Genomic DNA, 144,179 nt, shown 5'->3' on the forward strand with positions numbered 1-144,179 from the left:
ACTAGAAGGTATAAATTGTTTGGAAGATTTTCATTGTAATTTAGAGCATTCCAGAAAAAGAATTAGGTCAAATCGCCCCATGGTTTGAAAGTTATCGTAGTTTTTTGGTATCTAGAGACATCCTAAGAATGCTTCAAAGTTAGGTTAGGGGCATTAAATGACCTCAAACATGACTGAAAATGGGAGATGAGAAAATATGGTCCATAAGGCTATAGAGAGCTTTGAGAGCTTTCCATAAATGTAAACGGTTCATCAATCGGAGCTACGGTTCAAAAGTTATACCCCTCGGAGGTTCGGTTACCATTTCTGGATTCTTCTAATTTTGTGTTGACTTCTAATGTGACTTCTAGAGCCTTCTATTTGGTTGGTGGATGCCAAATAGCACTTTATAGAATGTATTCCTAATCCTTAACCCTTCAGGGTCTATTTAAGAACATTTTTGGCATTGTAAAAGGCAATTCAGAGTGGAGTTTGAGAGGAGGTACTAAAAGGAGAAATTATCTCTAGATTATTACTGTTGTAAGACCTTAGGGCATGTTTTGAATTCTATTCCCTCTATACTAAATGTATTAGCTTATTAAGAAAGTTAATAAAGGTTTTCCTTTCTTTTCATGTCCATTCTATACTTTGGTTGTGTCCCCATCAAGTGGTATCAAAGCCTAGTTTTTCTGAGTGTGTAGATAGAGCGCTGACTATGAGGCAGTTTGCACTAGGACTGTGTCGTTATGGGTTTGAGTTAAGAAGATGCCTCGATGAAGAGAGCATGGTGGAAGGGCCAGAGCTATTAATCCTAAGGAGGTTAGAGCCCTCCAAAGGCAGGTTTAAGAATTGTAGGAGAAGCTCCATAGAGGAACAAATGTTGTTGCAGGCAACGAAAGTGAGGATGACAATGAAGAAGAAGAAATTGGACCAAAAGGGAAATTTGATGGGGAAGTTCTAAATTAGATAGAGGAAATGCTTTTTAGGGCCATTACTAAGTTTGGGAAAAGACCTACAATTGATGTGAGTGTATTTTTAGGAAATTTGAAACAGATGAGTTGATCGATTAGATCAATGAACTAAAAGAATACTTTGAGTATGAGGATATTAGGGACCCAAATAGGGTTAAGTTTGCAAAGGCCAAATTGAAAGGACATGCCAAAATCTAGTGGCAAGAGGTTCAATTGGAAAAAAATAGAAGAGGAAAGGATAAGATTACAAGGTGGGATCACATGGTAGACAAACTAAAGAAGTAGTTCATTCCTATTGACTATGAGCTTGATTTGTTTAAGAAGATGCATTGGTTAAAGCAAGCTAGAAAATCAATCTAGGAATATACAGAGGAGTTTTACAAAATTTTGATTAGAGTAGGGCATGTAGAAGCAAATAAGGAGAAGGTTGCTCATTATATCAGTGGGTTGCGACCTAGCATCTAGGAGGAATTAAGTCTGGTAAGAATGACCAATGTTGAAGAGGCATACCAATTTGCCCTATGAGTTGAAGAGAACCTAAATAAGAGGTTAGAAGGGAGATAAAGAGAGCATGGTCAAGGAGGAAGGGGTCGTGGTAGGTCATCTGGAGGCCAAAATGAAACCCAAAATAAAAATGAAGATGTGGGTACTAGCAGGAACCAGAGGAAGAGGAAGAGCTAGAGGATGTGGACAAGGAAGATGAGGCTTTTGTGGTACCTATTTCCATTGTAATGAAGAAGGTCATCGTGCCTTTAAATGCCCTCAACGACAAGGAAGGACAAATAAGAGAGCTGAGGGTCAAGCTAGGGTTGCTCATCTGGATGAGGATGCACCATAATCACATTCAAAGGATGCAAAAAGAGGAGAGACTTTAGTAAATGAAAGGGTCCTACTAAGTGGTGAGGTTGAACCAGGACAAAGGAGGAGCTTATTACATACTAGGTGTAGCTATGAAGATAAATGTTGTGATGTGATCATTGATGGTGGTAGCATTGATAACTTGGTATCATAGGAGATGGTCCCTAAACTAAAGCTCAAGAGGGAGAAGCACCCCTAGCCCTATCAGATTGCTTGGGTGAAAGATGATCATAAGGTCCTAGTATGTGAACAATGTTTAATGAAATTCAAAATTGGGAGTTACCATGATGGAGTTCTCTGTGGTGTTATTCCAATGGATATTTTCCATCTATTGTTGGGAAGAGTATGGCAGTTTAATAGGCATGCAATACATGATGGTCATGCAAACACATACTCTCTAAAAAAGGATGGAGTTCACCACAAATTGAAGCCCATGAAAAAGGAAGGTGAAAAGGTATGTAGTAGTGCTAGGATTTTTCTTGTTGATGGAAGGAATTTTTTAGATGGCATAAAACATTAGCATATGTGCTATGCTTTGATACCTAGAAAAGATAAAGAAGGTAGTAGTGAAATACCACTTGAAGTTTTAAATTTACTAGGTGAGTTTGGAGATATCATCTCTAATAATGTTCTAGAAGGATTGCCACCGATAAGGCAAATCAATCATTAGATAGCTTTAATTCCAAGAGCTAGTTTGCCTAACAAGGCTACTCACAAGATGACTCCTACTAAAACAAAGGAGCTAAATAGACAGGTTTAGGAGCTATTGAGGAAGGGCTTTATTCAGGAGAGCCTGAGTCCATGTGTAGTACCTACAGTACTAGCACCAAAGAAGGATGGAGAGTGGAGGATGTGTACAGAATCTCAAGCTATAAATAGGATAACCATCAAGTATCAATTTCCTTTGTCAAGAATGGATGATCTTATGGACTGCTTTAGTGGAGCTCAGTACTTCACAAAGATAGATCTCAAGAGTGGCTATCATCAGATATGGTTATGAGAAGGAGATGAGTGGAAAATAGCCTTTAAGACCAAGGAGGGTCTTTATAAGTGGTTAGTCATGCCCTTTGGATTGGCAAACACCCCAAGCACCTTAATACGGCTTATGAATGAGGTACTTAAGAAGTTCTTGGGAAAATTTGTTATTGTCTATTTGGATGATATTTTAATTTTTAGAGGGACTTTGGAAGAACATTTATTGCATATCTGTAGTGTCCTTGAAAGGTTAAGGGAAGAGAAGCTATTAATTAATCTAAAGAAGTCTATCTTTGCAAAAAGGGAGTTAGTCTACTTGGGGTTTGTTATATCACTTGAAGGTCTCAAAATGGATCTGGAGAAGGTAAAAGCCATCTTGGAATGGCCTACTCCAAGGTCTGCTACTGAGGTAAGATCATTTCATGGTCTGGTTAGTTTTTATAGGAAGTTCATTAGGAATTTTAGTGGCATATGTGCACCCCTGACTGACACAATAAGAGGGGATAGAAAAGAGTTCAAATGGACTGCGGCAGCTACGAGAAGTTTTGAATCGCTAAAGAAGAAGGTGATAGAACAACCTGTGTTGGCACTTCCAAATTTTAGAAAGGTGTTCTAGGTGGATTGTGATGCTATTGGGAGTGCTATTGGGGCTGTATTAAGCCAAGAAGGTAAGCCTATTGCACATTTTAGCGAAAAATTGAATGATGTAAAAAAGGAAGTATTCTGTTTATGATCAAGAGTTTTATGCAATAGTTCAGGCCTTAAAGAAATGGAGGCATTATTTATTGCCAAAGGAATTTATTTTGTATAATGATCACTAGGCATTATAGTACCTAAATAGCCAAGGTAAATTGAATCAGAGGTATTTGAAGTGGGTAGAGTTCTTGCAGAGCTATACATTTGTGTTGAAGCATAGAAGTGGAAAATCTAGCAGAGTTGCAGATGCACTAAGTAGGAGATAGTTGTTTTTTATAGTAATGCAGGTTGAAGTAGTTGGGTTTGATGAACTCAAGAATCTATACCCTGAGGATCCTAATTTTACTGAAGCATGGAAAGCTTGTAAAGAGCCTATTGCTGTAGACAGAACCAAGTGGCCAAAGTATCTAATTTAGGATGGTATGTTATTCAAGGGTAGTCAATTATGCATTTCAAGGAGTTCCATGAGGGAAATTTTGATTAAGGAGAAACATAGTGGAGGGATGGCAACACATTTTGGTCGAGATAAGACCATTTCCATTCTTAGAGAACATTACTTTTGGCATCAAATGTCATAGGATGTGAAGAAGTTTGTACAGAATTGCCAAGTTTGTCAAGTTGCCAAGGGATTTAGTCACAATACTAGACTTTATTAGCCATTGCCTGTTCAATCAAAGTCATGGGAGGACATAAGTATGGATTTTGTTCATGGATTTCCAAGGACACAAAGGGGTAATGACTCAGTATTTGTGGTGGTTGATAGGTTCTCCAAAATGGCACATTTCATTCCATGCCACAAAACTCATGATGATGTCCATATTGCAGACTTGTTTTACAGAGAGGTAGTAAGACTACATGGTCTTCCAAGGAGTATAGTTTCTAACAGAGATACCAAATTTGTGGGGTATTGCTGGAGAACATTGTGGAAGAAGTTGAGAATAGACTTCAAATTCACTTCCACACATCACCTGTAGACTGACGGCCAAATAGAAGTGGTAATAGAAGTTTGGAAAATTTGCTGAGATGTTTAGTTGGGGATAAGCCCAAGGGGTTGGATTTGATTCTACCATAAGCAGAGTTTTCTTACAATAACTTTTTAAATAGGAGTACTAGAAAATAACCATTCCACATTCTATATGGAAGTAGCCCAAGGACTACACCAGAATTAAGGAAGATAGATCAAGGGGAGAGGAGAAGTGTTGAAGCTAAAGAATTTTTCAAACATATCAAGTGTCTACATGGGGAGGTCTAGGTACACATTACCAAGATGAATAAAGAGTATAAAGCTAGGGCTGATAAAAGGAGAAGACATAAGGAATTCCAAGTAGGGGATCTAGTCATGGTACACTTACGAAAAGAAAGATTTCCAACCAGTACATACAACAAGCTAAAAATGAAGAAATTTGGCCCTTGCAAAATTTTGAAGAAACATGACTCAAGAAATGCATATGAGGTGGAGTTGCCAGATGGTATTCACATTTCTCCTATTTTCAACATTGCAGACTTAATAGAGTATCATGATGATGGTGCAGATGAGGAGCTGATGTTAGAGCCATGTCCAATTCTTGCTTCTAAGAGGGAGGAGATAGAAGACATTCTAGATCATCATGTGGGTAGGAGTACCATAAATAGGCAGTATGAAGAGTATCTGTTCAAGTGGAAAGGATGGTCGATAGAGGACTCAACTTGGATATTAGCAGCTGAGGTTTCCCATTTGGGATTTCCTCTACCATTCATAAAGTGACAAGGTCACTTTTCAATCTACCCTGGGTGTTTGATGTAGGAGCATCCAGAGGTATAAGGGTAATCCTATGTCACCCAAAAAAATGTACTTAGACTTAGTTTCTGTTTCATGTGTTTTCATTTCTGGATACCCATTTGGGACAAATAAAGGTTCCAACTCTCACAGTTCAACTATTAGTGTTCTAGGTTAGAGTTTTTAATCACCTTGGGATATGTGTAAATGCCTAAAAATAGGAGTATGTAATTGATCCATCCTTTTGGTGAACTAGAAGGTGTAAATTGGACAAAAAATGTCATTTTAATTTAGAGAATTCCAGGAAAAGAATCAGGTCAAAAGGCCCCATGGTTTGAAAGTTATCGCAATTTTTTGATATCTGGAGACATCCTAAGAATGCTTCAAAGTCAGGTTAGGGGCATTAAATGACATTGAATAGGGCCAAAAAATGGGGAATGAGTGAAGCTGGTCCATAAGGCTATAGAGCGCTTCGAGAGCTTTTCACAAATGTAAATGGTTCGTTAATCGGAGCTACAGTTCAAAAGTTATGCCTCCTGAAAGTTTGATTACCATTTTTCGATTCTTCTAATTTTTTTCTGACTTCTAATGCGACTTCTAGAGCCTTCTATTTGGTCAGTGGATGCCAACTAGCACTTTCTAGAATGTATTCCTAATCCTTAACCCTCCAGGGTCTATTTAAGAACATTTACGACATTGTAAAAGGAAGTTTGGAGTGGAGTTTGAGAGGAGGTACTAAAAGAAAAAATTATCTCCAAATTATTATTGTTGTAAGCCCTTAGGGCAATTTTTGAAGTCTAATTGCTCTGTACTGAATGTATTAGCTTATTTACAGAGTTAATAAATTTTTTCCTTTCTTGTCATGTTCATTATGTACTTGGGTTGTGTCCCCATTAGTTTTACATGAGTTCTTTTCTATATTATTCTTTTGAATAAGATTTGACAAGGATGAGATTAAATTAGTTGGATCATCATCATCAGTTGCTAAGTTGTCAAGTAAAAGAAAAGTAGATAAACTAGAAGGTTTAGTGTCATCCTCCCTTTGCTTCTTGGCTTCCTCTCTTACTCTTCTCTCTTCTTCTTCTTTCTTTTCTTTTTCCTTTCTTTCACTTTCTCTCTTCTCATCCTCCATTTTCTTTCTTATTTCTTCTTTTTCTAATCTTTTCTTTTCCTCCTCTTCCTTTCTTTTCTTCTCATCGTCAAGCATTTTTTTCTTGGCCTCTTCTACTTTCTCCTTTTCTTCTTCAAGTAACCTGTTTTCCTCTTCAAATTTTCTTAGTTTATCTTCAATATCATTGGTATTATGCTCATTAATTTTGGAACCTTCAAATTTATTAGTATCATCAATTTTAATGGTAACATTGGTCTAATCTATCTACATGGTTTCACTATTCACTAATACTTCCAAGCTTCTAGGTGCTCGTGGAGTTGTTGCCTTAGTTTTTGTTAGCATTTGACTTATTGATGATGCACTCTCACTTCTTAGTTTATCTTTCTCACCCACCATATAAATAAAATGGGTCTTACTTTATTTGTTAAGTAAGCTGAAAGATTATTCAATAATCTCTTAATCTCTTCTTTGTCATTAGTCTTGCAAATAGTTCTTAGCATAGACTTCCAAAGTTCTAAATCTTCTTTTACCACTGGTGTCTTCTTCTCAATATGTCTATCATAGACTTTATAGTTTGCTACACTCTCAATATCTTTCAATTTTATATTATTGGCTATAATGTATATTACAGTAGAGATATCAATCTTATCCTTCTCAAAATTGTTATAGAAATCATAAATTTTTTTCATCTAAACAAAGTTACCTTCACTAGCAATAGCTACGTTAATATTTTCTATCTTTGGCTTCCAAGGTTGCTGATCTTTTCTTGATGATTGCTTTGTTACTTTCTCTACTTTCTTGACTTTTTGTTCTTCTTCTTATTCACCACTAGATTCAACAATTGTCAATAATTTCTTTTGCCTCATGCCTAGTCTAGTGGCTTGTTGCTTGGCCCTTTTTGTCTTTGTGGTCACTACTTTAACTAGTCTCTCAAATTTTCTCTTTGGTTCACTAGGTTGCACATCTGACACTACTTCAATAGATATTGAAAAAGGTTGCACATTTAGTATTCTATGTTTCATGGTTTTCCTAACCACCTCAAACTTACTCTCAGTCATACTAGCCTCTGATAAAATATTTCTTCATAATAGACTCTATATTCTTGTGAGATGCCTTCTCCAAGGTTGCCTAGTGAGCTAACTGGGTAAACCCATCATAGGCTCCAAATCTATATTATGCTTTGTCCTTCTCTATTTTCAACAATAAATCAATATAGCCAACTACTATATCATTATTCAATTCATAACCCAAGGGAATAAGAAATCTTTCCTAAGGTTCTACTACTTGAATATAAGTGTAATCTGTTGATGGAATAATCAAATTGGGGTGAATCAGAAGTATGACATTAGCCTTAAAATTTTTTAACTAAAAATAGATTGTATGCCTTTAAACATATCAATAAAGCATAAAGTAAACACACGTATCAAAACACATAACACCAAATTTGGTAACCCAGAAACCTTCTAAAGTGAGAAGGTAAAACTAGGGTGGGAATGATACCCACAAAATATCACTTTAGGAATAATGTTTGAGCACTTCTGATGGTCTGCCCTATTAAAGGCCTACCCTATTAAAAGTGTTACATTGTATCAATAGTGACTTGGTAAAAGGATTTACAAACACTTTACATGAAGTGTCACCCTATTAAAGGATTTTATCACCTTGTGAAAGGTTCTATGACCTAGCTATTAGGATAACCTATCAACATAGGATTTTTTTTCTAATACAATTGTTAGAAAGTATTAGATTAATAAACTTGATAGCTTAAAATCCTTGATTGTTGAATTTAGGCACTATATCTGCTCTTGCTGATTTTGATCCTTTGAGATCTAATATTTTTTCATAACCCTTGCTCTATTTTGATCAACTAAATATGCAATGTTGATCCATTACTAAGTCTTTGACACCCCTACTATTTTCCCTATTCTACAATTCACTCTTTTTCAGCTTTTCATCTATTCAACCACAACTTATCATGGGGTCTATGCCTTCTTATAAAAGCTTCGAAGACTTAAGGTTTGAAATAAATTTGTGAACTAATTTTTCTCGTTGAAATCCTTGGACTTATCCTATTGGTTGCATGCAATCTCCACTTTTCTTATTGGCTTAGTGTTGATTACATAGGCAAAAGAAAAGATTCAAACTTATCTTTTAGATCCTTCGTGATTCATCCAAAAATGTTTTGCATCTCAATTTGTGAAGGCACAAACTCATATATTGATTTTGTGTTACTCGAAAGCTACTAGATTACTGGTGGTTGGCACATCTAGCATTCTACCTCACCCAGCACATATAGAATTCTAGCTCACTCAGCACATATAGCATTCTGGCTCACTCAGCACATATAGTATTCTGACTTTTTTGGCATCAACTATGACTTAGCACTTGAATATCACTTGGCTTATATCGTTCACTCAGCACTTGAAGTCACTTGGCACCTATATCATGCTCAACACCTATTGGAATTGAAAATTAGTTAAGTCTGTTGACACTGAATTGTCAAAACCATTCCAAGACCAACAATCTCCCCCTTTGACATGAGAGTCAAAAACACTAAACTAAGCATTTTTCTTGATAGTATGAGTACATTATTCATTTTTCTCAGCATATGTACAAAAATTACAAAAGCTTGTTCTAAATTTTTGTAAGGAACAATATAACTCAAAAATATTATAACTCCCCCTAAGCTCATTGTGCCATTTCCATTCCTATCACCAAAATTCTGGTGCTAAATTTGTCTCATGTTGATGTATCTAATACTCTTTTCCTTTGCCCTATTTTTGTACTCTATACCTATGGTATCTTTCATTCTGATTTACAACTCCTCAAAACATTATATCTCCCCCACACTATCTAACTCCCTCTTTATTATATCTCCCCCTTTTTTACACTAATGTCAAAGGGTACTAAGGTTTAAGACTTTATTCTACAAAAAATGTACTATTTACCTCCATAATCATCTTGAGAGCTACATCCCAATTCTCCAAAGTAATTTCAAATGATTTATGCTAGATGGTAGTCCCTACTACAAGATGTACAAGTCCATATAAAGTAGAAAGATTAGTATCTTTATTAACAATAGTCTCAGCATAGGCTTGTTCTTTATGGATTACTTCCAAATGTGGGGTAATGGAAGATTGTATCTACGTCAATTTGGCCTTGATAAATGCCTCCTCAGTTGTTAGTGTAGTTAATTCTTTCTGTCTATGAAGTGTTTAGACAAAATTCTTTTCACTCTAAGTCAAGTCTTTTAGTAGCTGCATGCTAGAAATCTTTAGATTTCACTCCAAGTTCAGTATTCTTTGGCTTGTCTCTTGTGTAAAATAGGAAAAATCACACAACATTTTGTACAATGAGAATACATTCTCAAGTACCTTTTTCACCTTTTCTATCTTTTTCACAAATTCAACTTGTGAAAGTGCTATATCACTAGATATTTTCTCATTTACTTTTCCTTGGTATTTCTTCTCAAACCATTGCATTATTTTCACATTAGTTTCCTAGTCTTCATCTATCACATGTTCTACAATGTTTGATAGTTGTTCCATTATTGGCTTGGTTTCATCAAGTGTTTGCAAGCTAAAAGCATCCAAAAAGATGTCCTTAGTATCATGTAACGCTTGCCTTTTCTTATACTCCTTCCTAATTATTTCTTTCTTCTTTCTCCTATTTAATCCATCCTATATTTTAGTGATTTTCTCTATAGCGAAGTACCCTTGTCACTTTTGTAGAGCTCAAGCCTGGTGCAAAAATTTCCAATGGCATTGCATTAGTGCTTGGCTTCTGAAGGACTTGTGTAGGAGTGCTAGTAGTTGGTAGATTAACCAATGTCTATATGGTGACTTGCTCCTCTTCCTTTGGTGTTTCCTTATCTTCATTTGATCTCCCCTAATTGATTATAATTAGTTGGAGTGTAACTTGTGTTTGTACTATAGGATTAGGTGTAGCAATCTATCCTATTTGTTCTACTGATGTATCTTTTTCTCCTTCTACCCTATGGTGTCAATAGTTCCTGATGTATCAATTATTTTCATTGGTGATGGAAGCATTAGAAGTTGAACACTAGTAGCTGTAGAGATGATGGAAGGTTGTTCTTGTGGATTCACCTTATCTCTAATTGAATCAGCTACTGCCTTTTGTAACTCATCCACACTGACCAATATAGGATTTGTTCATAATTTTTCTTGTTGTGTGGATTGGTCAAGGATCTTTTTGAGATCCTATGTAATGAGTAGATTGATGTTCTGACAAGAATTTTTAGGAACATCCTTCACAATTATTGTGTCTACAGATGTGGTGATGACATGTGGAGGGCTAGGAGGTGGCAATTGTGTGTCTTGCACACTCCATTCTTCTTATTGTTGTTGCTGATTAATTGTTTCTATTTCATCTCCTTCTTGTATCTCCTCTTCTTTTTCTTTTTCCTCCTCTTCTTCCTCTTTCTTCTCTTCTTCTCCTTTTTCTATTTCATTTTCCTCATGTTGTTTCTCTACCTTCTTCTTCTTACTAGCCTTTGCTTTATCTGCATTATCATCTTCTTCAGTCTTCTGTCTCTCTTATTCTCCATCCTTGTTAGTAGTCAAGTTATATACTGACTTCCACAATTTTGTGAACTTATTGACAAGTTCTTCAATTTTTTTTTGCAAGATGCTAAAGGCTCTATATTTTGGTGCAAACTTTCCTCCATGTTTCTTATTCACCTTAATAATTTGACTTCTGGTCAATGTTGGCATCACTTGTGCCAAAGTGGATTCTCTTATCTCCTTTTCTATTTTTAAAAAATAATGCCACTTATTTTCAATAATTTCATATAGTTCCTTGGGCATGGCATTGTCTAATTCAAGAGGTGTATTCTTGAATTTTGCCATCATACCATATATAGATTCTTCTACCTTATTTTGATCATCTCTACTTAACTTATTAAAATCAATACTTTTCAAATTAGAGAATTCTTCTTTATTTCTAACATTATCACAAATTTTATCAATAATTGACTTAGGAGGATGGCTTGCCACTCTAAATTTCTTGATGTCCTCTGATTCTATCTTTTCTTCATCAGCAGATTCTAGTTGTGCAACATATTTTCTTCTTGGTTTCTTTTGCACTTGACCAATCTACTTAGTAGCCTTCTTCTTCTCTTTCACTTGCTCCTTGGCCTTTAGAGTTGAGGCCCTTGTGGTGGCTCTTGTCACTAGTGTCTTTGACTTAGCTTGTGTTAGCTTGCCAACCTTCTTGGCTTTAGGCTAGGCTATAGTTTTAGCTTTTCTTTTCTTGAGCTCAGCTTGAGTTGGTATTTCATTTGATTCTTCTTCTTCATTACCTTCTTCCTTTTCTTTATCCTCACCTAAGCATTGAGTTATCTCCAATGGGCCTTTCCCCTATTCATCTTCTTCATCATCATCTTCTTCCTCATCTACATCCTCTACACCTGCTGCCCCTTCAATTTCTTCACCAAATTTCTTCTTTATCTTCTTTACTAGTTTATCTTTCCTCTTAATCACAGAGGCTTTCTTCAACTCTATTTCAACTTAGGATTTCACTACATCATATGTTCCAAAAGGTTTGGTAGTCTTATCAATGTCTTTTTCAAGAAATGTTATGATTGTTGATGATGCTTCATCAATTTCTAGCTCATATCCCAATGATCTTAGCCATCTAACCCTTGGATCTCCTACTACTTGGATATAAGTGTGATCAATATCAACTAAGAAGCAAAATTCATTAATGTGTTTTTCCACTAGGGAAACTGGTATCCTCCATCTTTGTTTCATGGATTTCTTGAAATATTAAAAATAACTTGTCATTTGGGCTTCAAAGTTATCACCCATTTTCTCAATGTACTCATTGATTTGAGTAATGGATGACTTGTTTGATTTCCAATTTACTTTTCCAATAGAGGGAAATTCTTCCAAAAAGTAGAATAATATGTAGATCAGTATTGATCCAAACTTACATTGAGCACCTTTAGATCTTCTGATTGCTCTCAAATTCTCCATGATCTATTGTAACAGAAATTCTACTAGATCATATGTATGATCCTTCTTGACAAGTTTATAAGCCACATCCATAGCAATACATGGTACACTACTCAATCTACTTGATTGATAGAACTTATGTGAAATCACTCTTACTAAAAAATCTAGAAGGGGATCTATGATTGTATCAATGGTCATATACCCCTTTTGTTTCATTTAGCCCCAGTGTTCTTTTCAATAGCTTCCTTGGTATCACTACACAAGCTCTTGTGCCAATCTAGTGTTGGAAAGCATGTAACCCTATGCACTATTCTCTTTGTTATCTTCATGGGTCCTCCTTCTAACCACAAACAAGCATCATGAATTTCACTAGGAACAATTCTGATCCACTAAGTTTAGAAAACTATGGGAATAACTACAGCATGTATTAAACCCTTTCTCTCAACTATTTGAAATTCTTCCTTTAACACTCTATTATCGCACAATTTATCATATGCTTGAAAAATCTCTAGGTCTCCTATTGATCTTATCTTACAATTGTAACACTTCCTCACATCCTGCACCATCATGACTTTGGGCAAAATAATGGAGAGTGGGTCTGCAACATCATTCTTATAGGCTACCTCTAGAATTGGCCTAAAATTGGGCTATTTAACCTCATTTCTAAACAATTGGATGTCATGACCTTTATTCTCCTTAGGGTTTTTGGAACTAGAAGCCATATTGAAGATCTAGGGTTTCAAAAGATATAAAACTTTATAATTGCGCAGCTCAACACTTGAAGAATACCTTATATCAATGAAAATAGTGATTGATCTTTGTAGAAATCCATGTTAACACTTCAATGCAGCTCTTAAATCACTTATACACTCTTTTTTGTACATTTGAATGATGAGAAATGATCAAAATTTGACCTTATAATATTTTAGAACCTAGCATTAAATGCTTAGTGCATATAAAATTGTGTACTTGGCTCTTGAAGATTTCAACATAACTCGGCTTTTGTTGGTTTTCCATCACTCACCTTCAACTACATTTTCTCTTAACATGCACTAAAATTTACTTGGCATCTGAGGATAGGTCAACAATAATAGCCAAAATTTTAAGATTTAACTTTGCATCTTTTCTTACGTAGTTTTTTTCTTTGTAGTACTTGTTTGTCATGGGACTGATGTATGATACAACTTTGTATATCAGTCACATACACCTATCCATGCTTAGTTGGATGAGATGTGACCACTTGACCTATTAGGTGAAGTGATCCCTTCATTTGATGTGCTAGCCTCATCTTTCTTCTTCCATGTCTTGTTCATTTGTCCTCTAACATGTACTATATCCACCTTCTCTTTTTCTTTGTTGACTTTTGAGTTGGGTTCCTTTGAATTTTTTGGGCAATTTCTACTAATATAACTAGTCTTCAAGCAACTGAAACACGTGTTTTAGATCAACCATCTCCTATAGTTCCCTCTAAAATGTGTTCTTATGCAATTTTTAGGAATGTGTCCATATTCTTGACAGTAGTGATAGCTATACCTAGTGTTATAATCCCAATTGCAGTGATGACCTTGGTTACCTTCTCTTGTTACCTAATTTAATGTCCACATAGGCTTTGATTTGCACTCAAAAGCTCTATGACCATACTTTTTGTAGTTGTAGCAATGAACTTCAAATCTTGGTGTCCTCATGGTTTTGGTCTTGTAGTCCTATGTCTAGTGTCCCTGCTTATTGCATTTGTGATAGTGACCCTTGTTCTTGGGTTTTTTCTACTGGCTATTCTTCTTACTCTTGCATACATTAGTAGTGTGTCCCTTTTTACCACAAAAATGACAAGTGGGTTTAGTGTTCTTACCTTTGTTACTCCTTTCTTTTGCAGTCTTGGATGATTCTCCTTGTTTAGTGCTAGTGTAACCAAGTCTTGAAGTGTTAATACTGACCCTTGGTGATTTCAGTAGTTTCTCAAAGTACTTGATTTCCTCATTGGGTTTTTTGAAGCTTGTTGCAACTTCCTTCTTTCTTTTTAGGGTATTTTGCAGTTGTTCATTCTGCATCTTCAGTGTAGAGATCTCAATGTCTTTCATATTCATCTCATGATGTGCATTCATCATCTAGCTTATGATTTTTAGCTACATATTTGAGATTCTTTCAAACTCAATTGTCTTTTCCTCTAGTCCATTGTTAAGATTTCTCTTGTCATCTTCTATCATGTCTTTTTCTTCAATGGCTCTTTTCTTTTGTTCAATTACTTCACAAAGAATCATGGCTTGTGATTCTTATTCAAGCTTGAGTTCTATTTTTCTCAATCAATTCTACTAGTGCTAAATCAAACTCTTTGTAATCTCCATTTGAAGATAGATTTGAGGTGTCAGTCTCCTTGTAGTGTGTGTCATTTTCATCTATGGCAATTTCTTTTCTTCTCTTTAAGGATTTTCTCAATTATTCTCTAGCTTCCACCAAGTTGTGTAGAGTGAGGTTCACATCAATCACCTAGTTCTCTATAATCTTCCCAAGTTTGAAGACTTCCATCTTTAGATATTTTCTCTAAGTTCTTAGGCTTCTCCTTGTGAGATCCTTATCTCTAATACCAATTGTTGGAATAATCAAATGGGAAGAATACTTCTTGGGGGGTGGGGGGGGGTGGGCATGAATCATAATTATCACACTTTAACCTTAAAGAAATTTAACTAAAAATTAATTGTATGTATGTATACATATCAATTAATCATAAAGTAAACACATGCATCAAAACACATAACACCAAATTTGGCAACCCAGAAACCCTCCAAAATAATAAGGTAAAAATGGGGTGGGAATGATACCCACAAAATATCACTGTAGCAATAATGTTTGACCACTTCTTTAATGGTCTACCCTATTAAAGGCTTTACTCTATATCAATAGTGACCTAGTTAAAGGATTTACAAACACTTTACATGAAGTGTCACCCTATAAAGGATTTTATTACCGTGTTAAAGGTTCTACAACCTAGCTATTAAGCTAACCTATCGACATAGGATTTTCTTTCTAATAAAATTGTTAGAGAGTATTAGATTAATAAACTTGATAGCTTACAGTCCTTGATTATTGAATTTAGACACTTGATCTACTCTCTCTAATCTTGATGCTTTGAGATCTAATATTTTTTCATAACCCTTACTCTATTCTGATCAACTAAATATGCAATCTTGATCCAACTACTAAGTCTTTGACACCCCTATTGCTTGCCTTGTTTTGCAATTCACTCTTTTTCAACTTTTCATCCAGTCAACCATAACTTATCATGGGGTCTATGCCTTATTATAAAGGCTTCAAGGTCTTAGGGTTTGAAATGAATCTACAAACTAATTTTTCCTTCTAAAATCCTTGGATTTATCCTATCGGTTGCATGCAATCTCCACTTTTCTTATTGGCTGCATGTTCATTGCATAGGTAAAATAAAAGATTCAAACTTATCTTTTAGATCCTTTGTGATTCATCCAAAAATTGTTTATATCTGGGTTTGTGAAGGCACAAACTCATATGTTGATTTTATGTTACTTAGCACATATTGGATTATTGGTGCTCGACACATGTAGCATTCTAGCTCACTTAGCACATATAACATTCTGGCTCACTTGCCACATATAGCATTCTAGCTCACTTGACACATGTAGTGTTTTGGCTTGCTTGGCATCAACTATGAGTCAACACCTAAATATCACCTAGCTCATATGGTTCACTTGGCACCTAAAGTCATTCAACACCTATATCATGCTCAACACCTATTGGAATTTTTGCTTGACACATACTATTGCTCAACATATATAATGTACTCAACTTCTATATGAAAATTGGTTAAGTGTGTTGACATGCAATTGTCAAAACCATTCTAAGACCAACATCTATATCAACCATAATACAAATGTCTTCTTTAAATATGTCTACAATTTTAGGTGTAATTCTGATTCTCTATCTCATTTCATTTTGAAATGTCTTCATTATCAAGTTCCCACTATCTAATATCTGGTCTATAGGATGTCTTTTGCATATTTTTTTGCTCTTCTCCATTGTATATCTATCACTGCTCATTATATCTATGACTAATAAATATGGAAATATTTTAAGCATGTGAAAGAATATGTGATTAATTAGTGACTAAAATCTAAACACACTATTCTTAGTCCTCTTGATCTTTCCTAGGTACTCAAGTAATTGCATTCTTTTAATTTCATTGAGGTTTACTTGTTCCTTTTCTACACATATCTTAGATGTTGCACATATGAATATAGCTAATAATTCATCAATCTTTGAGCTTGCACATACAAAGTAGGAAATCATTCTACTTAGGGATCTTACATCATTTTTCTTAATGGTGTTGATCACCATAGCCTTTCCATTATACACTACTTTGCTATAACTTTCAACTTTCTTCTCAACCATTTTCTCACCTGTAGGTACATTGACTTGTTTACTAAGACTAGTTATCTCATGAATAAGGTTGGCATAAATATCAATTACACTATATTGCATCCATGGCTTTCCATCATGTATTCTTCTTAATAGGATCTATGTCCAATTCTCAGTAGAAGTGATATTTGAATAGATCTAGTTCCTTCAAATGGTCAACTCTAGGTTTCACATTCATGTCGTGATTGAAAACTAATTCCATATGCTTGTTCATGTATTTACTCCCAATAGATTCAAATTTACTATCAAGATAACTTCCTACATCTTTTAGATATATTGCATTGTTTAGAGTAACGACTAACATTGAGTTTGGGTTTCCTTCTATGGGTTCCATGGAAATATCCTTTAACTTAGGTTTTTCCTCTTTCTCAATATTGTGCACTACTGAAAAATCCATGCTTCTATCAAATATGAACTTTCACTAAATAAATTTGCTGAGAAATGATAAAATACCTTTTATGAAAAGAGGGGTTTCTTTAAAATCACCTTAACAATTTTCTTTTGAGTGTTCTTCACTTTAGATGTATTCAAAATGAAGTGAAAATCAATTCTATAATCCATTTATTCCATCAGCTTGAACTTGCATTAATTTTGTGCTTTGCAAAAACAAAAAAGCTATCAATTATATTTTGTAATCAAATAACTGCTCAAGATCATCTAGTTGATCTTTAGATGCCACCCAATGTTTAATATAGCTCCTTTCATCATGACAATGCTCCTCAATACTTTGCTTCATGAAATTCTTTGCAAAACATAGTTTTTATCTTTTGCTTTAGAATTAACCTTTTTTGTAATACCAACAACTCTTAATTCTTTTGAAACTTGTTTATACAAGCTCCAAATTACAAAAAAGCTTAGGTACTATCTAAACTTAACTAGATACACCTTGTCCCAAGTTCACTACCTCTAATTTGATCTCTGAATAAGTTCTCAAATTCTAGTGCTATAAACAAGCTTAATTCAACTTAATCGAATAAAATATGATAAATGAATTTGATTTTCCTATCTCATCATCATCTAGCTTTTCTTTTGAGATGTCCAATCCTTTTTTAAATTCCTCATCGAGTTCTTCTTGAAGTTCACTAAAAATATTTCTTTGTTACTCATTATCTTTGTTAGTTTCAGAGTTCTTTCATGATTCCTTCCATCATTTCTGATGTTCTTTGCATCATTCCTTCTATTTCCAAATTTTCTTCCATTGTTCCTTCTATCTCAAAAGTTTCTATCCATTCTACAATACTTTGGGGTGTGTCTCGAGTTGTTGAATAACTGACATATTGGCGCTCTACTTCTAGGATTTTTTCGATCATCAAGTGTATGATAATTCCGAGCAATGTGTCCAAAGTTGTTATACTTATAACATATGATCTATCTTCTATCTTCACAAGGTCTTCCTTCTCTTGGTGTTTGTCCATTAGATCATCTTCTATCTGCAAAGTCAGTATTTCTAAACATTATACTATTCCTTCTATCATTATCATACTCAATTTATTTATGACCAATACCATGACAATTATGACAATAATAGTTCTTAATATGATTAAATGATTTATTTTTACAATCTCTTTTCATATAACCTATTTCATTACATGAAAAACACTTACCTCTAATTTCATACTTTGTTTCCTTAGGAGATTCCACTTGCTTTGGTTCATCCAAAATTTCAACTTGTTTGCCTTGTCCAACTTCTTTAGGTTTATTAGAAGATTGACTAGATTCAATCTTATCATCAATTTAAAATTTTTCTTTTGGATTTGATCTAATCTAATGTTTCTTTGTAGATGTTAATTAGATAACCAAGGCTAATCTTGTCATAGGTAGGTCTCTATATTGACATTGAATCATCAAGTATTTCTTTGCTAGGATAAAGATTCTCAAGCTGCTGCTTGCACTAAGTTAATTAACCTTCACAATAGTATTATACTTATGAATTTCCTCATGATCTTCTTTTAATGTTTCAAATTTAGATGTTTTCTTTGCCAAACTTGCTCACAAATCTGCACTTTTAGTCTTCAAATCAGTTTCAAATTTGCTAGGATCATTCCTTAAAGTCAACTTCAGATTTCTAATTTTCAATTCATGCTTCAAGATCTTGTACTCTATCTTTAGCTTTGAATAATCATCATTACTATTTTCTAATTTAGTAGATTCAGGCTTGGATTTGAGATGTTCAATCTTTTCCTTCAATTGGCCAATGAATACTTTGGAGTCTTCATATTTGTCTTTTAGCTTATCTCTTTCTTTAGTAAGGAGATCACTTTGTTAAGTGACTCTTCAAGTTTCTTTATCAACTATTCCATATCCATAGGGACCTTCAAAGTAACTGTGCTCTAATAAAAATTGTTAGAAATGGGGATTACTAAGAGGAGGTGGGTGAATTGAAAATCTACAAGCTTTAGTCACCAACTAGATATTGTTTCTTACTTTAAAACATACATAAAAAAGTAATAAAGTAATATTGAATAGTAAAAGTAACAATGCACAAAGATAACTCATAATACCATACTTTTTTAATTAGGGAAACCTTAGCCAAGTTAAAACCCTAATGGGGATGATACCCACTAAATAATATACTGATATATAAGTTCCTTGTTAGAGGATGGACCTTGTTAGGAGTGAATAATAAAATTTAGTATAAGAAGTCTAGGGCTATTAGGAGACTTTAAATTCCTATTAGGAGATTCAAACCTAGTTAGGAGTTGTAGTATAGTAGATAAAAGATGAGTCTTGCACCCAAAAATTTACTTCTATTTATGAGAAGAGCTCATTGCCCAAAAAAGTAATCAAACTTCTAAAATATAGGTGCTATAATTTCTTCCTTGATTGATTTTTGATCTTCAACTCAATCTCAGATCACAAAATAGCTCTCACAAAATTTTTCATATAACACTTTTACGAAAATTCACATACAATTTCTCGACATCACAATTAACACACATAATCACTCCTTCTCATCACAAGATGTCATTTACATAAATACAATTCCTTTACAAAAATTGCTGCTAGGTTAAATAAGACTATAGTATACTCTTCTATCTTAGAGTAAACATGTAAGACGTGGACCCTAATTGGAGAATTAATTATTTTGTAAAAACAAATCCTTTCCTTCAATTTTGCTGTCTTGTTTCGTTGAAACATTAATATCTATTTTTTGTACATTTACTACTAATTTCCAAGGTTATATGTGTCATCACCAACATGTATACTATCTCAATCTAACTTCACTAGTTATAATATGACATCAACAACATTATAAAAAAAAGAATAGACTATTGTCTACCAAATTCCATACTTCAACAATTTTATGATTACTAAACGCTAAGTATCCTTATTTTTGAGGTTTCCTATAAGCAATATATCTTCATTAGCTAATCATCAATAGATAAAAGCATTCTTGGCATATGAACACTAACCATTAAAGGTTCCATTGGGCTATGGAATCTTCAAAATCATGAAAACTCATCAAATTCATCACTCCTACTGGATTCTGAACCATAAAACAATAACTTCTATCTTTGAAACATAACAAAATTAGAGAGAAAAAAAAATATGTGTGACAAAACAAATGCTTCACACTTCTTTGAAAATAAGAATAGAAAAAAATAAACTATTATAATTATGTATAGGAAACATCATCTTTTCTCAAAAATAGGGCTTGAGATATATTCCATTTACTAGAATAGATAGAATTTCACCATCAGGTTTTCTTAACTAGAAAGAATTGGCCTATTTACTATTGATAATCACATCAGCACCACTCCATAAGGCATCAAATTTTGAGCATCTTCCTACTTTTTCTCTATCTATGTACCCTTTGAGAACAGGATCAGCTTCCTTGAAAATTTTGACCTTAGCCTTCTTATCAAAGCTCCTCTTCATCTATTGTTGATGTATCCCCAAGGTCTATGTAGCTTGATTTATTTTCTCCTCTAGCACCATCAACTCTTCCATTCTTATTGACATAGCATCATTTTCAATTAAATTTAACTAATGAGCTAGCTCAAGAGTAGGAAAATCTAATGAGATATGAAGCCTTTCTTCTCTACCATCTAGTAACATGAATGGATACTTTCCAATAGTCCTCTTAGGTGTTATCTTGTTAGCCCATAGGGCTGTCCTCAATTTCTATTTCCAACACCTTTGATTATCCTCAATAGTCCTCTTGATGATTTTGATCAAATTCTTATTGGATGACTTAGCTAAACCATTACCTTGCAGATAGTAATTGGAAGATGTGCTCAAGTAAGTACCATGATCAATTACCCTTGCACAAATTTGAGCTCCTATAGATGATTTTTCATTATCTGATATTATGGTAGAAGGAACATAAAATTTAGTAACAATTGCATTAAGGAATTCCACAACACAAGCCTCTATAGAATCTTTCATCACTGCTATCTCTATCCATCTTGTAAAGTAATATGTTGTAGCTAAAATCCACCTATGACTAGAGCTATAAGTTGGATTAAAAGACCAATAAAATTTAATCCCCATTGAGCAAAGAGTTCATCAACTTGAATGGGGTGAAGTGGAAGTGCTACAAGTCTCTATTTTCCTAAGAAGAAAGCACACTTTTCACACTTCCTTACATGTTTTTAGCAGTCATGGAACAAGAATGGCCAATATTAATTGGCTCTCATGACCTTCATTGCAATGATCCTTTCTAAAAAGTGGCCACCATTATGACCACCATAAAGCTCTTTAAATATTCACTCTACTTGATCTATACCAATACATCTTCAAAAAGCTTCATTGAAGTCCTTACTATAAATAACACCATCAACTATAGCATAGGGAATTGACTACAATTTGAACTATTTTCTTTTAGCTTTATCCAGCCCTTGAAGATATACATTTCTAGATAAGAATGTTTTCATGTTATCTATCCAACTCTTAGATTATGATTCCTCACCTCATATTGTACTTCCAACACCAAGACAACTTCCTCATCAAGTTCATGAGATGAGATCACTTATTTTCCCAACCCTTTCCCTCTTACTAATTTGATAATCTAGATGTCCACATCGTACTCCATCATCTTAGTGATCCAATCCACCCTTTTCTCATTAATATCTCTACTCAACATGAAATCTTTCATACTAGCATGGGTCACTATCAAATAGATATTATTATGAGATAGAAGGTTTCTTAATTTCTTCAAAGCTCTTATGACCACAAGATCCTACTTTTCCACACAATTTTACTTATTTTCATACTCCTCCAGCCCTTCACTATGAAAGCAATAAGTTGTTCTTCATCCTTATCATTAAATTGAGTCAAAATAGAAAAAATACTTGATTCACCACCCAAGGTGTAAATAATGAAATCCTTCTCAAATTTTAGATTAATGAGAGTAGGGGCTAAGGCTATGGTTTCTTTAATCTCTTCAAAACTTTATTTCCCTTCCTTGGTCCATGAAAAGACCATATTCTTTTTAAGCATAAGTATAAAAGGTTTTGAACCATGGTAGCTAAATTATTAATAGATCTCCTCACAAATTTTATTATACCAAGAAAAATTTGCAAAATTGTCTTGTGACTAGGAAGGGGGAGAGAAAGTATGGCTTTGGCTCTCTCTAGATCAATAGTCAAACCATCATTGGATACAACGTGTCCTCACAATTTCCCTTGATTAGTGGAAAAGACACACTTGCTTGGATTAAATGATACTCCATACTCTCTATATCTTATAAAAACTTGGTTGAGATGACCAAAATTCTCTACTACATCTTTTAAATATACTATGATATCATCAAGGTAGAATAATAGAACCTTTCAATAATGTTTTTGAAGGCCATCTTTATTTTCTTTTGAAACTTGGCACTTGCATTTGTTATCCCAAAAGGCATTTGGTGAAAGTAGTCTTATATCTATCAACCTCTTTGACTAATACATGCTTATAACCCAAGGAACCATCCAAGAAGGAGAATAATTTTGAAACACTAACCTTAGACAATATCTATTCCATGGAAGGGAGAAGAGGATGATCTTTAAGGGAGACTTGGTTAAGATCCCTAAAATCTACACATAGTTAAATTTCTCCATCCTTTTTCTAATAGGGACAAGGTTTTCCACCCAAGAGGAGTTCTTAATAGAGAAAATGATAGTGGCATCAATTATTTGGATGGCTCATTTCTCAATAGTCACTCAATCTTTGGATTTACTAGTCTCTATTTTTTTCAAACATGCTTGACATTATCAACTAGATCTATAGTATGTTGAAATAGACTAGGGTGAAAAACCCTTTAAATCATCATATGTCCAAAAAAATACATCATTAAATTCTTGATATAGATGAACAAAACTTTCTTTAATTTCATAGTTTCAGAACATACCATCACCATGTTTAGCATTCTTACATTAGCAACTACAAGTGGCATATGATCTCCTTTATTTACAACAAGATTCAAACCTCTATACCTTGCTTGATCATTAGGATTGAAGATTATCTCTAAGATAATAAGACCCTTAGGAAAATTATTGGAGCTATGGTTGATGATTTGATCACCGTATTGGTCATGCAATCTCAGATGATTTCTATCTAAGAACTCTGCTTCATTCTACAAGAAACTCACAATTTGTGCCTTGGATTCAAAGACCCTCCAATTGATATTATTATTTGGGCCAACAAGTATAACCACCACTTTAATCTTCTTCTTCTTCTCATCTTCAAGGCTCCTTGGGACATCATAAGATGAACTCAATGCCACAAATCTATTAGCATGTACCTTTCCTCTTCTAAGGATGCTATAAATAATGAAGGCATTGAAACATTCAAGAAAAATTGATAATCTATGTTTATAAGACTTGAGAAAATCATTCTTAGTGATATTTTAATTTTTCACCTAATTAATTTCCAACTCATTATCTCTATATACACTTAAGGCTTTAATTTCTCTTTTTTGAGAAACAATGAAACCCTAAATTAATGCCTCATACTCAACTACATTAATGGTACAACTAAAATTGAAGCCTAAATGATAAGTAGTACTTTTCTAGTGTAGGAGAAACCAACATCAGACTAGCCCCTCATCCATTCTTATTTCTTGATCCATAAAAAATACATAATCCATGTCCCACTTATGTCTTTTTTTTATTTTCATTAAGTTGGAAGCAAGAGCATCATTTTATATATATAATAAGTGACTAGGCCTATATCCAAGGTTTCTAATATAAGATCAAATTGATATGCATTAGCCCATTCATCTAAGATAAAATTAGGTATCTCTACTAGGGAAGTGTTGGGCTCATTTTCTATGTCATTCTCATCTATCTTTACAATGGTGTAATTCATATTCATGAGATTAGAAGTGTAGGGCTCAATATGATGGAGAGATAATGGTTCTACATTGATTGAAGCTTTGGTTTTGTATCTAGTTCTGAAAAAGATATATGAAAAATCAAAGGATATGTAACCACCTATTTGGTGGTGAAATCTTTTGAAAAAAAATCAAAAAAGTGTGGTTTATCCTCAGGAATTGATATATCATAAACTATATTACATTTGGAGCATACATGTAAAGCTATTTCAACATATCTAAGGATTCCCATAGTATTTACAATAGTACCACCTAACAGAAATACATCCTTAACAATTAGTTCATATTTCACTTCTAGAATATCAGGAACACATTTGGGCATTACTAAACTACTAGCCCTTGAATCAATCATGGTGTTGTGGGCTATCTTATCTCCTATAACTAGAGAAACATAAAATGGAGGAGTTATAACTCTTTTACTTGTTTGTAACTCTTTTTATTGTTGTATTAAACTTACCACATTCTCTATGCTAAGTAGTTGATCTCTAAGTTCAATGCTTTCCAACTCCTACTATAGTAATCTCCTTTTTAATGCTATAGTAGTTACAAAATCTAACATATAAATGTTCATGTTTATCTTCTTCACATTTACTACCACATTAAAAGATGCATTAGATTTTTTGGTAGAAACCTTTGAAGTAGAAACTTTAGGTAGGATAGTCTATGGGTTATTCACATTATCTCTACTTTTACCCTCCCCTTACTATTGACGAACATTGGCAGGATAATTGGCATTGTGTTTTTGGGAAACCATTTGTATACAAGGTACTACACTTGATGTAGAGGTATGATTAGGAGGTTGAGGAGTAACCTCTTCCATAGTTCTTCTCTTGCTCTTGGCATTTTAATCAAAAGAATCTGAGTTTACATTACCATGTTCTTACACCAAGTAGTCCATGAAATAGAAACCATCTTTCTGAAAGGTATTAATAGATTTATTACCATTGTGTTTCTAGGTAACTATTTGATCCAATACATTTAAAGGCAAGTAAGACTCTACCTTCTAACAAATTCAATATCCATAAGTTTAGTTACAAGAAGGTCAAAAATCTTGATCTTGGGTAAGATTGTTTTGAGAGACTAAGACCCTATTTAGGTTGGAATTTGAAGACTAGGGGTCATCAAAACGTCAATTCTGATTTTGAGGGTGATTGTTACATCTATTTTTATTGTAGGGGACATGACTATAGTTTGGAGTTCTACCATGAATGGTACCCTAACTACTAAGTTGGAGAGGCTTATTATTTTGAGCTTGTCACCTCTTCATAGTCATCAACTAATTTCCCATTTTTTTCAATATTGCAATATTATCCTCCATCTTTTTTTCTTGATCTTGCATCATCTTATCCACATTCTATATTAGTGTCTACATAGTGGCTTCAATCCTATCAACTCCATTATAGAATGTGGAGGTTATTTGGGACCATAGCAAGAGGATGAATTATAAAGGAGACATCAATAGGGGCTATAGTAGGCTGATGATTAGGCATGCCAAGGAAGAAAGGCATTAGGGGCCTTAGAGCTAACTTCCTTCCCTATATCAAAATATTTTCTTCTCTTATGTCTACCTGATAAGAATCTAGTAAAGTATCACCTCCCATAGACTGCATCATGGTAGCAATATCTTTACTAAAGGCTCTAGGATAATACAATAATGCATTACTAGGAGAGGACTTTACTATAGTAGATAGTTTGTCCCATGTCTTATAAAATCTATAATTTAAATAAGTCATGCATTCATGGTGGCCCCTTTTAATAGTTTTTAGTTGTTCCAAAAGTTATAGGTGATCACTTTTGTCCTCAAAATTTTTGCATACGGTTTCCCTTAAGAAATCCCAATCAATAATAGAGTTGTGAGGCAAACCTCTATACCATTGTAGTGCCATTCCTTTCAATGATGAGGCTAGAAGCCTAGCTACTACATCATCCCCGATGATGCCATGAATATTGCAAATATTAGACACCTCCTAGATATGTTCAATAGGGGAAATGGAGGAGTCACTAGTAAAATTATGTACACTTTTAAGAGTTGATACTGGTATGTCATGCCTTTGGGCTAGTAAGAGGGGGCTCCCACCATTAAAGGTGGCAAAATTATGAGTTCTAGCCATGTAAACAAGAAATCTATTAATATGAGAAGATGTTATCCTAGGCTAAGTTCTAACAACAAGAGGAGTGGAGATAGATCTTGTAGGGGTATGTGTTGCCACCAGAGGATTCCCTTATGTGTTTCTTGGCCATGCATCACAACAATTTTGGTCAAGAAACTAGAGGATTCCCTTGTCTGTTTCTTGGCCATGAGTTTCCAAGTACCTTTGAGAAAATGAGCCTCCTAAAGGCTCAATACTAAAGGTAGTACTATCTCCTTAGCATGAACATATAATCTTTCTTTGATGCAAATGGAATTTGAATATTATAATATATTTTCCCACTGGGCATGGCAAAAATTATTGTCAGAAAAGCTTGCACCCTTGTCTAAAGTTTTAACCTAAGGACAACCTTGTGAAACATGGAAACAACCTCCAAGCTATGGTACTTGAACTATGTGATTGAGTCTCCAGAGAAGGCCAACTTCCTTTACTATTAGGTTGCACTTAAATTATTCTTGAAGAGAAAAGAGAGAGGAATACATGAAAGCAACTATCTAATCTATTCTAAAGAGATGATGCACCAAAATAGGGTGTTTAGATCAATCTCTTCCCACATATGCATGGTACTATTATTATGACAGTCCAAAGATATACATATTTAGACTTGCTTTCATCTAGCAATCACAGAGAGATTGGACAACCATATGAGTGAAAAATGGACAAAATTCTTCACTTCTTATCATTCATGGGCCAATAGAGATAGATAAATGAAAATTATAGATATTCATAGTACATCAAAGAGAGGAAGACAAAGCTTGCATATTACATTGAGGACTAAAAGAGGTAAGACAAGATGTCATATAATTTAGAGGCAAAGAGGGAATTTATAGTAGGATGACAAAGCAATATTGGAGAAATAGAGAAGGGCCAAACCTAAGAAAGAATAAAACATTTGATTTATAGTGCAAGAATAACTTAGAAAAATTCTATCATAAGAAAAAATTCAACCACTACAATAAAATCTACAGAGAGTAATCACTACAAAATTGGAAGATCTGATAAGAACACAAATCCATACACAAGAAAATCACTTCTTCAAAAAACAAAGCTCTAACAGATCAAGAATGATGGTTATTAGCTTCTAACTAAATGGATGGATCAATAGGCTATGGTGGAGTATCTCTATGCATTGTTTAGGGTTAGGGAATGATGAAAGTAGTTATAGATGAGTAGAAAGATTGGATTCATCATCAAGGAACCACTCCCACTACTATCAACTAGCCAAGTCAACCATGTTACTTGGTCAATGTAGAGTTATCCATCAAGCCTTGCCATGTGGACCAAAAATTTATTACCATTCTTCCACTTGGTGAGATATTCAACTTATTCCTATTAGAATTAATTAGAATAACAGGTAGGGGGGGGCAGGTGTCAATCAATTATCCGAGGTTCAATAATGTCCTATTAAACTTTTTTCTACAAATTCTTGATGACACATAACTGAAATTACCATGTATGCAATTGAACATTAAACAACCATTAAAAGTAAACATGCATCACACCATAACACTAAGGATTTGATAACCCAAAAACCCTCTAGAAATAAAAAGGTAAAACTAGAGTGGGGATGATACCCACAAAATAACTGCGCAATTGATTTCAACCACTTCTGATGGTCTACCCTATTAAAGGCCTGCCCTATTAAAGGCTATAAAACATTGTTAAATGTGACCTTATTAAAGGATTTAAGAACATTCAACCTAGAATGCCACCCTATTAAAGGATTTACATAGAGATGTTAGGCTCACCCAAGTCCATGGGATTTTTAGTCACCTTCTCAAAAGAATCTTTCATCCCTCTCTAAGGATCTCTTACTCTCCTCCTAAGGATCTCTTATGCTTCTCTTAAGGATCTCTTTATCCTTCTCCTGGGGATCTTCTATTCTTTTCTTGAGGCTTATCTACCTAGCCGTTAAGCTAACCTAGCAATGTAGGGTTTCAATATATAATACAATGGTAAGAAAGTATTCGAAGGGTTTTGACCAGATATAGATTTGCAACTATCACTGTGCAGATTTTAGATCACTTCTCAATTCTCTTCTTTTCTTGGCTTCTTTCCTTTGCAGTGCAGACAGCTTGTTCACCCTTCAAGATCTGTCTCCTTGAGTTCTTCCACTCGTTATGCCAATGCAATCTCTCTAGTCACTTGATCAACTTTGAGTCTTCATGCCCTAGTTTTATTCATCTAGGCTTCTTCACATGATCACACTTATGACCAATTCCCTCTCTTGCATGCGCATTTGGTGTCTAACCTATAACTCCTTATAAAGAAATTTTATACTCCATTTCCTGCTCAAATCTTAATTTTCTCTTGAGAAAATAGTATTGTTTTCCCTCCAAATTGTTTCTTCCAAAAACTTCATGATGAATCCATTTGCATTCACCTTGGATTGATTTGGATGGATTACATAGAATTCTATGACATCTACTCATCATTCATAACTTCCAACTACTTCACAAAATTTGATGTAACAACCTTATCGCTGCTGATTTGGTGAATCTTGTCTTAACAAATAATACAACAACTCAACATTATTGGTCTACTAATTCTTGGTACCTTCTGTGTTACTCGACTTCTTAATGTCATTTACTGATGCTCAACACCTAAAGCATTTTGGCTTTGCTTGGCACTTGAAAACTTAGTCGACACCCATTATCTTTTGCTACTACTTGGTACCTAAAGGATTTTGCATTACTCGGCATCTAAGTAATCACTCGCTTATACTAAAATTGAACTTTCTTAGCTTCAACAGAAAATCTATTTGGCTCTAAGTAGGACTTAGTTAATCCTTTTGTCTTAGAGTATGTCATCAATACACTATTTCATCAATGGCTTATAATCCTTATCCTTCATTACATCATCATAACTTCAGCCTTTTCTCTAGGTACTCTAGTTACATCTTATTGATTGCCACCTCCTTGTCAATCAATTCCAATTAATAGTACTTGGATCACTAAAGAAATTGTCATTCCTACAAATAGCAAGTTTGAAATCAATGACAAAAAAATGATTGAAAACATTCTTTACTAATTCCATTATTCTTCATTCATGATCTTTTCAATCATTTCCAACAATCTCCCTCTTTGGCATTGATGGCCAACCAAACTGATCAAATGATTAAGTTACAACCAAAATTTGAATCTTTTGTTTTGCTTCTCCCTCTGTACTACTACATCCTTACTCTGTATTCCTGATCCTTCATAGCTACGTTTTGAATCTTACTTCTTCTAAATCTCCCTCTTTCTTATACATATTTCATATATATCTACCTCTTACTTTATATTGATCAGTTTCTCATATTTCTCCCTCTTTGACATAAATGCCAAAGATATAGCATCTTCAACATGCTAAATATAAGCTTTTCATTTTCATGTTTTTCTCCTTCTGTCACCGTTCTTTTGACTGATCTAGAATTTCTATTCCTGTTTTCATCCTCTGCATCATTATTTTGATATTTCAATGATCTACTCCTATTGATGTAGGGTAGCTTCTATGTTGCTTTAGACTGCTTGAGTTAGGGGCATTACCCCCAACTTGCCTCTAAGATATTCATATGCATCCTTGGGAAATGGTTTGGTGAAGATATATGTAGTTTGTTCCTTTGTGTGAATGTACTCCATCTTCACTTGTTTGTGTTCCACCAATTCTCTAACATAGTGATACTTGATTGCAATGTGCTTGGCTTTTGCATGCATCACTAGATTCTTGGATATGTTTATATCACTTGTATTATCACAATATAGTGTCACAAGTTTAGTTACCTCTTCTTTCATTCCTTTCAATAGATGTTTAAGCCACACAATGTTTGTGCAATTGATTGTTTCTGCCATGTATTTTGCTTCTGCAGTGGACTGAGATGTACATGTTTGTTTCTTGCTAGTCCAAGTAACTAGCCTTTTACCTAAGAATAATGCTCCTCCACTTGTTCTTTTTTTGTATATGCATTGAGTTCAAACTTCACATTATTTTTGTAATATAGGCCAAAATCATCAGTTCCTTTGAGATACCTCATTATCCTTTTTACTGCAGTAAGATGATTTCCTCTAGGATTGGTAGATAATCTAGCAACTATTCCAACTACTAGTTCTATGTCTAGTCTGCTATGTACAACATATTGTAGTTTTCCAATCATGGATCTATACATTGTTTGATTATCTTCAGCAGATTCATCATTTTTAGATAGCTTATTTCTTGTTGCCATTGGTGTGTTGACTAGTTTGGAGTCTTCTAATCCAAACTTTTTGAGTATCTCCTTGATGTATTTTGATTGTGTCACAAATATACCATGTTTTAGTTGATGTACTTGCAATCCTACAAAGAACTTGATTTCTCCGAATATAGACATTTCAAACTCATGTTTCATTTTGTCAACAAAACTTTTACAAAGCACTTCCTTTCCTCCAAAGACTATATCATCCACAAATATTTCAGATACAAGAATATCCTTGCCTTCTTCTAATTTGATGTACATGTTGCTATTATCATCAGTTCTTTCAAATCCTATTTGCACCAAATACTTGTGAAGTCTCTCATACCAAGCTCTAGGGGCTTGCTTTAATCCATATATGGCCTTATGTAGTTTACATACCTTATTTTTGTTCTTTTTATCAACAAAACCTTCTGGTTTCTCTATGTAGACTTCCTCTTCAAGTATACCATTTAGAAATGTTGACTTTACATCCATTTGATAGACTTTAAATCCTTTGAAGGTTGCATATGCTAGTAAGGTCCTTACACCTTCCATTCTGGCAACTGGAGAAAAATTTTCTCCATAATCTAGTCCTTCTTCTTCTGCATACCCTTTGCAAACTAGTCTTGCCTTGTTCCTTGTGATTTCACCTTTTTCATCTAACTTGTTTTTAAATACCCACTTGGTTCCAATTATATTCTTGTCAGCTAGTCTTGAGACTAAAGTCCATTTCTTGTTCTTCTCGATTTATTCTATTTCTTTTTTCATAGCATTATACCAGTCATCATCTGTTATGGCTTCACTTAATATTTTTGGTACCATTTTGTTGAGAAAACATGTTTCATTTCTGAGTCTATTCCTTGTCAATGGTCCTGCATCTTTATTTTCAACAATTTGATCTGCAAGATGATGTCTTTTCACATACTTTGACAATACAGGTTCTTTCCTTTTCTGCATGTTCTCTCTTTCTGAATCTATGTCCTCATGCATATTTTCATTAGGTACTTGTTCATTTTCTTCTTGTTGGCTATTTTCAGATTATCCATGAACATTTTTTGTATTCTGTAGCTCAACATCTAAATGTGTCTATTGTTCGACATTCACTATTTGTAACTCAAAAGATACTAGATTTTATTGCTGATGGTCATTCTGAGTTGCAACTTCACCATCATTAGGTATACCTTCATAAAAGTATAAAAAGGTCTTGTATTCCTCTGCTTTCTTGGTGTTTTCAATACTTTGTACTTCTGTAAGCTCATCAAATTTTACATTTGTGCTTTCTAGCACTTTGTTAGTGTTAACATTCAAGGATTTATAAGCTTTGCTTCTGATAGAATAACTAAGAAATGTGCCTTCCTCACTCTTTGCATCAAACTTTTCATTCCTAGACTCTTTATATATATAGCATTTGCATCCAAATATTTTGAATTTTTTTACATTAGGAGAATGCCCATACCATAATTCAAAAGGTGTTGCATTTGTACATTTGTTGACTTGAACTCTATTAAGTGTGTAGACTGCAGTACAGCTTCTCTTCAGTATTTGAGTGCAACATTTTTCTCCATCATTAAGGTTCGGGCATAGTCAATAACTGATCGATTCCTTCTCTCTACTATACCATTCTGAGGTGGAGTCCTAGGTGCTGATGTCTGCCTTTTGATTCCTCTTTCATTGCAGAACTCTTCAAATTCTCTTGATGTGAATTCACCTCCTCTATTAGATTTGAGACATTTTAGGCTCTTTCTAGTTTCTTTCTCAACTCTGTACAAATACCATTTGAACATTTAGAATGCATCTAGTTTTTGTTTTAGGAACATGACTGTCATAATCCTTGAATAGTCATCTACAAATAGCATTATATATTTGTCACCTTTGTAGCTTTGTACTTCTATAGGACCGCACAAATCAGTATGAACTAGCTCTAATACTTCATTAGAAGTATAAGTCTTGCTTTTGAAAGTTGACTTGGTCATCTTCCCTAATTGGCATTGTTTGCACATGATGTTATCAAGCTTCTTCAACTTTGGTAGTCCTGTGACTTTCCTCATCTTGCTGATGCTCATTAGATTTTCAAAATTTAACGTAAAACAAATTAATCCTAGTCTGATCACCTTTTCCTTATTTGACTTCCTTGAGAATTATAAATCTTAAAAATTACTTTTTCAAATTCAAGTTTACATCCTATGTTGCCTAACTATGAGACACTTAACAAGTTATAATTCAGGCCTTCAACATAGTATGCATTATCACATGATATTTTTTTAGTAAGCTTGATACTACCTTTCCCTTTGATCTAGCATGGTGCATTGTTACCAAATCTAACACTATTTCCTTCATATTGAGTAAAGGAAATGAACTTACTTTTATCTCCAGTCATGTGATGAGAGCATCCACTATCTATGATCCATCTATCATTCTTGTCCATGCAAGTTACCAAGGTAGTTGCTCCTTCTTCATCTAATTCATCCTTCATAGCCACATAGACTACTTCATCATCATTTTCATCAGAGTCTTCTTCAACAATGTACTATCTTTTTCCTTTACCTTTGTAGTCCTTGTTTTCCTCTTTCTTGTTCTTGAAGTTGCCTCCAACTTTGTAATTTTTCTTTTGTGTGCTTTTGGTTGCAATGTGACCAACTTCATTACAATTGAAAAAAATGATTGGTAGCTTACCTTTGAATTTGCCTCTTCCTCTATGAAATCTTCTTGCTAATAATGTCTCCAATTGTTCTACATCATCTTCATCAGTACAACTATCACTAGATACATAGTTTTCTTTCCCATTCTTTCTCTTTGTTTGCACTTCATCATTGTCTTTTATTGTCATCTTAGCTTTGAATGCAGATTGAAAGTTTTTTAGCTTGTAGTTGTCAAAGTTGGATAACTCAAAGGTAGTGAGTCTTCCAATTAATCCTTCAAATGTCACTATGTTGCCCAGTACACACCTTAGCTCTTGGATGGCTGATACTCTTATAGCATAGATGGGAAGCAAAGTTCTCAAGTATTTGCTACATACTATTTCTTCTGCTAACTATCCTCCTAGGCTTCTTATGGCACTAACTACTTCCTATATCCTTGCACCATATTGAGCAGCATTCTCTCCTTCTTCCATTTTCATATGATCAAATTTTCCTCTTAGACTTTCTCTTTTGGCTCTCTTGACATTTTCATGTCCTACATAGATTCTTGATAATGTATTCCACATCGGATGTGAAGTATCACATCCTTTGATGTCATCATACTCAGCATAGCTTAGTGCTAAAGCAATATCTAACATTTCTTGATTGTGCTCCTTCTTGCTCATGTCATCTATAGTGAAAGGTCTTGCAGGGTCTACATGGTCAACTCTAATTGAGGTCTATGCATAGTCGCCTATTGATATGAGGTGTAGCTTCATCAAACTTTTCCATGCAACAAAGTTGTCTTTGTTTAGCTTGGGAACTTCTCTCTTGGACATCTTGATCTTTCTACTGCTAGTACCTTGAAACAAATCAGCAATATTCTATGATACCTATTATTAGAATTATTTAGAATAACTATGAGGGGGAGGGGGGATGAATTAGTTATACAAGGTCCAATGATGTCCAATTAAACTTTTTTCTACAAATCCTTGATGACACATAACTAAAATTATCATGTATGTAATTGAAGATTAAACAAACATGAAAAGTAAACATGCATCACACCATAACAATAAGGATTTGATAACCCAGAAACCCTCTAGAAATAAGAAGGTAAAACTGGAGTGGGGATGATATGCACAAACTAATTGTGCAATTGATTTCAACCACTTCTGATGATCTGCCCTATTAAAGGCCTACCTTGTTAAAGGCTAGAACACATTGTTAAATGTGACCTTGTTAAAGGATTTAAGAACATTCAACTTGGAATGCCACCCTGTTAAAGGATTTACATAGAGCTATTAGGCTCACCCAAGTCCATTGGATTTTTAGTCACCTTCTCAAAAGAATCTTTCATCCCTCTCTACAGATCTCTTATCCTCCTCCAAAGGATTTCTTATGCTTTGCTTAAGGATCTCTTTATCCTTCTTTTGGGAATCTTCTATTCTTTTCCTGAGGTTTATCCACCTAGCTATTAAGCTAACCTAGTAATGTAGGGTTTCAATATCTAATACAATGGTAAGAAAGTATTAGGAGGGTTTTGACTTGATATAGATTTGCAACCCTCACTGTGAAAATTTCAAATCACTTCTCAGTTCTCTTCTTTGCTTGGTTTCTTTCCTTTGCAGTGTAGATAGCTTGTTCACCCTTCAAGATCTATCTCCTTGAGTTCTTCCACTCATTATTCCAATGCAATCTCTCTAGTCACTTGATCATCTCTGAGTCTTGATGCTCTATTTTTACTCCTCTTGTCTTCTTCACATGATCACACTTATGACCAATTCCCTCTCTTGCATGCACATTTGATCCCTGACCTATAAATCCTTATAAAAAAGCTTTGTACTTGATTTCCCACTCAAATATTAATTTTCTCTTGATAAAATAGTATTGTTTTCCCTCCAAATTGTTTCTTCTAGAAACTTCATGATGAATCCATTTGCATTCACCTTGGATTGATTTGCATGGATTACATAGAATTCTGTGACATCTACTCATCATTCATAACTTCCAACTACTTCACAAAATTTGATTTAAGAACCTTATCACTGCTAATCTAGCAAATCTTGTCTTAACAAATAATGCAGCAACTCGACATTATTGGTGTATTGATGCTCAGTACCTTTTGTGTTACTCAGCCTCTTAATGTCATTTACTGATGCTTGACACCTAAAGCATTTTGGCTTTGCTTGGCATTTGAAAACTTACTCAACACCCATTATCTTTTGCTACTACTTGAAACCTTAAGGATTTTGTGTTACTCAACATCTGAGTAATTACTTGGCTTATACTAAAATTGAACTTGCTTGGTTTCAACTGAAAAACTGTTCAGCTCTAACTAGGACTTAGTTAATCCTTGTGTCTTAGAGTATGTCATCAATACACTATTTCATCCATGGTTTATCTGATCCTTATACTTCATTACATCATCATAACTTCAACCTTTTCTCTAGGTACTCTAGTTACATCTTATTGATTGCCACCTCCTTGTCAATCAATTCCAATTAATAGTACTTGGATCACTAAAGCAATTGTCATTCCTGCAAGTAGCAAGTTTGACATCAATGACAAAACAATGATTGAAAACATCCTTTACCAGTTCCATTATTCTTCATTCATGATCTTTTCAATCATTTCCAACAATTCCTTGTGTTTGACTACCCATGATAGCAACCTTGCCATCACATTCCTTCAATTATAGTTTTTTCTCACAAAATCATAACTCATAGGTTATCGCTATTCACTATCCATCTTTATAATTTTTTATTAACTAGCATGACCCTGTAAAGATTGAGATTTTAATTGAATTCATATCGTAACCACCTTAACATAAGGTTCACCTTTAATCCTTGTGACCAAGTAGAAGAAGGAGAATCACTTGATCCCAACATTTTAGCCACCTTTTGACTTGCTATGAAAACGTGCTTGCCATAGACCTAAAAGATTTAATGGTGTGAAATATATCTTGAAACATTGAAGGCTAGCCCCTTTTTACACTATCACAAATTAAACCATAGCATTTCAATATAACCATGAAATTAGGGGAAAACAAAATGAAACCATAGCATGTCAATATAACCATGCAATTAGGGGAAAACAAAATGAAGTGCACATTCACCACCGTGACCTTAGTTAGTTCTTAACCAACTGCGACTATGTGAATTGCATGATCATGACTTAAAATATCCTAAGACATAATATGAAATAAAGAATATGAAAAATGTTAAATCATTTCATAAGAAATCCGTGGTGATCATTCAAATAGACCATTGTTTGATTTTTATTTTTTGGCGGAGGGGGCAATTTTGGCTAGCAATACTCATGAGCATCCTTAGGTAATTTCTTTCTGAAGATATCATTTATTTTCTCTTTTGTATTCACATATTCCATCTATATCTCTTTATCTTGATCTAATTCTCTCAAGTAATGATAATTGATTGCAATGTGATTAGTCTTTGTATGCATCATAGGGTTCTATGATATATTTATAGCACTCGTTTTACCACAATAAAGTATCACAAGTTCAATGATTCCCCCTTTCATAACTTTGAGTTGCTATTTCATCCATACAATGTTTTTACAATTTATTGTAGCAACAACATATTCATCTTTAGTTGTAGATTGAGATATGCAGTTTTGTTTCTTGTTAGTCCATGTAAAAAACCTTTCTCCTAAGAGAAATGCTCCTTTGCTAGTGCTCTTTATGTCATCAATATTTCTAGGCCAATCAATGTTAGTGTAGGCTCTCTACTCAAACTTCTCATTTTTCTTGTAGTATAAACCTTAGTATTCTATTACTTTAAGATATCTCATTATTCTTCCTAGGATTAGAAACTCAAATCTTGCAACTATCCCAAGAGATAATGCAATGTCAAGTCTACTACGTACTACATATTACAATTTGCCAATCAATACCTATACAATGTTTGATTCACCTCAGTTTTATCATCATTCTTTGAAAATTTGTGTCATACCATCATAGGTGTGATTAATGTTGGAAATCTAATTAAAAAGATCATTGTAAGAAGAAGATTTATTGAAATGAGGGATATTGTTGATGAAGAATGTTTTCAACCATTGTCTTATCACTAATGTCAAACTTACTATTTCCCAGAATGATAATTTCTTATAAGATCCAAGTACTATCATTTATTTTATTGATGAAGAGGATTTAATCAACAAGATGTAACAAAAGCACCTAAGGGAAAGGTTGAATTATGGTTTTGTAATGAAGTGCAAGGATCAATTAAGACAATTGTAAAATGATGTATTGATAATATGCTTGAAGAGAAAAATGTTGGCTACTCTTAGAAACACTAAAAGAATATGTTGTAAAAAGGTTGTTTGTAAAGCTTAACTAAGTTTATTAGTGAGTGCCAAGCAAGCTGGTTTGAGCCGAGAAGATTTTTAGTTGATGCTAAGAAAATGCAAAATCTAGTGTGGGTCAAGTGATACAGAAGGAGCCAAGCATGTTCAAATGCCAAGAAAACTTTAGGTTCCTAGAATTAGAAGACTTTCTAGATGCCAAGTGAATCCACAATAGGTGCCAAGCATCAGAAAAACATAGTTGGTGTTGAGTAACACAGTATGTGACAAGCACTAGAATTTCAATAGTGTTGAGCTACTACATTATGCAAAAAGTCATAGATTTTCCAAATTTCAACTGGCAATTTTGTTACCTTGAATTTTGCGAACCAGATGGAGGATAAAAATGATGAGCTGGAGGCACAAAATTTTAGATAAATTATTTTTTGTGAAAATTTAAGAGGATTCTTCATGATGTTTCTAGAAGAAACAAGACGTGGGTTAGATTCAATGAATCCTTCCTAATCCATTGGAACTGAAATTAAAAGAAGGAAGAATCAAGTAGGAAAAATAAATTCTAGAATTTTATTTAAAGATTCATAGGCCAAGAAGCAAAAGTAAGCTGAGGCACCAAAATGCAAAGCTACTAAAGGATATCAAGGAGAAGGTATTAAGAAGGAAGAGTAGAGCATAGAGAATTTGCCTCAATAAGTGGTAATATAGGAGATAGCATTGGTACATCAAGCATGAAGACTCAAGAATATGCAGATTGAAAGGAGGACAAGTTGTCAAAGTTGTAGAAAATGATACCTAGGAAATTTTATGAGCTAAACTGTGATATAAATCAATAAGATAAGTTGTGAGTTATATCAAGTCAAAATCCCTTGTTGTTACTCTTTAAGAATTGTACAAGCTAGGGTAAAATCCTATGGATTTAAGTTGGTTTAATAGCAATTTGTAAATCCTTTAACATGGTGGCATTCCAAGTGAATGTTCTAAAGTCCTCTAACTAGGCCCACTTCTAATAGGGTGATTAAGTCTTTTAATTAGTTCACATTTAACTATGTGTTGTAGACTTTAATAAGGCAAGCCTTGCATATGAAATCACTTTAGAAGAGTGAGAATTGAGTATAATGTTACTAGTGGTTTTTCCCAAATTGGGTTTCCACATAAATCACTATGTTATGTTTTGATCTTTTATGTGATATGATTACATGTTGATTTATAGTAACTTGCTAAGTAAAAAAAGTTTAGCCTTGGATGCACAAACAATTTAATAGGTTCACTTTACTTGATGAAAAAGTTTTAATTGGATATTTGGACCTTGAATAACCAATTCATCCCCTCTCTCAGTTATTCTAAAGCATTTCTAACAATTGGTATTAGAGCCATCTATTGATTTAGTTTAAATGTACTGGAACCAAGATGATCAAGATGTCCAAGAGAGAAGTTCCCAAGCTTAACAGAGACAACTTCAATGCGTGCAAAATGTTGATGAAGCTGCATCAGGGAACAATAAGTGATCATGCACAAACCTCAATGCAATTAGAACATGTTGATCTAGTTGTACCTACTATAGAAGATATGAAGAAAAAGGAACATAATCAGGCAATGCTAGAGATTGCCTCTACTCTCAACTATGCTAAATTTGACAATATCAAGGGATCTCACTCTAAATTCAAGATGTGGAAAGCCTTGACTGATATCTATGGAGGAGACTAGAATGTTCAAAGAGCAAAAAGAGAAATCATCAGGGGAAATTTTGATGACATGCAAATAGAGGAAGGCGAGAATGCTGCTCAATATGCCTCTAGAATGAAAGAATTGGTAAGTGTAATAAGAAGTTTGGGTGGTCATTTGGAAGATGACATTGTCAATATAAAATACTTAAGAACCTTGCTTCTCATTTATGCTATTAGAGTTTTAGCCATCCAAGAGTTAAGGTGTGTCCTAGGAAATTAGTTAACTTTCGAAGGAATAGTAGCGAGACTTATTGCATTTGAGTTGTCTAATTTTGATAAATATAGACTAGAGAATCTTGAATCTTATTTCAAGGCCAAGTTATCATGAAAAGACACTGAGGAGGTGAATCAAAAGAAGAAGAAGAGAAAGGTAAAGCATGTATCTAGTGACAAAAGCACAGATGAAGAAGATGTGGAACAATTGGAAGCACTACTAGTTAGAAGATTCCACAAAGGCAAAGCTAAATTCAAAGCTAAGCTTCCTATCATTTTTTTAAATTGTAATGAAGTAGGATGTATTGCTCCAAGATGAAAATAGAATAAGAACTAAAAAGAAGGGAATAAGAACAAGAACAAAAGAGAAGATGATAGAAAATATTACAAAGAGAAAGGAAAAAAGTGCTACATTGTTGAAGAAGTAGTCTATGTAGCCATGAAGGATGAATCAGATGAAGATGAAGAAAAAAAATTGGTAACCTATATGAACAAGAATGAAAAATGAATCATAAACAATTGATGCTCACATCACATGATAGGAGACAAAAGTAAGTTTATTACCTTTACCTAGTATGATGGAAATAGTGTTAGATTTGGAAATGATCCTCTATCTCAAATCAAAGGAAAAGGTTATATTAAAGTTATAGAGAAAATCTCACATGCCAATATATACTATGTTGAAGAACTAAAGTACAATTTTCTGAGTGTATCACAATTAGGCAATGTACGTTGCAAAGTACAATTTTGAAACAAAACTACTAAAATCTATGATACTAATGGAAATCTAATAGGAAAAGGTGAAAAAACTAGGAGTAACTTGTTTTACCTAGATATGAAAGATGCAACCTATCTTATTGTTAGACTTTATGATGTTTGGTTACGTCATAAAAGGTTGTGTCATGTTAACTTTGACAATCTAATTTGCATCAAAAAAAAGAAGAAAGTTAGGAGTTTATCAAAGCTAAACAAGCCTAAAAATACAATGTGCAAACAATGTCAACTAGGAAAGATGACCAAGTCAAGCTTCAAAAGAAAAGTCTACACTTCTGAAGAAGTACTAGAGTTGGTGCATACTAAATGATGTGGCCCAATAGAAGTACAAAGCTACCAAAGAGATAGATACATAATGCTATTTGTTGATGATTGTTCGAGGATGATGACTACCATGTTCTTAAAGAAAAAAAATTGATACATTTCAAATGTTTAAGTGGTATTTGGCCAGGGTTGAGAAGGAAACAAGAAAGTGTCTAAGATTACATAGAGGAGGAGAGTTTACATCAAAAGAATTTGAGACATTTTTCAATGATAAAGGAATGAAGAGACAAACATTAGCATGTATAACTCCACCTCAGAATGACATTGTAGAAAGAAGGAATAGATCAGTAATAGACTATGCCAAACCCTTAATGATGGAGAAAAATCTAGCTCTGAAGTACTAGAGAGAAGCTGTAAGTATTGTTGTGTATACTCTAAATCAAGTACAAGTCAAGAAAGGTACAAATGCAACACTTTTTGAACTATGGTATGGTCATTCACTCAAGGTAAAAAATTTCAACATATTTAGTTGTAAATGTTATATTCTTAAAGATACTAGAAAAGGAAACTTTGATGTAAAGAATGATGAAGGCATATTCCTTGAATACTCCACTAGAACTAAAGCATATAAGTGTTTGAATACTAACACTAACAAGATTATGGAGAGTGAAAATGTAAATTTTTATGAGCATGGAAAAGTCCAAGTTGATGAATCCAAGAAACTAGAATATTATAGATCTTTTGTATACTTCTATGAAGGAATGCCTAGTAAGGATAAAGCTACAACCAAGTTGAGAATCAACAACAAATTTATGTATTAGTTGAGTCACAACCAATGAATGTTGAGCTGCATTTAGAAGACAAGTTGTAGAATGAAGAAAATACAAATTTTGATTCTAAAATTAGTACACATGAAAGAGATGATGGAATACTTAAAAGTGATGTGCAAAGTGATTTTGAAGCTAAAGGACCGAGCATGGAAAGGAGGACAGAACTAAGACTATCCAAGTATGTAAGAAGACATCACCCTACAAAAAAATCATTGGTGATAAGGAAGCTAGACCAATGACAAGGAATAGACTAAGAAATGAATCATGTCTATTGAGCAAGATTGATCCAAAATAGTGAAAGATGCACTACAAGATGATAATTGGCATAAAGCTATGGAAGAAGAAATAGATTAGATTGAGAAGAACAAAACCTAGACCCTAGTTCCTGGACCAGCTGATAAGAATGTAATTAGTACTAAGTGGATGTTTAGGAAAAAACTTGATGAGAATGGTGAGATCACAAGAAATAAGGCTAGACTAGTTTGCAAAGGTTATGCACAAGAAGAAGGATTGGATTATGGGGAAACATTTTCTCCTGTTGTGAGAATGAAAGGAATAAGAACACTACTTACATATGCTACTTACAAAGGTTTTAAAGTCTACCAAATTGATGTAAAGTCTACTTTTCTAAATGGTATACTAGAAGAGGAAGTCTACATAGAACAACTAGAGGAATTTGTTGGTGACAACAACAAGGATATGGTTTGTAAACTACATAAAGCACTCTATAGTTTGAAGCAAGAACTTAGAGCATAGTATGAGAGATTGCACAAATATCTTGTGAAGATAGGATTTGAAAGAATAGATGACAACAAAAACCTATATATCAAGGCAAAAAAAGGTAAAGATATTCTGATATCTAAAATTTTTATTGATGATATAAAATTTGGAGGAAAAAATGTTCTATCCAAAGATTTTTCTAAAAAAATGAAATATGAGTTTGAGATGTCAATGTTTGGAGAAATCAAATTCTTTGCTGGATTGCAATTACATCAACTGAAGCATGACATATTTGTAACCCAATCAAAATATATCAAGGAGATGATCAAGACATTTAGATTAGAAGACTCAAAACTAGTTAATAAACCAATGCTAATAGGACATAAGTTATCCAAGAATGATGAGTTAGCTGAAGAAAATTAGACAATGTATAGATTAATGATAAGAATGTTACAATATGTTGGGCATAGTAGACTAAACATTGCATTAGTTGTTGGAATAGTGGCAAGATTTTTTTACTAACCTAAGAGAAAATAATCTAATTGTAGTAAAAAGAATATTGAGGTATCTAAAAGTAAAAAATGACTTTGGTTTGTATTACAAAAGGAATGAAAAGTTTGAATTGAAAGCTTACATTGATGCAGACCAGGGAGGTAATATTGATGACAAAAAGAGCACCAGTGGAGGAGCACTTTTCTAAGGAAAAAGGATAGTCACTTGGACTGGCAAAAAGAAAAGTTGTACCTCATAGTCCATAATAGAAGCTAAGTATGTTGCTGCTACTAACAATTGCACTAATATTGTATACATCAAACATCTGTTGCAAGGTATGAAAGAAGATGTAATTGAACCTATGATTCTTTATTGTGATAACACAAGTGCCATCAACATATCAAAGAATCTTGTGATGCATGTCAAAACAAAGCATACTACAATTAAGTATCACTATGTAAGAGAATTGGTGGAAGACAAGCAAGTAAGGATGGAATATGTCAGCTCAAAGGAATAGATTGTTGTATGAGATTCTTTTGAGTATCTTAGAGGTAAATTAGGGATGATTCCCCTACCCAATGCTACTTGAGAAAAAGAAGGATTGCCCTACATTAAATGAGTTGATTGTTGAAATATTATACATTGATGTAGATGATATTTACCTTAGGATCATACTTAAAGTAATCAAAGTGCTAAAGTTCAAAAAAAGTCATAAGAAAGGTGATAGAGGGAGAAATTAGGGTGCCTACAAATGCTATACTTCCATGATAAGATGCTAAGATAATAAGTCTATGGAATTGTTGTCAAAGGGAGAGAGATAGAAGAAACTAATAAAATGTACAAGATCAAATGAATAGTGGGAGAAGTAGCTGATGCCAAAATAGAAAAAATTGATCAATGCATACAGAGGGATAAATGATCAAATTTACAGAATCAACTGGACAAAGATAGAAATAGCAGAAACTAATATAGAGGAAGTGATACTATGTAGAGGGAGAATTGAATTGGAATACACACATGTAAGAGGGAGAAATAGTAGTAAATAAAATTAAAACTGATCAAAGTAGCAAGGAATAGAAAAGAGACAACCATACAGGATCAAACATGCAGAAGCAAAAGTAAAAGAAAAGAAATTGCAAATAAGAGGGAGAAGATAGTTTATCAGCAAAGAATTTAGAGGGCATCATAAGCTAGTTTATGTTGGTGATAGAATAAATAGTTTTAAATAAAGTTTTCTTTTTGGCATTTGATTTACTATTTTAACCTAGTTAATATTTTGATAACACGGTTGATCAATTTGGTTTGCCATCAATTACAAAGAGAGAGATTGTTGGAAATCTAATTGACAAGATCATTGTATGAAGAAGATTGATTGTAAAGAGGGAAATTGTCTATGAAGAATATTTTTAAACATTGTTTCATCACTGATGTCAAACCTACTATTTTCTAGAATGAAAATTTCTAATAAGATACAAGTACTATCACTTAGTTTATTGATGAAGAGGATTTAATTAACAAGATGTAACAAAAGCACCTAAGGGAAAGGTTGATTTATGGTTTTTAAATGAAGTGCAAGGATCAGTTAAGACAATGGTAAAATGATATATTAATAATATACTTGAAGATATAGAGGTTGACCACACTTAGAAACATTGGAAGAATAATTTGTAACAAGGTTGTCTACAAAGTTCAACTAAGTTCGTTAGTGAGTGTCGAGAAAGCTACTTCGAGCCGAGTAGATTTTTTGTTAGTGCTAAGAAAATATCAAAATCTAGTGTGTACCAAGTGATACAAAAGGAGCTGAGGAAATTCAAATATTGAGAAAACTTTAGGTTCTAAGAATTGAAAGACTTAATGAATTCTAAGTGAATCAAAAATAGGCATCGAACATCAGTGAAACATAGTTGGTGCTGACTAACATAGTATGTATTGACACCAAAATTTCAATAGTACCAAGCTATTGCATTATGTAAAAAGTCAAAGATTCACCAAAATTGAGCTAAAAAATTTATTACCTTGAATTTTTTGAACTAGATGGAGGATAAGGATGATGAGCTAGGGTTAAAGAATTTTAGACAAACCATTTTTATGTGAATTCAAGAGGATTCTTCATGATGTGTCTAGAAGAAACAAGATATGGGTTAGATTCAATGAATCCTACCTAATCCATTGGAACTAAAATTGAAGGAGGGAAGAATAAAGTGGGAAAAAGAAATTCCAAACTTCTATTTAAGGAATCATAGGCCAAGGAGAAAAAGTAAGATAAGGTGCCAAAATGTGAAGCTGTGGAAGGATATCAAGGAGAAGATATTAAGAAGGAATAACAAAGCACATATATTCTAATTCAATAAATGGTCATATAGGAGATTGCACTAGTACATCAAGCATGAAGACTCAAGGAGATGAATCTTGAAAGGAGGACAAGCTGTCAGAGTTGTAGAGACTAAAAGCTAGGCAATGTTATGAGCTGAACTGTGATCTGAATCTGCAAGATAAGTTGTGAGTTGTATCAGGTCGAAAGCTCTTGCTGTTACTCCCTAAAAATTGTATAGGCTATGGTAAAATCCTATGGATTTAGGTTGGTTTAATAGCTATTTGTAAATCATTTAATAGGGTGGGATTCCAAGTGAATGTTTTAAAGTCCTCTAACTAGGCTCACTTCTAATAGGGTGGTTAAATCTTTTAACTAGGTCACATTTAATAGTGTGTTGTAGCCTTTAATAGGGTAGGCCTTTCATAGGGCTTCACTTTAGAAGAGTGAGAATTGAGTAGCATGCTACTAGTGCTTTTTCCCAAATTAGGTTTCTATGTAAATCACTATGTTATGCTTGCATGTTGATTTACAGTAACCTTTTAAGTAGGAAAAGTTTAAGCTTGGATGCATGAATAGTTTAATTGGCTCACTTTAGTTGATGAAAAAGTTTTAATTGGACATCTAGACCTTGAATAAATAATTCACCTCCCCTTCGTTATTTTGAAGCATTTCTAACAATTAGTGGCTTTGAATCTTCTAATCCAAAAGAAGAATTCAACATCTCCTTTACATATTTTGACCGAGTGATGTATAGACCATATTTCATCTCATGTACTTTCAAACCCATAAAGAACTTGATCTCTCCAAACGTATACGTTTGAAATTATTTATTTATTTCATTTGTAATGCCTTTAAGTAATGTATCCTAACCCCCAAATATGATATCATCAACAAAAATTTTAGATAGTAAGATACTTGTGCCTTTCTCTGTCTTCAAGTATAGATATCTATGATCATCAATCTTCTCAAATCCAATCTTCACAAGATAATTGTGAATCCTTTCATACCATGCTCTTAATTCTTGCATCAAATAATATAAAAATTTGTATAACCTACATACCATCATTTTACTATTAGCATCAACAAATTCTTCTGGTTTTTCTATATAGACCTCTTCTTCCAATATTCCATTTAGAAATATAGTGTAAACATCCATTTGATAAACTTTGAAACTTTTTTTATGTAGAGTAACAAAGAAAAATTTTTACTCCTTCCAATCTTGCAACATGAATGAATGTTTCTCCATAGTTTATCCCTTCTTCTCATGCATACCCCTTGTAAACTAATCTTTATTTATTCCTTGTGACTTCACCATTTTAATCTAACTTGTTTCTATATACCCACTTGGTTCAATCTCTTCTTTCATGGAATTACTCCAGTCCACATATTTTAGGACATATTTCACTATTTTAGTTTCATGCATGCTAGGAAAACATTTATAATTTCTCAACTTTTCATTTTTCTTTGGTCTTGTATCTTTATCTCCAATAATTTGTGCAACAAGATGATGTCCCTTGACATACTTTGACAATATTGGTTTTGTTATGGTTTCCTCATTTGGTCTATCAACTTTTGGATCACTATGTACTTCTCTATCATGTAGTTCAATATCTCTTTCATTTACACTAATCTTAGAAGTCAAGTGTGCCTCAACTTCATTATGTAACTTGACACCTAATTGTAGCTCAATTCCTAAATGCAACTCAACATTAATAATGCGTGACTTGGTAGTCACTAAATCATGTTGTTGATTTGCAACATTATTTACAACATCTTCATCAACATACATACCTTCATAAAAGTATATAAGTGATTTGTATTCCTCTTTCCTTTATAGGATCGATCTCATGTACTTCTATATATTCATAAAATTTCACTTTCCACTTTCCACAACTTTGTTAGTATTTAAACACTTATAAGATTTATTTCTTGTGGAACAACCAAGGAATATAACTTGTTTACTTTTTGCATCTAATTTACCATTTTTGAAATCTTTGAGAATATAAAACTTGTTTCCAAATACCTTAAAACATTTTACATTGCATGAGTATCCATACCATAGTTCAAAAGGTATTGATTGAGTACCTTTCTAAACTTGCACATGGTTTAAGGTATAGATAGCTATGCTTACAGCCTTTCTCTAGTAATTCAAATAAAATATTTTTCTCCATCATGAGTGTTCTTGCATAGTCCATTATAGGTCTATTCCTTTGTTTAGCAATTCCATTTTTTGGAGGGGTTCTAGGAGTAGATGTTTTTCTTTTGATCTCTCTATCATTACAAAACATCTCAAACTCATTAATGTAAATTTTCCTCCTCTGTCAGATCTCAAATATTTCAAATTTTTACCTTTTTTTTCTCAACTCTTTCTAAGTACAATTGAAACATTTGGAAAAAAAATATTATTTCAAAAAAATAGTTGTCATCATTGAAGAATAATCATTAACAAATAGAAAAATGTACTTATCACCTTTGTAGCTTTGCACATCAATTGGTCCACAAGTCAATATGAACAATCTCCAAAATTACTTTAGAGGTATGAGGCTTATTCTTAGTAATTTTTCCTAACTGACATTGTTTGTAAACTATATTGTTAGGTTTCTTTAACTTAGGCAAACCTCTGACTCTTCTCATGTTAGTGATACTAACCAATTGAATAAAATTAACATGAGATAACCTCTTGTGCCTTAACCACACATCATAAAATTCTACAAATAGACTTCAAGCATCATCCATAAAAGGATATAATAGATTACCTCTAGTCTGGTCACATTTTCCCATTAGTTTTCCATCAGTATCATTTATCTTAGCAATCTTGTTCTCAAACTCAACCTTACAACCTAAACATGGCTAGCTTGAAATTGCAACCTTTTTTTGCGAAAAGAGTCCTCGATGAGTGACATTTTCCATTTGGCTAATATTATCCACTAAAGTTATCTTTGGCCCTCTCTCATTTCACTTAATTAGAACTATTTAAATTTCTATTGAAAAAGTATTGATTTTGTAGACTCTTAGAGAAAATATAACAATTACCAAAAATAAATTTTCCTAGTATCTATTACAATAACCCCCATTCTTAGTGTTCACTTATTGGTCCTTTTGGGGTAGATTTGAAGATAGTGTTGTAGTTTTGAGTAAAGGGGATAGTTAATCCTCCCACCCTATCAATTTTTGTAGTGGATAGAGGATTATGTCCTCTCAATTCATCAAATGTTGCCATGGGGAAAGGATAACTCCTCCAAACTATGAACTATCATCCCAAGGCAATAGAATGAAATAAAATTTTGAAAGATAGAAATCCTCTTAATATCCTAGATTTTGTACTCTAGAGGGGACTTTATCATCTTTTGTGGTCAAATATTTGTACCTCATTTGGATTTCTTAATCCCCCATCACATACCATTGAGCTTGGAGGGAGTGTATAGGTTATATCCATTTACAATTTTCTAAAACCTCTGATATGGGTAAACTTAGGTGGGTAATGAAAATTAATGGGCCTAACATTTAATTACCTTGACTAAATTCCAAGTCAAAATCTTGCTAAAAGGTATGTTTTTTTCAACCTAAATAGGGAGCATGGTATAGTTTATTTTGACTCCAAGTTGAAGGAATTAAAACTCTTCAAGGAGTGAACTGATTTTTTACTCAAGGAGCATTTGAATTAGTACATCTATTTTCTTATTCAATTCCATCTTAGGCAACAAGCATCATTTGGAGTGGTAAGGAAATTTTTTCAAGGAATAAAGTGTTACTTTTTGGTTTATTTAAGCTCAAGATTCCTTAATCTAAAATTAGAAATCTAATTTGGAGGTTTGAATAAAAAAGGATTAGTTAAGTTAAGAAAATGAAAAATCAAACATTCTTCAAGTATATTTAATTAATTCCCTTTAGTTTTTATTTTCTCTTTTAAATAATTAAAGTACCATTAGATAAGTTTGAAAATTTAGTTTTCAATCCATAAATGTAAATAGGGAGTTCTATGAATTTGATAAAATTTTGATTTGACTTCTTGTTTTAAAAGCTAAGAAATTGGATGTGTATTTTGTTCAAATGGATAAATTGAATTAGAAACTTTTAACTTTTTACGTAGTACAAGGTAGGAGAATCCCCACTAAAGATTTCATAGCCCCTAAAAATTTAACCATAATGTGAAAACACAACATAAGATACAAGATATGATACCGAACACAACTCTTTATTCACAGAAAATTGATTACATGCCTCTTCATAGTTACCAACTCATTTCCCATTTTTTACACTAGTACACTATTTTCCTTCATCTTGTTTTATTCATCCTGCAACCTCTTATCTACATTCTGCATCAGTGTTTGCATCATGGCCATATTTATCTCAAATCCATTGGAGGATGTGGAGGCTATTGGGACCACAACAAGAGGTTGACTTGTAGAGGAAGTATGAATAGGGACTATAGTAGGGTAATTATTGGCCATGTTAGGGAAGAAAGGTATTAGGGTCCTTGGATGTAACTTCCCTCCTTGTATCAAAATATTTTCCACTCTTATGGAAATCTCATAAGAATTTGGTAGAGTATCCCCTCCCATAGATTTTAGAGTGGTAGTAATATCACTACTAAAGGCTCTGAGGTAATACAAGAATGCATTACTAGAAGAGGGCCTCATTGCAGTGGATATTCTATGCCATGTCTTCTAAAATCTATAATTGAAATCATTTGAATACATTCATGGGGTGCCCTCTTTATAGTTATTAGTTGTTCTAGAAGTGATAGGTGATTACTTTTATCCTCAAAATTCTTGCATAAGGCTGCTCCTAACCCATCCCAATCAACAATAGAGTTATGAGGAAAACCTCTATACCATTGTAGTGCCCTCCCTTTCAAGGATCAGTCCATAAGCATAACTTCTACAAAATTCTTTTTTATGCTATGAATATTGTAGACATTAGACACCTCTTGAATATGCTCAATAGGGGAAATAGAGGTTTCATCAATAAAATTAAGTATACTTTTTAAGATTTGATACTAGTATATCATACCTTTGGGCTAATAGGAGGGGATTTCCACCTTTAAAGGTGGAAAAAGTGTGAGCTCAAGCCATATAAGAAAGTAATCTATTGTTATGGGCAGATAGTATTCTAGGCTAAGATCTAACAAAAACAGGAGTGGAGATGGATCTTACAGGGGTATGTGTTACTATTGCAGTCATAAAAGATGATAGAGATAACCTAGAATTTGTTATTATATTAGGAAAAGAAAGCTATTGGTACTGGAAATTACCTTTGGAAGATGCCCTTGTGTGTGTCTTGGGCATGAATGAAAACAAATTTTGTCTAAAACCAGATTGTGCTTGAAGCTTGGAATTGCCAAGTACTTTGAACAAATGAGCTGCTTGAAGGCTTTATATTGAAGGCAATACTGTCTCCTCAACAAGCATATGGAATCTCTCTTTGATGCCAATAAACTTTAAATTTTAATATGATGTCCTACTCAGTGTACCAAAAATTGTTAGCACAAAATATTGCACCCTTGTCCAAATTTTTTACTTAAGGATTGTATATGAGAAATGTTAGTATGCTAATAGAAACTAAATTTAAATAAAGATTCTACAAACTAAAAAAATTCATAAACTTCAAGATAGACTAAGATGAGCTCTCAATTGATAATATGAGCCATTAATGGGCTCTCTCAATGAGAAGCTCTCTTGTTGAGTGGCTTTGTCTAAATAGATAGGATGTATGCTCAAGCTTATGCTTCAAAAATGGCTTCAAATGGAGTTAGAATTTGGGTGTGAGTGTATGGTTTTGATGTAAAATGGCTTCTTAAAATGGCATTATGACTTTAATTCATGCATTGTGTTAAAATGGCTTGGGAGAGGATTCCTTAAATACGAAAAGGGCTTGAGGGATCAAGGGCTAGGATGCAAGGATGGGGAAAATCTCATGGAGGGCTCAGATTGCATGAGAGGAGAGCACATGGATTGTGCTTCCTTATAGCCAATCAGGGAGTGACACATGTCATAGGGTGAGAGGATGGAGGAAAGGGGAAGGATTAGTCAACAAAGGAGGCTCAATGGGATAAAATCTTCATAAAGACCCTCATAATGGCTTGTAAGAGCAATAAAAGGGCTTGCAAGAGCCATTTATGGCCTAGTGGGCTTCATAAAGTTTTATGGTTGAGATATTTTGAGGGAGATGAGAGAAATTTCAACTTGGGCTTGATTAGGAGGGTTTTAAGCTTGCTTAGGATTGTGCAAATGATTAGAGGATGGATTAGGATGGTTTAGGATTAGCTTAGGGATAGGCAAGTAGATGACATTTAATGAGGGTGGGTGAAGGAGGAGATATTTGTTAACTTTGGCTTGGGTTAGTAAGTCTTAACCCATATTTAGAGAATGTGACAAGGTTAGGAGGGGATTAGGATTAGATTTAAAGACATCTTCTAGAAGAGTCTAGACTTTAGATGAGGATAAAGACTTTCTAGAATAGTCTAGAACTTCTTAGGATGAGGATGAAGACTTTCTAGAAGAGTCTAGAACTTCTTAGGATGAGGATAAATTAGATTTTAGAAAATAAATAAAGTTTTATTTATTTCAAGGGTTTGGGTTGAGGAGATATTTATTAAAAAAATTTAATAAACATGAGGATTAATATTTAATCTTAATTAAATATTTTGACTTGGGATTAGGGGTAGGAAATGATAGGATTAGCCTTTAATCAAAATTAAAGAAGGATTAGAAGATTTTGGAAGAGGTTAGTGGTCTTAAGGAAATTGGCCAAGTTTTGGGCAAAAAATAATTTTTAAATTTATTTTGGATTTTTTGGTCAATTTATTAATTAAATAATTAATAAATAAGGAAATAATGTTTAAATAAGATTTAAACATTTTTGGGAGGGATTTCTTAATTAAATATTTTTAATTTAGATAAAGGGATTTAATGGCATAAAAATAAATAAATAAATTAAATAATTAATTAATTAATAAATGATGATGTCATCAGAATTTTTTTTCAAAAAATAAAAATATTATTTTCTAAAGGATTTTTAGGTGTCTACATTTTGCCCCTCTTTGATGTGATGCCGCTAGTGGCATGGCATCAGAGATAAGAAAATAAGATGCCCATGGCTAGAGTAGAAGAGGAGAGAATGGACTGCAAGATGCCCCCTCAAGAAGGCGGCAGGGAGAGAAAGCGAGGCTCAACGACTTCTTGAAAAGTATAAGAATCTGAGATGAGCAAGAAGACTCAGATTGGCTTAAGAGAAGAGGTTTAGTTAGCTCAAACTCTCACTATGGGAGAATGATAAAGGGAGAATTAGAGGCACAAGAGGAAGCAAGCTTAAGATCTTAGGGATTGCAGAGGATGGAGGAGCGGAGTGCTATAAAAGGAATCCAGGATGGGGAGATGGATGAGGAGATTAAAAAGATAATGCAACACGATTTCAAAGAATCAGATTGGCGAAAGATGGGTTTCAGAGATCCCTAGGACTAGGATTGTGGATCTTGAAAGATGAGGCTTGGTGGATTGATTTGGATTGGTGGATCCCTAAGACTAGGATTGTGGATACCTAAAGCTAAAGGTGAGGAGTGATTCAAAGAGATAGTGATGCATAAGTTGGGGTAGGAGAGATAGATGCTGGATATGGATGGGGAATAATGGAGATGAAGGGAAACCATTAAAGCTTTTTTGAGCAGGGGGATACTTCAAAGAGAAGTACCACCATGTAGTTGAGCACTAGATTCCTATAGGACTATTGGTTAATTTCCAAGGTTACCAAGAACATCAAGGCCTTTTCACCAATAGTCGAGAGGACTAACGAACTAACTCAAAAGAAACACACAAGGATTTCCCCAGTATCACACATGAATCCCAGAGGAAGTAGTGTGGAAATGACACTGGGTAAACCACAAGTAGAAAAGAAAACAAGAAAAAGACATGATCAAGACCTTATGCTCTAATTTCCCTATTCACAGTATACCATGATATGGAAGATCGTGGTAACCTTGAGGAGGGAACAAGGAGATTTCTTGGAAAAGATATTTCAAGACCCAACAGGGAAGAGTCCAAATCAAAAGAAAGCAAAAATCCAAAAGAGAATCGTTTGCCAACGAGATGGGTAGGATGAGGTACTAATGGACCAAGATCAGACATGAGGAAAGCTATATCCTACAAGGACCTATCAGAGAGCACCTAAGCTAGTGGATTTGGATGAGTGATGCGTCTGGCAAGTAGAACTAAGAAAGATAACACTTTGGTGATAGGAAATCTAGCTAAAGGATGCATTGGAATAGCTAACTAAGATGTGCGATTGGTGCAAGAAGTTGATCAAGGAGGAACTAACACGAAGGCTGGATAGATACAATGGTACTAAGCTAAAGAGGATGTACAAGCTGATGGACCAAGATATGTTACAAGCTGAAGCTGACCAAGATAGTTACAAGCAGGAAAAAGCTCAGGATGATAGGATAGCCGGGTGGCTCAAGTTGGTGCAAGATGTAGAAGCTAAGGATGAGTTGATAGCATAAGATATGGATGTGCAAGGATGCATCCAATGATGATGATAGATCTATGACCAAGGATGGGGACAATGCTAGGGTTGGTGGTAGCTGAGTTGATAGATGGCGCTAGAGTGAATGGCTAATGAGAGGATGACATTGGATTTGCATGAGGATAGCCTAGAGCAACATACCAATGACAAGGGAGGATGGACAAGAAAAGATCTCCAAGGAATATAGTGCCCCTAGTCAGAAGATGACATGTGAAAGGAGGTCTTACGATGGATGTGATAGGATTGAAGCAAGGATGGAAAAGATGAAGGCGCTAGGGAGATGGATGATAGCTGGGATGATGGGGTGAGGTTGCAGAAGATAAGTAGATAGCAATAGATAAAAGTTGGAGGATGAAAGATACGTGGATAAATTGGAAGATGGAGCTGGATGGCAAGATGTGACCAAAAGCATGACGATGATAGGCTAAGCCGAGGATGGCTGGATTACGCATGATGCTTGTTTGCAAAGTTTTCATCATGGTACTTGTCCAAGGCGCTTGAATTGCCAATTTTTCACCAGTGGACGCTTTATTTTTCTTTACTTTTTTTTTTACTTCTTTTTGACTTTGGACTTAGCTAGAATGATTTTGGCTTTCTTCAGCTATTTTTGGCTCATAGATGTTGGTAGGATGGATGAAAAAGGATTGGATTGAACAAGTGGAATGGTGGGTGGGAGTTTGACAGATAATGGATGCGAAGACATAAGGCTTGTGGGTAAATGGATGAGGAAAATGGAAAGATCATCATTGGCACACACCTTGAGAGGTGATAAAGTAGTGGGAAAGATGGTTTTGAGCAAGGTTGAGGAGAAAATGGAGGAAGAGAAAGATAAGGACTAAAAGTAGAGTTGGAAGATGGAGGATGGGAAATTTAGGATAAGAAGCATATGGACTAAAAGTGGATTGGGGGGATGAAGGATGCTTATATGGGGATTTGGATGAAGGATGGATGGATGAGGCTTTTTGAGTAGCATGAATGGATGCCAATTGAGATTTTTCTTTGAGATGCATTTCTTTTATGAGTATCTTGGGTATCCACATGATTTTTGACTTTTTTAGCTGGGGCTTTTGTGGCCTCTTGACTTTTTCTTTGATTGGGATTAAATGTTTCTTGTTTGGAACATGTATTTTAGAAGGGACATGTTGAGAGTTGGATTTTTGTGGATTTTTGGATTTATGCTTTTGTATTTTTGCATCCAATATGCTTCTATTAGCCATGGGATGGGAACAAGAGCATGGAGGAGATGGAGGGATAATTGATGGAGTGATAGGGTTTAAAGGTTGGAAGTGATTCAAGGGTGAGTGCCTTTGATGATCTAGCTGGTGGATTTGAGGGGATGGAAGGATAGATTGGAACATAGGATATGGATGGATATAATTGCCCAAAATGGATGGAGGGAAGGAAGGATATGGGCCCAAAATAGATTTAAACGGGGAAGGTCTAGGTCCCAAAATAGATGGAGGGGATAAAGGATTCATATTAGGTATGTAAGGACCCAAAATGGATGGAAAGGATGTGGGATTTAGATAAGGGATATATGGACCTAAAATGGAGGGTTGGAGATAAGGAGTAGGATGAGGGCCCAAAATAGATGTGGAATAAGATGGATGGGAACTTTGGGGTCGAGATGGAAGGACTTGGGACCATGTAGGAATAGCGAGGATACCAACATCTAGAAATACATTATCATTTCTTTTTTCAATATGATGTTCATTATTTGGAGCACAAGATGTGAGTCCATTACGAGCTGAAGGAGTTGGAGCTTCGGATATGATAATTAGTTCTTCTTTGATGGATCTATCATCATGGATTATGGGAGATGCATGATCATGAAGCAGAGGAGATGGGAGGATAGGATCTTCAGTTGGGTGGGCTGAGGGAAAGGGATCTTGAGATGGAGTAAGTAAGATGGTAGGATTTAGATATGGAGGGGATGGTAAAAGTGGATCATGTAGGGGAATAAGTGGGATGGTAGGATCTGCTATTCTGTTGGAGGATATTTCAACATGCTTTTGGACAAGATCTTGATAGGAATGGATGGGAGTGGATGCATGAGGTTCATTATATGGGATTTGGATAATGCTTGGAGGAGGAGATGTGGATGGGATTTGGAGCGATTCGATGGTTGGTGGGAATTTGATGCTTGCAGGAAGTGGAAGGATTTTAAGCAATTTGATGGATGGTATGGGGATGATAGCTATGGGAGATGGGGATGATATTATAGATGGGGAAGCTTCATCACTGACTACTTCACATGGTTGGATTAGATGACATGGCTTATCGACTATTGGAGGTGGCTTTTCTTGTATTTCCTCTAGGAGATTCCTTGGAGACTCATGTGTCAAAGGTGGAGGTGGTGGATTGATAGGAATAGCTCGTGTGATGAGTGTGGAAGATTGGAAGCTTGGTTGATTGGGTGATGGAGGAGAAGCTGGGATATCAGATGGCATGACTAGATAGTTTGGAATAACTCTTGGATTTTGGGGGATGATTGGGGGAATGTTTCTAAGGCTTTCAATATACCCGTCATAGTCAACAAGATTTTCATCATCATTGGAATAGGAGGTGGTGAGAGCAAGGAAAATATGATCGAACACATCATGATAGGTTTAGGATTTCATGTTTTGATGATGAGTCGGATGGGGATGGGGTCTTGCATATGGATGAACACAGAAGCTCATGGTTGGATTTGGATTAAGCGTAGATTTTGGATTGGCTGATGAAGGATTTTTTAAGGAGAGTCAAAGCTGTATGATAGACCTAAGGAGGATTGGCTAGAGATTTTTAGCTTTCCTGTGGATGGAAGACTTCAAGGGCATGCTTTCAAAAAGTGAGAGTTTTTCTTTCGTGTGTGTTGGATTTGCTGGTGGCTATGTCAACTTGAGGATAGACTAATGATCCTATGGGCATGACACAAGATTGACCACTTGTGGATCCCAACCTTTAGGTCAAGGTGATGAGGGATAACAAGTGACAAAGCTAGATTACCCTAGACAAAGCTCTGTCAAAGGGATAACCTTGGTGAGGCTGGTGGATTGGTTGGATTGATTGGATAGCAAATTCTAGCAAAATGACAACAACTCTCTAAAGGCTTGGGTGTAATTTTGGATTGGGTTGCTAGCTAGCTGTGGGGGATGATTTGGAGAGACTTTGGATTTGGGATTGTTCTAAAGCAAGGAACTAGATAGATTCGGTTGCAACGGGGGAGCTTGGATGATTTTCTAATGAGGCAGTGACTACGTTAAGTATGCCTTGAGCTGGGAGATTTTTGCTTTTTTGGGATTTTGACCAAAGTTGGAAAAAATTCATTCAAAAGCTATGAACAAATAAGCAAACAAAATTTTGGAGCAAGCATGTCAAACACACCAACATCCTAGGAAGCTTTCTACAAGGATGAAATTTTTTATAGCTAGGGAGTCCTCAATATATGCAAGGTACATGAAGCCCAAATCCATAGATGAAACCAAAAAGATGTCACACACTTGAGAGGAGCGGTAACCCAATTTTCCTCTTTCACTTCTCAAGGGTATAAATTTCCTTGAGGCTTAGCCCGAGTGACAAAATATTGATTCCAAGAGAGGTGGCTTTGGATTCACCTCCCAATTTTTATACTCCACTGGAACGCTGGAGTTGAGGTTGTCCCAAGGGGTGATGAAATCCCCAACCAAGCCTCCTAAAAAGTGTAAAAGAAGACCACATACATGATCTTGGTTTTAAAAGACACACGTTCATTCCAATTGATGATTTAGATTTTGTAAGCTATGATTGAAGACACTTGTGATTATGGCATACAATGTTCATTCCAATTTGATAGTGTCATTAGCATAATGGAACTCGAGAGATCGTCAACATTAAAAATGTGAGCGTCATTGAAAATGCATCAAAACCATGGAATGTTCATTGATTTTTAGGCATTCAAGATTGGATTTGTTGTTTTAATCATGCATTCATAAAAAAAAAAAACTTTATTTTAATCCATGGCACTCAAGAGTGATTTTAGCAACATGCATTCAAAGACAAGTGATTAAATATTCAAGTTTTTTCCTTTGAGCATTCAAGATTGCGATTTTGTGTGTTGTTTTAAGAACTTTGAAGTGCTTTGTTTTAACCTTAGATCATTTAAGATTGTTTTGGACTCAAAAGTGAAAATGACTCTTTGGACTTTGGTTTTCATTCAAGCTTTTGTGTTCTAGTTTGCATGTTTTAAGCCCAAAAATAATATTCCTAGGTTGTTTTGATGCATGAAAAACCTAAGCAACATTCAAGATTTCGCAACAAGACATTTGTTTGGAACAAATAACAAAGCTTTTAAGAAAATTTTGGCAACCATTTAGAACTCTTAGTTTTCGTGAGATTTTTAAAAGAACTTTAAAATATTTGCAAATGAGGTTCATTTTATCCTTGATTGATGCTTTGAGTTTGATTTAGATTTTAGTGTGCACTTAGTATTGATTTTGAACCTTTTCAAATGGAAACTTGAAGTTCTTTTTAAATTCCCAAAAATGAAGTGTTCCTAACTTTGCATGAATGCATCTAAAACCTTGATGTTGCAAGGATGCAAATGATTGGATTGGTTTAGTTTCATTTGTTAAAAGATTTTTTCTTTTTTGCAAATTTTTAATTTTTTAATCGATTTAAGTATGATTTGGGGGCTCATTTTAAGCACTAAAAAGAAGTGTGTATGATTTTTCTTCCTTAAAAAAAATGGCCAAGATCTCCCACAAGAAGAAGAAAAAGAAGTAGATGGAATAAGAAGAATATAGACAAGAAGAGGAAGAAGAATTCCAAGTGCTTTGTCCACCTATAAGCTTGAAAAATCTACAAATACTATGAGATGGACTATGAGTTCCTTTGTCTTCTTCATGCTCATGTGGACCTACAAAAGCAATTTATACAATCCTACCAATCACAAAAACAAGCAAAATTAGCCAAAATCAGAAAATTACATACAAAACTTGACTAAAAAAGCTAATGAAGATGATCCATGCGGGGTCCCACCAGGCGTGCCAAAATGTATATGATCAATGTTAGTATGCTAATAGAAACTAAATTTAAATAATCCTTCTACAAACTAAAAAAAATTCATAAACTTTAAGATAGACTAAGATGAGCTCTCAATTGAGAATATGAGCCATTAATGGGCTTTCTCAATGAGAAGCTCTCTTGTTGAGTGGCTTTGTCTAAATAGATAGGATGTATGCTAAAGCTTATGCTTCAAAAATGGCTTCAAATGGAGTTGGAATTTGGGTGTGAGTGTATGGTTTTGATGTAAAATGGCATTATGACTTTACTTCATGGATTGTGTTAAAATGGCTTGGGAGAGGATTCCTTAAATAGGCAAAGGGCTTGAGGGATCAAGGGCTAGGATGCAAGGATGGGAAAAAGCTCATGGACGGCTCAGATTGCATGAGAGGAGAGCACATGGATTGTGCTTCCTTACAACCAATCAGGGAGTGACACATGTCACAGGGTGAGAGGATGGAGGAAAGGGGAAGGATGAGTCAACAAAGGAGGTTCAATGGGATAAAATCTTCATAAAGACCCTCATAATGGCTTGTAAGAGCAATAAAAGGGCTTGGAAGAGTCATTTATGGCCTAGTGGGCTTCATAAAGTTTTATGGTTGAGATATTTTGAGGGAGATGAGAGCAATTTCGACTTGGGCTTGATTAGGAGGGTTTTAAGCTTGCTTAGGATTGTGCAAATGATTAGAGGATGGATTAGGATGGTTTAGGATTAGCTTAGGGATAGGCAAGTGGATGACAGTTAATGAGGGTGGGTGAAGGAGGAGATATTTGTTAACTTTGGCTTGGGTTAGTAAGTCTTAACCCATATTTAGAGAATGTGACAAGGTTAGGAGGGGATTAGGATTAGGTTTAAAGACATCTTCTAGAAGAGTCTAGACTTTGGATGAGGATAAAGACTTTCTAGAATAGTCTAGAACTTCTTAGGATGAGGATGAAGACTTTCTAGAAGAGTCTAGAACTTCTTAGGATGAGGATAAATTAGATTTTAGTAAATAAATAAAGTTTTATTTATTTCAAGGGTTTGGGTTGAGGAGATATTTATTAAAACTGTTTTAATAAACATGAGGATTAATATTTAATCTTAATTAAATATTTTGACTTGGGATTAGGGGTAGGAAATGATGGGATTAGCCTTTAATCAAAATTAAAGAAGGATTAGAAGATTTTGGAAGAGGTTAGTGGTCTTAAGGAAATTGGCCAAGTTTTGAGCAAAAAATAAATTTTTTATTTATTTTGGGTTTTTTGGTCAATTTATTAATTAAATAATTAATAAATAAGGAAATAATGTTTAAATAAGATTTAAACATTTTTGGGAGGGATTCCTTAATTAAATATTTTTAATTAAGATAAAGGGATTTAATGGCATAAAAATTAATTAATTAATTAATAAATGATGATGTCATCAAGAATTTTTTTCAGAAAATAAAAATATTATTTTCTAAAGAATTTTTAGGTGTCTACAAGGATAACCTTGTGAAATATGGAAATAACCTCCAAGCTGTGGAACTTGAACTATGAGGTTGAGTCTCCAAAGAAGGCCAGCTTCCTCTACTATCAAGATGCACTTAAACTACTCATGAAAAGAAAAGGGAGAAGGACTACGTGAAAGTAACTATCTAATCTATTCTAAGGAGGTGATGCACCATAATAGGATGTTTAGACCAATCTCTACCCATACATGTATAGTACAATTATCATGACAATCTAAAGATATAGGGATTCAGACTTGCTTTAATCTATTAGCTACATACAGATCAAACAACCAAATGAGTGACATAAGAAAAAAGAGCTTCCCTTTTTATTATTTATAGGCCAAAGAGATACATAAATATAGATTATAGATATCCATAGTACATCAAAGAGAGGTAGAAAAAGATTTTACATTACATCAGTTGTTGAAAGAGATAAGACAGGATGTCATATAATTCAAAGGCAAAGAGAGAAGTTATAGTAGCATGCTATGGCAATACTAGATAAATATAAAAGATCCAATCCTAAGAAAGAGTACAACATGTTCTTTTATAGTGTAAGCATAACTTAGATAGCTTTAAACCTAAGTTAAAATTCAACAACTATATCAAATTTATAGAGAACAATTACTACAAAAACTAAAAAATATCTAATCATAGTAGAAATCTAGGCATGAGCAGATGAAGTAGTACAAGGTAGATGAATCACTAAAGGAGATTTCCTAGCCCCAAAAAAATATAACCACATAGTGGAGATAAAATAATAATACAAGATTTGATACCAAATTAGAATAATTTATTCATAAAAGTAACTATCACATGTAATGTGTCCAGCTATAAGGGCTTACTAGTTAGAGCCAAACACAAAGAAGTTACAATAATAGTTCTACAAGATCCTTCAAGGTCCAATCCAAAACCTAGCTATTGTAGATCACACTCTGGTAGAAATCTCAAAGGAAGATCAAAACTTGTGCTTGCAAGCCCACCAAGAAATCCTGTTGTTTTCCAAGCCACAACTGCTAGCCCTTTTCAAACTTTATCCAAGATCCAAGTATAAAATACCTCACATTTCACACTCTGTTCCCAAATTCACAACTTCATCACACACTTGCTATAAACTACCTCACATTTGGCACTATCTACAGACTTAGGAAAACTCACCATTCAGCTACTCTCCATACTAACTCCTCGTTCAAATGAATGAATCACTCCATGAATTGAACAAAAGACTTGACCAAAACCCATACTTATACCAATCTAAGTGACAAGTCAGCCTAAAATTCCTTAAACCAACATTAAATACTTGAAGAGCCACAAGTTGGCCTCCAATAGTAATTAAATGTCTAAAAATTGATATCCAAGAAAAATTATGATATCTCATAGCCCCAATTGAATTAGAACTTTTTCTTCCTAGAAATGCTAAAAATTTAGGTCCTCTACCACCCCTAAAATGTACATGGGCTGATTCATTAATAATATATGTACACCCACCCCTAAAGTCATACATAGATACCTATTGCTCAAACTACAATAAATTGATACTTGAGAAGGATTTCTATATCTCCAAACTCATAAAGAATTAGAACTTGTGTGTTGCATCAAAGATTTTACTTTGGACCCTTTTCAATTCTTGAAATAAGAATCCTATCATTCATTATAAAAATTAGTTACATAGCCTGCAACAAGCACCCAAAAACCAGAAAACATAGTTCTAGTAGCAAGGTAAAAATAGCTCAAACTTGAACTCAATCCATCCAATATCTATGCAATCATTAGGAAAGGTTCCCCAATGTGTCTCCAAAACATTCATAACCATGAAAAGAATAACTCCACCAAAATCCAAGCTCAATTCTCCTGCATTAGACTCCCCAAGTAAATAGAAAAGTGTGTCCCACACTTTGATGCTCAAAGAAAGAGTAAGAACCATCTGCATCTTTACCAAAGGCTTCTACTTCATCAAAGTCAATAAAAAAATTTAAAAATCAACTATCTATGCTTCATTCATTAAAACATTAGAATGAAATAAATATCAGCAACCCAATTAGCTTGTTCACATCCAAGAACAAACTAAACATAATGCTTCATTACCAAACCCTCACCCACACTAGCAGCAACAAACTCCATATCTATAAAAATATGTAGATCTCCAACAACACATGTCAAAATCTCAACACCAACCAACTCAATGCTCACAAAAATATGCTCTTCAACACACAACTCATCACCAACAACAACTAGATCATCCATGACCAATTGCTCTATAATTTCCATGTTAGATTCAATTGACTGATCATGAAAACCAATGTCTATCCTAACATCTAAAAGGTTGGGAATATCTTCAGAAACAACCTTCAACTATTTTGTAGGTTCTATATTAGAATCCAAAAACTAATCAAAAAATCCAACCTCTTCCACCTTGACCTTGTCATGCCATATTCTCTCACAAAAAAGTGTCTTTACCAACCAAAAAACTTTCTTCTAGATCGATAGACTCTAGCTGCACAAAAAACTATAAAATGCCTTCCTCATCCTATTCTTATCTTGATCATCTGAACTAGTTTCAAACTGAGCAACTACCTCCTTAGCTTGATTAGCCAAACTAGCTTCAAACCAAGAAAACATCTCAATAAACCTCCTTTTAGAACATTATGGAGATTTGTAATCATCTCAGGGTCCAATCATCTTGGAGCCATCTCCCAAGATCTTTGTAAACCCTCTGTAACAAATCCTTCCAAAGTAAAAGTACAAAGTTGTGTCACCTTTATGGTTGACATATTAGAATGACTAAATTTGAGTCTTTCTATCTAAAATTCAATTTTCTTCAAACATATGATCTAGATAAATTCATTATAGCTAAGTTATATATGGTATCATGCTTTTCCAATTTGAAATGTCCATTAAATGCATGTTTTATACTAGTTAGTAACCAATTACTAAAGAAATAAAATTATTCTAAAAAATTGATGTTTCAATAACTCTTACTATTTTTTATGATATTACTTTACTAACATACAAACACCATTTTATAGAGCTTAAAGTCAAGAATATTCTCATATTGAGTTTATATTGTTTTAATTAGATATAGTATATTTTAGTTTAAAAATTCTACAAGCACCTATTTTAACACTCAAAAAGATGTCAATTTTGAGAGAGAGAAAATATTAAATCAAATAAAAAATAATTTAAAAATTGTATGACATTCTAGAGGAGAGAGTCCTCTTCTAGAATGTATAATTTTTCTTCTTGTTAGAATATATTTGTTTTGAAAAATATGGTGGAAGATGAAAACTATCAATATTAGGTGTGTTGATGTTTGAATCATTATAGAAGAAAAAATATAGGTCTAAACCCAATTTTTATTTTTATTTTTTCTATCTATATATGTTATCTACAATATAATCTAAGTTCAAATGAAAATAAATGTATTTCCATATAGTTTTGTGGTGGGAACTAAACCCCTAGTTTTCAGCATTTTTAGCAACTAAAAAATTATCTATAAAAATGATGAAAATGTGTCAATTCTTATTCTAAATAATTAGTAAAGATTGCAATGCTAAACTTCATCCATTTCTACACATTTCAATAGTTTACTTCATTTCCCAATTCTAAATAATAATACTATTTTTATGTCATTGAAAGTGGACAATTATACTTTTGTTAGCCATTCCCTTTAGAAAAGGGTGACATAGGTTTGTGCTTTTACCATTGGACCATGCTCCTTATGATAAAACTAAATAGTTTTCAAGTCAAATCACAACTTTCCACCTCACATGACTAATTAGCAACCAAATCACAAGTCCAAGACCACAAATTTGCAATCTACAAACTCTCTATGGTCATGTCTTACCAAGATCAATCTTCCATCTTCACATCCGTTGATCCATCTGCAAGCCCTCTATAATTACAAGTAAAAACCACAATTTTCCACCTTGCATATAAGAGATTTAGAACTCTAGAAAGAAAATCGACCAACAGATCAAGATCAACTCAGATCTACTTCTCCAACCCAAGTCCTAGTGCAAACTGCCACAACTTTGGCAATTTGTCTACACACTCATGAATAACCTTTTCTCTAATAACAAATGACATAGTGCAAGGTAAAAGACTCCTTAAAGAAGATTTCCTAGCCTCCAAAAATATAACCACACAACAAAAACACAATAATAATACAAGATATGATAGTAAATTACAATAATTTATTCATAAAAGTAACGGTTACATGCAATGTGTTAGGTTGTAAGACCTTCTCAATTACAACCAAATACAAAGAAATTACAATAATAGTTCTACAAAATCCCTATACATCCAATCCAAACCCTAGCTAGTCTAGATCCCACTCTAGTAGAACCCTCCAAGGAAGATCTTAACTTGTACTCGCAAGCCCATTAAGCAATCTCCTTGTTTTCCAACACATAGCTACTAGCCCTTGTCAAACTTTATCCAAGATGCAAGTGTAAAATGCCTCACATTAAATTCTCTATTTACACACTCACAAATCCATCAAAATCCTACTATAAACTGCCTCGCATTTAGTGCTCTATCCACAAACTCGAAAAAACTAGCCCTTTAGCTACTCTCCACACTCACTCCTCATTTGAATGAATGAATCACTCCATGAATTGAATTAAAGACTCCACCACAACCCCTACATATACAAATCTAAGCCACTAGTTGACCTGGAATGCCAAAAACTAACATTAAATACTTGAAGAGCCAGAAGTTGGCCTCTGACAACAATTATATGTCTAAAAATTGATATTTGAAAAAAAATCATGATATCTCATAGCCCCAATTGAATTAGAATTCATTCTTAGAGACAAAGGTAGAAATTTAGGTCCTCTACCACCCTTTAAATGCATAAAGGTTAATTTATTAGGAATATCTATGCATCCATCATGAAAGTCACACATAGAAACTTGTTGGGAAAACTATCCAAAATTGATACTCGAGTAGAATTGCCATATCTTCAAAGTTATAAAGAATTAGAACTTCTACCTTTAAGAAGTTTACTAGGCCCTCTCCAATCCCTAAAATGCACATCCTCTCATTCATTGCATAAATTTATTTGCACAGCTTCTAATACGCAGCCAAAAATTGGAAAACACAATTCCAACAGTAAGGTAAAAATAGTTAAAACTTCAACCCAATCCATCCAATCTCTATGCAATGATGAGGAAAGGTTCATCAATGTATCTCCAATACATTCCTAAACATGAAATGTATAACTCTGCTAGAACCCAAGCTCAATGCTCTTGCATCAAAAGATAACTTATACACCAAACAATCTCCAAAAGACAAGAATGATGATCATTAACCTTTTTACTAATTATATGGATCAATAGGATAGAATGGAGTGTTCTTCTATATTAATTAGGCCTAGGCAATGATGAATGTGGTTGTAAACGATCAAAAAGATAAGATCTATCAATAAAGAGTTGCTTTTGTTGGAAATATAAATAGAGTAACTAAGGGGGGTGAATCAGTTACCACAGAAAAAAAATCCACAGATCCCTTAAATATCTTAAATAACTAATTACTACTGTCACTTAGTAGCTACACAAAGAAATTTTATAGCTTGGTAGATTAACTTGTTATTGAAATTTAAGCATTCACAATTATTAACATGCATGAAAAAGTAAATAACATGAACACAAGAGACACCAAATTTATCATGGAAACCCAATATGGAAAAAACCACCAAGTAACTAGCTACCAATTTTCACTCTTCTAAAGTGAGACCTATTATGAGCCAACCCTATTAAAGGTTACAAAACACACTATTAGGTGTGACATTGTTAGAGGATTTAATCACCCTGCTAGGAGTGGCCTTGCTACAGGGCTTTAGAATAATTTATTAGAACTGTCCACCTTGTTAGATGATTTACAAAATGGTTGTTAGACCAACTCTATTAAGAGATTTAGGAATTACTGCTATAAGGGTGAGAAAGTAGCAATAAGTGACCTAAATGAGATGCAACTAAACTATAATGATACAGATTTCTCCTCCACTTCAATAGATCCTTGTTGATCAAAAACTACTTTGCTTCTCCTCAAGGATATTTGATCCTTCTCCAAAATTTTTTTACACTTCCTCTTCGCATAATCAATTCATATGCATACTCATTCAAATACAATTAGAATCCACAACTTCACCTTTTATTTATACATTACAAATTGTCAAGTCAGCTCATTTACAAGTTACATTTACCAATAAACCATACATCAGTAAAATACAATCATTAAAAATTATACAAATAAACTTTATTTCTGAAAACAATGAAATCATCCTTTGGTTGACCTTGCTCGGTAAACATAGCTCCAGAAAATGATTTTCAGTGTTAACCAAGTGAAGCTTGGTAAACACTACAAACTCTGTAAAATCCTTTGGAGATTGTGTGAACTCGATAAGAACTAACTTTCCTTTCCTTTCCTTACCTTGCTAGCTCAGTAGAAACTAATCTCTGTTATAGAAGCTTTCAGCATCTAAGTGAGCTCAGTAGAAACTATCTTCATAGTGTAACCTCTAGAAATGCTCGATAGACTCTGTAATTTGCTTTGCTAACCTTTTGAGTTTAGTAGATTCTATCTTTTTCCTTGCTGACTAACTAAGCTTGGTAGACTCTAACTAATAACTAATATGACTTTTGTGTAACATCAAAGATGATAAACAATTGGACAATTCTATCCAACACTATCCCTCTTTGGCATTATTGGCAATACAACATGTTATAGCAGAATGAAATTTGAAAACAAGTCTTTTTATGATAAAATGCTTCTCCCTCTTACATTTCATTCCACAAACTCCTTAAATACAATAATCTCTCTCTTTGAAACAATTACATAGCTTCTATACAAACATCAAATTTCAAAAAGATATCACACTATACTCTCCCTCTTTGAAAACACATGCCAAAGACACCACAAACCAAATGAATAGAAATGTACCTTATGTACTGATTCATATGCAATATTTCCATGATTATTCTGCATCAACTGAAAAAGATCTTCAACTTAATATATGTTGATGCATCAATAAAACTTTATTTTAGTGATCTTTAGATAGGGGAATGGCCACTAACTTACCTCTTAGATACAAAAATGCATCCTTAGGTAAAGGCTTTGCAAATATGTTAGCAATCTGTTCCTTTGTATGGACATATTCCAATCTGATCTCCTTATCCTACACCAATTCTTTGACAAAGTGATACTTTATTGCAATGTGCTTTATTTTTTAATACATCACTGGATTTGTGGATATATTAATTGCACTTGTATTGTCACAAAACATAACAACTAGTTCTTTGATTTCTTCCTTCATACCTTCCAATAACTATTTGACCAAAATAATATTAGAACAGTTTATTGCTACTGCAACATACTCTACTTCTACTATGGATTGGGATGTACAATTTTGCTTTTTACTTGTACAAGAAACCAACATCTTTCAAAGAAATAAATCTCTTCCATTTGTACTCTTTCTGTCATCAACATTTTTGACCCAATCTACATCAATAAACACTTTCAAATCTAGATTACCTCCAAATTTCTACCACAATCCATAATCTTTAGTTCTCTTCAAATATCTCATGGTTCGTTTGATTGCCATCATGTGATTTTCTCTTTGTTTTGCTGAAAATCTTGCTACAATACCAAATACAAGGGTAGTATCTAGCCTTGTATGCATTACATCCTACAACTTTCCAAACATAGATTTATACAATGTCCGATCTACCTCCTTTGATTCATCATCGTTGGTAAGTTTCAATCTAGTACACATAGGAGGCCAAATTGGTTTGTAGTCTTCCATACAAAACTTTTTCAGTATCTTATTGATGTATTTAGATTGAGTGATGTAGATTCCATTCTTACTTTGCTAAATTTGAAGACCAACAAAGAATTTGATCTCACCAAAAATTGACATTTCAAATTCCTTGTTCACTTACTCTAAAAATTCTTTACAAAGATCATCATTTCCTAAGAAAAAAGTATCATCCACAAATATTTCTACCAAAAAAATCTTATTATCTGGTCCTTCCTTGATATAAAAGCTACTATTATCATTAGTTCTTTGAAAACTAATTTGAACAAGATAGTTATGCAATTTTTCATACCATGCTCTAGGGGCTTGTTTCAGACCATATAATGCTTTTTGTAATTTTCAAACCATGTCCTTCTTGTCTGGATCAAAACAACCTTCAGGCTACTCAATGTAAGCTTCTTCATCTAATATACCATTAATAAATGCTAACTTGACATCCATCTAATAGAATTTAAAACTTTTGTATGAACCATATGAAAGTAGGGTCTTCACACCTTCCAATTTTGCAACACGAGCAAAAGTCTCTCCATATTCTATTACTTCTTGAGAGTATCCTTTGCATACTAGTCTATCTTTTTTCCTTGATACCTTACCATCTTCATTCAACTTATTTCTAAATACTCACTTAGTTCCAATCACATTTTTATCTTTAGGTCTAGGTACAAGAGTTCATGGTTTCTTTATCTCTATCTACTTTATCTCTTCATTCATAGCCTCAATCTAACTTTCATTTTCTAATGCATCTTTAACATTTCTAGTTTCAAAAATCAATAAGAAAACAAGTACCTTTCAGCTTACTTCTTGTCATAGTACCTTCAAATTTGTCTCCAATGATCTAATTTGGTACATGATGTCTCCTCACATACTTAGCTAATATAGGTTCCTTGTGTTTCAAATGCTTTGCATTCTCATCCTCTTGTATTTCAACTTTAGGTTCTGGTTGATCTGTCTACTACTCTAATCCTTCAGACTTAGCAAGCATTGGCTCGATAGCATTAGAATGTGACTAGGGTTCTTGTAGCTCAAACTGAACTTCCTAGAACTTAGTTACTAAAGACTCAGGAGTAGAAGATTTCTAACTGATAGGTGTATCTAGCACCATATCAAGTTCAATGAAAAAAAAATCATATAATCTTCTGGTTCCCTTTTTCTTTCTTCTTCAATTCTTTTTGCAAATTCATCAACTTTCACATCTACACATTTTATGACTTTGTGAGTAGACAAGTTCAAACATCTATACACTTTACTTTTGCAAGAATATCCTAAAAATATTCATTTATCACCCTTCACATTGAATTTACCTTTTCTAGATTCTTTCAAAATGTAAAATTTACTTCCAAATACTTTTAGGTAACTTACATTGGGTTTATAGCAATACCATAACTCATAGGGGGTTTTTAATGAGTATTTCTTCAGCTATACTTCGTTGAAGGTATGAAGTAGAGTGCTGATGGCTTCCTTCTAGTATTTGATAGCAATGCTCTTTTCAATCATTAGGGTTCTTTCATAGTCCATGATATATCTATTCCTTCTTTTAGCTATTCCATTTTGCTTAGGAGTTTGAGGGGCTGATACTTGTCTTTTGATTCCCATTTCAATGTAAAAGTTATTGAATTAATGGGAGATGAATTCACCCCCTCTGTCTGATCTTAAACATTTCAATATTTTTCCTATTTCCTTCTCAACTTTGGCCAAATACCATTTGAACTTCTCAAATGCTTTTGATTTCTCTCTCAAGTATATGACAGTCATCATTCTTGAGTAATCATTAACAAAAAGAATGATGAACTTTTCACCAGTATAGCTTTCAATTCCAATAGGTCCACACAAAATAGTATGCACAATTTCTAAAACTTCTTTAGACTAATAGTTCTTACTTTTGAACCTAGTCTTTCCCATCTTGCCAATTTGACAATTCTTGCATAGACCAACCTCAAGTTTCTTTATGTTAGGAATGCCTCTTACTTTCTTGAATTTACTTATTTTCACCAAGTTATCAGAGTTCACATGACAAAAAATCCTATGCCATAACCAACTTTCTTCAAATTGAGCAATAAAGCATGAACATTCACCAAGTTCAAGATAAAACAAGTTACCTTTTGTTTGGGTGCCTAATCTAATCAGATTTCCTTTATCATCTAGTAGTCTTGCTTTTCCATGCATGAATTCCACTATGAATCCATCATTAAGTAGCTATGCCACACTCAACATATTGTGTTTTAGTCCTTCTACCCAATATGCATTATCACATACAAGCTCTTTTGTTAGTGAGATTCTTCCTCATCCTTTTATGCAACAAGGTTCATTATTACCAAACATCACACTACCACTATCATAGTCTTCAAAATGTTCAAACTTAGTTTTATCACTAGTCATATGATGAGAACAACCACTATCTATGATCCATGTATCATTTTTTCTCACATGATAAATAAGAGTCATTTCCTCATGATTATCAGACTCGTCTTTTACAACAATGTAAACAATTTCGTCTTCTTCTTCATCACGAGAATCTTTAGAATTCTTAACCATAAAATATGTTTTCTTACCTTTTTCCTTGAATGATTTGAAGTCTTTCTTTCCATTGCAATTTTGACTTTTCTTCTCATCCTTGTTCTACTTATTTGGACACCTAGCAATAATATTTCCAATTTCTTCATAAGAAAAATAGATTAGAAGAACTTTACCTTTTTATTTTCCTTTGCCTTTTGAATATTTTCTTGCTAGTAGAGCTTCAACCACCTCAAGATCATTGTAATAACTCTTTTCTGATTCTTCTTCACTTTCTGAATGAAAATATTTTATCTCCTTTCCTTTCTTGTTGAGTGAAAGCTTGGCTTCAAATGTTGATTCAATGTTCTTGGTAGCTAGAACATAGTTATCATAGTTATCTAGCTCAAATGAAGTCAATCTTCAACCTATGGCTTCTAGATTTATCTTATGATTTTCTTCACATCTTCATTCTTGAACTGTAGAAACTCTGACTGCATCAATGGGAATTAGCATTCTAAGAACTTTACTTATAATTGTTTCCTCTTTGATATCTCCTCTAAAAGCTTTGATTGTACTAACACTTACTTTGACTCTTTCAACATATTTTGCAATGTTTTCATCCTCTCTCATCCTCATCTAATCAAATTGTCCTCTTAAACTTTTTGCTTTGGCTCTTCTCACATTATCATCTCATCCATAGATTCTTTTTAGCTTGTTCCACATTTCAAAGGTAGTTTTGTAGTCCTTGACATCATCAAATTCTTCATAGCTTAGGGCAGATGCAACATCTATCATCATGATGTTATGGGTCTTCTTCTCAGTAATGTCATTTATAGATAATGTACTAGTAGGAGTTAGATATGCTTCATCCAGATGTTTTAGTCATGTATCTCCAATGGAAGCTAGATGGAGTCTCATGAGACCTTGCCATGCTGAAAAGTTATCCCTGTTAAGCGTTGGAATTTCCCTCTTGTAAGACATCCTGATCTTTAGCTTAGATCCTTGAAATCCTTCCTACAAGCACCAAAAGATCTAATTCCAATTGTTGGAAATATAAATTGAGTAACTGAGAGGGGGGGTGAACTAGTTACCACAAAAAATAATCCATAGATTCCTTAGATGTCTTAAATAACTAGTTATTGTTGTCACCTGGTAGCCACACAGAGAAATGTTGTAACTCAGTAGATTAACTTGTTACTAAACTTTAAGTATTCACAATTATTAACATGCATGCAAAATTAAATAACATAAACACAAGAGACACCTGATTTAACATGGAAACCCAATATGGGAAAAACCACCAAGTAACTAGCTACCATTTTTCACTCTTCTAAAGTGAGCCCTATTAGGAGCCAACCCTATTAAAGGTTACAAAACACACTATTAGGTGTGACCCTGTTAGAGGATTTAATCACCCTACTAGGAGTGGCCTTGCTAGAGGACTTTAGAACAATTTAGTAGAACTATCCACCTTGTTAGAGGATTTACAAAATGGATGTTAGAAAAACTTTGTTAAGAGATTTAGGAACTACTACTAAAATGGTGAGAAAGTAACAATAATTGACCTAAATGAGATGCAACTAAACTTTGTTGATAGAGATCTCTACTCTGCTTCAATAAATCATCATTGATCGAATACTACTCTACTTCTCCTCAAGGATATCTGATCCTTCTCCAAAATTTTCTTACACTTCCTCTTCACATAATCAACTCATGTGCATACTCATTCTATACAATTAGAATCCACAACTTGACCGTTTATTTATACATTAAAAATTGTCAAGTTGGCTCATTTACAAGTTGCATTTACCAATAAACCATACATCAGTCAGCTAGAATCATTGCATTATACAAATAAACTTTATTTTGCAAAATAATAAAATTCTTCATTGGCTGACCCTACTTGGTAAACACTAAAAACTCTATAAAATCCTTAGGAGACTAAGTGAACTCAGTAAGAACTAACTTTCCTTCACTGACCTTGCTAGCTTGGTAGAAACTGATCTCTACTATAGAAGCCTTTAGTACCTATGCTAGCTCAATAGAAAATATCTTCATAGTGTAATCTATAGAAAAACTTAGTAGACTCTATAATTTGCTTTGAGAACCTTCTAAGCTTAGTAGACTCTATCTTTTATCTTGCACACTAACTGAGCTTGATAGACTCTAACTGATACTAGATATGAAATTTGTGTAACATCAAAGACAACACAAAATTGATCATTTGTATCTAATAGCTTCCCCTATCATTAAATTTCCAAATTAGATGGAAAAAATAGGTTAACTAAATTCAACTATCGGTCTATTCCTTTGCTACTATTTGATTGGTTGGGAGTTCCTATTCGTGCAACTTGGTGGGTGAAACTCTTTATATGCTTTGGTCAACACTAGAACTCACCATCCTACGAGTGTCAACTATGTTCAAAACCCTTTATATTAAGTCTTTTATTCCTAACCCTAACATCTACGATCTTATGATCGCCAATACCTAACAGCATCGAGCCCATCCTTCATTTTCTTTATGATCCTTTGATAGCAACAAGATCCTACAATCCCATGATAGAATGGTGACCCTTAACACCTCTAGCATAAGGTCATGGTATCATTATTATTTCCTTGTGCAATATCACATGCATGGTTGATTTCACCTGTTTGATCTTACAATCATAGCCATTATGATATCAATAGTCATGGTAATAACCCTTGTGATCCTACAATCACAATCTAACTATCTTTTGTTATGGGCCTGGGAGGGATCCTCACTTGTGGTTGTGACCTTATACAACTCTAAAATCATATGACCAACCTTTCCCTTAATAGCATTGGCAATATGGGAAGTCAACCCCATAATCCTACAATTTTTGACCCTCATAGCATCGGAACACATCTTTGTGGAACCTATGATCTTACAATCACTTATTGTCATAACATTAGGAAAGACCTTTCTTTGGCTTGCAATCTCTCAATTATCTACAATATCATGAAAAATTGACCACTTGACCAATAAGAGCCTTGTATCATCTTATCACTACTTGATTTACCTAACAATCCTCCAATACATGAGCTATCATAAGATTAGGAACATACCATCTTGTCGTAGTTTTGGGATTTAAAATATAATATGAAATTGAATATTTTGATCATTGGGTGGGTTTAAATATTTTGAAATCAATCCTTTTTAGGAGGGCACTTTTGGCCAACAGTAATCTTTTAACATGAAGCTAACATACCTTATGTTGCACCAACAATTACACCTATTAAAAATGCTACCCCAACATCAATAATTTAGCTACTACCAGTAATATATGATGATGAAAATGATCATAAATGTCTAATGAACTCTTTGGCCAAGCTACTTGAGAAGAATAAGTCTTCAAAGAATTTGGAGAGGCCATTAGCAAAAGTTTTGGAAAGACTATAGAGTATAGTGCATATCATTATTACAAAACTAGAACTAAAGAGAAAGGAAAAAAAATTGGTGAGATATTTTGATGCTAACTTCACCACCTTGTCTAATATTTCTTTAGTACAAGCACACAAAATACATGATACATGATTGTTTGACACAATATATAAATTTTTTAGAAATACTTACAAAGATTGAATGTGTGCATTAAGGAACTAAGGAAGAGAATAGATAAAGGAAAGAAATTGTATGGACAATGCACATTGTCATACAATTATCTATGAGAATTTGATAATCTAATCAAAGGCCAAATGAGTAAGCTTCAAATACTCACTATCAAAAGTCAGCAACTAGAGGGAAGAATTGAATATATTGGAACAAAAATGGAGAAAATTCTCAATACTGTCAGAGGCATTGAATTTTATAAGAAGAAATTAATAAGGAGATTCTCTATCTTTAGAGAATATTTGCCACCTTAAATTAGTAATTTGTAGAGGAAATTGGAGGAGTGTCTTGTAGTGAAGGCATCTTATGACAAAGTTGCCTATGCTTACATAAACACAGTTGAAGTGGCATCCTATGTATTTTTCACACTCATCAGTAAATTTGATACAGTCAAAGAAACCCTGGAAGAAGAATCTTGAAGGACTACAACTTGGTTTTGGAGACTGTGTATCCAAAGGTCAAGTTGAACATAGGGAGTCAACAAAATTTTGTGTGTATAGTTTGTATCACACTTTTGTCATTAATGTCAAAGGAGGAGAAGTATGTTAAGAAAAAATTATATGTAAGGAGAAAAAGGTATATGCATATAAAAGGGGGAAATTATCTATTTATTTAAGACAACATTATAAAGGAGTGATAAGGAATGCAAAGATCCATCAAAACATGAATAAATTTTTTATGTTTTGAAGGAAATTTTTGTGTAGTTACTTTTTATTGGTATTATTTCACATGACCTCATTTTGGGAGTTAGCAAATTTTTGCAAATGTTGCCATCAATGCCAAAGGGGGATATTGTTTGAAATATGACTACATAGATGAATGAGTGTTGTCATTTATGACAACATATGTATAAGTGTAATAAAATTGTCTAAGTGTAGAATTGTTTACAAAAATACAAAGACAATTACAATATGCACAGATGAAATTCTTTGAGTTATCTCTCCATAGTTGAGGATCTATAGTTGATAGTGTCATGATAACATATGTTAATACACAAATTTGTATAAACTATATGACATAAATTAGAAAGGAATTATTAGTGTGGGTAATTATCAAAGTAGAACAATGCATGTTAGTAAATTGAATTGAATGAATTAAGAAATTATTGTGGTAATGAAATAATTACTTAATCATTATGAGCCGACATCCTAAGCTATAATTAGTCAAGCATGTGAAAACATTAAGGACAACTAAGAATTGTTTTGATAATCTACAAGGTATAAATAAAGATCATATCTTGCACAATCAAGAAGTATATATGCGATGCAAACTACTATGAAGAAAATAGAATTTATGTGCAAGCCTTATGCAATACATTATCTTATGTATGATTAGAGAAAGTTCTTGTTATGGTAGTGGGGTCTTCTTGTATTCATTGTGATTAATCTACCAAATATTAATAGGGTTAAAAAAGCTCCTAACATGGTTAAGGATTTTAATAGGGCCTAGTCCTCTAACAAGGGCTCAAGACACTATATGTAATTTATAGACTAATAGAGTCAATATGCTTAACAATAATTTTTTTTTAGTGGATCATCTAGTGTGTAGCATCCCCATTAGGGTTTTCCCTTGGCTAGGGTTTCCCTAGTTAATAAATAATGGTGTTATGAGTTCTTTCTTTGTATGGTTGCATTTACTATTCATTATTGTTGGATTACTTTCATATGCAAGTTATAAATTAATTAACAATATCTAGTTGTGGGAAAAATATAGTAGAATACTAATTCACCCCCACTCTCAGTATTATCTATTTCTAACATGACCTTCTAAAGAACCCTAATAAATTTTGCATAGGTTTCATCTATAGAGAACCATGGACAGTTGAGGAGCCCATTAAGATTTTCAAAGAAATATGCAATCAAAAACATATTTGACAAGAGAATGTGTTCCTTCATTTGTTTAGGTATACATTAGGAGAGGTTTTGTTTAACCAGTATTCAAACATGCCACCAAGATCTATTGAAAGCTAGGTATCTTTTGAAAAAAAATTCATGTGGACCAATTCAAAGTAGTTATCAATCCAACTATGATACACCACTAGTAAATATCTATCAAAAGGGGTGCTATAGAGACCATTTCATGATTTAATCATTGCTTTCACACGGTGTATCACAAGTATAAACCCCTTACACCATACGAGATTGGGATACAATTTAATTTGCCTTAACACTATGGACACCTCACTATTATCTTCCTAAGGAGATCATCTATTGTAGATATTGATATAATAAAAAAGGTCTTTGAAGAGGTAGTCATCTTTACTAAACAAGTTAGCCCAAATGGAGGAGGGATGATGATTCCAACTAATGCCAGCATGATACTACCACCATACTATTCCATAGTACAAGTGAGTCCTAGTGAATTCATTACATTAACTCCAATCCCACTACAATAGGCACCAACTATGCTAACTCCAACTATAACTTACCTAGGATATGAACCTCCAAAAGCTTCTTTTTATGAGAAAAAGAAAGTACCATCTACTAAGGTACAAAAAAATGTTACAACCTAGCTAGATCAAATGAGAAAGACCATGCCATAGATATCCTTACTCATCTAAGATTGTTGCAAGGATAGAATAAAAACTTCTAAATAAAAAATGTGCCCACTTACAATATTAACTATGGTGAAAATAACAAAAAGAATTTCAGAAAAAATAATAATGTAGGGAATAATTTCAACCCACTAGATCATAACAATGGTTTCCAAAGAAAAAATCAACAACAAAATACATGTCCAAATAATGGAAGTATCCTAATAGACAACAACAATAATTCCTAGTTCATGGACCACAATCAACTAAATGCTACTCAAAATATACCCAATGGTGGTGGCTATTATTTCAATAGAAATCAAGAAGCAAACCAAAATTCACAGTCCACTAATAATGAATCCCTTAATCAGTTTAATGCCATGTTGTTATAACCTTATGATTCTCCTCATAACACTGAATTAGAGGATCAAGTTAATGAGGAATTTGTCTTTTCATTCAATCAAGATTTAGATTTTGAACCAGTAGAAATGTTCAATTTTTGGAATGACAACTAAAATACTTACAACTTATGAAATGAAAGGGAACATATGAATAATGGAATTCTCCCTTGATTATGGCCAATACCTACAAATCAAAGAGATAATAATAATACTACACATACAAGAGCACCCTTTTCTAGATAATTAATCTAGAACCAAGGAAATATACCTACATTACTAAAGAATCTCACCTGATCAACTAAAAATTAGAGTGTCATTGAAGATATAAAGAGGACCAAGGCCAATATATCAATGTATGATATGTTACAAAGTTGTCCAACTCAAATAAAAGTATTTTTTAAAAATCTTGACAAACAAATTCAATTCCTAGTGCATGCCCTCAGAAGATGGTATCACCATTGGTTAACACCTCTAAGGATATTCCTACCATGTATAAAGACAAGGTTGAAGTATCCACTTTCTTTCTTAGTCTCATAATTTTTTGAAGAAATATTCACAATTATCTCATAGATTTAGAAGCTTCTTAAATTCTGATTCCACTTTTGATAGCTCAGAAGTTGGGAGTCACCTTGCAAGTCACAAATCAAATAGTGATTCAACTTGAAAAAAAGAAGTAAAGGTTATATGAGTGTAGAAATACATCTGCATATAATTGACTATAGACCCTTAGATTCAAGATATCATAATAATACATGTGGTGGATATCCCAGAAACATACAACCAATTAATGAGAAGAAGATGGACCTGATGCCTAAAAGTATAGTTCTCAACTAATTTTACCCTATTGTGGCTACATTGGAAAGGATTGAATAACCAAATTAAGATAGACACTAAGCCAAAATTAAATACAATTATGATAGACTACAATGTTCCAAATGAAGTAGCATTTCTTTAATTAGACATAGCCTCATATAGGGTACTGTCTCTTGACATAACTTCAGTTGAAAAATATGATAACATAAATTTAGAATAATTGAATTGCAACCCACTTCAAGGGGCCAAGATGTAGTTCATAGATAGTGTGGTTTTCAATTTGAAGTGTTTAGGGGAGGAGGAAAATCCAAATATCTAATTTTTTAGGCTACATAATTTGGGCCATTCAAAATTTCAATTCTTAGATTGCCAAGAAGTAATTTCCTGGGTATTAACTTAGATAACACACTCAAGAACTAGTCAAGCCACAAGTGAAATATCTCAAGGTAATTCAAGACCCATGCTTATGAATTAAATCATGAGTAATGAATAATAGGAAAAAACTATTTAAATGCATCATATAGTGACACCTCTTTAGATTGGTGAGATTTTTCTTCTCCTCCACAAGGGATGATTAAAGTTCTTAGAAGGAGATGCTTTGTGAAAATTAAAGGGTAGACCTTGGTGTTCATTCAACCTAAACCAAGAATTGATAAAATCACTAAGTTGATTGTAGGAATCAAAGATGAACAAAAGAAATGAATAATACCTATGTCAAAAGTAATGAGTAGTAAATCATCAAGTCCAACATGTCAAAGAATGCAATTAGTCCTAAAGAAATAGTACTTGAAAATTGAAGTTAATGAAACACTTCAAAAAAGTAAACAAAGTCAAGAAAACCAAAAGAACAACAAATATTGACACTCTGAATTAGTGGTTCCAAATAAAAATTAGGAGACAAAAGATGTATTAAACTAATTAATCCCAAAGGTAAGATTTTTTATGTTGCATATAATTTAAAATTTAGGTGTACTAAAATTGTTCCAGAATATGAAGCTTTGATCTATAGACTTCTCTTCGCATTATAAAAGGAAGTTCAAGCTCTCATAGTTGAAGGAGAGTCCTAGTTTGTGACTTGACAAGTCAAATTAATATATTCTTGCAATGATAGAAGACTACTTGCTTACTAGGACTTGATGGAAGATTTTGAAACCCTACACATAAGATCTATTCCAAAAAGAAGAAATATGGTAGCTAATGCCCTTGCAATCTTAGCCAATGCATTATAGCCTATTTAAAGAACAAAAATCAATAGGTTTCTAATTTAACTTGTGGCTGCCTATTGAATTCTAAGATGGCTGCAAATGTACTAACAATTGTCATCGTATTGTTTGTGTTACAAATGCAAATGAAGGCTTACAAATATGAGAGGATGAGACATGTCTCATGAAGAGAAATTTCTTTATGGTTAAACAAGTTAACATATTAATGTTATAGAAATATAAATAACCATATATGTGACTCATTGTATAATATTAATATGTTAAATATATACATAATATAGTAGTAAATAATAATATATAATATATATTATTATATTATTATCTAATAATTATAATATATATTATATATTATATTACACACACACACACACACACACACACACCACATATATATAAAATATATTTATCTTTAACATTATTTACCATCAATAATGTATCTCACGTCAAAATCAATTTGACATAAGCTACAACCTTAACACTTCATTGTAGATAGGGAGGATTTATAGAACACATTATGATCTAAAGAATAAGAAGAGATATCATCTCATTATGATATTCAATTCACTATGAGGATAAATTTCTCACCTTTCATAACACACAATTAAAGAAATTTCCATAACTTTAAAAACAACACATTAAGTGTGGTATATAGTAGTAACTATGGTTTCTAACAAGGTTTGATCCAAAGAACCAAAACAAGTTGGTTATCATGGTGTACAAAAAAAAAAGGTCCCAAAGAACCATGATAATTGATCTTCCATTTATAAGATAGCCATCATACAATGGTTACCCTCTATCTGTCCATTATCATGATTTGCAACACTCTAGGGTACCAACTTAATGAAGTTTGTCACAAAAGCAAGTATACAATTTGTAAGATCATCATCTTATAATGGTCACCTTATATTTATATATGTCAATGAAAGATTTTTAAATTTCATTGCATATCATATTTGTAATACTAACCACCATGAACATAGTCAGAGGGTAGTACAAAGGTTTTCACCTTAATTCTCTCTCACAAAGAAGAATGCATTATAAGGAGTTTCACATAAAACTTCTCCTCATAGAGAATATATAATTCACAAAGGAATTCACCTCAAAGGAAAATACATCCTCTAAATAATGATCTTGGGATGTCAAGTCTTGTGGTTACTCCCTTAGAGGATCTCTTCCCTCATGGATTCTTATGATAGTCATTTTAAGTCTGATATCAATCTTCTAATTTACTAGTGATAAGTCAATACTTCCTCATGATGCACTCAAGAGTAGGCCCATCAAAATCATGCAGTCATACACATGTATTACTAGACTCCCTCTAAATATTAATCTTTTAAGCTCCTACAATGTCTCAAAATAAGTGTCATACTCCCCCTTAATGTATAAGGATACACATAATCTAAATAATTTCCTTCAAAGAAGTTTCATAGTCCTTCTTAATCATCAAAGGTTGAATCATGTCCTCTATCTACTTCCTCTCTTCTAAGTTTTCCTCAAATAAAACTTGAGGCTCCCTCTGTATCTCAATCTCCCTCTTCCTATAATAACATTCTTAGAGGTAAAGATCAAGGTGCATAGCTCTTATAATACATGTAGAAATCCAAAACAATAGCTTAAAAATAAAAATAATAATAGCAACAATATTGAACATATTATGTAAATACCCATCTCATTATTTTTATTGTTTTCCATATATTTTATTATTATATATAAAAGAACTATAAATAATATGCATGTACACTTGACTTTATCTCAACCAACCCTTGTATATTTTATGCATGATTTTATTACGGTAAATATAACTAAATATTTCATCTTTATTGCATGTTGACATACAACATTTACAAATTGGATTGTATTATGAAACTCACAATGAATTCCTTCCACCAAGAAGATCTTGGATGATATTATTACATTCAAAATGAATGCCCTCCAGTAAATAGAACTTGGATCATGTTACAACATTTGAAATAAGTGCCTTCAACTAAGAAGATCTTGGATCATATTATGACATTCACAATGAATGTCGTTCACCAAGTTTACACTTGAATCAAATATGTGTGTGTGTGTGTGTGTTCATAACTTGATTACAATAAGGAAACTTACTTAATCATATATACATATTTATTTGTTGGTTTATTGAAACATTAATTTTAATATCTATATCATGTATACATACATTGACTCGGTCGATGGGACCGAATTCTCACATTAACATAGTCAAGATCAGTCTTAATATTTACTTTCCGTGGTATTGATTAGTTTCATCTTGTGATCTTCTTAATTATATGTGTGGCCTAAAAATCTTGGACATGTGTCATCCTCTCAGCGGATGTACATGATTCTCTTAGAAACTCCCTATCTAATCTCATTGTTACCTCCAACATAATTAGACTTCATATTATCTATCTCCCCTTGTTGTAAAGTCATATTTTCTCTTTAAATCCTACGGAGTATATATATTTGTCTTGATGTCTTTTCTATCTAATGTAAGCTCAAAAGCTCCACTAGGCAAGTCCCATCTATTTGTAATTTATAGACCTACACATTTTGTCAATTAATTATGTTGTTCTTTTCATGCTCTATTTGAGAGAGTCATTCTCTTATTTCCAGAATTTTCTACAGTGGACATATTTGGAAGAATAAAGGAAACTTTGTAGATTTCATGACATTGTTAGTTTAGGGAGATGCATTCATTTGTCTCATTATTTTCAACAACAATATCTCATATAATGTTGTTGTTTGCATCAATGCTCTATCAGGTTTGAATTTCAAATTGATGTTTTAGAAAGAGAGAATTTATTGATCACTAACTTTGATATAGTCAATTCAAGATGTCTCGCTATGCGTGGATTTATCCATCTCACAACTTCACCTACCAGAGGATTACAGAATCATTTGTCTCAACTATGCACCTACATCTATGTGGCTTGGTCTTCCAATCATCAATGATTATCCCAACAAACTCTAATTTATTTGATATTTCTAGATATTTGAATCTTCTCTGATACCATGTTAAATTCTAATATGGCTATAAATGAACTAACAATTTCCATTGTATGGATTGTGTTCCAAATGCAAATGAAGGCTTATACATATTAGAAGTGGAGACATGTCTCATGAAAAGGCATATCTCTATAGTTAAGCAACACTAGTTAACATATTTGCATAAAATAGTAATATAAATAATCATATACGTAATTCATCTTAAGAATATATGTAATGTTAATATGTTAACCATATATGTATATATGAAGATATAATAATATATAATATATGTTATTATATTATTATATAATAATGTATAATATATAATATATATAATATATATTATATTACATATATAAGATATATTATGTATATAATATATTTATCTTAAAAATTATTTACCATCAATAAGGTATCTCATCTTAAAATCAATCCAATAGAAGCTATGACCTTAACACAACTCCATCTATTGCAGATAACATTACTAACTTCCAGGTCTTCCAAGATGATCAACATATTCTAGAGTTCATTATGTGCAATGGTTTATTAAAAGAACAAGAAAATGATGACACCCTAGATGAAAAATCCAAAGAAGATGAACTAGAAGATGAAAATGGGATTTTAAATTTGAGGACTAGTACTATTCCTAAGTGGATAGTGGAGTTGGAACATATTTTTGACAAGGTCAAGTCAATGTGCAACAAGTGAATAATGTGACTCTTATAACCTAGGCACAGAAGATGACCCTAAGTTAGTGACAATTGGGAAGGCATGAAATTCCCAAGAACGAGAAAGAATTCTCTAGTTACTCACATAATACAAAAATTCCATTGCATGGAGTTATGAAGAACCCAAGACATATGATCCTAAAATAATTACTCATGATATTCTATTGAAGCATGATGTAAAGCCTTTTCAACAAAGACAAATACTAGTATACCCAATTATTCAACCATTAATAATGAAAGAGGTCTACACATTTCTTGATGACAAGATTATCTTCCAAATTTGACATTCTACATGGGTTTTTAGTTTGGTACCAGTAAGGAAAGTGATAGGAGAGAGTCACCTATGCATAAAATTTTAGAATTTGAATCAAGCATCCAAAAAGGATAAATATTTTCTTTTAATTGATAAAGTATTATAGATTGTAAATGGTTCTAAGATGATGTCTTTTGTAGATGGATATTTAGGATATTTAACCAAGTAATGGTAGATGAGGAAGATAGATTAAAGATTGCACTCACAACAAAATGAGGAACATTGTTATACAAAAGGATGTCCTTTGGATTAATAAACATAGGAGCTATATTCCAAAGATAAATTGCAAGGGCATTGAAGGGGTTGATAAAAAAAATTCTATTTTTTTTATAGGTATGATGTAGTAGTATTTTCAACAAATATGAGTACACATATTTCTAACCTGAAATAAGTATTGAACTAATGCCAAAAATATGGTATATCTCTTAACCCTAAGAAATGTTCATGTAGGCTTACCAAAGGAATGATGATGGGCCACATCATATCTAAAGTTGTTATTTCAATAAATCCTAAAAGGTAAGAATCAATTTAAAGTTATCATCTCCGTATAGTCACAAAGAGCTTAAATCTTTCTTTAGGAAGATTAATTTTGTATGAATGTTTATTAGTAGGTTTGTTGAGATAGTTTACCCCCTTGGTGACTTTCTAAAAAAGGGAGAAAATTTTTCCTAGGTTACTGAAGTAAATAAATCTTTTGAATATATCAAAGTGGCTATTTCCACTGCCCTAGTACTTGTAAGTTTTAATTATGACTTGCCTTCCAAAATCTATTATTTTGCTTCATAATACTAATGTGAAGGAATCCTCACAAAAATGAAAGATAAAAAAGATGAGAGACCTATCACATTCATAAGTTTCCATTGAACTATTCCAACCTTAAGCAACAATAATTTTTTCTAATAAATGTCATCAAGAAATTTTGCCACTACATGCTTAGGAGTAAGCTATATGTTATTAGGTCAAATCCTATAGGAAAATATTTACTAATGTAGAATGAGTTAGGTGAAAGAAGAGGAAAATGGATGGCTATATTACAAGAGTTTGATTTTTAAATTCAACTAGTGAAGATTTAGAGCATACATGGACTAACCAAGATGATAGTTGACAAAGAAGAACAAATCATAGTGTCTTAAGTAAACATTTGTGAAGGAATAATCATAGATTTTTGGTACAAAGATATATAATATACTGCCTCCAGCAAAATCAATACCCTCAATGGATGAATATTTACCAATTATGTAGTGGACTAAAAATGAAATGTGAATACTACATGCTTCAAGATAGGAAACTTTACAAGAAAAAATATGAAGGGATTTATTTGAAATATTTAGGATGTAAAGAAGCAAGAGAAGTGTTGGAATAATATCATGACAAGTACAAAACTAGACATGGATCAAAAAAATATATAACCCTTTAGAATTTTATATTAGGTCACTTTTGGCCTACAACTTTGAAAGACATGTTTGGACATGTACGGCTCAATCACACCTACCAAAAAAGCTCCAATAGAGAAACAAACCTAGCTATTCCACTATAACCAGTGTTTGAAGTATGCCCCTTTGCCAAGTGGGGGCTATATTTTATTGGACCTATAAACCAACAATCTTCAATAGAACATATTTTTCCCTTATAGTTAATTGATTATACCACATGTTGTGCTAAAGCCAAAACTTTCAAAAATTGTGCAACAGAAATGATCACTGACTTCCTCAAAAAACATATTGCAACTCCATTTGGAATGCCATTCTTCCTAGTGTGTGATAATGGGTAATCTTTTGAATCAATTTTCCTTACTCAAAGGGCATTAGATAATAATGTCATAATCAAATTCTTATCCAATTACTACCCCCAAGGGAATGGCATACATGAATACACTAACAAGAATTTGATTATAGTAACGAAATGCTTGGTCATAGAGAATCTAAAAGATTGGCATACCCAATTGAAATATGTCTTATGGACAAACAAGATTATGATAAATAATTCTTTGGAAACATATTTTTATCTACTAGTTTATGGTGAATAAGTATTATTCCCACTCAATCTCAAGATTTCAGTGTCAAAAATCATGAGAGGGTCCAAATTAGATTGACGAATCTTTTGTTGGATGAGAAAATGACAAAAGATTTGGAACATATGTTAAATCATCAAGTTGTCATAAAATGTTGGTTTGACAAGTGAGCCACAATCAAATCTTTCAAAATTTTAGACCTTGTTCTCATGTGGGGCAAGGAAAAGGTGAAAATAAGTAGTCATACGAAATTTCATTACTTATAGATTGGTCCTTATCTAATTGCAGAGCTTTTGTGGGAATATACTTTTACACTAAGTGCATTACAAGGGGAATTGGTCCCATTACCAGTTAATGGCCAATTTATGAAAAATTATTTGGAATCCAATATATATGTACATATATACATATATACATATATACATATATATATATATATATATATATAATACATATGTATATATGTATATATGTATATGTATTATATATGTATGTATATATATATATATACATATATACATACATATATATATACATACATATATATATATATATGTATATATATATATGTATGTATATATATATATGTATGTATATATATATATATGTATGTATATATATACATACATATATATATACATACATACATACATACATACATACATACATACATACATACATAGATACATACATACATATATATATATATATATATATATATATATATATATATATATATATACACATACATACATATTTGTTTTTTTTGCTTCAGTATGTCTGTTTACTTTTAGTATGTGTGATTGTGTTTTCATTTGATTTGGTGGTTAGGTGTAATCAAGATGTATTTGTTTGTTAAAGAATTACGTTAATTTTGTTGGAATTTACAAGTGGAAAAATTTACTTCTGAGAGGGGGGTGAGTTAGAAGTAACTAACTTTAACCATTTCAAAACCTTTTAACTGATATCGTTCACATGCATCTAATTCATCTAATAAACATGAAAGTAAAGTCATGCATTAAAATAGATAACACAGGATTTGGTAACTCAAAAACCCTCCAAAATGAGAAGGTAAAACTAGGGTGGGGATGACATCCACAAAGTATCACTACAACAATATGTAATAGTTCTAGGTTACAAAGTTTGAACACTTCCATAGGTTTTCCCTATGAAAGGCCTATCCTATTAAAGACTTTACACCCTATTAAAAATGACCTAGTAAAAGGATTTATAGAAATTCACTTGGAATTCTACCCTGTTAAAGGATTTACAATCCTATTAAGGATCTACAATATGGTTGCTAAACTAATATAACTGCTAAGCCAACCTATCAACATAGGATTTCCATTCTTCTAATACAATGGTTAGAAAGTATGATAGAATGTCTTGACCTACTGACTTGTAATCCTTAATTGTTGATTCTAGATCCTTGTTTAGCTCTTTTTACTCTGATCCTTGCTTAATCTACTATGTCTCTTCTTGAAACTATAATACTCTATTCTTGATCAACTAGATTCTACAATGTTGTTATGCTATTCTCTAAGTCTTTACACCTTTCTACACTTCACTATAATTCACCCATACACTTCTCTCACTCATATGCATAATTGGGTTTTGTCCTCCTTTTAAAGATTTTGAAGACGTAGGATTAGGTATGAATCTAAGATCAATATTAAATATTCATTTCCCACTCAATTCTTCCACTTTTCTTCTTGGTGGCATGTCTTCTCCATTTTTGTTATTGGCTACATGCTGATTACATAGGTAATGCAAAAGATTCAATCTTACCATCAAGATCCTTTGAGATTCATCCTATGTCGGCTTCAAAAATGGTTTACATCTAATTTTGTGAAGATACAAACTCATAAGCCAATTTTGTGTTACTTAGCACTTACTAGTTTCTGATGCTTAGCACATATAGGAATTCTAGCTCACTTGACTCCTATAGTATTTCTTTTTTCTTGGCATCTATACTCTGATCAACACCTATAGTGACTCGGCATCACTTATCACTTGAAACTTGAACTTCACTCGACACTTGAAGATTACTTAGCAACTAAAGTTCACTCAGCACATATTGAATTCTCTAGCTCAACACACACTATAGCTTGGCTTCTTTATTATAGTCAACATCATCTTGAGAATTGGTTAAGTGTGTTGAAACTCAATTGTCAAAACCAATCTAAGAGAAAAAATCTTCCCCTTTGACATGAGTGGAAAAAACACTTAACTAAACATTATGAATCTGATCTCTATGAGTATACTACAAATTTTATTCAGCATATGTAAAAAACCTCAAAAATTTGTTCAGAATCTTGTATACCTCAAACTCTTGTAACTCCCCCTAAGTTGATGTGCCATTTCTGTAACCAAAACTCTTGTGTTGAATTTGTCTCATGCTAATGTATCTGATACTCTTTGCCTTGTTTCTACTATATATATGTTTGTACCCTATTTCTACTTTATTTTTACTCTCCCTTTTCTTCTACTCCCCCTTTCACATCTTCTTGCAATTTTGCATCCTTTTGGTTGTATCTCCATATTACTTCCTCAGAATTTGAATATCTCTTCTTTTGGGTATTCTTTATTTTCTCCTTCAAAGAATGTAATATCTCCCCATTCTTATTCACATCTCACCCAAAACATTATATCTCACCCTTTTTATTTACACAATGCTTATGTCCCCCTTTTTGACACTTATGTCAAAGGGTCCTAAGAATGAATAGAATATTTAGCCAAATATGTTTTATTTACCTCCATGATCATCTTCAATGAAGCATCCCAATTATCCAAAGCAATTTCCAATAATATGTGTTGGATGACTATCTTTGTTGTAAGATGTACAAGGCCTTCAAAAGTAGAAAGATTAGGATATTTCTTTAGAACATTTTTTTGCATAGGCCATTTCTTTATGGAGTACTTCCAGATGTGGTGTAATGGAAGATTGAACTTGCATTAATTTTTTCTTTACATTGGCCTCTTCTACTATTAATACAACTAACTCTTTCTATGTGTGAAGCATAGTTGCAAAATTCTTCTCACCTTGAGCTTGATCCTTGGGTAGTTGTGTGCTAGAAATCTTGAAATTTCATTCCAAGCTCAATATTCTTTGGTTAGTTTCTTGTGTGAAGAATGATGAGTTACACAATTTTGAGTACAATGAGAAGATATTCTTAAGTATTGTCTTCACTTTCTCAACCTTCTTAGCCAATTCTACTTGTGAAAGTGTTATTTCACTAGATATATTTTCATTGACTTTCATTTAAAACTTATTCTTAGACCACTATAATAACTTAACATTAGTATCAAGGTCTTCATTCTATACCTGCTCCACTATGTTGGACAATTGCTCCATGATGGGCTTGGTTTCATTAGGTATTGTCAAGTTGAATGCATCAAGAAATATATCTTTGATTTCCACAAGTGCTTTCTTTTGTCTCTACTTATTTTTGAGTATCTCTTGTTTCTTCCTTCTCTCCAATGCCTCTCACACTTCATTTATTTGAGCTAGGTTCATTGTTTTGGAGTCATATCTAGGTATGACTATTTCTTCATCAAGTGCAGGGTCTCGGTAGTGAAGTACCCTTGCAACCTTGGTAGAGATCGAACCTGGTGTTGAAATTTCTAGTGTTACTTGATGTAGGAAAAGGGAGAATAGCTAGAGTTAAAGGCTCACCTAGCTATCCAAACCTCCCTACGAGATTTGACAAAATGGAAGCAAAAATAAGGGATAGAAACCAATGGAGGAGAAATACTTTTATTGATTCTTCAAATATTCAATATACATGCCCAGCTATAAGGCCTTCTGGGGTTACAACCAATTAAAAATACATTCACATTCAAAGATCCAACTACAAATTTTTACTTTTAGTTCTACTCTCCAATCTACCCCCAAAAAATTGCCTAACCTTAAGCCTAAACACTCTATATGCACTCGTCAAAATGACTTACAAATTATTATAAAACATTACATAAGAGGAAGGTCGACCCAACAATGGTCTAGATGCATCCCAAGAAAAGATCTTAACATTAACGTCATGATCAAAATAAATCCCGCAAGTTAGCTCATAGAAATCACATCCAAATATTGACACTTAGCACATGAAGGGTCACTTGGCATATAGTAGGTTACTCGGCACATGAAGAGTCACTCACCATACACTGGGTAACTTGACATATGAAGAGTCACTCATCATACACTGGGTAGTTTGGCACATGAAAAAATTGCTATAGTAACTTAGCTCCTATTGAGTGCTATAGTAACTCAGCTCCCATTGAGTGCTACAATAACTCAGCTCCCATTGAGTACTACAATAACTTAGCTCCCACTAAGTGTTATAGTAACTCAGCTCCTACTAAGTGCTACAATAAATCAATTCCCATTGAGTGCTATAGTAACTTGTCTCCAACATGCAGAATGAAAAAAAAATGAGTAGGGTAACAAGGCAACCCAAGATGCTCCTACATCAAACAAGTGGGGTTGAAAGAAATAACTCTCCTGAATCATTGAGAGGTCACAATCTATGTTGAATCCAACTTAGATTGAGAAATCTATTAAGCATCTTCAATAGGCTTATTCTTCCACTTCAAGAAATATTCATAGTAATATTTTCCTCTTGTGTTCTTTCCAACTCTTTGATCCAATATCTATTCAACTTCTCTAATTTGCTTCTTAGGATAATATTCTAATACAACAACTTCATTCTATGACTCATAATATTTATAAAAATCAACAATATTAAATATAGGAGATATATCAATGTCATCAGGTAACTCAACTCCATAAGCATTACCATTGTCAAACTTCTTCAAGATCTTACAAGGGCCAAATTTCTTCATCTTCAGCTTAATGCATGTTTTGGCTGGGAATCTTCCTTTCTTCAAATGAACCATCACCTCATCATGAATTTGAAAATCATGGTGTCTTCTGGACTGATCAGTATTCTCCTTGTACTTCTCATTACTTTGTCCCAACCTCAAATTCACCTCCTTATGTCAAGACCACAAAATTAGCAAATTCTTCTCTTGTAGTGCTTTTCTTTTCTTTACTAGAAACATCTCTCAAATTTGATATACCTCAAATATGCCTTCAAATAACAATCTCAAAAGGTGCCTTCCCTATACTCCTATTCATAGAACTGTTATATGAAAATTCAGCTTGTGCCAGTACCATCTCCCAATTACTTGGCTTATTCTCAAGTAGACATCTCAAAAAATTAACCATGCTTCTATTCAAAACCTATATCTATCCATCTATCTATGGATGGAATGTAGAACTAAACTTCAGCTCAGTACCCATCTTCTTCCACAAAGTCTTCCAAAAATAACTAACAAACTTACTATCTTTGTCAGAAATAATGCTTCTTGGTAATCCATGCAATGTCACACTCTTTAAAGAAAAGTTTAGCATCTGATGACTTCTTGCATGGTATAAAATGAGCCATCTTAGAAAATCTATCCACTACAACAAATATGGAATCATACCCTTTCAACATCTTAGGCAATCCAAGAACAAAATCCATACTAATGTCAGTCCAAGGTTTCTTGGGAACAATAATAGGTGTATACAAAATAGTATTTTGACTCACCCCTTTTGCAATTTGACAAACTCCACAACTCTTTACAAATTTTTGAACATCCTTATACATTTGTGGCCAATAATACTTCTCTTTCAAAAAACTCAATATTTTATCAATTCCAAAATGTCCAGCTAATCCACCACTATGATTTTCCTTAATTAGATTCAACTTCATAGAAATTCTAAGAATACACAACTGAATAGCTTTGAACAACATAGCTTCTTGAATGAAATACTCATCATACTTACTTATGTGATCTATCAGATTTGGTATTCTACACTCTCTCCACACCTCAGAAAAATCAGGATCAACATCATACAGCTCTTTCATTTCATCAAAACCAAGAACTTCAACCTTCATTTCAGTCAACAAAGAATGTCTTCTACTCAATACATCAACAACTCTATTAGTAACTCCAATCTTATGCTTGATCAAAAATGTTAAACTCTACAAGTACTCAACCCACTTCATATGTCTCTGATTCAATTTATGCTGACTTCCCAAGTCTTGTAAAGCTTTATGATTAGTATACAGTACAAACTCCTTAGGAATGAAATAATGTCTCCACTTTTTCAATGCTTGAACAATAGCATTAAACTCTTGACCATACATCGAATACTTCATTTTAGCATCAATCAACTTTTCACTAAATAAAGCAATAGAGTTACCTTCTTGACTTAATATAGCTCCTATTGCATTACAATTTGCATCGCATTCAACTTGAAATACTTTGATGAAATAAGGTAAAGCCAATATAGGTAATTTAGCAACCTTTTTTTCCAAAGTCTCAAAACTCTTATCAGCTCCATGTGTCCACTTGAATTCATTTTCCATGAAACATGATAAGGTTTGGGATGTTTTAGCCTTTGCAACTACAATTTGGTAAGCAACACTTCTGAAGCTAGATTTGTAGAACATCCACTATCAATGATCACTTTGTAGAATTTTCTAGCCATCTTACATCTTGTCTTGAAAAGACTTCTCCTTAAAATAGGTTCCTCACCACTTCCCATATTATATAAGGTTCTTCTCACAATCATATTTTCTCCAACCTCAAGTCCACTTAGTGAACCCTCATCATCTTCTTAAATCACAACACTTCTATTACCTTGCCTACTTTCAAAGGATCTACATTCAAAAGATCTATGTCCCACTTTACCAAATCTAAAATAGTTACCATGAAATCCACCTCTAGAATAGGAATTACCTATTCCTTGGTAAGAATTAGTGCCTTTGGTAAGAATTACCACTTTTTCATTTGGTCTTGCTTTTATTATCATTCTTCCATTCATATTTTCCTTTATCCTACATAGAACTATCAGGTCTACCACTTTCTCCATAAGATCTACCTCTGCCTCTCTGGAATCTAGCACCTCTACCTCTTTGTCTTTGTTCATGCTTATTTGTTAAGATCTCTTCAGCTTTCAAGGCATATTGATATGCTTCTTCTACACTTTCCAACTTAACAAAACTTATTTCACCCTGAATTCAAGATCTCAATCCATTAATGTACCTTGCAATTTTCTCAACATCATCATCCACATGTCCCAATCTAATGTCCAATCTATAGATTTCCTCAGTATATTATTCCACAATCGTATCTTTTTGTTTCAAATTTTTGCATCTTTCTCAACAAGATAACTTGGTAATCAGTAGGGAGGAATTTTTTCTTTACCTTGTTCAGCATCTTTGGTTGAGTTATGATCTTCTCCTTTCCTCTCCTATGTCTATCAGTTTGCAAGTGCTCCCACCATAGTAATGCATGACCTTTCAACATAGTGACTACAATCTTCACCTTTCTATTATTAGGAGTGTTTTTATACTCAAAGAACTTCTCCATATTAGAGGTCCAATCCAACATAGCATTGGTATCTAATTTTCAATCATAAGGAATAACTTCCACAGTAGGCTTTGAATTTTCCCTAGACATCACTCTTAACAATCTTTCCTCATCTTGATCTTCTTTAGGTTATGGATTATAGTTTGGTGCTACTACTTCATCATCACCTAAATCATCAAGATTTTCTCACCTCCACTAGGCTATCTCCGTAACATCTAATCTAGCTACAATTTGTCTCAACTAATCCAATATAGTATTATCAACATTTTTTCCTCTACCATGAACCATCTTTACAAATTAGGTTCTTGCAAGATCGTAACCCTATGCAAGTTATAGGTCAAATCCATAAATTTTCAACCCTACAACCAAATCCAAATTAGGTTCCTACATAATCCAATCTCCACAAGGATGAACCTCAGGCTCTAATACCAATTGATGCAGGAAAAGGGATAATAACTAGGGCCAAAGGCTCACCTAGCTATCCAAACCACCTTGCAAGAGTTGACAAAACATAAGTAAACACAAGGGACAACAATGAAAGGAGGAGAATTACTTTTATTGATTATTCAAATGTTCAATATACATGCCCTGTTGTAAGGCCTTCTAGGTTATGTCCAATTACAAATACATTCACATTCAAAGATCCAACTACAAATTCGCACTTTCAGTTCTGCTCTCCAATCTACCCCCAAAAATTTTCCTAACTCTAAGCCTAAACACTCTATATATAATTGCTAAAATGGCTTATAGATTATTCTAGAATATTACATAAGAGGAAGGCTAACCCAACAATGGACTGGATGCATCCCAAGAAAAGATTTTAACATAAATGTTGTGATCAAAATAAATCCTACAAGTCAGCTCATAGAAATCACATCCACATATTGACACTTGACACATGAAGGATCACTTGACATACATTGGGTAACTTGACACATGAAGATTCATTTGGTATACACTGGGTAACTTGACACATGAAGGAATTTTTACAATAGCTCAACTCCCATTGAGTGCTATAGTAACTTGGCTTGCATTGAGTGCTATAGTAACTCAGCTCCCATTGAGTGCTATAGTAACTCGGCTCCCATTGAGTGCTATAGCAACTCAGCTCCCATTGAGTGCTATAGTAACTCAACTCCCATTGAGTGCTACAGTAACTTGACTCCCATTGAGTGCTATAGAAACTCGGCTCCAACATGTAGAATGAACAAAAAAATATGTAGGATAAGAAGGCAACCCATGATGCTCCTGCATTAGTACTACATTAGTGCTCAGCTTTTTGGTAGGAGTCCTATATGTATGCAAGTTCACCAATGTTTTTATTGTCTCCTGCTCCTTTTCTTTAGGGGTTCTCTTCTCTTCCTTTTGTTCTTCTCTACTTTCCTAATCAATAATTATGATTTGAGGAGGTGCACCTTGGCTTTGTGTTGTAGTAACATCCTATCTTATTTGTTCCTTTGCTAGCTCCTTAGTAGTTGTTGTTGCTATGACTATATGATCAACCTTAGAAGTTGTATCCTATTCTTCTTGCTCTTTAGGTTGATCTGTTGTAGTTGTGGGAGGTTGTGAAGGTAGTTCTTTTGTGTTTTCCTTCTCCCTTTTTATTTCTACTACAACCTTCTATAATTCTTCCACACTCACCAAAATAGGATTTGTGCATATTTGTGATTACAATGTAGTTTGGTGAACAATCTTTTCGAGATCCTCTACAGTTAATGGGTGGATGTTTTGACCTAATATTTGAGGAACATCCTTAACAATTACTATTTCTATAGGTGTTTTTCCTCTTTTTTTTCTTTCTCTACTTCTTCATATTTCTCATTCTCTTCTTCTCCTTCATCATTTCTCCCTTCAAATGGGTCTTCCTGCCCTTCCTTTATAGTTTTCAATCAATAAATTAGTTTCCACATTTGTGTGGACTTTTGCACAACATCTTCAATCTAATTTTTCAAAATTATGAAGGCTTTGTATTTGGGTGCAAATTTACTCTCATGATTTTTGTTAGCCTTGGTTATTTGACCTTTTGTTAGGTCTAGCATTAGGGTATGTGTAGGATCATGGTGTGCCAAAAGGTGGTGATCTAAAAAATCTATAGTTTTGAAATATCTCAAACCATTTCAAAATCTATTCCAACTTTTTTCCCACTCATTTTGATACTAAATGAAAACAATTGATATCTTTATAAGGTCTACTATATCTTTTGATATAAAACCTTTATGGTCAACTTTAAAAACATCTTAAAAATCTACTGTTGGCCTATTTTTATTTGATTTTTACTTCAAACATGTAGTTGATGACTTTTTTTCACCAAAATTTGATGTAATGAAAAGGGTTTCTTAAGAACATTCTTATCTTTAGATAAATGTAAGGTTTGTCAGATTATGAGTTTAGTAAGTAATTATTACTTATTTTCTAATGGAGCTATGTATGAAGTGTTGACTGACACACTACTTGAAAAATAACTATAACTTTCAAATGGTACAACATTTTTTAAATTCAGAAGATGCATCACATTCTATGTTTCTTCTGTTATAAAGAAAAAAATGAAAAAATTAATTTTTTTAGAGTTTTGAATTAGTTAAGGTGGTCAGACATGAGTGTTTTTTTATTCCAAAAATACTAAAGTCAAAAATTAATTATTGATTATTTATTTAGAATAAAAATACCTGAAAATATATGTCACATCTAGGCATGAGTGTACTACTCATATCTAGAATATTATTAAAGAATATTATCATTTGATTTTGATTAAGGTGGTTAGACATACATCTACTTCTTATTTTTGTTCAAAATTTTTTGTAGTATTGCATTAAAATTCAAAATTTTTACCAATCAATTTTTTTTTTTGAGATAAGTCCTAGTATTTTAGAAACTAGATTCAATCTTCTAGAGATTCTTTTCTCTCAGCTTTTTGATCTAAAGTTAATAACAAGTAGAAAATTGCTCGTCATGTTGACATAACCATGATTTTTTAATTTTTTATTGCCACTTAAGAGCATAGTTTGGTTGACCATGATCCTGCAGATAGCCATTACATGGGCCAATGTTGACTCCTTTATTTCCTTCTATATTTTGACATAGTAATGCCATTTATTTTCAACTAATGAGCTTAGCTCCTTAGGCTTTGAGTTATCTAGTTCAAGTGGGGTGGTCTTGAACTTAGCCATCACAGTGTAGATGGATTCTTCCACTATGTTCTATTATTCCTTTGAAAACTTAATAAAATTAATGATCTTTAAACCAGTTAAATCTGTATTATCTCTAATGTTATTACAATTTTTTTCCAATTTAGACTAGGTAGAACGTCTTACCAATTTGAATTGATCTTCATCAGACTCTGTCCTTTCTTCGTCTGATTTAGGAGGTGCAACATACTTTCTTCTTTTCTTCTTTTGTATAGGAACTCCTTATTTTGTAGCCTTCTACTTTTTTTGTTCCTTTTCCACCTAAGTTGTACCCCTAGTATCTACCCTTGTATTTGGCTTGGTTGAGCTTGGCTTTATTGCTTTCTTCTTCCCCTTTGGTTGTGCAACTGGCTATTTTTGTTCCTTTCTTTTCTTTAGTTGAGCCTTGGGTGCTTCATTCTTGGCACCTTCCTCCTCTTTAGCTTCCTCCCCCATACCTTGGGTTAAGGCAAGTGGTCTCTAACCTTGTTCCTCTTCATCATCTTTGGCTACTTCACCTTCTTCTTCTTCTACTTCTACAATGCCCTCACCAAATTTGGCCTTTACCTTCTTAACAAGTTTATCCTTTGTTTTCAGTGTCAAGGTAGTCTTCAACTCCGTATCCACTTTTAATCTATCACATTCGATGTTTCTTCTACTATAAGGAAAAAATGAAAAATTTAATTTTTTAGAGTTTTGAATTAGTTAAGGTCGTCAGACACGAGTATTTATTTATTCCAAAAATACTAAAGTCAAAAATTATTTATTTATTATTTATTTAGAATAAAAATACACAAAAATATATTTCACATCTAGGCATGAGTCTACTACTCATATCTAGAATATTATTAAAGAATATTATCATTTGATTTTGATTAAAGTGGTCAGACATACATCTACTTCTTATTTTTGTTCAATTTTTTTTGTAGTAGTGCATTAAAATTCAAAATTTTGACCAATCAACTTTTTTTTTGAGATAAGTCCTAGTATTTTAGAAACTAGATTCCATTTTCTAGATATTCTTTTGCCTCGTCTTCTTGATATAAAGTTAATAACAAGTAGAAAATTGCACATCATGTTGACATAACCATGATTTTTTGATTTTTTATTGCCACTTAAGAGCATAGTTTGGTTGACCATGATCCTTCACATAGCCATTACATGAGCCGATGTTGACTCTTTTATTTCCTTCTCTATTTTGACATAGTAATGCCATTTATTTTCAACTAATGAGCTTAGCTCCTTAGGCTTTGAGTTATCTAGTTCAAATGGGGTGGTCTTGAACTTAGCCATCATAGTGTACATGGATTCCTCCACTATGCTCTATTATACCTTTGAAAACTTATTAAAATCAATGGTCTTTAAACTAGTTAAATCTACATTATCTCTAATGTTATTACAAAGATTTTCCAATTTAGACTAGGTAGAATGTCTTACCAATTTGAATTGATCTTCATCAGACTTTGTCCTTTCTTCGTCTGATTAAGGAGGTACAACATACTTTCTCCTTTTCTTCTATTGTATAGGAACTCCTTTTTTTTTAGCCTTCTACTTCTCTTGTTCCTTTTCCACCTAAGTTGTACCCCTAGTATCTACCCTTGTAGTTGGCTTGGCTGGGCTTGACTTTATTTCATTCTTCTTCCCATTTGGTTGCGCAACTGGCTATTTTTGTGCCACTTTTTTCTTTGGCTAAGCCTTGGGTGCTTCCTACTCAACACCTTCCTCCTCTTCAGCATCCTCTCCCATGCCTTTAGTTGAGGCAAGTGGTCTCTAACCTTGTTCCTCTTCATCATCCTTAGCTACTTCACCTTCTTCTTCTTCTACTTCTATAGTGCCCTCACCAAATTTGGCCTTTAGCTTCTTAACAAGTTTATCCTTCTTTTTCAATGTCAAGGTAGTCTTCAACTCCATATCCACTTTTAATCTCATCGTGTCATACATTCCAAAATGTGGTGCACTCTTGTCCACTTCTTCTGCTAGGAGTGTAGTTATAGCTGTTGATGCCTCATCTATATTAATTTCATAGTGAAGAGGTCTTAACCATCTCACTCTTGATATGCAAGCTTTAATGTATTTATAGTCAATATCTACAAAAAAACATACATCATTTACATGTTTCTCTACTAAAAAACTAGAATTCTTAGCCTTTGCCTCATTGACTTCTTGAAGTCTTCAAAATAGCTAGTCATAAGGGTCTCAAAATTAGCTCCCATCTCCTCTATGTATTCATTAACTTGAGCTATCATAGACCTATTAGTTTTCCATCAAACTTTTCCAAAAGAAGGAAACTCATTCTTAACATAAAAGAATATACAAATCAAAATAACACCAAATTTGCATTGGGCTCCCTTGGTTCTCCTGATTGCTACTAAATTTTCATTAATCTATTGTAGTTTTAGTTCTGCAAGATCATAAGTATGATCCTTTTTCACTAATTTGTACCCTACATCCACTGCAATGCAAGGTACACTATTATGTTTGCTAGATTGGTAGAATTTGTGTGCAATACCTCTAATAGAAAAATCAACAAGAGGATCTTGAATAATATCTATTGTCATCCCTCTATTGTTCTACTTGGCAGCAATATTTTTCTCAATTGCCTCCTTTGAATCACTCCTAAGGGTGTTTGGTTGATCTAGGGTTGGGTATCCTTTCACTCTATGTACAATTGTTTTTGTGATTTTTACTAGGCCATCCTCTGACCATAAGCTTACATCATGTATTTTGCTAAGCACTAGTATGATCCATTTAGTCTTGAATACTATAGGGAATTCTAGGGGATGTGTTAAACCCTTCTTTTCAATAATTTGATATTCTTCCTTCAACACTCTATTTTCACACAATTTTTCATAAGCCTCCCTCATCTCCATGTCTCCTATGGGTCCAATCTTACAATTGTAACATCTCCTAACATCTTGAACCATAACTACCTTAGGGGGTATGATAGATAGGGCTCCAAATAGGTCATTTTTATATGCTACTTCTAGTATTGGGTAGAAATCAGGTTATCTTACCTCATTTGACACTAGTTGGACCTCAAATGGTTCCTTCTCCTAAGTTTTCCTAGAGCTAGAAGCCATTTGTACAATTCTAGGGTTTTAACATGAAGAAAATATTAAAATACATAGCTCAACACATATGTAAATACCTCAAGATTGATGAAATCATGCTGAAATATTGTTGAAATCTACTCAAACACTGGATTCTCTAATGTGAATTCACTCTGCACTCTTTCTTATCTTTTTTCTTCATTCACAATGAAGAAAAATGATTGACAATGTGATAATATACCATATTTTCACTACATTTAATGCTTAGTATAGTTACTGCTATCCAGTCAGCTTTTGAAAGATTCTACATTACTTGGCTTCCATTGGCTTTTCAACACTCGTCTTCCATAGAAGTATTACCCACTCAGCTTCAATTGAATTTTCCTCTTTACTCAGCTACCACTACCAACTCATCTCCAACTATTCATTTGGCTTCTACTGTCTTTGATAGTCAACTCAACATCTACTAGAATTTTACTCGACTTCTGAGGGAAACTTTTTTCTAACTTAGCAACACTGATGAAAAATTGAAATTTTAACTTTGCATTTCTAATCATGCTAATCTCTTCTTTTTAGTACTTTCTTATTTAGGAACTAGTGTATGATAAGGCATTGTAAATCAGTGCCTCCCATGACCTCTTTGATTAGTTTGATGAAGTGTGACCACTTGACCTATTAGGTGAAGTGATCCCTTCATTTGATGTGCTACACCCATCTTTCTTCTTCCATATCTTATTCATTTCTCCTTTGATGTGTTCCACATCTACCTTCTCTTTACCTTTTTTATTCTTTGAGTTATGTGCCTTTGACCTTGTTGGGCAATTCCTATTGATACGACCAATCTTCAAACAACTAAAACATGTGATTTAGCTCAACCATCTACTATAGTTCCCTCTAAAAAATTTTCTTATGCAACTTTTAGGAATGTTTCCATATTCTTAATAGTAATGATAGATCTACCTAGTGTTGTAGTCCCAATTGTAGTGATGACCATGGTTATTTCCCCTTATTGGCTGATTAGGTGTCCACATAGGTTTTGATCTGAACTCAAAATCTCTATGTCCATACTTCTTGCAATTGTAATAGTTACCTTAAAATCTTGGCATCTTGATAGTCCTAATTCTCTAGTTATGCGCTTGATGTCCTTGCTCTTTGCACTTATGATAATGACTCACATTATTAGGTTTTTCATGTTGACGGGTATTCTTGCTCCTACATACATTAGAATTATGTCCCTTTTTACCACAGAAATGAGAAGTAGGTTTAGTGTTCTTACCTTTGTTACTCCTTTCTTCTATATTTTTGGATGACTTTCCTTGTTCAATGCTGGTGTATCCAAGTTATGTAGTATCATTGCTTGCCCTTGATGATTTTAATAATTACTGAAAGTACTTGATGGCCTCATTAGGTTTTTTGAAGCTTTTTGCGATCTCCTCTTCTCTTTTTAGCTCATATTTTAGTTGTTCATTCTGCATCTTCAGTGTAGAGATCTCAATTTCCTTGCCATTCAATTCATGATGTGCATTCATCATCTAGGTTAGGGTGTCTAGCTACATGTTTGAAATTTTTACAAGCTCAATTGAATTTTCTTCCAACCTATTAGCAAGGTTTCTCTTGTCTTCTTCTAGCATAGCCTTGTCTTCAATGGCTCTTTTCTTTTGTTTAGTTACCTCACAAAGCATCATGGCTTGTGACTCTTGTTTAAGCTTGAGCGTTCTAATTTCTTCTACTTGAGCTCTATTCATCTCCATTAGGTCTACTATTGCTCCATCAAAATATTTGGAATCTCCATTTGTAAACAAATTTGAGGTGTCAATCTCCCTGTATTGTCTATCATTCTTAGCTATGGAAATCTGTCTTCTTCACTTTAAGGATTTTCTCAGTGCCTCTCTAGCTTTCTCCAAAGCATATAAAGAAAGTTTTATATCAATTTCCTAATTCTCTATGATACTAATTTTTGGAATTTACAAGTGGGCAGATTTATTTTTGAGAGGGGGGTGAATCATTAGTAATCAAGTTTAACCATTTCAAAACCTTTTAGTTGATATCATTCACATGAATCTAATTCATATAATAAACATGAAAGTAAATTCGTGCATGAAAATGGATAACACAAGATTTGGTAACCCGAAAACCCTCCAAAATGATAAGGTAAACTGGGGTGGGGATGACACCCAAAAAGTATTACTACAACAATATGTAACTATTCAAGGTTACAAAGTTTGACCACTTCCAATGGTTTTCCCTATGAAAGGCTTATCATGTTAATGACTTTACACCCTATTAAAAGTTACTTGGTAAAAGGATTTACAAACATTCACTTGGAATGCTACCCTATTAAAGGATTTGCAATCCTATTAAGGATCTAAAATATGGCTATTAAACTAATATAGTTGCTAAGCCAACCTATCAACATAAGATTTACATTCTTATAATATAATGGTTACAAAGTACGGTGTCTTGATTTGATGACTTGCAATCCTTAATTTCTGATTCCACATCCTTGTTCAGCTCTTTCTACTCTGATCCTTCCTTGATCTAATATGTCTCTTCTCGAATCTCTAATACTCTATTCTTCATCAATTGGATTTTTCAATGTTGTTCTACTCTTCTCTAAGTCTTTACACCCTTGTACACTTCACTATAATTCACCCATACACTTCTCTCATCCATATGCATAATGGAGTTTTTTCCTCCTTTTAAAGATTTTGAAGACTTAGGGTTAGGTATGAATCTACGATCAATATCAAATCTTCATTTCCCACTCAATTCTTGTACTTTTTCTATTGTTTATGTGCCTTCTCCATTTTTTTTATTGGCTACATGCTGATTACATAGGTAATGCAAAAGATTTGATCTTATCTTCAAGATCTTTCAAGATTCATCCTATGTTAGCTTCAAAAATGGTTTACATCTAAGTTTATGAAGATACAAACTCATATATTGATTCTATGTTACTTGACACTTACTACTTGCTGATGCTCAACACATATAGGAATTCTAGCTCACTTGACTCCTATAGTAATTCTTCTTTTCTCGGCATCTATACTTTGCTCGACACATATAGTGACTCGGTAGCTAAACTTCGGTTGCAACCTAAATATTACTCAGCGTATAAAGTTTATTTGGCACCTATTGAATTCTTCGGCTCATCACATGGTGTAGCTCCACTTCTATGTTATACTCTGCATCATCTTGAGAATTGGTTAAGCATGTTGACACTCAATTGTCAAAACTTATCAAAGAACAACAAATTTTGTTTATTGTATCAATTTAAAAATATGTATTTTGTATAGTCATAAAAGACTTATTTCCTTAACATCATAATATAATATTTATTTCCCTATATACTTTTCAAATTTAAAGTATTGATCATCTAGGTTGTCTTCAAATCTAGGTTGGTAGGAGCAAGGGAGAATTTTAAACTAACCAATTTAGATAAAGTATCTCTTCAAAGACCTATAAACATAACTATTTTCCATGACAATTTCCTAAAAGATTCATGAAAAGATAAACCCAAGAGATATGAAACTAAGTTTCAATGTCAAAAAGAACATCAATGCCTTGCCCACATAATCTAAAAGTGGTTAGGGTAGAAAATGAGGAAAAAATGAATAAGAATGGTGTTACATATAAAGATTCCAAAAAGTTGTAAAAAGTAATCCAATACAGGGAGATACACAATTTTGAATTAATATCCTATTCTACACAATAAACAAAAAGACTTAAGGAAGAATCAATTGGAAACACATGAGCTCCACAAACCTAGTTAAAGAAGAGTTCCAAAGACTCAAATAAACTAAATTGATAACTCATTAAGAGTGCTCAAAATAGATTCTCTAATTTAGTCACAAAGTGATGGATAAATAGGTTTATTAGGATTCTAATGTCTATGTCAATTAAGAAAAATATTTTTTTTCTAGTTTCTATACACTTATGATAATTGAGAACTTGATAATGTTAGTATGAATACTAATGAAATTCATGTTGGGGAGTATCTTGAGCATTTTTGAGCATTTAACACTATTGACATGTTGAATTCATGATTGTGTTTGTAATTGTATTAACATGTTGCATTCATAGCATTAATTTTGTGAAGACTAGAAGTGTAATAGATAAAGATCAAGGTCACACAAAAAGAGGTTTAATGTTTTGATGATGCATGGGTAAGTACATGTTTCACACTTTTTCTTGATGATAAGGTTGAATGTGAGTAAAGTATGTCAAATATGTATGGAAGATATTCCTAATTTACTATAATTAGTATAGAGAAAAACTACTTGAGAGACATTTTTTGGTGATTCTATTATATCTTATAATAGAGATATAATATCGAGATACACAATTAGTCAGTGATAGAAGATATTCTAATGGTGACATGACCAAGTGTACAAGCCCTAGTATCACATGTGTAAGAATTTTTATATATTAAGAGATAACATTGCACCTATTTTGTTATGACCAAATAATTAATTATCTTATTATAATAAATTGGGAAAGCCTCAAGGATGACTCATTGAATTATTTTGAAGATATGGTATAAAGGGAAGAGATTTTCCTTATTTGTAAGTGTGTGATCAATGTATTGAATGTAAATTAATCAAGGAAGTGTCAAAAGGAGAATACTATTTATATAATGTGAGTAAGTGATCCAAGGGATTATTAGTTTTTGATCTAGTATTAAGATCAAAGGATGCAAAGGTCCAGTTGATAGGATAGAGAAAGAGGAAGGAGTAGTAAAATTTAATTATATTATTCTGAAAGGAATCATATATAGATAATTTTGACAATGGGTTCATTGATCTTTTCCCTGAAGCTATTTGGATAGTGGGTCCATTTGCCTTCTATAAATCATAACAGGGTCGACACAACTCCTAACAGGGTTAGAATCTCCTAATAGAGATTGGAAGTCTCCTAACAAGGACTAATATGTATTGAATGCTTTTATAGAATACAAATAGGGTCCATCTTTTAAAAAGGAATATTTATATTAATATATCATCTTGTGGGTACCATCCCTATGGGGGTTTTCCCTCTGATCAAGGGTTTCTTAAGTTAACATATCTGGTATTATTGTGCATAAGTATCTTGTTGTGCTTTCTAATTATATTTCTCATATGGTTGAAATTTAATAAGGTTGATAATATAATAATAGTTAGATAACTGATTCACCCCTACCCCCCTCTCATTTATATTAGTGGACTAAATATTCTAAAAATTGGTATCAAATCTTTAGGTCCTTGAAGGGAAAGCATAACAACTTTGGGAGACTAGTGGCAAGTAATTTTAGAATGGATAGTATTAAGTCTAATGGAGGAAATTTTGACACATAGAAGATGGAGCTTCTTGGTGAGACATCATAAATGTGTAATGAATTAAGCATTGAATTTTGACATAAGTAACATTTTTTTTGCATACAAAAAAAGAAACAAGCACAAGTAAAGATAGATCTAGATCCAAAGAAGGCAAGATAATCAAAGAAGGTATTAATATACTAATGGAAAGAGACATAGAAGATAAAATATAATTTTTTTCTTGGACATGCAAAGAGTTTGGTCATTTTTCATCCAAATGTCCTAAGAGAGTTTGAAAAAATAGAAAAATTTATCTTTCTAAGTTAGACTCTGATGATAAACATAATGAGCTTGAATTTGTTGAGATTTAGGAAGTAGTAGAAGTAATAGCTTTTGTAACTATGGTTGATCCAAATGCTAACCATGAGAATGTGAAAGTTATCATCTTGACTAACAATGATTTGTGGAATAAGAATCAGATTAAACAATAGAGATATGAACCAGGAGAAGAGATAAGGGTTGGGATAGAAACTTCTACCTCCAACATGAATATGACAAACAATCACACACCAAAGAAGATAATTTGAAGAAGATACAAAGGAGTGATGACAAGAAATATAGTTAATGAGGAATTTATGTTTGATTTCTCAAGTTGAAACTAAGAGTACATATGAAGCATGTAAAGATGATAAGTAGATTCAAGAAATGAAGGAAGAATTATATTAGATTATGAAGACTGAAAAATAGGAATTTGTCTAAACATCTAGAAATAAGAATATTATTAGAACCAAATGGATATTAAGAAACAAGATGAATGAACAAGATGAAGTTTTAATAAATAAGGCTTAATTTATCTGCAAAGAATATACATAGCAAGAGGGAACCAATTATGAGGAGACAAAAGCCCCTATTGCCAGAATGGAAGTAGAAAGAATGTTCCTAGCTTATGTAATAAATAAGAAATTCAAAGTGTATCAAATGGATGCCAAATTAGCCTTACTAAATGGAGAACTTGATGAAGAGGTATACATTTATATGGAATGCAAATTGAAGAAAGCCCTATATTGTCTTAAGCAATTACCTTAAACTTCATATGCAAGTTTGCAAAAATATTTGGTAAAACTTGAGTTTTCTAAAGTTGTGACAAATAGTAACTTTTATTTGAAAGAAATAGAGAATGTTTTGTTGGTATTAGTAATAATTGTGATGACACAGTATTTGGAGGTAATGATGTAGTAAGTGATAAGTTTGCTAAAGAAATGAAAAATGAGTTTGAATTGTGTATGGTAGGAGAAGTGAAGTTCTTCCTAGGTTTCCTAATTCTAAAAAATAGTAATGGTATTTTTTTTCACCAGCTAAGTATTTGAAAGACTTATTTAAGAGATTTGGATTAGAAAGTTTTAATTCTAATTGTATACAAATGATAACTAGTCACAAGTTAACTAGCAAATATGAGATACCCAAAGTTGAGCACAAGAAGTACAAATTCACAATTGGAGATTTGCAATATCTAACTCAAACCAAACTATATATATCAAATGAACTGTGGATTATAGGTAGATTTCAAGATGATCCTAAGGACTATTATTATGCAATAGTAAAAAGGATATTCATATATTTGAAGGGAATATATGATTCTAGAATATCACATGATAGATCAAGTGATCTCACTCTATGGGATTATATTGATGTGGATTAGACAAGCACTATGGATGATATAAAGAGCACTAGTGGTGGAGCATTACTTCTTTGAGAAAGATTAGTTTCTTGGCTGAGTAAGAAACAAGATTTTATTTCACAAAGTATTGCTAAGGCATAGTATGTAGCAAGAGAAAATATGTGTAATCAAGTGATGTGGTTGAAGAAAATGCTTAAGGATATTATGATAGAATTTTTCATAACCTACTATCCTATATAATGATAACACAAGTATAGTAAGTATGTCTTAAAATTTTGTATTGCATTCTAATATTAAACATATATCTATTAAGTATCATGTTTTGAGAGAAAAAGGTAGCTGAAAAGGTTATCAAATTAGAGTATGTGAGTACTAAAGATTACATTGCAGATATATTTACAAAGCCCTTACCTAAAGATACATTTGAGTATTTAAGAGCTAAAATTGGGGTTACACCCCTATCTACTTTAAAGTAGATGATGCAACGATTGCATCAATCCATTGGTATAGAGAACTATAGTTTGAATGGATTGAATATGCATGCTTCTTGTATGGGGGAGTATCTATGATGAGAAGATTCATTGAGGACTCTTGGTATTTTTTAATGAACATTGTTTTTGGAAATTTGAGCTTTTTCAAAACTTGAAGTAGTAAATTAACATAACGAAGCATATTTCATTGATGTTAGTGGACGAAAGAATGCATAAAAGAAATCTCCAAAGTATGTATGCAGGAGACATGGTTATTAGGGATATTTAGAAAGATTCATGTAAAAAAGAAGAAATATATCTATGGCAAGATGTGTAGCATGAAGAATTTTGATGAATGGGGGAGAAGTTAATGTTGGATACAATTGATTAATTGTTTTTTGCCTTTGATGTTACACAAATGTCATATCATTATTAGTTAGTATATGTTGAAATCACTTAGGTAGTGCACATGGTTCTTAGTGTCTACAAAGCATTCCTATGTTTGTCTAGTTTAGAAGGTAGTGTTTAGCAAGTTCACTTGGGTGTCAAAGGAAAAGTTGGAGAAAGTGAGTGTTAACTAAACTCACTCAAGTAACAAAGGAAAGTTGGATGGAACTAGTGCTAACATATCTCACTTGGCTGCCAAAGGATTCTCGTGGGTTTATAATGTTAACCAAGCTTCTATTGGTTCACAAAGGAAATCAAATCTAAGTCAGTGTCTACTGAGTTGGGTCAACTAATGAAGGATTTTCTTATTTTTTTGTATTAAGCTTAATTGATTTATCTATTGATTTCAGCTGACTAATGTGATGAATACTGATTATTGTAAGTTGTATTTGAGCTGAATTAAAAGAAGCGAAAGATATAAGTATAAGGTCAAGATTAAGCCAAAATAGAGATCTATAATTAGAAAATTAGTTGCATTAAAATTAGGTTATCTCATTGTTACTCTCTAACCATTGTAGCAATGATCTAAATCTCTAAACAAAGTTGGCCTAACAACTATTTGTGAATCTTATAGCAACATGACAATTCTATTGAATTGTTTCAAGACTTCCAACTAGGCTACTCCTAATAGTGTGATTAAATCCTCTAATAGGGTCACACCTAATAGTTTGTTTTGTAAGCTTTAATAGGGTTGGCTCCTAGTAAGGCTCACATCAGAAGAGTGAAAAATAGTAACTAGTTGCAATTGGTGCTTTTTCCGAAATTGGGTTTCCATGTTAGATCTTGATGTCTACTATGTTCATGTTATTTTATTTTATATGTTTGAAAATTAGTTGAAGTAATGGTAATCAAAGACAACTTCTAAAAGTTTAAATGGTAAGCACTTGCCAAGCTAATTTAGTTATTATCAAGTTACAACATTCTATGTGTGTTCACTAAGCTTCAACAATATTTAGTTTTTAGTTTGTATTTTGTACTAACATCTAAGGGATCTAGGATTTATTTTAGTAGTAATTGATTCACCCCTCCTCTCTTATTTACTCCTCTTATATTCCTAAAAATTGGTATCAAAGCTTTTGGTTCTTGTAGAGAAGTTTCAAGGACCTAAGCTAAAGATTAGGATGTCTTACAAAATAGAGATTCTCAAGCTGAATAGAGACAATTTTGCAGCATGGCCAAGAATCATGAGGTTACACCTAGCTACCATCAATAATTCAAGTTGCAAATATGTTGATGTTGAATACAAGACTCCTACTAGAACATTATCTATTGAAGACATTGTTCAATAGAAGAATCATCATATCATGATGATTGATATTGCATCTACTCTCAGTTATGCTAAATTTGATGAGGTAAAGGATTGCAAAACTATTTATTAAATATGGAAAAAACTAAAAGATATCTATGAAGGAGATGAAAATGTAAGAAGAGCCAAAGTAGAGATTCCAAGAGGAAAATTTGATCAAATGAGAATGAGAGAAGATGAAAACATTAAAAAATATGCGGAAATGATCAAGGTCAGTGTAAGTGCAATCAAAGAATTTGGAGGAGACATGAAGGAGGAAACTATTGTAAGTAAAGTGCTCAAAACTATTCTTCCTATTTATGCAATTAGAGTGTCTTCTACTGAAGAAATGAGATTTGATCCAAATAAAAAATTAGGCTTGGATGCTCTAGTTGGAAGATTAATAGCTTTTGAATTAGACAACTATGATAACTATGTTCTTGCTTCAAAGCTAAACTCTCACTCAAAGAAAAGGGTAAGAAATCAAAGGTTAGTCAATCAAGAAGTGAAAAAGATGGAACATTAGAAGAAAATTTAGATAGTGATCTTGAAGTTTTTGAAGCTGTACTTGCAAAAAAGTATTCCAAAGGAAGAGGAAAATACAAAGGTAAAGATCCTCTGATTGCTTTTTTTGTGAAGAAATTGGTCACATTATTGTTAGGTGTACAAATAAGGAAATTAAAGATGAAAATAAAAGTAACAATCATAAAGGCAAGAAGGATTCCAAGAACTACAAGAACTTCAAGGACAAAAGTAATAAATCATTTTTTATAGCTAAAGATTTTGATAATAGTGAAGACAAAATGGTATATACTACTATGAAAGATGAATCTGATGGTGAAGGAGATAAGATGACACTTAGCTCTCATGGGTGCAAAAATGTTATATGGATTATTGAAAAAGGTTGCTCACATCATATTACTTGTGACAAAATAAATTTTGAGCATATGAAATATTATGATAGAGGTAGTGTAAGATTTGGAAACAATGAACCTTGTCACATAAAAGGAAAAGGATGTATCTTGTTGACTAAAGAACTTATATGTGACAATTTCTATTGGGTTGGAGGACTAAAGCATAATATATTGAGTATAGCATAGGTGAATAACATTGAATTCAAGATAGAATTATGGAATGGATAGGCAAAACTATTGGATGGAAAAGGAAATTTGGTTGGAGTAAGAAAACAAAAGGTAATCTATTGTATCTTGATCTTAGAGACTATTCATGTTTTATTGCTCAAGTAGAGGAAAGTTGGTTATGGCACAAAGTCTATGTACTATGAAATTTGATAATCTGGTTAAGGTAAGAAAACATAGAAGAGTAAGAGGTATTCCTAGTTGGAAGAAGCCTAACATGGATCTATGCAAGAATTTCCAAATTGGTAAGATGGGAAAAACTAGCTTCAAGAGAAAAGACTATTAGTTAGAAGAAGCCTTGGAAATTGTTCATACAAATTTATATGGATCTATTGGAATAGAAAGCTATAGTGGAGAAAAGTTCTTCATTCTTTTTATTGATGACTATTCTAGAATGATGATAGTAATGTATCTAAAAAAAAATAGAAGCCTTCCAAAAATTCAAGTTGTATCAAGAAAGAGTAGAAAAGGAAACTAGAAAAAGGTTGAAATGCTTAACATCAGAAAAAGGTGGTAAATTTGTCTCACATGAATTCAAAAATTTTTTCATTGAAAGAGGAATTAAAAGACAAGTATTAACCCCTAGTACACCACAATAGAATGGTATAGCTAAAAGAAGAAATAGATCTATCATTGATTGTGCAAGAACTTTGATGATTGAAAAGAATGTTTCTCTCAAATATTGGAAGGAAGCTATCTACACTATAGTTCATAACTTGAATAGAGTTCACTTGAAGAAAGACTCAAACCAAACACCTTATCAGCTATGGTATGGCTATGAACCTAATGTAAGTTACTTGAATGTATTTGGCATTAAATGTTATATATTGAAAGAATATAGGAAAGGAAAGTTTGATGTAAAATGTGATAAAGGCATATTTCTAGGATACTCTTGTATAAGTAAAGCATTCAGATGTTCAAATGCCTACTCACAAAATCATAGAAAGTGTACATGTTAGAATTAATGAATTTGCAAAAAAGAGTGCAGAAAGCAACAAGGAGCTTGAAGATTACAAAATGTTTTTTTACTATGAATCTAATACCCTACCAAATATATCTAAGAGAAAAGAAGCTTCATCTATCAAGTCCCCAAAAACTCGAATAGTTACTGAAACCCAAGCTACAATGACCCAAGTTACAATCAAAGGCTACCGAGCTAGTTCAAATTGATCTTGATGAACTTGAGTCATAGACAAAAGAAGCTGAGTTTGAAACTAAAATTCAAGAAGAAGATGGTGGAACTCATTCAAAGACCAAAGATCCTATGTTAGGAAGATATGTTAGAAGGCATCATGCACCTAATTAGATCATTGGAGACAAATTAGATGAAACAATGACAAGAGGCAAATTAAAAGGTACATTTTTGCTTGCTGAATTTGAACCTAGAAGTGTTAAAAATGCTTTGGAAAATGAAAGTAGGATTGAAGCAATGAATGAAGAAATAGAGTAGATAGAGAAGAACAAAACTTGGACTCTTTTTCCTAGACCCAAGGATAAAAATATAATTGGTACAAAGTGGGTAGTTAGAAATAAACTAAATGAAGATGGAGAAGTTTCAAGAAATAAAGCAAGATTAGTTGAAGATCAATCAGTTGGTGCAGAATTAGTAAGGGCATATTCTAGATGAATCAATACTTTAGGTAGATTGGTATATACAAGATTATTGTCTTTGGCATGTGTTGTCAAAGAGGGAGAAGTTTACTATCATATCTTTTAGAAATTTTTGGAACTAGAATAAGGTAAGAAACTAGAGAGGGAGAAGTTTTCCAAAGAAGAAGTTTTTTGAAAGAGGGAAATTATTTTGAATGAACTTGGTAGTAGTTGTTATAGATAGAAGACATAATCCATTGAAAGTAAGAGCTCATACTGACAGAGGGATTTCTCAATCTAAATCCAAAGAGAGAGAGATTGTTGGATACAATTGAATAATTATGTGTTGTCTTTGATGTTACACAAATTTCATATCATTATAAGTCAATATATGCTAAGCTCTCTTAGGTAGTAAAGATAGTTCTCACTATCTACCAAGCATTCCTATGTTTTCCTAGTTTAGAAGGTAGTGTATATCAAGTTCACTTGGGTATCAAAGGAAAAGTTGTAGAAAGTGAGTGTTAACCAAGCTCACTTGGGTAATGGAGAAAAATTGGATGGAACTAGTGCTAATTGAGCTCAGTTGATTGCCAAAGGATTTTCATAGGTTTGCAATGTTAACCAAGCTTCTATTGGTTAACAAAGAAAATAATTTCTAAGCTAGTGTCTATTGAGCTTGGTCAACTAAGGGAGGATTTTCTTAGTTTGTTGTATTAAGCTTAATTAATTTATCTATTGATTTCAGTTGACTAAGGTGATGAATATTGATTATTCAAAGTTGTATTTAAGCTAACTTGACAAACTAGAAGATATAATTATAAGGTCAAGTTGTGATTTCAAAAATGTGAGTGAATGGCATGAAGATGTTATTAAAGAACTAGTGATGAGAAGACAAGATGAATTTGAAGGATAAGTAGAATATCTTTCACGAGCAACACAACTATATTTTACTAAAAGGATCAAGTACAAGCTAGAACAAAAACTTATAATTAGAAAATTAGTTGCATTCAAATTAGGTCATCTCATTGTTACTCTCTAACCACTATAGTAATGATCTAAATCTCTTAACAAAGTTTGCTTAATAGTTATTTGTAAATCCTCTAACAAGGTGGCAGTTCTATTGAATTATCTCAAGACATCTATCTGGGCCACTCCTAACAGGGTAATTAAATCCTATAATAGGGTCACACCTATCAGTGTGTTTTATAACCTTTAATATGGTTGGCTCCTAGTAGGGCTCACTTCAAAAGAGTGAAAAATATTAACTAGTTGTAATTGGTGATTTTTCCAAAATTGGGTTTCCACATTAAATCTTGGTATCTATTGTGTTAATTTTATTTTCTTTTATATGTTTGCAACTTAGTTAAAGTAATGGTAGTAATAGAAAACATCTAAAAGTTTATATGTTAAGCACTGACTAAGCTAATTCAGTTACTATTGAGTTACAACATTTTGTGTGTGTTTACCAAGCTTTAGTAGTATTAAGTTTTTAGTTTGTATTTTGTATTGACATCTAAGGGGTTTTGGATTTATTTTAGTAGTAACTAATTCACCCCTCTACTCTCAGTTACTCCTCTTATATTTCCAATAGTTAAGAAGTTTCTTAGTGAACAACTCATGCTATTTATCTAGAAGATGTTAAACAAAGTAGTTTTTTGGAGGATTTTAGATTTCATTAATAGAGAGATAAAAGCAAGAAACAACAACAATAGAGTATTGTTTGGTATTCTTGGAAACTAGATATTTTTTATCTTTATCATGATCAATTCCAAAAGGGGAGATTTTTTAGCATAAATGCTAATAGCATTCCTTCTGAAAATTATCCTAAGCATTGGTGACCATGTTGCAGTATTGACATGTTGCATTCATGATTGTGTTTTTCATTAATGTCAACATAGTAGTAATTTTGTGAAGATTGATAGAGTAGAAGATAGAGATCAAGGTCATATAGAAATAGGTTTAATGTTCTAGTGATGCATGGGGAAGGACATGTTCCACACTGTGTCTTGATGATAAGGTTCAATATCTGTAAAGTAAGTTAGAGACATATGGAAGATATACATGATTAATAGTAAAGAGTATAGAGATAAAGTACATGAGAATTAGTTTTTGATGATTTCATTATGTCTTCTAACAAAGATATAATTTGGAGATGCACAATCAGTCAGTGATAAAAGAGTGTTAGATTGTGATGTCAGTGAGTACACAAGCCCTAGTATCACACATGTGAGAAGCTATATAGACTATATGCTAAAAATACTATTGTTTGTAAGTGTGTGATCAATTTATTGAATGTGAAGTAATTAAGGAAGTTCAAAAAGGAGAAGATTTTTTAGTGAATACAAGAAAGAGATATAAGGGATTTTTGCATGTGAGGTTTGTGATCTAGTATTAAGATCTAAGGATATAGAGGTTCCATTGATAGGACAAGAAAGATGTAGGAGCAGTATAGTTCAATTGTATTATTCAGAAAGGAATAACACATAGATCATTTGGACAATGGGGTCATTGGTCTTTCTTCTAAAGTTGTTTGGATGGTATGTCCATCTACATTCTACAAATCATAACAAGGTTGGTACAACTCCTAATGGGTTAGAATCTCTTAACATGGATTTAAAGTCTCCTAAGAGGGACTAATATGTATTGAATGTTGTTATAGACTCCTGGTATGTGCCATCCTCTTAAAAGGAATATTTATATTAGTACATCATCTTCTGGGTACCATCCCCACTGGGTTTTCCCTCTGATCAAGGGTTTCCCTAGTTAACATATCTAGTTTTATTGTACATGAGTACCTTGTTGTGGTTTTTTAATGAGGTTGATAATTTTGATAATAGTTGGATAATTTATTCACCCCCTCCCCCCCATTTATTTTGGTGAACTATATATTCTAACAGAGAAGTGAAAATGAATTGGAAAATGTTGCACACACTGAACTTCAAGATTCAAGATTTTGAAGTGTCAGATTTTAAAGGACTTGAATGATGATTATAAAATTTGGAATCGAGTTGTCATTTAACACATGTTAGAAGATTTTTTTCTCATGAAGAAATATCTTAGTCATTTCTTTTTTTTTTTCAACTCTATTTGTTTTGGTCTGATAACACACACCCCATTTTGAGTCATAAAAAGAATGGGAGGCTATAATTTCAAAATCCTATTCCAACACTAATGAAGGGTACCTGCCTTAATAACATAAACTCATAGCAGAAACAAAGAAACAACAAAAAAACAAGAACAAAAATATGAATTTCTAATTTGCATTGCAAATGCAGTATTATAGAATTCAGAAGTACAATACGCTAACCCACATGGGTGCCCTCATTACAATAATTTGCAAGATAAGCTAAAAATAATCACCCAGACATCTCCTAGATAATTTGTGGGCCTTTACTAAATAGATAATTTTATGCCATCTAGGAAGGTTTTAGGCAATGAAACATAATACTTAGGGTTGACAGACCCTAACAATATATATATAGTCAGCCAAATACATCTTTCATAGTTATTTTAGATATTTTGGGTAGCCTAACTTTAGAAGGCCAAAACTCTCAAACCAGTGCTCTGATTGGCTATTATAACCAATTTTTGGAATTGCTAGCTCTCCTAATCTATAGACTTGAAATAGTGCAAGTTTCCCTTTGTCAAGTTTTAGACCTCATCTGGGCACACTAAGGCCTCCAATGGTGAGCCTAAAGATTTTTTTGCAAACTTTTCCACTATAAATCTGAAATAACTTCTCTAGTACTTAAGCTGGAGCAATGGGAGTTGTATGGTAGGCTTATTACAATAAAATGAAACTTCCTGTAGAAAATGAGAACATTCTAAGCTCATATGAAAAATTTACTAAAAATAGCAAGTTCCCATAAATAGTAACTAGCTTGTCTACTAGTCATTATTAAACAGAAAAGACTAAAACAAAAATATCTTTTAGTGATGCAAGATTTATCTTACACCTAGGATGCTCTTGCATCAACTACATAGTTAGGTTCCTTAGTAGTTTAGGACCTTCCTCTAGGTCTAGGTAAGTCCTCAATCATAAATTAGGCATGATTGAACAAGTGTGTAGGGTAGAAAAATTAAATTCTAGTCTCAAAGTGTAGAAAGTGTAAAAATGCACACAAGTTCACATGTGCATGTGTGCTAAGAGTATAGATGCACACTCACATCTTATTGAGGATGTGCACATGAACACTTACACATGTGCAAACTTGCACTTGTGAGCACGCTTGGAGGGTTGTGCCTTTGTAGGTGTTACCTCCTAGATTAGTAGTTTTTTAATAACATATTGATAGGAAAAAATACATCAAGGGGTAGATAATTTCCATGTTCAACATATCTATTCAGATACCAAGGCCAACTATAAGGATTTTTCCTTCTTCTTCTTTGGGCTTTGAATCTTTAAGCTCTAAAAAGGCTAGGTGATTGAATGTCATATTCATTCATATGGTACTAGTTTCCAAAAACATACACTTGATTCCTATACAAAGTAGATATAATCTTGAAACTTCTATGCTTGTGCAAACAACAAAGACATGAAATAGCTAATAACATGACCTATGAACTTGAAAAGCTAAGTGAGGCTAAATCTTGTCAACTCTTCAACATAAAAGGGAAAAAACTTTGATTAATGATATATTCAATCTCAAAGTTGATAAGTCCCTTATCCATTGGGCATTAAATAAGTAAGAACATACATTTAGATACCCACGATATACACATATACCTAGATGTCAAATCTATCCATTCACCTTATAGATAGACAATATATCTTCAAAATAAATCTCATACTTATCAAATCCTCCTATGATCCCTACAATTCTATCAATTGCATATCAAGAAATTTACTTAAGTCCTTGAGCCAACATTAAAATACACAATATCATACAACTTAAAAGCCAACTAGAAAATATGCACCTTGTACATATATCATAGAAAATGACAAACCCATACAGAGGAATCAAGGTTTAGATTGAAACTTTCAACAAAGCTTTTTATTCATTTCCTTGAATCATATTAATCAAATGTATACAAAAAATCAAAAAATATACAATAGATGAATGCATTATCTAAATGTTTATAAGAAACTACAATTTTTGTTCATAACAAAGAAATTATTTGAGAAATGTGGAATTGTGATCATGAAAAACCTTCAAACTAGAACCATCCTTGCTGGATTACAATAATGAAAAATATCCAAAAAAACTAGAACCATGCAGTGGTCTTACAAAAGTAAGATTGGAACATTTATAAAATGAGAGAAAAAGGGAATAAATAGATAGGAAGAAATCCCAGATCAGATTTGATACTACCATTTGTCCACTTGAAACTTTCACACCTATTATTGTATAACTTATCTCATTTCTCCTTAGCCAAAAATTAAATCCTCTCATTATTGGTTCAATAAACTTGCAAAAATATCTCATTAGAATGATGGAAAACCTTCTTAGAGAAAAAATTATATTTTTTGCATGAAAATTCACTTTGGAAATTTCAAAAAGAAACAAAAATGAATATTCTAGAGAGTAGATGGAGAACCATGGCAACAAAAAGACATATTTTGAATTTATCAAGCATGGGAAACACCAAGGAGTGGTTATGAATTATAAAAAATTGCTAATTATTAATGAAACAAAGAATTCCAAAACTCTTCCTTGCTCTACTTGAAAATCAGATAACTATAATGGCTAAATAGATTAAGCATCAATACTCATTTCTCTTGGCATAATTTTTTCTCCTACTTCATGGTTTGAGTAAACAAAACTAGTCTTTTCTAACATCTTAGTCAAATCTCTAGCTAACCTCCTAGTGAGAACTATGTGTCACCATATGATAGGATGGACTCATCACCTTGTCACCCTCTCACAACTTCATGGCCCTAACTTGTGACCACACTTTAACTCAAGCCACCCTATGACAAACAACCATTCATCCCATTACACATGACTATCTTGAACATAGGTTAAGTATTGTAACCAAGTGATTCCTTGTTTTTGCATTGTTGGAGCACAATTTGCTAATGACTAGATTTTGTTGCAACCACATAATCAAATTTTCTCTATGTCCTTTTATCATTTTCTACTAGTCCTAGTTATTTGAAACCTTTTAGTCCTTAAGGTCTCAATTGCAGAAATACTACCAATTGCCTCTTCACAACTGTTATTTTTAAACCACTTGTCAACCTTACAACAACGTGATGGCCCTTTAACTTGAATACTTTCTCCATTAGTTTTTTCTTGCAATTGAATGTGCTTGTTGCCCATATTGACCTATGATGTTGCAAAAAAATGCACTCTAATGATGATCATGCCTTTTCCATAGTTTATCCCATAACACTCTTACTAACTATGACCATGCCAAAAGGCTTATCCTTAGTTGTCACATCTTTTCCACCCCTTTTCTTAACCACTATGCTTGACCTATGATAATGTGATAGCCTTGAGCATTGACTAGCATGAATCCATTTTGCAAGCTTATAAATTAATCTTTCAATAATTAACCCTTGTGAATGTTTAATCAGAGCACTTTTCCATTTTTCTACTTAGACGTTAGCTTCTATTTAACTTTATGTGAAGATGCGATGAGTTAAATTTTAACATCTTGATTATAGTTTGTGCATTGGCAACTAAAAATTCCTTCAATATTTTCTAACCTACGATAGTGCGACAAACAATTCTTCGCCACTTCACAACCTAAAACCCATGGTTTCTCTTAACCATGTGTGAGCATGCAATAACCTTAAAAGATAACTTCATCCTTCTATTTTTACCATCATAACCTCAACCTCATAGTTATCATTAGCACTTTTGATGTTCTAATGACCCTCTGATTAACCATTTTGTATTTTGCAATGTTACAAAAAAATCTTAATTATCTTTGAACCTTCCGATGGTGGAAAACTTCAATATTTACCTTTTGTGCAACTATGCAACTTGAACTTGAGATCCTATATGACTACTTTTGATGGAGAAATGATTAACCTTATTCTCTTTTTATCAATGTGGCAAATCCTTTGAATTTTTTAACATTAACTTTCTTTTTAACCATGTGAAGATGTAATGAAGGCATCTTCTACACTTCACCACTTCAATCCTAGGTTAATCTTAACCTCTTGCAAAGTTGTGATGGTTCTGAAATTTAACTATTGTTTCCTCTACTATGGGCTAACTGATACAATTCAACATCCACTTTCATTTATATGATGTTTTGGTATTTCAAACTACCAAGTAACAAAATACTTGATACCAAGATGGTGAAGATAAAAATAGCTTAAGGATTAGCTATTTCTTATGCTCAACTAAATGGTCTTTAGATCTGAAACCAACTTCAACAAAATCATAAAAAAATTCTACTCTTTTGGCTCTGCAAAACAAAGATGGGTCCACCTAAGGGATAAAATGATTCTAACTTAATAATATCTCCACACTTAATTCATTCAATGACATTTTCTAAGAACACTCATCCCCTATAGTAGATGTTTTCTTATAATTCTTCTCAAATTTATAAGTAATTCTAGGTCACAATAGCTAACTAAAATGCAATGATTAAATGAAAACAAGTATTGACTAGCTATGATACTCTTCATGTTGGATACAATTGTTAATTGTGTATTTTATTTGATGTTACACAAATTTCATATCAGTCATTAGTGAGAGTCTACTAAGCTTAGATGATCAACAAAACTATTTACAGTGTCTACCAAACGTTCCTAAACATTACATAGTAAAGTTAGTTCTTACCGAGCTCACTTGGGCATCAAAGGATTTCGTAATAGAAAGTTAGTGTTAACTGAGCTCCCAAGGTTAATGAAGAAACTTCAATGTCTACTGAGCTCACTCGGGCATCAAAGGATTTTCTAGAAGAAAGTTAGTGTTAACCGAGCTCCCAAGGTTAACAAAGAAAAATCAATGTCTACCGAGCTCACTTGGTCATCAAAGATAATGTGGCAGAAAGTTAGCTTCTACTGAGCTCACAAGTCAGCAAAGGAAGGTCAATGTTAATCAAGTTCACTCGATCTGCAAAATATTTTTTCTGAGTTTGTAGTTTTTACCAAGCTTCACTTGGTTAACACTAGAAAATCATTCTAGAGCAGTGGTTACCGAGCTGGGTCGGCCAGCGAAAGATTTTATTGTTTTGACATTAAGTTGAATTGTTTCGTGCAATAAGTGTAGCCAACTAATGGAATGATTTTTTAGTTGTTGTAACCTATATTTTAGCCAACTTGATGATCTAAAAGATATATATATAGATGTTCAAGTTGTAAATTGAAGAGAGAGTGTGAAGAAATGGATGAGGATGGAATAAGTAAATATTGAGCGAATACTGATGAACGATTAGATATTCTAGAGGAGCTACAAAGTTGTATTTGATCAGTAAGGATCTAGTAAAGTAGAATAGAGATCTATAATCAGAAAAAGATAAGTTGCATATCATTCAAGTCACTTCATTGTTGCTTTCTAATCATTGTAATAGTGAACCTAGAATCTCTTTACACAGTTGGTTTAATAGCCATTTTGTAAATCCTCTAACAAGGTGATAGTTTAGTTGAATGGTTCTAAAGACCTCTAACCAGACCACTCCTAACAGGGTGATTAAATCCTCTAACAAGGTCACACCTAATAGTGTGTATTATAACCTTTAATCGGGTTGGCTCCTAATAGGGCTCACTTCAGAAGAGCAAAAATTGGTGACTAGTTACTTGATGGTTTTTCTCATATTGGGTTTCCACGTTAAATCTTGTGTCTCTTGTGCTCATTTATTTATAGTCTTTGCATACATATTAATAACTATGAATGCTAGATGATTAGTAACTAGTTAACCTACCGAGTTATAGTATTTCTGCACTATTTACTGAGTATCAATAGTAAGTAAGCATTATAGAAATCTAAGGGATTTTTGGAATTTTTTTTGTGGTAGTTGATTGACCCCTCCCCTCTCAGTTACTTCATCTATATTTCCAACAATTGGTATCAGATCTTTTGGTGCATACAGGATAAGATTTAAAGGATCTAAGCCAAAGATCAGGATGTCTTATAAGAGGGAAATTCCAAGACTTAACAGGGACAACTTCTTAGCATGGCAAGGGTTGATGAGACTTCATCTAGCTTCTATTGGAGATACAAGACTAAAATACCTTGATGAAAAATATGCAGAACCAACTGGTACACTATCTGTCAATGATATAGCTAAAAAGAAGACCCACAACATTATGATGATAGATATAGCATCTGCTCCGAGTTATGAAGAATTTTATGACATCAAGGACTACAAATCTACCTTTGACATGTGGGAAAAGCTGAAAGAAATCTATGGAAGAGATGATAATGTAAGAAGAGCCAAAGCAGAAAGTTTGAGAGGACAGTTTTATCAAATGAAAATGAGAGAAGATGAAAACATTGCCAAATATGTTGAAAGAGTCAAAGCATGTGTTAGTGCAATCAAAGCATCTAGAGGAGATATCAAGGAGGATACAGTTTTAAGTAAAGTTCTTAGAACATTACTACCCATTTATGCAATTAGAGTCTCTGCAATTCAAGAAAGAAGATGTGAAGAAAATCATACGATAAATCTAGAGGCCATAGTTATAAGATTAACTGTATTGGAACTAGACAACTTTGACAACTATGTTCCAACTTCCAAGACTATTGAATCAGCATTTGAAGCCAAGCTTTCACTCAAGGAGAAAATAAATAGAAAAAGGAATCTCGGTCAAAAAGTGAAGACAAATCAGACCAAAGTTCAGACAGTGATCTTGAGGTAATTGAAGCTCTACTAGCAAGAAAATATTCTAGAGGCAAAGGAAAATATAAAGGTAAAGTTCCTCTAATCTATCTTTCATGTGAAGAAGTTGGTCATATTTCTAGTAGGTGCCTAAACAAGTAGAACAAAGATGAGAAGAAAGGTTAAACATATAATGGCAAGAAAGACTTCAAATCATTCAAGGATAAAGGTAAGAAAACATGTTCTATGGCTAAAGATTCTAATGATTCTAATGAAGAAGAAGAAGATGAAATTGTCTACATTGTTGTGAAAGATGAGTCAGATAATGATGAGAAAATGGCACTCATTTCTTATATGAGAAAAAATGATACATGGATCATAGATAGTGGTTGTTCTCGTCACATGACTGGTGATAAAACTAAGTTTGAATACATTGAAGACTATGATGGTGGTAGTGTAATATTTGGTAACAATGAACCTTGTTGTATAAAAGGAAGAGGAAAAATCTCTCTAACCAAAGAACTTATATGTGATAATGTCTATTGGGTAGAAGGACTAAAGCATAATTTGTTCATTGTGGCATAGCTACTCAATAATGGATTCAAAGTAGAATTCATGCATTGGAAAAGCAAGATTGTTGGATGGCAAAGGAAAACTGATTGGATCAAGCACTGAAAAAAAAGGTAACTTATTTTATCTTTAACTTGGTGAATGTTCTTGTTTTATTGCTCAAATTGAAGAAAGTTGTTTATGGCATAAAAGGTTGAGTCTTGTAAATTTTGATAATTTGGTGAAGATAAGAAAATTAAAGAAAGTAGGAGGCATTCGTAACATAAATAAACCTGAGGTCAGTCTATGAAAGAATTGTCAGATTAGTAAAATAGGAAAGACTAGTTTTAAAAGTATAAACTATTAGTCTAAAGATATATTAGAAATTGTGCATACTGATTTATGTGGACCCATTGGAATTGAAAGTTATACTAGAGAAAAGTTCTTCATTCTTTTTGTTGATGATTACTCAAGAATGACAACTGTCATGTATCTAAGGAACAAATTAGAAGCATTTGAGAAATTCAAATGGTATTTGGCTAGAGTAAAAAGGGAAACCAGGAAAAGACTGAAATGCTTGAGGTCAGAAAAAGGTGGAGAATTCATTTCACATGAGTTCAATATCTTTTGCATTGAAAGTGGAATCAAAAGACAGGTATCAGCTCCTGGAACTCTTGAGAAAAATGGAATAGCTGAAAGGAGGAATAGATCTATCATGGATTGTGCAAGAACCTTAATGATTAAAAAGAGCATTGCTATCAAATACTGGAAGGAAGCTATCAGCACTGCAGTTCATACCTTGAATCAAGTATAGCTAAAAAAGGACTCATTCAAAACTCCCTATGAGCTATGGTATGGCTATAAACCTAATGTAAGTTATCTAAAACTATTTGGAAGTAAATGTAACATTTTTAAAGAATCTAGAAAAGGCAAATTTGATGTGAAAAGTGATGAAGGAATTTTTTTGGGATACTCTTGAAAAAAGTAAATCATAGAGATGTTTGAACTTGTCTACTTACAAAGTCATAGAAAGTGCACATGTGAAAGTTGATGAGTTTGCAGAAAGGATTGAAGAAGAAAGAAAAAGGGAAGTAGAAGATTATAAAAGGTTTTTTTTCATTGAACTTGATACAGAACCAGTCAATCAGGAATCTTTTGCTCCTGAGTCATCAGTAACCAAGTTACAAGAAGTTCAAACTGAGCTACAACAACACAAATTACATTCAGATATTATCGAGCAAGTGTCTACTGAGTCTGAAGGACCCAAGCCAATATCTGCTAAGCCAGATAAGCCAGAACTTGAAGTTGAAGTGCAAGAGGATAACAATGAAATTCATTAAAAAGGCAAGGAACCTATATTAGTAAAATATGTCAAGAGACATCATTCAGCAAATTAGATCATTGGAGACAAATCTGAAGGAACCATGACAAGAAGTAAGTTGAAAGGTACTTTTTTACGTGTTGATTTTGAACCTAGAAATATCAAAGATGCATTGAGAAATGATAGTTGGATTGAGGCTATGAATGAAGAAATAGAATAGATAGATAAAAATAAGACATGGACTCTTGTGCCTGGGCCTAAAGAAAAAAATGTGATTGGAACTAAGTGGATATTCAAAAACAAGTTGACTAAAGATGGTAAGGTATCAAGAAACAAAGCTAGACTACTATGCAAAGGATATGCTCAAGAAGAAGGAATAGACTATGGAGAAACTTTTTCTCCTATTGCATGATTGGAAGGAGTCAGAACCCTACTAGCATATGCTACTCACAAAGGATTTAAAGTTTATTAGATGGATGTCAAGTCAGCATTCCTCAATGGTATACTGGATGAAGAAGTTTACATTTAACAACCTACAGGTTTTGTTGATCCAGATAAGAAGAATATAGTTTCTAAATTACACAAGGCATTGTATGGTCTGAAACAAGCCCTTAGAGCATGGTATGAAAGATTGCATAACTATCTTATTCAGATTGGTTTTCAAAGAACTAATGACAACAATAGCTTGTATATAAAGGAAGGACCATATAATAAGATTGTCTTGGTAGAAATATTTGTAGATGATACTATTTTCATAGGGAACGATGATCTTTGCAAAGAATTTTTAGAGAAAATGAACAAGGAATTTGAAATGTCTATGTTTGGTGAAATCAAATTCTTTGTTGGTCTTCAAATTCAGCAAAATAAAAATGGTATCTACATCACTCAATCAAAATACATCAAGGATATATTGAAAAAAATTGGTATGGAAGATTGTAAACCAGTTGGGACTCCTATGTGTACTTGATTAAAACTTACCAAGGAAGATGAATAAAAAGAATTAGATCAAACATTGTATAGATCTATGATTGGAAAGTTGCACTATGTAGTTCATACTAGGCTAGATATTGCCCTCGAAGTTGGTATTGTAGCAAGATTTTCAGAAAAACCAAGAGAAAATCACATGATGGCAATCGAAAGAATAATGAGATATTTGAAAGAAACTAAAGATTATGGTTTATGGTACAAATTTGGAGGTAATCTAGATTTGAAAGTGTTTACTGATACTGATTGGGCAAGAAACCTTGATGATAGAAAAAGTACTAGTGGAGGAGCATTCTTTCTTGGAAAGAGGTTAGTTTCTTGGACAAACAAAAAGTAGAATTGTACATCCCAATCTACAGCAGAGGCAGAGTGTGTTTTTGCAGTAGTAAACTATTCTAATACTATTTGTTTTAAACAATTGTTGGAAGGCATGAAGGTAGAAATCAAAGAACCAGTTGTTATGTTCTGTGATAATACAAGCGCAATCAACATATCTAAGAATCTAGTGATGCATTCCAAAACCAAGCACATTGCAATAAAATATCATTTTTTCCAAGAATTGGTGCAAGATAAGGAGATCAAATTGAAATATATCCATACAAAGGAACAAATTGCTGACATATTCACAAAGCCATTACCTAAGGATGCATTCTTGTATCTAAGAGGTAAGCTAGGGGTCACTCCCCTATCTGAAGTTCACTAAAATGAAGTTTTAGTAATGCATCAATGCATACCAAGTTGAAGATCTATCAGTTGATACTGCATAATCAGGAAATATTGCATATGAATTAGTACTAAAGGTACATTAAAATTCATTTGAGTTGGGTTGTCTTTGGCATGTGTTGTCAAAGAGGGAGAGTTTTATTATCATATCTTTCTAAAATTTGTTTGAAAAGAAGAGTTTTCTATGTAATTCCTTCACAGAAGGAGATTACTGAAAGAGGGAGAGTTTGCTATCTAATAGAGAAAGTTGTTCTGATAGAAAAAGACTTGTTAGACTCATTTTAAAATTTTATTCTGCTATGACATGTTGTGTTGCCATCAATGCCAAAGAGGGAGATTGTTGGATATAATTTTTAATTGTGTATTATCTTTGATGTTACACAAATGTCATATCAATCATCATACAAAGTCTACCAAGCTTAGATGATCAACAAAGCAATTTATAGTGTCTATCAAATGTTCTTGAATATTACATAGTAAAGTCAGTTCTTACTGAGCTCAATCGAGCATCAAAGGATTTTGTAACAGAAAGTTAGTGTTAATCGAGCACCCAAGGTTAATGAAGAAAAGTCAATGTCTATCGAGCTCACTCAGGCATCAAAAGATTTTTTAGTAGAAAGTTAGTGTTAACCAAGCTCCCAAGGTTAACAAAAAAGAGTCAATGTATACCCAGCTCACTCGGTCATCAAAGATAATGTGGTAGAAAGTTAGCTTCTACCGAGCTTGCAAGGTCAGCAAAGGAAGGTTAGTGTTAATTGAGTTCACTCGGTCTCCAAAGGATTTTTGTAGGGTTTGCAGTGTTTACCAGGCCTCACTTGGTTAACACTAAAAAACCATTCTAGACTAGTGGTTACCAAGCTAGGTCAGCCAGTGAAAGATTTTATTGTTTTGATATTAATTTCAATTGCTTCATGCAATAAGTGTAGCCGACTAATGTAATTATTTTTCAGTTGTTGTAACCTATATTTGAGCTGACTTGATGATCTAAAAGATGTGTGTGTGTGTGTGTGTGTGTGTGTGTGTGTGTGTGTGTGTGTGTGTGTGTGTGTGTGTGTGTTCAAGTTGTGAATTGAAGAGAGAGAGTGAATGAATGGATGAGGATGGAATAAGTAAATATTGAGTGAATACTAATAAAGGATTAGATATTCTAGAGGAGCTGCAAAGTTGTATTCGATTAGTAAGGATCTAGTAAAGCAGAACAAAGATCTGTAATCAGCAAAAGATAAGTTGCATATCATTTAGGTCACTTCATTATTGCTTTCTAATCATTGTAATAGTAAATCCAAAATCTCTTTATAGTGTTGGTTTAATAGCCATTTTGTGAATCCTCTAACAAGGTGACAGTTTAGTTGAAGTATTCTAAAGACCTCTAACCAAGCCACTCCTAAATCCTCTAACAAGGTTAGACCTAACAGTGTGTATTGTAACCTTTAACAGGGTTGGCTCCTAACAGGGCTCACTTTAGAAGAGTGAAAATTTTTGACTAGTTACTTGGTGGTTTTTTCCATATTGGGTTTCCACGTTAAATATGGTGCCTCTTGTGCTCATTTATTTAATCTTTGCATGCATATTAATAACTATGAATTCTAGATGATTAGTAACTAGTTAACCTACTGAGTTATAGTATTTCTGCACTATTTATCAAGTATTAGCAGTAAGTAAGAATTATAGACATCTAAGGGATTTTTGGAATTTTTTTTGTGGTAACTAATTCACCCCTCCCCTCTCAATTACTTCATCTATATTTCCAACACTTCATAAATTTAAAGTAAAATTGATTTTGATTCTAAGATTTTTCTTGATGCTTATCCGTGATTTCATCATATACAAACTAGAATAATTGATCGGTGCCTCGTCCATTTGGGATTTAGAATCTACCCAACTATTTTTACCTAATTGATTGCATTGCAATCAATATTTATCCACAATTTTCATTAAAACTCATTCTTATGCATATCCTTCTTATTGCCTATAAATCCTATCATACCACTGAAGCATTTACTTAATTCATTTAATTAAAAGCAATAGTGAACTCATATACAACCTATTCAAGTTGTAGTAAATTGAATAAGCTTTGACGATACAACCTCAAGATAACTAGTAAATAACAATGGAGATAAGATTTAGAGAAAATAAATATGGTGGTGATTCATCTTTGTATAATTAGTTCCCTTTGAAAATTATGTGACATTGGGATACTAGTCAAAACAACTGAAGAGAAGAGACCATGATCCTAGAAAATTAATGTATTCTCAAACTTGTAGAGAAAATACATCAAAAAATTGGCATGAAGGAAATTGGACCAAATGTAAACCTAGCAAAAACTAAAAATTACATAATAGTTCTGACACCCTCTCTAGCCTTGGTGTCTCGTATATATAGTATGTGATGCAACAAGTTTTAGGCATAGAGAGTACAAATAGTTGTCCTTAAGACAAAAAGATATTTACAAAAGTTACTATAATAAAAGAAAAAAATTTCTACAACAAGATGATTTCTATCCTATCTACTACACTTTTTTGTTGAGGAGATTGTGATTGTCTTTGTTATAATTGTCATTCCTTAGATAATGTGACCATTTGAATTGCTTGTGATGGACCATATTCTGATATCTAAAAACTAAGTTTCACTTGTGGTTCTCCACCTAGGTCATCTTGCACCAACAAACTAACATTTACATTTGATTCTCTTGTTATCAAGTCATCAGCTTGAACATCTCTATTTGTTTCTATAGTTTATTGTTTATCCTTTTCCTACTTTGTTTTTACTGCTGTATTAGTTGTTTGCAACTCATCTTCTTCCATTTAATCTTAATTGGTTTCACCAAGTTCTAACTACTTTACATGTACAAAATCTACCATCCACTTGTCAAAAAGTGTGTCATTTGGAAAATTAAAATTTATAATCTCATGTTGTTTCTTCAACACATATTCTCCTAGTTTGTTTATTTCAATAAATTCCTATCTTAAAGAATCATAAAATATTTGAACTTTAACAACTTCTTTAGTTGTATTTGCAAACCATGCATGTTTATTTTCATTTATGACCCTATTTCACCTAAGGAATAAAAAATCATCCAATTTTGTGGTCCATTCCTCTTTATCTTTTAATTTATCCTTTTTATTTAGTACATGGGGAAAGAGTTCAAAGTTTCTACTCCTATATATTGAAAGATAGTTTATGATTCTCCTCTATAATGTAATTATGTTACTATCAAAATAATAGAGATCATTAGTCAAGTCAAAAGTCTTTTCTATTTACTCACAAGAAAAACTAATAACTAAAAAACATAAAACAGTGACAATTTTATCTGTCTTGTTCGATTTTTTGACACTTGGGCTCAGAGCATTCTCAATTCCCTTTAGCTCATTTCATTTATTTATTAATTTTTTTAATTGCTCATGAAATTTAGGGAAACCAATTTTATCTACAAAATACACAATTATTTTCCTCAACCTATCCTCATACTAGATATCTAGTTCCATATGAAATGCCCAAAGTTTCTTCTTTTCTTCTTCAAAACACTCTGTTGTATAATATTGAGGTCTTTGTGGGCCATCTGGCATTTCTATTGAAGGAGTTGATTTAAAAGGCTCAACTAGAGGGTGTAGATAAGTAATTCTAGGTTTGCTAGACTATCCTTGGTGCCCTATCACCTTATTTTCAAGTTCTATTCACTTTTATATTTCTTTATTGTACGCCCCTAGACCCTCTTCATATTTTTCTTGTAATTCTAATTTTTCCTTTTTCTCCCTCAAGGTTGTGGCTAGGGTGAGGTTTGTTGTTCCTAAATTTAGCTCTATGTCTTCCTCATTTGGAGTATCTTCTACTCTTTTTACAATAAATTTTCCCATCGTATTTGTATCATCAAGATAAGATGAATTGGCTCTAGATCCTCTTCTTAGGACTGAATCACTAAGGTACCATGATCTTGACTAAACTTAGAACCTATTAGACCCTTTTTCTCCTTTTCATCTACACATAAGTACTTAATAATAGTGTTAAAGAACATAGCATCTGCAATGTCCCAATTTGGTAAAAGCAAAACCCCAGATAATTTTATCATTCTTCTTCCTTCTTTAGGGGTCAAACTTTTAAAAACTAGTGTCATCTCATCCTTTATTTGAACTAGTATGTATGCCTCTTCCATTTTAGAATTATTTTTCTCTCTTATTACACCTTTCTTCAAATAGTTCAATATTTTGTTTCCATGCATATTGATAAAAATCTCTTGATTTAAAACTATCATCAAAAAGAAATTCATTACTAGCTTGTTCTACCACAAGGTCCAATTCCCTTCCTCTGAAAAATCCCCCTCGGGATCCTAATTGCTCCATTTCCTCCTTAGTGATTTGTTTATCTCCTACATGCAATGGGGATTATGTGGGTGAGTATTCATCTATTTGGGATACTTAGTTCTTCTTCTATCTTTTTCCTCTTGAGCTTTGGCTCCTTAGGCCTCTCTTCCAAAATAGTATTGGTTGATCTAGCTATTTGTTTACCCTTTTCAACTATAGCTAGATCTCCTCTAAATAACCAATTTTCCTAATCCTACTTCATGGGTGGAAGATAATTTTGCATTATTTGGCAAGTCTTGTTAGGATATGAATTGATAAAAAATATCTTCTTTTAATTCATAGCCTTCATAATCTCAAGAAAAGTGATTGTCAATTTATTTATGTTAGCTGCTTCTATGTTTTCATCTTTAAAAAGCTTATAATCTTTGTCAAAAGAATTAATAAACTCTAAAACCCTGGAATAAACTCTCCATTTCTCCTTTTTGATCTCTTGTTCCTAGAGAGAGAATTCATTTCTTATTACATCTTTAGGAAATTAGGCTTGATGTTCTTTAGCATTAGTCTCAGCCCTCTATCTAAATATTTCAAAAAAATCCTTCAGTATAAATGAAATGATCGTGAGAGACAACCATTTTGTATGGGTCTAAGAATTTATACAAAAACAACCAACCACATTTTGTGATCATGAATTCATGGGAAACTATACAAGATTGGAAAATAGAGCCCCTAGACTGACAAGCTAGTTGTGCTTCCTCCAAACCACATATTTACCATAAAGTCTTAGCTATTCCCACCTTAAGAGGCACCTAGTATGGAAGCACATGTGGAGTTCCTTAGAATCCATATACTCTAAAGACTATTGAGATAGGGTATGGTATGATATCTACCCAATTATGGGAGAGTTCCAAACTAGTAGGGCTATCCATAGGCCTAATGAAGTATAGCAATCATTTAGGTATCTTGGGATTATCCTTTAATAATAGGCTCCTCAACTTAGATGAAAAGTATCTATCAAATCTCAAAAAACTGGATTCCTCTACACCCCATGTCATATCTGCAATCCACAATTGAACTTGTAGAGATTCTCCCTCATATTCTCTTTTTAGCTCCATTTCCTTTTATAAGAAAGTAACTCCCTTGTACAAAAACATATTCATCAATAAAGAATAGTAGCAAAAGGTTTTCTCATTTTTTCCCTTTACAATTCCAATTAAACCTATGTGAATTTCTTCTATTAGATAAGATGCAAAATCAAAAAAAAAAATTCACAACAAAGGAAGAGATTTGTATCATCATATTCATGAGCTTTATTGTCATATACACTTATTGATCTTCACAAAGACCTTGCACAAAGTCATGTAGAAGTCTATGGCCCTAGAATTGAAAAACCTTCTCCTTGAAAGTCTGTTTAGTTGATATTGTAATAAAAGTCAAGCTACCAATTGTGGTCAATTATAACCTCAAAGCTCCTTACCTAACTTGATCTATATGATACAAGTATTCTTTATCCAATCCCTAAAAATCAATGACCTCATGATAATCTATGGGTGGCTCCATTCCAAAAACTTCTTGAATTTCTTCTACAATAATTTTTGTTAAAAATTCCCCATCTATTCTCCTTACCATCCTAGCTACTAGGTCATAATTTTGGACTATTACTATGAGAAGGTCTAAATCGATGAGTACCCCAAGAACTACTGAGTTACCTAAATCAAAATTCTAAATATTTTCATAACGAGCAAAAAAATTCATCTTTGGGAACCATTTCTTAAACAATTGGAGCCCTATTTTGGAAGTTATTTAATCCCTATTCCAATTCCCCTTATCAAACAAACCATATGCATCTTGGAGTCTACGGTCTATAGAAACTATTTTCCTTGTTTGGGATGATTCATTTGTAGATTCACTCAATTGTTCCAAACAAAAGTCATGGATATTTCTACTAGCATATTCTACCTTCCCAGAGAAACCCTTTTTTGGAGGCATATTGGACAATAATGAATAGAAATCAGAATTATTTGAATTATATACTAAATAAGATACTTACATGGATTTCTTGTTTCTTTTCTAAATGTAGAAAAAAATCACTAATGGGTAACTGCAACAAGTTGTGGTGCCAAAAGAGGGGTATAAGTGGACACTTTTTTTATGAAATGAGCAATTCTTGAACTTCAACAAGAATTTGAAGATAGTTATGCTCAAAATTTTAAGATATGAAAAAAATAGAAGTAGTAGTCCTTAGAGTCTAGTTTCTAAACTACTAATTCTTTTTCAAAATGGTCTAGTTTTAGGTCCTCAAAAAAGGGGGCCATAGAAAGTGGTACTGTTTATTCCAGAAAAACATAACATAGTACAAAGTGTGGTCTCCCTAAAATTTTAACTTTTTTTTTTGAAATTCTTTAATTGCTTTGGTCAAAAGTTACCTAACACTATGTAGTTTATCCTAGATTTTTTTAGTAATTTTATAATGTGTATTTTTTAAATGAATTTTTTAATTAGTCAAAACCCAAAAATGTGAATCTATATGGTCCCCCCTAGAAATGATTAAAAACTAATCTAAAATCAAAACTTCATTTTTTCAAAGTGTGTAGAAAGGAGTCTAGTTTCTAAAAAACTAAGTTGTTGTAAAATTTGATGAACAAGCTGAAATCTACATCCCAATTAGTACATGTTGATTTTTGACAAAAAATGGACATATATTCAAAAGAAATTATAGATGAAAGGCTTGAAATAGTTCAAATAAAAAATAAATTATATGGTTATATAGCTAACATAGAAACCTACAACATCATGTAATGTAATTTTATTGATGCTCAACCACAAGGAAACTTGAAGGAGAGCACACAAGAAAAATTAATCATTTTTTATATGTTCGTAGAAAAACACATCTCAGACCAGTTTATAGACTCCAAACCTTCAGCTTGGATCCCCAAGGCAAAACTAAACCATAGGCTTGGTAGAATAAAAAGATTTTAATACCATTTGAGACCTATAGAACACACACTCTATTTAAAGCTTTCTAAATTTAAGTCTTAATAGTGTGTGTGTACCTTAGTGCACATAGACTATTAAGACCTAAATAGTGCATAGAGATCCAAGGAAAGAGGGAGAGAAAACATGAGAGAGGTCAGGAGGGTGTGTGTGTGTGTGTGTGTGTGTGTGTGAGAGAGAGAGAGAGAGAGAGAGAGTAGGGGATGAGAGAGGAGAGAGATAGTAGGGGATGGGAGAGAGAGATTGAGAGTGTAAGATTGTAGAGAGAGTAGGCAATGAGAGAGGGAATGAGAGAGGTAGAGAGAGAGAGGAGGATGGGAGTGTGTGTATGAGAGAGAGAGAGTATGGCATGGGAGAGAGTGTGAGAATGTGAGAGAAAGTAGGCTCACATAGAGAGAAAGCAAGTGATGGGAGATAGAAGAGAGAGAGTAGGTGACGAGAGAGAGAGGAAGTGTGAGAGAGTAGGGTTGGTAGAGAGAGAGTATAGGATGGGAGGGACATATTAAGAATAGGAAATGGGGGAGAGAGAGTAGGTAGTTAGAAATGAAGTAGGAGAGGGAGAGCAAGAGAGGGAGGAGGAGGATGGGAGTGTATGTGGGTGTGTGAGAGAGAGAGTGTGTAGGGGATGGGAGAGGGGAGGGCGAGGGGGGATGTGAGTGTGTGTGTGTGTGTGAAAGAGAGATAGTAAGAGATGGGAGAGGTGAGAGAGAGAGTAGCCTAAGAGAGGGAGAGAGTAAGAAGTGGGAGATGGAGTGGGAGAGGAAGAGAGAGAGGGGGGATGTTAGTGTGTGTAAGAGAGAGAGTATGAGAGAATAGGGGTGGAAAAGAGAGTAGGGGATGAGAGAGAGTAGAGAGGGAGAGAGAAAATGAGAGAGAGTAGGTGGTGGGAGAGGGAGTGGAAGAGGGAGAGAGAGAAGGGGGATGTGAGTCTGTGTGAGAGATCTAGAGAGTAGGGGATGGGAGAGAGAGAAAGGGGGATGGGAGTGTGTGTCTATGAAAGAGAGAGAGAGTAGGGGATGGGAGAGAGAGTGTGAGAGAGAGTAGAAGGTGGGAGAGATAGTGGGAGAGAGGGGGGAATGGAAGTGTGTGTAAGAGAGAGTGTAGGGGATGGGAGAGAGAGTAGGGGGTGGTAGAGAGAGTATAAGAGAGAGAGAGTAGGGCATGGGAGAGAGGGTGAGAGTGAGAGAGAGTAAGGGGTGGTAGAGAGAGAGCAAGGGATGGGAGAGAGAGAGTGAGAGTAGGGGATGGGAGAGAGAGTAGGTAGTGGGAGAGGAAGTGGGAGAGGGAGAGTGAGAGAGGGGAGGATGAGAGTGTGTGAGTGATAAAGAGAGTAGGGATGGGAGAGGAGAGAGAGGGGGCATGGGAGTGTTTGTGTGTGTGTGAGAAAGAGAGAGTAGTGGATGGGAGAGGGAAAAGAGATAAATTAGCTCGAGAGAGAGAGAGTAGGGCATGGGACAGAGAGTAGGTGGTGGGAGAGGGAGTGGGAGAGGGAGAGAGAGGGGGAATGGGAATGTGTGTGTGTGTTTGTGTGAAAGAGGGAGAGTAGGGGATGGAAGTGGGGAAAGAGAGAGAGAGAGAGAGAGAGAGAGAGAGAGAGATTAGGGGATGAGATAGATATTGTGGGCATGGGAGAGGGAGAGGGAGAAGGAGAGGGAGGGAGGATAGGAATGTGCATAAGAGAGAGAGAGAGTAGGGGATGGGAGAGTGTGTGTGAGAGAGTAGGGGATGTGAGAGAGAGTGAGAGTAGGGGATGAGAGAGAGTAGAGAGGGAGAGAGAGAGTAAGAGAGAGAGATAGTAGCTAGTGGGAGAGGGAGTGGGAGAGGGAGAGAGAGGAGGGATGGGAGTGTGTGTGAGAGATCTAGAGAGTAGGGGATGGGAGAGAGGAGAGACAGGGGGGATGGGAGTGTGTGTGTGAAAGAGAGAGAGTAGCCTTAGACAGAGAGTAGTAGATGGGAGAGAGAAATTAGGTGGTGGGAGAGAGAGAATGGGATGGGGGAGAGAGTGAGTAGGGGATGGAAGAGAGAGAGTGTAGGTAGTAGGAGAGGGAGTGCGAGAGAGAGAGAGAGAGAGAGAGAGAGAGAGAGGATGAGTGTGTGTGTGTGAGTAAGAGAGATGGAGAGAGTAGGGGATGGGAGAGGGGGAGAGAGAGTATCCTATGTGTGTGTTTGTGAGAGAGAGAGAGAGAGGGTATTGGATGGGAGAGATAGAGTAGGTGGTGGGAGAGGGAGTAAGAGAGGGAGAGTGAGAGAGAGAGAGAGAGAGAGAGAGAGAGAGAGAGAGAAGGGGATGGGAGATGAGAGAGAGAAAGATAGAGAGTAGTGGATGGGAGAGGAGAGTGAGAGTGAGAGAGAGTAGGGGATGGGAGAGGAGAGCATGAGAGAGTAGGGGATGGGGGAGAGAGTGAGAGAGAGTAAGCAATGGGAGAGGGAGTAGGAGAAGGAGATTTGGAGAGAGAGAGTAGGGGATGGGAGAGGAGAGAGTGAGTGAGAGAGAGTAGGGAATGGGATGGAAGACAAAGTGTAGGGAGAGAGAAAGACTAGGGGATGGGGGATGGTGGGCTAGGAAGAGACTTAATTTCACCTAGTGCATACACACTATAGTGTGTACATGCTTTATAGTGCGTACATGCTATAGGGTGTATGCACTATGTGAAATCACCAAAAACTGGTCATAAAGAAAGTTTGGGTCCCTATTGATCCCTATTCTACATTTTATCTATTGTGCATTATGTTGTTCCAAGAGAAAAAATTCGTTTCAAGCTGTTGGAAGTTAGTAAACACTATTTGAAGAACTTTTGAAGCTAGCAAACATGAAATTCAATCATTGGATACTCTATTTGAAGGATTTTTGAATATTCTTTCTATAGAAAAGGTTAGTGTAGTCCTTTTTAAATATTGTTTGTTAATATATAGAGACAAATTTGATTATAATTTGACATGTTGTTTAATATATAGTGAATTGATTGAAATTTGTATGTTTGAATGAATTTTTATTTGGAAATGATTAGAAATTTGGCAAGTTGGTTGATATATATTTTGTATTCATTAAAATAATTTTAATTTTTATATGTATGTGAATGATTTGTAATTTACAAATTGTAAGTAATTCAGATGTTTGAATAATTTGACATATAGAAATCATCATCATGCCAACAAATAAACCAAAAGCTCGAACTAAAGAAGAGAGGGAGGAAAATTTGGTAATTAAAAGTGATAAAATGAAACTACTACATGAAGAAAGAAAATTGCAAAGAAATAATCAAGAATTGACTTTCGAAGAGGAACAAGAACCACCGATACAAAGAAACAAAGGGGAAGAATTGAAAACACAAAGAGAATGAATGAGAATATTATGCTCAAGAAGACAATTCAAATTTGAAGCTACACCATCTTCCAATGTTGGAGTCATATCATGCTCTCATGTTGAAGAGACACTAATTTTTGGATCCAAAGATGTACACACCCCATCATGTCATGTTGAAGGCACAACATCAACATATCAAGTAGGTGATATTCCATATTTTGCATCTTATTGCCAAGGTCCATCATCTTAAGTTCAAGGTATGCAAAACACTTAACCTTATGTTGATGTTCAAAATATTGAGGGAATGGAAGAGATTGTTACACCTAGAATTTGTTTTAGAAGACCAAACTATTTGATTGATATTGATACTAACATTTTGAAATCAATGCCTAACAAGATTAGCAAGTGTACTTGTCAAATAAAAGTTAATCATATGTGAAGATTATTCTTTGAAGAATTAAATATTGCAGGTCAATGTCAATTATTTCTTGAAATGATAAAGAATTTTAAATTTAGGCCTATCATGAAGATTCTTGGTCTAAGAATGATGGATGATTCAAATGAAAAAAGCATTGGAAAGAATCTAATGAATGATTATGACAAAGTGGGTTCTAAATCACACACCAAAAATAGTAATATCACAAGACAAGTACTTACATAAACAATAGTATGTAGCGAAATGAAGAAAGCTTGACCCATGAGAAAGAAAAACAAAACATTGAAAATTAGTAGAGGTACTCGAAGGAGAGCCATGCTAAGGCATGAGAGATTGGAAGATCCAACAAAAAATGAGTTATGGAAATTAAGTGGTAGATTACCATGAAAGGATAAAGAAATTAGTGAAGTTTTTAAATCATTGATCAAATATTTTTGGAAAAATAACACACGTGTTTCCCATAATCAAAGAGATCTTGTAAGAAGAAGGATTGGTAGCCAAAATCGCAACCCACATGTGAAACATTTCTTGGACTCAACTCAAACACAATATTTTGCAACATTTATTGGTATGTATCCTCAAATTTTAATAAATCAAAGACTTTTTGAGATGGGTAAACCTGTTTATGTGAAGATAAATCACACATGCACAACTTCTTGTTGTAGGATACATTTTGAATTTTCTAACCATTTTGATGTTTTTAGGCATATATGTGTGTTTTTGCATTCTAACTTTGGTGTGCAACATTGTGACATGAATGAGCCACTAAGATCTTCAAAGAAATTTATATCCAAAATTCTATGTGAAATAGGGAATGGCCAATAATTTTACAAGACATCATGCTTTGATGATACATGATTATTTTGTGGTTCTTTGCAACTTCTATCAACTTGTGAACATATGGATAGTACACATGCAATTAGAAATAAAATATTAGATTATGGAAAATTTAAGACAATGACATATGGTCTAAAAGATGGGAAACAAGGTAAAAGATGTGATTTAGTCATTGAGAAGATTCTAGTGTATGAGCTCGTGAAGATTTTTTGTGAAAGGATTATTGATGAATATGCGAGGTATAAACATAGAGCTCGATAAATAGATTTTCAATTCAAGTTGTGCAAGGATATGTCTCCACTAGATACCATTGTTTTAGTTGTAGACTTTGTAGAGAAGTACACACCACAACCACAAAATGAGGTGTAAGAAAAGTATTATACTTCTCAATAGGTTTCCATATTTTCTCACATAACATTCATGCATTTACCTATAAGTACAAAGGATGATGGGAAGATTTTGAGGGAGTACCATTTTTACATCAGCAATGATCGATCATATTCTACAGAATTTGTACATGGTTGTTTTAAACTATTTTATGGAGATTTGGCTAATAGGGGCATACCATATCATCAACACATTAATTTGTTAGACAATTATGCATCTTAATTGAAGAATTCATTGATATTCTATTTGTTGAACAGGATGCACAGGTTATGTAGAAACCAATATATGTGAAATTTCATAGAGGCTGGTCATAGAAAGGGAGAGCATGATGGTGTAGGTGCATGCATCAAAAAATCCTTAGCTCATGATGAACTAAAGTACAAAAATGAAGCAATATTGATAGATGCAAAAATCCATTGTCTAGTGGTGTAATGCTACAATAGGTCCAAGTAAGGAAGGTGAGTCTATGGTTCATAGAATTTTTTGGTTGATAGATAATACTGACATTGCACCATATGAGGATTGTTGCACACTAATAGGATCGAGTGATTTGCACTCTTTTCAAAGCTCTGATGCAGGTTCATGAGGTATCCACACATGAAAAATGGCATGCTATTGTTCATCATATGCAGAGAAAATTTGGGATGACTATGAGTGAACTAAATGGGTGGACCAATAGGATATATAGGTTTTGGACCCAATTTAAACCTATCATCACCCAAAAACACTGAAAATGGTAGAGATGGATTCATCTATTGACTTTGATCGCTTGTCTAATCTAGTGCAACCTGATAATTAATATATATATATATATATATATATATATATATATATATATATATATATATATATATATATCTGTACTTTCAATATGTAACTTTATAACTTTTACCTAAGTATTTTATGAATTATGACCGTATTTTGTACATTTTTCACCATAGGACATGTTTTTATTGTTATTCCACCTAAACACAATAAATAAGGGATAGATTATTATTTGTGTCATTGTGTCCAAGCCAAACAAAAATGGGATCACTCAGTTATAAATGGTGAAGGTTTAGAGTACCATATCAATGTTGTGGTAGTTACTAACACATTCCATAGACAATATTATATGAAGAACCCTAACTTGTGGTTATTCAAGGATTGGTAAATAGAGAGGAAGATTCTTCATTATTAGAACCTTGTTGTCACATCAAATGTCCACTCGATAAAATATGGTGGAAAACCACATAATAAGATTCTTTGGAAAGTTCACTAGTTAGACCATGAGGTAATATTTGAGACATTAAAATGTAGAGTAGATTCTATCAATTCATTATATTGAATAAGGAGAGAGGGAGAGAGAGAGAGAAAGAGTGGTCAATTGGATCCTTGGTGTCACTATAAGCCAGGACACCAAATTGAACCAAAGGTCAAATTTGAGGAATTTTAGTTATATTGTATGCAATAAGGATTGTGTAGGGCTTTAATAGATTTAAATTCCTTGGGGTTTTTCGACAAAGATTTAGGTATCTAGGAGGTTATTAAAGCAAAAATGTCAATGTTGTTATGCAAAAAAAATGCAAAATGACAACTTTTCTCGCTAAATAATTGAAAAGGAAGTTGAACATTGGAATAACCATTTTAATGATGGTTATGACCACTAGAGGCAAGTAATAAATGTTTAAAAATGTTGTACATGGAAAGGAAAACATAGTTGTATCGACTAGTAAAGATTTCCATGACTGAAACTCTAATTTTTTGCCTTTTTCTCTATTTTCTGAGTTGTACAGATGTGTAGGGATTGGTCAAAGAAATCAACTATCATGATTGGATAGTATGATGAACTAGATCTCATTTTCAATTGATTTGAAGTTTATATCTTTTCATTTTCTTAATTTATTGCAATTTTTGTGATGGTTGCTTATTTGGGCCTAAATTCAAGGGTTTTGGCAAACATGTGCCTCTAACTTGCAAACCCATAGTTGGAATTGAATGTGTCTTTGAGAAATGCATGTTAGGGGAGTTTACTTTGATAGGGTATAGGTTTGGTCCTAAAGGAATTGGTTTGATATTTTAACCAGTTGGCCTTAGGCTGAACATGCCTATGTGTTTAGCTAGGAATTAAAGAAGAAGTAGCATTTAGGCTTACATACTAATTGTTTGAACCTAGGTGAAGTGTGAAATGGAGTTTTATGAAGGAGAGGAATAGTTCAATGGGGTTTATTTGATTCTATGAACCCATATTACAATAATTTCTTTGGAAACCTAGCCTAATTAGCCCTATTAGGTCTACAAACTAAAGTGGAGTTTAGGTATGCTAGAATGGAGTCATCGCTTGATTATTTGGAGTCTTGAAGAACTAGGTAAAATATATTTGAGAAGGTGATAATTTGGCCTTGTCCTTTTGAAATTTTGGAAGTTTTCCAAGGAAAACTAAATTTTAACCTACTAGGATTTCTAGGCCTAAGTTATGGATAATTATCCTTTGAAGGTGTTGGGGCATTGAAAGTGCATGAATCCTAGTGGTTTAGTCCTAGAAATTCTGAATCAAGTCTAATTTTGAAGTCTTGAAACATTTTTACTTGTTTTTTCTTAATCGGCCTAGTTGAGGGCAAGTGTCCCTAAAGCCATATTTTGATCCAAGTTTGCCAAGAGTCCTAGGAAAAGGAAAGGACATTAGAAGATTGGATTCCACTTGGATAAGTAAAGGTCATCATTTGGAAAAGGCTGGTAACCAAGACATCATTTTGAACTGGGTTTGGGTACCCTTAGAGGTTTAAGAACCAAGTAGAAAAAGTAGGTTATGTGCTCTGCATCAATAAGGGTCATTAGACCTAGGTGTGATAGCTAGGGTGTAGTAAGTCACAATGTATTTGGAAGAGTCACTAATTGGAATACAAGTGAAGGCATATCTTACCATAGTGTAGTAAGAAACTTAAGGGATAAGTCTCAAGCTTAGGGAAGGTTCCCTAGCATGGAATTGCTAAGGGATAGACCATTTAACAAGTTGGAAGTGTTAGAAAGTATTTTGCATGTAGTAGAAGTTTGAATTATATAGGCAGGGATAGAAAAGAGTAAAGAAAATATGAAGCAAGTGAATTGAAAAATGCACATATTTTTTCATCTTAAATAATGAAGTATATTGAGATTGACTTTCTTCAAAAAGATACAAAGGTAGATTGAAGGTCATCATCAACATTATTTTTGTTTAAAATAACCTTTCAATATGTTGCTCTTGATTTTTGCTTGGTAAGAATTAAGTATAAATCTACACAAAAATCCATTTTCATTTTGGCTCATGTCTCTTAGTGGTGTAGGAGCACTCCCACATGGAATGATGAAATAAGGGTGTTTTGGCCTCTTAGGTTTACCTTTAACCCTTTTGTGTGGCCCATTAGCAATTTGGGTGTATTATGAACTCATTGGTCAATGAGCTCACAAGGGCACAATTTATGTAATTTGAATGCATATACCTATAACCTAGGGTCGATCAGTTGTTTTGGGTCAATCTATATTCATTTGAATGGTTAAAATGCCTTTTATGTACTAAAAAGTAAAAATTTCATTAAAAATGCAAAAGTTGCTATGCAACTTTGCAAATTTTTGCATAACTAAGGAAAAATGCTTCTAATATTTCCTTCAATGGTCACAAACTTTCAAAAATGGTTGGGTCAGTTAGGGTAGGCATTCATTTAGCCCTTTCAAGTGGGTGGAAGGTACAATGTACATTTTTGGCATCAAAATCAATAAAAAGAACCTTGTATTCTACATTCTGGGCTATTTTTCTACATGGTATGGTCATGTAAAAATGCATAGGGATCTATGCTTCAAATGGTTTGATATATATTTGAATCACCTTTCTAATGCAACTATTTTGAGGTCTTCAAATGCTGTAGAACTCAAGTTATTCCTATTTTAGTATTGACAACCCAAAATTCAAGGCTTTTAAGGGTTTTGATTGAAATCAAGATTTAATGTGAGATTCCACCATAGGAAAATTATTGCTTTTGGTGGAATCCTTGTATTTTTAATGGACTTTAAGATGATTTTAGTTTTAGGTGATAAGATGTAGGGAGAAGGAAGAAACATGATGCCCTAGATGCATATACCTTGTATGCATCAATACACAAACTTGATGTCCATGCATTTTAAGGCCTCAAAACTCCATATTATTGTTTGTAACTTGGTAATTAGCATATCTAGATCATTCCTCAACATCTCCAAGTATTTTCATATTTTTAGCACATTTTTAAATGGTACCTTCTTTTTAAATGTGGCCTAATTAGCCCTTGTGTCTAAATGTTGTCCTCACAGGTTTTGACAATTTGCTTACTAATCAGATCTCTCCACTTTGGAATCTAATAGTACATCAGAAATAGGAAGTAATATTGGTGTTAGTCTATTATTTTCATGCTAAGTGTACAAGTTGTAGACCTAAGTGTCATTCCTTGGGCTACTAGGAATCCAAGAGGTTAATGAAGGAACTATGTCCTTTTCTCAGTTTGGGTCTTCAATTCTAGTTGATATGCCTATTCTAATGTAAGAACATCATTTCTTGAGTTTGAGTTCTTGGTTCCATGTTTGGTGTAGGTTTCTTGTATTAAGCAATATTTGTTGTCAAGGTGCAAGTGTGAGGTCTTGAGCCTTGTTTGTGCTATTAAACCTTGTTAGGTTGTTCTTGTAGGTTGTACTCTCCTAATCTACCTTTATTGTACCCTACAAATTTCATCATTAGGCCCTTTTTTTATGTCTTTAAATGCCCTTGCATTATCCTCATAGTTACTAGTGTATAGGTCGATATTTGAATCTCGAGATGTGAATAATTTGTCTTAGTTCTCATATGTAGTGAAGGTCCTTGATATCAATTACAAGTCATAAGTTACATGCATTAAAAAAATGTAATTGGGTCTCACAAACTTGATTTCAAGTTATCTCATGCCTAAGTTGTTGGCAGGCCTTAAGACTCAACCAATAAGTCATCCTTTTATGTTGATAGCCATGTATTGTAGTCAAGTCTCTAAGAATTAATTGCAAAATCTTTATGCATCTTCATATGTCATTGGGTTAAGTTGTGCATTCCTATAATCTATTCGGAAAAACCTAATTGCATATCACCCTCCTAACACAATCATAGTTAAGTATTTGAGAATTGACTACATATCAACATGTATTGAACTTACAACTTGCAATGCAGCTCTAAAACCCAATTCCATATTGGATCTCTTCTACACTTCCAATCAATTCTTTAGGGTATGATTACAGATATTCTTTGTAGACACTTTTAGGAAAAATGATTCAAAGAAAAATGGCTTCCAAGTTCTATGAGAAAATAATCTAAACAATGTGTTTTCCCAAAGGTTTTCGAATGCAACCTTAAGGCTTAAGTTTACTAAATCAAGAAAATGACTTATCCAAAGACTTATTATTAATATAATGGTTTTTAATACCATAATACACCCCAAATAACTAGTTTACCAAATACCAAGAGCCTATCTCTAAGGTAAACTAATCATCCCAACCTACTAGGCCTACACGCCCCAATTAGCCCTCAAATGTTGTCCTCTTGCATTTTTCTTTACATTTTTACATAAAATCAAGAAAATAAATTGAATATTAGGATACCTAGTTGGATTTTCTATAACATATCAGAAGATGAGGTATGGTTCTCTTATACCAAGTCTCTGCTGCTACACTATGGGCCACTTTTTATGCACAAAAACCCCTCCATTCACAAAGGAACTATACAAAATGATTATCCCCCAACCATAAAACTTAGTAAAGTATCTTAATATGGTCCAAAAGTGAGGATTATTCAATTTTATTGAACCCATCAAATCTCAATATGTGCTTTTTAAGAAACCCTCACCAAATAAGGCCAAAAACTAGGGCCTCTTCAAATCTAACCAAGAAATCACTTCTAGTACATTTTAGTTGATTCTAAACCATGTCTATGATGATTAATTTCACTATTTTATATAAAACCATGTCCTCCTTTAGGTAGGTCTCCCACTGTTATACCTATGGCATCAAATTTAATGCATTTTCGTGCACCCAAGCACTCCAAACTTGTCTAGTTAGATGCTCATCTGCATCCTCTAACTATTCCTTACATTAATATGCATAATTATAGATGATACATGTTAATAATCCATCCCCAAGTCATAGTTAGAATAGAAAGGGGATGGTTACATCATTTTTCTTGAAGGAAACTAGTGCAAGGCACCAAGGAAAATGGATAGTGGTCCTAGTCTTGGATTTGAAAAATTAATAAGAATGTTGTAATAAGACAAAAATGTAAGGTCAATTGGGCTCTAGGTGCCATTATAAACTAGAGTAACAAATTGTACCAATGGCTCAAAAATATGCAATTTTGGTGGTTTTTAAATGCAAATAGGATTTTTGTGATCCTTAGAAGGGTTTAATAGTCTTTAGGGTCATTTGGTCAAGTCCTAGGTGTATAGGAAGTTAGTTGTCAAAAAATTGCAAAAATGCTGACAACTTTGCAATATGGTTGTAAAAATGGTTCTACATTGGCATAACCATTTGAAATATGGTTATGACCATTGAAGATACAAAGGACATGTTTAAATATGTTGTACATGGAAAGGACAACATGATGGTATAGATTGGTGAACATTTGCATGAATAAAACTCTGATTTTTTATCATTTTCACTATTTTTCTATTTTGTATGGAATTTTATAGATTAGGAGAAAGGATTAGTTGACATGGTTGGATATTTTTATGAACTAGGCTTTATTTTCTTTTGGTTTGAAGGATTTATCTTTCCATTTGTTCAAGTTTTGCACTTTTTGTTCAAGTTGCTTGTGTTGGGGTTGAATTCTAGGGTTTTGGCAAACATGTGCCTCTAACTTTTAATTCCATAGTTGGAATTTAATGCCACTTGAAGGGATGCAAGTTAGGGGAGTGTACTTTGATATGGTAGAATTTTAGGCCTGGGGGAGAAGTTTTCATATTTTTACTAGCCATCCCTAGACTAAACATCTCTATGTATTTAGCCCATATTTGTAGGAGAAGTCATGATTAGACTTCCAAACCAACTTATCTGACCTAGGAAAAGGGTGAAATGGAGATGTGGCATGGGGAGGAAGAGTTCCATTTAGTTGTTTTTGTTCTATGTGTTAGAGTAAATAATTATTATTAACACTTTTACTTATGTTTACTTAGGTTAATGCATTTATTTAATAGTTGTAGTCTAGGAGTTGTAGAAAACATGGGAGTTTGCTCCTATCGAAGTCATACTTATCTCCTGATGCAGAGTGGCATGCAAAAGGTGATGGATTCCCATAAAACTGATTCAAACTCCCAAGGTTCCTATTAGGTTCTAAGACACCTTAAAGGGCAAATACCACAAATATGGAATAGACCCTCAACTATCTCTTTGAACCCCACAAAGTGTTTCAACAGACTCAAAATGACATGTATAAATAGGTTTTACAATCCCAAAACCAAGTTCATGCACAAACCCAAGTTACCCCTCTTGACTAGGCTACTCTCTTCTTCGGATCAGAAGACCCTGTTTTCTTGACTTTTCTTCCAAAATTTACAAAACACCAAGAAAAAAAATATGATTTTTAGATACCCTTTTCAGATTTTTATAACATATTAAAAAATCAGATATCACTATTTTGGAAAGATTGTACGGAATACGACAGTTTTGTCTCAAAATTAGGCCTTTTAAGCCACTTTTACAAAGCAAGTACCCTTCAAACTTGTCCCCTGACTCTCAAACTTTCTACAGTATGGTATTTTGATGTCAAACTAAGGATTCCTCAATATTTCTTCCAATTTGACCTTTCTAGGCATGATTTCCAACAAACCCTCTCATTAAATGGCATAAAACAAGGGCTTTACGGTTCTCCCACTTCCAATCACTTTTAGAATCTGTTCAAAGATGGAACACCATATTTATGGCATGCCCTAACTCCAGAAAATGTAAAAACCCTACCTCATTAAGGTAGATTCTCTGCTGCTATACTTGTCCCTTTGGATTTTCCTCTTTTTTTCACACCTTAATTGCTTTGGTGGCCACCAATCACTGGTTAAATGCTCAATACAAGGTTAGTAATCATAATACATGTTAAATGGATGGTATTCCATGAAGAAACAGTAAACATTTCATGGAAATACCATGATTAATCAAAGAAAACTGTCAAAAATGCCTAAAATATGACTGTTACAGCCAACAGTACGAAATTTTGATGACCAAATCTTCAAATTTGAGTGCAAAACCCTATGAATCACCTCAATACATATCTAAAATGATATTACCATTCATTACAATATCAAAAAATGCTTACAAAACAAAGGATTCTTCAAATTGCTCTTGAAATGAAGCACTTTTATTGCAAATTCTATAACAGTCCGTACTATCTTAAGGTACAGGCCGTACCAACACATATATATATATATATATGTTCAGGAGATA

This window comes from Cupressus sempervirens, chromosome 8 (genome assembly GCF_028749045.1).
Source record: "Cupressus sempervirens isolate cs-2001-9-10 chromosome 8, ASM2874904v1, whole genome shotgun sequence".
NCBI lineage: Eukaryota > Viridiplantae > Streptophyta > Pinopsida > Cupressales > Cupressaceae > Cupressus > Cupressus sempervirens.